This window comes from Paramisgurnus dabryanus, chromosome 23 (genome assembly GCF_030506205.2).
Source record: "Paramisgurnus dabryanus chromosome 23, PD_genome_1.1, whole genome shotgun sequence".
Taxonomy (NCBI): domain Eukaryota; kingdom Metazoa; phylum Chordata; class Actinopteri; order Cypriniformes; family Cobitidae; genus Paramisgurnus; species Paramisgurnus dabryanus.
The window spans coordinates 14,073,734-14,217,912 of NC_133359.1; the positions used below are offsets into that span (position 1 = coordinate 14,073,734).

A 144,179-nucleotide genomic window follows, 5' to 3' on the forward strand; every position below is an offset into this window, starting at 1 on the left:
TAATGTACTTGTTACTTCAGAAAAGTAATATTATTACATAATGCGCGTTACTTGTAATGCGTTACCCCCAACACTGGATACTGGGTTGTTTTTATATATTTTCTAGGTTGATAGAAGCACTGGGGACCCAATTATACCACTTAGAATGGAAAAGGCAGATTTTCATAATATGTCCCCTTTAATGATTAGCCCGACTATAGACGGGTTCAGCAGTAATAACATAAACAAACGGCTTTCGTGGAACAAACGTAACTTCCGGTAAACTTACGCAAAGAATCAATAACAATAGAGTACTTTTAAAGTAGTTTCTTTCTAATAACAAGAAGATTACCTGAGTTCAAATCATAGATAAAGCGTAGCAAAGAGTTAACGTTACTGTGTAAAATTAATGTATACAATCTTAACTACAGATCGGCTGCCAGACCTCCCTTCACATAGTGGTGATCCATGATCGTCATCTCCCCTCGTCTTTAGGAAACCAAAATATTTGTGATTTTAGATGAGGTATTTGTTTCAGAGTTCAGTTTAGCCACTAGCCAGACCATTAAACAAACAAAGACTCGAAGTTAAGTTCCGCTCAGACGCGTAACCCTGACAATGCGCACGCGTCCGATGAAAGCACCTGTAGGTGGTGACATCACTGACTGCGAGAAACCTGTCAAATCTCCAAATCCTGTGTAAATGCAGTTTTCTGCGTAGACAGTTTAATGATGTACATGTAAAGCCAGCCTGATCCGACGAGAACTTCTACGTATTTTATGAGTTAGTTTGTATTAATTGGTACAAAGTGAATCGTACAAAAATGGAAAATTATCATAAAAACAATAATGAAACCCATCCCTTACCCCAAACTCACAGGGGCAAAGGCAAATCATACAAAAAAATGTATGAATGTGGTCTTACAAATTAATACAAATTGTCCAGAGATAGCGTTTAAAAAGCAGATTTTTGATATTTTTGATATCCCCTTATTTTGGACATGTAAATGTCCTCATAGACAATTATGTTAGAAAAAAATAAATAAATGAAATAAATCTCCATCCATGATAGCCAATCTGACCAACTTGGAGGTGGCTATCTACGGCATGAGTTTGGGGCGGGCCCAGGGGCATAACCATGGTGATAGGATGTCTGTGGCCGAGTTTATCAATTTAACACAAGTTTTGAAGTTGAATGAGCAGTCTAATATGTAGAATCAGTTTTGTTTTCTTAAGTTGACAATTTTGGCATGAATTAGGACAGCTTTAAGAACTTACAGCCTTCCAATTAAGAGAGTATGTATTTTGGAAATACAGTAGTAATGTTTACGACATACAGGAATTAGTTTTCCTTGTGTTTATCTTAAAACTTTAACTAATTCAACAGATCCTGGGGTTGTAGATTCAAAAGTGAATAGCTTATAAGCTTCCAAAATAGCTCACCAATATTAAATATTCAAAAGAGCCGTAATTAACTACAAGGACCAAATCACAAAATGTGCATTTGGTGTTGTTTCTAACCAATGCAAGTAGTTTATGCGATGCTGGAAACACAAGGATGGTGCAAAATGAAGCCACTTAAGTTGAAAAGCACCTCTTTGCATATTTCAAATGCAAACCCTCGGATAATAGTATCTCTACCTTTCACACCTATATCCACTAGAGCATATTAACCATCTGATTCCCTAGGGCTAAAAATATTAATTTTTTATAAAAACATTTAAAAATGCATGCTTGCCACTACATTATGACACTTTATAGCTTTCTTATTTTAGAATCGCTTTAGCAGGTTCACATTAAACTGTATTTTTTCTCTCCTGCCGGAAACGTAAATCCTCCAAGTGGTTGAAACTCTCCACTCGATCGTTCGCTGAGTGCTGTGCAATTCCCATTTGTTTTCCTTGCAGTGATTGCACATTAATTACCGAAAGAGGCGATTAAATATCTCTTATTACACCAAGCCTCCGAGGCAGACCGCATGAGCTGAGCCAGCAGAGCTTGAAAGAGCTCCAAACGCTTATTTACACCCTTGACAACAGTGCAAAAGCTGTGGCCCAACCCTGTTGTTGTTGTTGCTCTGTTTGTCCGTGGGCAAAGCCAAAGTCACAAGCCTGCTAAGCCTTGGGGCCGAACATGCGTGACTAGCCCAGAGATCAACAAGTAAGGGAAAGATGCCACTTACTGTAAGAATAATCTATTTCTAGTAGTAATTTAAGATAATTATTTTCCTAGTTGTAAGTTAAGAGTATTTCAGGGCATTCTGTAATATCCCACAGGAAAGAAACGTCGCAAATGAGAGTTTAATTTCTGTTTCGCCTAGACAGTATGATATTAAAAAGAAGTGCTCAGAAAGTCCAAGATAAAAACTCAACGTGTCCAACGTTGCAGCACTTCGACCTCGGACGCAGTAATATTGTCTTAAGTTTGAGCGAGAAGGGGAGTAGTCAGGAGTTATGATGTTACTGCGCACCGACCCTTACGAAAATTAACCATGGTTTTATTGTGTTAAAAGTGTAGTAACCATGTTTTTTTGGTCAATTGATTACTATGAGCAAAACCATGGTTTTACTACACTAACCATGGTTTAAGTAAGTCTCATTTTTATCCGCTTAAAAAATTGCTTTTATTTTGTGCCACCACTTGTGTAACTACCCATGTAACAGTCTTTAAATGGGGAAAACATTTAAGTGTTTGGTGGCTTTTAAATTCATCCCTGTTTGGATCCTATGGAATGAATGGGGCTAGGATAATTGCTAACAAATTCACGACGCGCTGTACAAAGATTAAGTGCAAGCATTGAAAAAAGGTATTCATTCGTCTAAGTTGAGGTAAGAACATAGTAAAATGTTGAAAAACGGTGGTGTTTTCCTTTAAATTCAAAACACACAAGAATTTTGTAAAATGTTTTTGTGCAGCTGATGGTTCATAACGGAAAGCATTTGAATTCCTATGTTTTAGGCATATTTTAACTGGGTATTGACACAATTAAACAGCTAATTGAGAACTCCATTAAGTCGCTTAGAGACCATTTTTTTAATAAAAAATATTCTTCCTTATTCATTCAACGTATTTTCGCAAACTGAATCAACCTAGCCTAATCTGGCCACTATAAAACTAAATGACTGTACCTTTACCTGAAGGTGAGTAGAGCATGATTAAATTCTGTCAGGCATTTGTGAGAGAAAGCGACACTTTCCCTCAGTGATGATGAATGTGACCGGTGGATTTGAATGCATAGATTGTGTCACAATTACATTTACAAAGACGAGATAGATGTGGACAGGGCGTCTTCAACCTCCGGGGTTTGAGAAGGACTTACCTCAGCCCGTACAATTGCCTGTTCACTGAAGCCTCGTCAAGTGTGTACATGCCACATTCTACCACTTTTGACACGTCAACGCGTCCGCCATCTTGGAACGGTCCACAGTATGCTGTTTGCACGTGACTCGCAGTAAACATCAATGCGGTTTCCGGGAATGTGGTTATAGTATAAATGTCTGGCAAATGTGCTTAACATATTAATAATGGGACAGCAAGATTTTACACAACGAATAGTTGCAGCTCCATCAATGCAATAAGTCATTGTGGTGCGCAGTTTATGCTGGACTACTATGATAAAGTCTAAAGCTGCCCTCTAGTGGAGCTAGGTAGACTTAGATAGACAACATGCCGACTGATTGTAAAGATGCCTCCTTATATAATATTAATTCTGAAATTTTCACTTTGTTCTTTTATTACATGTATGATTTAGGCAGATACATATATCTAAAGCAATTGACAGTGCATTCAATACATTTTAATTGTTATGTGGGATTCAAACCCACAACCGTCGCACTACTAGCACAATGTGCTCTATCAACAGTACGGTTCCTTACTGTCTTATAAAGACCTCTTGCCTCCAAATGTGACCCTGTCTGTAAAACCAGGCTAATCTGAGATACTAATCTTTATACAAATTAAAATCCAGACAAAGTCTCTTTATCTCATTATGAGAATAGGGGCATCAAAGTTTGAGTTCACATTGATTTCAATCTCTGACGCTGACCTTACTCAGTCAATATTAAAGATATCAAGATTATATTTTCATATGTGCTTTACATTATTTAGGATGATTTTATGTTGAGAACAGTAAGGCAGGGTCACAAATATCAAAGAAAATATTACATTCCCGATATGGCAACTTAAACATGGAACAATATTGACCACATTTTTAATCATTTTTTAATCATGATTAAATATTTCTTAGTTTTTATTAGATTTGATTCAGTGTTTTACCCACAAAAATGAGTTCTTCAAAGTGTTAAACCATTATAACGATGGTTATTTTACATTATGCTAAGGAAAATAACAACCAAGAAAAAGATCAAAACAAAACAAGTGGACCATTTAAAACAGATATCGTACAGTAACGAAGGGAAATATACAGTACATCTGGCAGATATGAAGTTTAGTGTCATATAAGCGGGAAAAAATGTCTATATCTTATATGTTATGATGAAGTACACATAATGAATATTATACAATTTTCTCACATAACCACAACAAGTTTTTTTTTGTGTGTGTTTTGCTTAGATTTTGTTGTTGTTGTTATTTTTTGTTTCCTTTTGTATTTACATTTGAAGCACAATATTTTACATTGCCGACAATTTTAGCAGAATGTCCTCAGTTGTTGACCAAACGAAGGGAGATTCAATTAATATAAAAATACTAAAAGAAAATACTTTAAAAAGGTACATGATAGTTAAGATATTTGCACATCCCCGCCGAACCACCAAACTAAATAGACAATGTTTGTATTAACAAAAATGAAGCAGTAATGGCATTTGTAACAATTTACACAACACATTATGTAATGCATTTTCATAATGCAATTTTCATAATCCATCATTCAAAGACATGTAAAATGCAAAAAAAAAAAATGGTTGTAAAGTACATCGACAGGCAGCAACTATTTAATGAAATACTTCTGCTGTGTTTGTCTGTTTCTTCATACAATCTTTCGTTCTATAACTGCCCAAAAAAATATGGGACTTGCTTCACATACAAAGCCCTTATAACTCATATGTCCAGACTACATGCATTGAAACCATTCTCTTAAGAACACATGCCGTGTGTTACATTTGTGTACTTCTTACAACTTGAACTAAAGTTGTATCATATTTCTTTTATCTATACGTAATATATTCTCCATCTAATTTCAACTTTTTGAGATTTTGGCATATGCTGTATATTTTAACATATTTTATCTAGATTTGAATTTCTGATTTATTATATATATACTGTATATTTTGGTACCTTTTCTGAATAAGGCAATAAAATAGACATATTCATTTTATTATGTTATTACTCTAAAAAGGCTATAAAAATATGAATCCCTCTTAAAAGCCAATTCTTAATTTCCCAATATAATTCTGGCATCCGTCTTTGTTACCAGTTTTCCAAATTTGTATGGCTATGTTCCCAAGACTAAACTTTCAAACCTCCGTGCCTTTCATAGCTCAAAACGGGTCTGCATCGTGAAACGCTTTAATACATCATAAACTATGGCGCTTTTGAGAAAAAGAAAAAGCATATAGATTTTTTTTTTTGTTTGACACATCGTGACTACAGTAGATACAGTACAGGATGTCACATCCCTCCCAAAGTCATTTCTTTTACATCATTCGATCATCCATACAGTAAGCCATACAGAGACTAGTGCACAAATAGATTCGCTTGCAATAATAACCTTGTCTTTAAAAATGCATGAATGAGAGCAAAAGACACAGATAGGCATTAAAGAAGCTAGAATAGCCCAAGACAGAAAGAAACCGTGTTTTAGTTTTCAATTATTAGTACTTCTGTTTTGAAAACACATAAAACCACCTGCATAAGATACAACACTTTTTTTTGAAATTTGAAAAAGCTTTAAGAAAACACAGTTCTGTTGTTTGCGTCAAACGCTGTGATTTACCCTCCCTTGGGGTGTTGGTACAGGTGCTGCATCTGGCTGAGACCGGCAGGTGGATTAGTGGATAATCGGTCTGGTTTGCTGTTCGTCCGACCGCTGGGGTTTGTTAAGGGTATTCTGAATGCATAATTTCAGGGTAGGCAACGATTAGTTTTGGTGGTAAGCACCCTGAAAGGGACACAATCAAATGTATATTGTCAACATTGACTTCATAATCTAAAAAATACAGTGGTCGCAAAAATTATGAGCCACAGTGTATGAATGGCATGGCGTTAGGTAATATCAAACTAAGTGGAAAGGATAAGAATGACAATAAACAAGAAGTTTTCTGGATTTAAATGACTAAACAGTATATACTGTTCATAAACAGTATAAAAAAGAAATAAAAGTTGTCCACTGTCTAGTTCAGGGGTCTCCAACCTTTTTGTGAGCAAGGGCTACCACAATGGATAACATAATCTGGAGGGCTACTTTTATAATATAGTCTTAATAAAGTATAATATATATTCTTTTGTTTTACTTGTCATTTATTTAATGATCATTAACATGCATAAAAGAAACCAAGCTTAATAAATAAATAGGCTATTAATAGAATGTGCTTTGGCGGGCGACTCACAGACTCTGTGCGGGCAACCTAGTGGCCACGGGCACCATGTTGGAGACCACTGGTCTAGTTATTACTGTAAATTACTGATTCTTTTATAATTAACAAATTAATTTTAGGTGGAAGATTGAAATGGTTAAAAAGTAAATAAAAAGTACCCTAAATTTCAGTGTTTGCTCACTATCAGAATTGAATCCATTTCAGCAGATGGTCTCCAGGTGACATTGGTTCTGAAAAAAAAAATTGAAAGAGAAAATCATTATCATAAATGTTAACAATTATAATTTAGATGTATATTTAAATCACAATAAAATTACTGTTTCACAGTAAGAGCCACTGGACTAAACTGCAAGGAGGTACTGTAAACAGGTCTTGCCTTTACCGTGTCATTCCACTGACGTGGAAGGTCCTCTGGCTCGGGAGGGTAGGACATCCAGGATGGACTTCGGTACGAGGATGGTGGAGAAAGGACGAAGTAATCAGAATAGCCAGGGCGGTTGGCAGATATGGCGTATACCGCTGTCATCGGGTTTCCTTCAAAGGTCAAAAGATAAATGAACTGAAATAACTTAAAGGAACACTCCAACTTTTTGGGACTTTAGCTTATTCACCTTATCCCTCAGAGTTAGATAAGTCCACACAAACCCTTTTCATCTCCGTGCGTGCTGTAACTCTGTCTGACGCACCCACTGCTAGCCTAGCTTAGCACAAAGAATGGAAGTAAATGGCTCCAGCTAGCATACTGCTCCCAATAAGCGACAAAGTAATGCCAACATTTTCCTATTTATATGTTGTGATTTGTATAGTCACAGCGTGTACAAATAACAAGGTCATATAAGACATCACAGGGCTTCTCGGGTGCTGTGAGTAAATCACTCCGCCCAAGTAGCAGTGCTTTGCCTTCTGAGACTATAGTTCCCAGTATGTATACGGTAAAAAGATGGCTGTGTCTCATATGACCTTGTTATTTGTACACGCTTTGACTATACAAATCACAACACATAAATAGGAAAATGTTGGCAATATTTTGTCGCTTATTGGGAGCAGTATGCTAGCTGGAACCATTTACTTCCAGTCTTAAGCTAGGCTAGCGGTTGGTGCTCTGTCAGACAGAGTTACGGCACACAGAGAGATGAAAAAGATATGTATGGACTTATCTAACTCTGGGGGATACGGTGAATAAGCTAAAGTCCCAAAAAGTCGGCGTGTTCCTTTAAAGGGCACATATTATGTCTATTTTTACAAGATGTAATATAAATCTCAGGTGTGCTTAAAATGGGCTTTCGGTTAAAAACAAATCTGTCAATACAATAGTATATTTACCCGTATCAGAGCTACAATGTGCTAACACACACATTTGCATTTCGGTAAAATTAACCATTCAGTAAGTGGCTGTGGGTGGGGCTTTGTTTGTGTGATGTCACATTAACCAGAGAATCAAAAGCATGTCTAATGACACTGCTTTGATTAAATGAGAATTAAAAAAGGTGTGGATTTTTCATTGTAGGGTGGTTGTGTTCACACACTGCCAACACACATTTATGTCCAAACACCTTATGTATTTTGCATAATATAGGCTCTTTAATATACAGTATGTTAGATCAAAAGCCAGGGAATGAGGGGGGCGGTATCTCAACACAAAACCCTGTTTTTGTACTGTACACTAATAAGCCTCAATGTGGTTTAAACAGGTACTACGGTACAGTGCAGAATTTAAATTCAGCATTTGCTATTCTTAAAATGCAGACACGCCTCCTTTCTGTGTAAATTAGGGTCATAAAAGATTATTATTGAATTGAAAAAGGGATGTTTGTATTCATTGTCTATTATTCACAGCCGTTGTAATTAATCAAATGATCATCAAAATGATGGATAAGAGCATTATAACCGGGCATACATCCAGATGTGTACTGTGGTCGAGTACACTCTGCATTTTAAACAGCCAATTCAGAGCGATGCTGTATGGTCCCAGTAGTATGCATACAAGCATGAGGATGGGGCGTTACATATACATATTTTAGTGTTTGGGACATTACGTGATAGTTTTACAAATGATAATCAGTATGCAAAAACCACGGTTACTGCGCTTTTACTATAATAAAACCATGGTTAATTTTTATAAGTTGGTGTTGGTTACGATAGAGGTTATGAAGCACACTGTGTCATTATTATAATTTTTTTTAAATATATTTTATTTTTTGTGGAAAACTGATGTGCCCTTCTTTAAAATCACACACAGAGAGTCTAACCTGAGTAGCTTGTCATCGACTCGTCGACAGTAACAGCCGGAAAAGGAGCTCGGTTTATTGGCAGGTACGGGGTGCCATTGTGCTGACTTATCTCGGAGGCTTCTGAGACACGGGGCTTGAGGCTCACGTCTGGTGTGGAGCTGCGAAAGAGGAATTTAAATGATGTGTTGTTATACTCCGATCACACCACTAGGGGGATACGCTGGCCAAGATCGACACAGAGCTGCATAACACACCTCAATGCAGTCAACAACAGCGACAGCCAGGCACAACACCTTTTATTAAATGCAAGCCATTGCTGTCATGTTATATAAACCTACATAATAGTGAAGGTGCATGAAAGTTTCATATCAGTCAATATTAAAGATATCAAGATAAAATGTTATTTACATTACATAGGATGACTTTATGTACAACAGAAATAAATCTATTTGTAAGGTTCCTCTCACCGTCTTAGTGAAGTCACAGGCGGGGCTCCGCCTCTCGGTGGGATGAGGGGTGGTGGAGACCCCAAACCCATATCAGGCAGCTGGGTAAACCTGAATCCCTGCAGAGCCAATCACATCAACCCATTCAACAACCAATCAAATCTTCCCATCACAATTCATGTCAAAGCACAGCACTCACTGGTTTGGGGAGGCTACACTGGTGCATATCTGGCCCGAATGAGGGGCCGCGTTGAATGGGTCCATTCGGGTGGTTCATAGTGCCGGGCGCGCTGGTAACTCCATCCAAATAGGGGCTACCGTGGCTGGGGTTGTAAGCGCTGTGAGGGTGGTGGTGATGGTGGTGGTGGTTGTCTGGTGTTGGCTCAGGCGAAGCCAGGCCAAAGGCGTTGTCCAATAGCAGGTGCATCTGCTGTCTCACTTCATCAATGGACGGCTGTGAGCTCAAGGTAGATGAGTCAGAGTGACCTTTGGCTTGATGGCCACTTCCAAAACCGAGAGAACTCAAGAGTCGGTCCACATCAGTCTCTTCAAACGGCTCTGGCTCACCCTGGAATTAAGACATAAACAAAAGGTTACGTCACACGATGCAATGCAGGAATAGCACAAAGTTCCTCCAAAAAGTACTGGAGACACTCAAATTACCCATAAAAATGTGCATGTGTCATTGCAGATGATTTGTCCTAAAAGTGAAAAGCTCAGCACATTTGGGACCTCAGCACATTATCCATTATCGAATTTCCAATTTAAATTACTGAACAGGCCCATAATTATATTCACATTCAATGGGACTCTGTGATGAGGTGGGGAAAAAAGTCAAAGTTAGAACATCTGATACCACCAAAAGTTCTCTTCCCCATATGCCAGCTTTAAAGGGTAAATGTAATATAGTCATTTAAGCCTCAGAGCAAATATGAAGAGAGATGGCACAAGGCAAAGCTACATTAATCTCACTTATGTCCTGAACTGGGAATGACACAGCACAGCAACACTACAGTAGCTGGGTTTCCATTACAGATTTGCGCAAAACTTTAGCGTTATTTTCTTGATGTCATCAAAAGACTATTGCGAAATGACGGTGTTTCCATTAACCAATGATATGCGACTAAAACGTAGTTTTCCCTCTGGCAATAAGTTAACTAATATTACATCCACCACACTAGGCATTATTTTTAACCGAAGAAGGCTTAAAGGAATAGTCTACTCATTTTCAATATTAAAATATGTTATTACCTTAACTAAGAAGAGTTGATACATCCCTCTATCATCTTAGTGCGTGCACGTAAGCGCTGGGGCGCACTGCGACACTTCAATAGCATTTAGCTTAGCCCCATTCATTCAATGGTACCACTCAGAGATAAAGTTAGAAGTGACCAAACACATCAACGTTTTTACTATTTAAGACGAGTAGTTATACGAGCAAGTTTGGTGATACAAAATAAAACGTAGCGCTTTTCTGAGCGGATTTAAAAGAGGAACTATATTGTATGGCGGAACAGCACTTTTGGGAGTACTTCGACTCGGCGCAGTAACACCCTCCCTCTCCCATTATGAGAGGGAGAAGGGGAGCGGATTTTTCAGGCGAGTCAAAGTACTCCCAAAAGTGCTGTTCCGCCATACAATATAGTTCCTCTTTTAAGTCCGCTTAGAAAAGCCCTACGTTTTATTTTGTACCACCAAACTTGCTTGTATAACTACTCATCTTAAATAGTAAAAACGTTGATGTGTTTGGTCACTTTTAACTTTATCTCTGAGTGGTACCATTGAATGAATGGGGCTAAGCTAAATGCTATCGAAGTGTCGCAGCGCGCCCCAGCGCTTATGTGCACGCACTAAGATGATAGAGGGATGTATCAACTCTTCTTAGTTAAGGTAATAACATATTTTAATACTGAAAATGAGTAGACTATTCCTTTAAGGGGACGTTCACATATCGCGTCTCTTACGTGCTCAATTTCGTTATTTTATATGTAGGCATGTGGTATGCGTGCTCATAATGGAAGCAACGCAATGCGCTTTTTTTTTAGGCCCGTCCGCACCGCATCAAGTTAAGAACATCTCAACTTTTCAGAATGTTGCAAGCGCACCGCAGGTCATGTGACAAGAACCGCAGGAGGCAACTGCCCGAGCGCTTTGGAAAAAAGGAGAAAGCGTTGGCGCCTAGCGTTATCCACGCGTTTTTAGGCGTGATATGTGAACGGCCCGTAAAGCCTCTTATACTTAGAAGTAGGGCTGTGCCGATTAATCACGCAAATGCGCGTTTTCTCAATGAATGAATTACGGTGAAATGCCGCCACATCCAAAAGCCAGAGGGCGCTCTTGTGTAGAAACGCCATTTGTGCCACAGAAAAAGTAGCATTACACACACTATTCCAGGAAATGTCTAAAGGAATATTTATATCGCTGTTCTTCAGATTGTTTCAGGTATTTTCATGTTATTAAAGAATATTTTGAATCATTGTGTTTTACGAGGGTTGCTTTATTAAATGCACGTTATAAACGACTCAAACTCATAGTGATTTTAGATTGATGAGGACTTCCTACTGATCACAGAGCCGTAGTACACGCACAAGCTGTGCATGAAACACAGAATCGGAGCCTTGCGATTCAGAATCGATTTCAGGAAGGTCTTTTGAATGGGGAACGCGATGTATCGGCACAGCCCTACTTAGGAGTGCAACGTATAGGTGTTTCTTGGAGGTAATAGTATATTATTTTAAATCAAAAGAGATGTTAAAGTGTTATCCAGACATTATTGGCAAGGAAAGCCTTTTATACTTGGGAGAAGACAAAAAACTTTTTTCTGAGAGGTTTTGGTACAAAACGTTTCATCTTTAAAGAGTAACTAAACCCCTGGTCAGTGCCTGACTCCACCCACTGGCAATATTTGAAAAATGCAAAAAAAGTTGGCAGACCCCAACTGAGATAGAGGGGACGAACTGAGCTCGTAAAAAGGGAGTGGTGAGCTTGAACCTGCTTACGTCACGTCGTACCACTTACATCAGGTAGTACCGCAACATCCAACAGGAAAATTCAACTGCAATATCCACCGTTCAACCTGAAGAGGGCAGCACTCAGACGTTTTACACCATATATTGTAGCATTGAAACACTTTATACCAAAATGTCAAAAAAGTTACTCAAATTAATGAACAGCACTAATAAAGCCCCATTCGTACAGATCATTAACTAAAAAAAGTTGGTTTAGGGATTAGTTACTCTTTAAATAATAATTATTATGTGACTTACTCGCATCAGGTGACCTGAAAATGCGAATAAACTGTTTCCATTGGAGTTTTGGCGAAATACACCTTTTTCAAATTACCTTTTTTTGCGATATATGGAGTTTTTACGAATCGACGTGTTTCCATTGGCCGTATTTTTTATTCGCAATGTCAATTTGTGCAATTCAAAAGGCTAATGGAAACGCAGCTAGTGAAAGACTTCATAAGCAGTAAGGCTTTAGTGTTTGGGGTGCCATGGTGTACTTACATCGTAGCCGCTGTTGCGAATGCCTCGTCTGGATCTCTCCCTCATGACTAACATGTCCATCTCTGTCTCCACTGGGCTTGGGGTGTTCAGAGATTGCCTGCTCCAGTATGCGGGTTCCCTATGGGAATCACTGATGAGAGAACATTAAGAAAAAATTTATAAATAACATGATTATTGCGGTCATGGTGAATTTTAATTAGGATTTATTTGAGTTATTTGAGTGTACTGTGTGCATGTGCAGTAGTTGAAACAAAGGCGATGTGCACGATTTTTGAAAAACGCTTTGGAAAAAGGGAGTCAGGCCGAGTACCAAAACACTTGTAGCCAATCAGCAGTAAGGGGCGTGTCTACTAACCCACATCGTTGCCTGGGTTGCGTATGTGTGGGGCGGGTCTATCAAAAGTAGGTCCAGATTCTATTGGCGTAGGGCCGTGTTTGTTTAGGTGATTTTACATGTAAACATTGGCTTTCAGAGATCATGCACCCGCCTTTAAAAAAACAAAAGTTACAGTACAGTTGATTCAAGTCACACATTTCACAAGACTTTTTTAAGATGTCAAATAAATCTTTGGTGTCTCCAGAGTACGTATGTGAAGTTCTAGCTCAAAATATCATATAAATATTTTTTTTAAATGCAAATGAGCTGATCTCTGCACTAAATGGCAGTGCTGTGGTTTGTTTGTGCAGATTAAGGGGCGGTATTATCTCCTTCTGACATCACAAGGGGAGCCAAATTTCAATGATCTATTTTTTCACATGGTTTACCAAAACTAAGTTACTGGGTTGTTCCTTTTCACATTTTCTAGCTTAATAGAAGCATGGGGGACCCAATTATAGCACTTAAACATGGAAAAAGTCAGATTGTCATGATATGTCCCCTTTAATTGTTGGTTAGAAATACTTCATTTAATGGAGACTTTAGCATGTGATTGTAGATATATCTGTATTTTGCCATTGAAGTAGATAGGGCTTTAGTCTTGCATGACTGAAAAAGCTACTCAGATGCCCAAACATTGCTGCCTCTTTCCTACAGGGATCGTGGAATAGCTCATTCCCGCTATCTTTACCTGCGGAAAAAAACTTAATCTTACCTTAGTTCATAATCAATACAGAAATAAAGCTGATGTGATTAACATCAGACCGATCAACATGTTCTACCCAGTCACCATTTTATCCTACTGTGCCAATTCAAAACAACACAAAGAGAAACAAGCAATTTTAGCTTTAATAACACGGACTTATTTGGTTACCAAGGCAACAAACTCAAGAAATTCGGGGACATTGTTGGAGGTCAAAATGGTTTAATGTAAAATACTAAATTTTACATTTACATCTTTGCATTTGGCAGGCACTGTTATACAGAGCGATTTACAATGCAATCAAGCTATACATTATATCAGTATGCATGTCCCCTGGGAATCGAACCCATAACCGTTTGTGCTGTTCTACCACAAATCTCAATGACACTTTCATTTGTATTAAGTATACAGTACGTCACTTAGTGTCATGTTAAACAGTGTTTTCCAAAGTCAAATATGCTTGGTTACTGTCCATAGCTTTTATCCACTGAATATGTTAAGATGCTTTCAGAGATTTAACCTCTACTTACCTCCTGCGGTACTTTACATAAGTGGAGGGTTTCCGGTCCTCTTTCGCTCCCCGCACATCCTCCAGGTCAAGTGAAGCGTTCTCGCGCCTCATTCTGTCTCGATGGCTGTACATGTGACTGCTGCTACTCCCACTGCTGCTGGTGACCGGACCATCGCTGTAGCCTTTCCTCTTAGCTTTTAACCTTAGCTTATTGCGATAGTGCTCGATGTCTGACTTCTGCTTTAGCCCCATAACCTGTGGGTCAAGGTGTGGTGTTATTTACTGGGCTTATAGAAAAAAAAACATTATTTACAGTAGATCTACTATAATAAATCTGCCTAATCCGGTAACCTGCGGATCGCCCAGTACTATCTCATGGCAAATATCGTACGATTGGCTTTCACCGCTGTGAGGCTGGGGTTAGGGGCGTGGAGCAGGTTTGTACAATTTATTTTCATACGAATTAGCCAACTTGTAAAATATAAAGTAGGAATTTCATTAAAGGGACACTCCACTTTATTGAAAAATATGCTCATTTTCCAGCTCCCCTAGAGTTAAACATTTGATTTTTACTGTTTTGGAATCCATTCAGCTGATCTCCGGGTCTGGCGCTAGCACTTTAGCATAGCTTAGCAGAATTCATTGAATCTGATTAGACCATTAGCATTGCGCTAAAAATAACCAAAGAGTTTTGATATTTTACCTATTTAAAACTTGACTCTTTTGTAGTTACATCGTGTCCTAAGACCGACAGAAACTCTCATTTTGGTGTAATAATCAAGGACTTTACTGCCGTAACGATGTAACTACAGAAGAGTCAAGTTTTAAATAGAAAAAATATCGAAACTCTTTGGTTATTTTTTATGCGTGATGCTAATGGTCTAATCAGATTCAATGGATTATGCTAAGCTATGCTAAAAGTAGTAACGCCAGACCCGGAGACCGGCTGAATGGATTCCAAAAAAGTAAAAATCAAATGTTTCACTCTAGGGGAGCTGGAAAATGAGCATATTTTCAAAAAAAGTGGAGTACCCCTTTAAGATCAGTCTGGGCCAATCCATAACTCAGATTATAATCACATATATACAAAAAACCTAACAATAAAATTGTCCTGTCTCCATGGCGACAGAAAGCTACCTCTCCATTCATGATGACAGATTCCTGGCTGTGATTGGAGGAGTCTGGATAGGAATAGTTGAGGGGGGCAGCCATAGGCTTGATGGTGATGAGGCGTAAAGATCCGGTAAGAGAGTCATAATGGTCTGCAACAGGACACAGGAGACCAGTGCAATCATATAAAATTACAATATTAGGATATAAAGGATCAATAAAAAGCACAGGGATGCTTTATATTCTCTGCAGGCTAAAAAACTAGTCTGATACTGGACATATAAAATACTAATCACTTATTTATGGGTTAGGGAGGTTTAACACTGTAGATATCCTGGATAATTCCAATGACAATGCTTGCAGATGGATTGTATGCGACTGACAGTAAAGTTATTTGTGACCCTGTCTGTGATAAAAAAACAGCTAAAGTTATTTTTAGTGATTTACTGTTTTCTACATAAAATCATTATAAATAATGTAAAGAACATTCTGTAAAAATAAAACCTTGATATGTTTAATCCTGATTGAGTAATGTCAAAGATTGAAATCAGTTTGAAATCAAACTTGAGGCTCTTTTTTCAATTTTGGGCGAGACTGGATTTAACAGGGTCAAATTTATGTGAATATTGTTATTGTACTGTTATTGCAAAGAAAATGCATCAATTTCTTTATATTATCAATTTTAAATATTTAAGTGAAAAATGTAATTAAATTACATAAATATAATTATTTTATTTCATATTTTTAAAAATCATAATTTTCTAATAAACCTTACTTTAGGTTTATTTTTTCAAGGTATAAATTCAATTTTGGATTCCAGTTTTTGAACTTCGCCTCATGCTGCGTTTACACCAGACGCGGTAGAGGCAGCAAGCGCGAGTGATTTCAATTTTAAGTCAATATGAAGATGCGTTGACGCGCATCTGGAGGTCACGCGGTGCGGATGAGGCACTTAGTGTGGCGCGGATGAGGAGCTTAGCGTGGCGCGGTAGACGCGTTTTTACCTCATTTGCGCGAATGGTGCTTTTTTTGCATTTTGCGTTTCACGTGAATTTGCGTCTGACGCCCGAGTTGGAAAATTTGCACTTTGGCGGATTTTCGTGCCGCGTTAACCAATCAGGAGCCTGATTGCTGCTGTGGCGGCAGCCCCGCCTGCAGTCACTCATTCAGCATGAAGGCTTGATATTGTCCTTGAGTAGTCACCCGGAGCTATACGACACAAGTTCTTGTTTCTATAGAGACAGGAATAAAAAGGACCTCACTTGGAAGAGTGTCAGTGAGGACATTGGGCAACCTGGTAAGTTGTAAATTCACGTTTCAGTCATGTGATGTTTATCGACCCGCGCTGTTTATTTTTCCCCTTTAGTAAGGTTACGAAATACAAACTGGTAACTCTCTCAACAAATGCAAATCAACATCAGCCATCCTGCAAACAGACAAGCACATAGCACTTGCCCCTCCCACAAGAAGTGGATTTTGCCTCTGACGCGCATCAAATGCTTGCTTTTTCCGCACGTCTACTTCGCTCTTGACGCGCAAATGCATTCAAACTGTTCAAGCGGCAAACTACACGCGATTTTGACGCCTGAAACGCGGTTGGTGTAAACGCAGCATCAGACTTTTGGACCACACTTGATAGTACACAAACTTAATATGAATATGAGTGATCACAATGGTCAGTATGGCCGCTCTAGTCCCGCCTCCCAGTAAAAAGAACCAATCGTCAACCGTTAAAGAATGACATCCTTTGTGAGAGGGACTTTGCGCATGCGTATTACCCTAGGGGCAACCATATTGTTGCGTCCAAAACCGCCTACTTCCATATTATATAGTAGGCGAAAAGCAGTAGGCCAGGCGAGTAGTAAGTCCGCATTCATAATATTCCAAAAACAGTAGGCGAAAAGTACACGTATGAACTACTACTTCCGGTTAGATTTTAAAGTGTGCATACGATGACACTTCACTATCCCATGATGGATATCCCATTACCCAATGAAAAATTATGTGTATCAACATGGCGGAATGACTCAAACTGCAATTCATCGACTGGCCAATAGAGGCTGTTCCCATAGACCCCCATGTTAAAACTTTACCGTAGAAAATAATATGTTTACAGCCTGGTACAAAAAGTGTTTTTTGTCTATATAGCTAAATTTGCCCTTCAACTGTGAGGAGGGGTGAATTTTTTTGTAACTCATCCGTTTAAAATATATATTAAACCTTAAAGTTCTGCATAATTAAGGGCGTGGCCACTTGAGTGAAGGGTGAACTGCCACTGCTGTCACTAGACTCGCGCTAGGCGGGCATGGTTTCATCAACCACCCACCTCAGCTTCACCCACGTCCCGCCTTTTTACCCATTGTTGGTTATCCGCGAATGACTCACGGTGACGCGTGGCCAAGATGGCGACAACAGACACCGCCTACTATTGGATAAAAAAACTATGGGGGAAGTTACGGAAACTATGTATATTTTTTATGGTAATAACTAAGAAGTCTTGCTTCTTCAAAACCTGGAGGCGTTACAAAATTGATGGCACAGTGACGCAACTTGCGACTTTGGTATAGGTCATTTTCAAAGCTGATTTGCCAATACAATTATTTAATTTTCAAATGTGCTATTTGGCACTTATGGAGCCACCTCTGTAGGACCTCACCACTCTGTGGCCTAGAGCAATGACTGCCAATATCCATCTCATTTGTTTCGAATCCATCACTTTTTATGTTATTATTACTATTATTAATGTTATTATTGATCCTTTTTAGTATAACATTTTTGTTTAAAAGCATTTAAAAAAAGTTTTGTCAGAGCCCTTAATACTCTAAATGTTGACATTAACTTTTATTTTTACACCAGTGACCAGACATATATATTGATTCAAAATATCGGTTATTGGTCAACATGATCTTTAGTAATGAGCAGGAGTCTGGAAAAAACACTTATCGGTCGACTCCTAGTTTCAACTTAAACTTTTTTCTTAACAAATACTTTAAATAGTTTACATGTGTATTTTAAATAAACACTTAATTTAGCCAGTTAAACATAATATTTCATATGACAGTTATGTTTTATTGCCACTATGGGTTTCATAAATGGGTAATAATCCTAATAAAACAGACCAATGTAAATCTCGTTCTCACCATTTCTAATATGTTGTTCTTCTTTGGCCACTTTCTGTGCTGTAGATCTCCGAGCTGTGGAGCTTCTTCCTGTGTTTAACTTCCCAGAGTCGTTGCTCGAAAGAGATCCTTCCTCGCTTGGCAACCTGCTGCGGGTAGCCATGGCAACAGAGGCAATGGTAAGTTTAGTGGATGCGGTATGATGCAGGGTTAACAACTGATTTGAAGGGCCCTCTGGCCCTTGTTAACCTGTGTGAAATGCCAGTGATGTCGTTTAGCGGACACCGCTCTAAGGTGAGCATCTAATCACAATGTTTAGTGCCTTTTAAATGAACATTAAACAACATAACAATGACCACGGTGTACCAGATATCAGAACAGACAGCGAGTCATTGTCAAGCATATCACATTAAAGTCAACATTGACTCGCCTAGACAAAAGAAATTCAAGGACCGCGTGTTTACAGCAAATGACTAATTGAAGAACTGTGAATGAATGGTAGCAAGGATGGATAATTTTGTCTCAAGAGACCCGTGCCTGACGTATAACAATGTTCTTGCATGTGTCACATTAAAGATCAGTAGATTTCATAGATTTTTATCTTTTTAAATGTTTCTTTTGCAGAACCCAGCATTTTTACATCTCAACAGCGTTCAGGTAAAAGCGGCTTGTGGTTCATATTCTAGCCAACATGCAGTATGCCTGAGATATCTGCAGATAAACACTAGACGTGACCTGTAAAACAAAAGACTGAGAAAGTGAGGAAAGAAAAAAGGCACAGTATGCAACAAATAATATTCAAAAGTAATACTAAGCAATCCAATAATATAATGGCAACATGCTTTGATTGCCAATTAATTTAAAAGTTGAATTGAATGAATAAAATTACATGCTAATGAATTAATCACAAAATAATTTATATATATATATATATATATATATATATATATATATATATATATATATATATATATATATATATATATATATATACTGTATATATACTGTATATATATATATATATATATATATATATATATATATATATATATATATATACATATATAGTATAATTATATATATATATATATATTATGGGTCAAACACGGTTTGGCAAGGAGAGAAATTCAAAAATCTTTTTAAAAACTTGTTTTAAAAGCATGCATCAGGTTTATCTCAATGCACTAAGTGTATTTATGTTGATTTTATGCAATAAAAATACATTTGCACCATTTTTATGAAAGTTAAGACTGAATGGACCTGAAAATGTCAAATGGTGTAACCGGCAATTGCACCAAAGAATGAGAAATATTAAATATTTGATCCACCTTGATGGCATGTAAGCGTAATCATCAAAAAATATATATATATATATTGTTTTAGTTATTTTAAATGTACATTTTAATGCATTTTTGTAATATTTGTCCTGCCATATGCTGAAAACAGCTCTGTTTTCTAAATAATCTTTGACAAATTATGTAAAAATGTATGTTAAAAAAAAATCACACACACCACATTGACATTTTTCCAATTTTCCCCCAAATATTCTTTCAAAATGAAATAAAACCAGAAATTTTAGACAAAAAAGAGAATGTGTGCAAGTAATCTGCAAATTTATTTTAAATCTTGTACATTTAATTAAACTTTACCATAAGGACAAAAAATAATTAACATAATGTCATTGACCCTATTGAGATATGAAAGGAGCAAACATATGCAAAAAATATTCATTTTCAAAGTAATATAAATAATATAAATACATAATATAAACTGAAAATATAAAATAATGAAAAATTTTATGTGACACGTCTGTAAAATCCAGGTTAAAATCTCATTATCTTTCTATTTCATCCCTACTGACCGCCAGAGGCGGTGCTTAAAGCGGAAGTCCACCCTAAAACAACATTATGCTCCAACACTATATTTCATGCCATATATGTAGTTGATTGTGCTGCCATCAAATGTACTAACTCCATATAAAAAATTAAAGCTTTTAACTGCTACAGTAACGGTGATTTGACGCGTCATCAAATCACCGGAAGAAAAATGCACGACTACATTAATTCTGAATGTTCTAAATGGGGGCGGGTCTTGAGGCGAGATGATTGACAGTAGATGATAACGTTTTTGATTTAAGCTGCACAGGAGCTAACGTTAGCTTGCTTTGCTCGTGTTTATAATAACAACAACATGATAATAACTTTCTACGTAGTATGTTTACTGTAGTTACACAAAACAAGCAACAACTAAGCCAAATTATGTTTTAGATATTTTAACAATTTTACATTACCTGAGTCCGCGGAAAAACTGGGCTGAAAACAGTACTCAAAATCTTCCTGACGAAAGTGCTGGCTGCATATTCAAAGTAGTGTAGTGGTGGGTCAGCTGAGGATCGCGTTGATGTCAACAATAAAAACTCCCGGTGGCCTGAATTTGTTGTCCTTACATCCACATACTGCACAGGTTCTAGTCATCTTTTATCGAGGGCTTTGGTGATTTCCCCCTCAGAGACGGTTAAAGCGGAGTTACTCTTTGGATGGGTTCGTCTGCCGGCTAACTTCAAGTTGACTTGAGTTGATTTGAGAGCTAGTTGAGCGGTAAAAGAAGTTATTAGGCTTGTTCAACTTCATGTGGCGTTGCAAGAATCGACAGCGGGATGACGTCAAAGTACCGCGAGAGCGATTCGCGAAATCATACGGAGGAGTTTGCTTTTAAATCCCTTTCGCGGAACCTTGACGTCATCCAGCTGTCGGTTCCTGCGGCGCCGCATGAAGTCAAACAAACCTGACGACTGCATCGAACAGTGGTTAGTGGGTGGAGCTAATGACTCAGTTTCGCGCAGTGCATTCTGGTTAATTGTGTCCATTAAAGACCGTTACGAAAATTCCGCTTCAACACACTATCAATCTAATAATCGAAATCGTGCAAATTTATTTATTTTTCCTCATGTATAATGCAAAGTGGACATAAATTACCCGTGATAAACATGCTAAAATGTCTAGATTGGACTTCCCCTTTAAGCACTGAATGATCCATCTCGCGCATGCGCAGGTCGAGTGTTTATACCAACAAAGTCACCCGTGACCCCTGATGCCTACGGAGAGTCTATAACTTCCGGTGACATCAGAGGATCTGTTCCTTTTCATCTTCTCGCTTCGCAGGTTGTTTTTTCCGCGCTAGCAAAAGACTAGGATATTGTGTTTCATTCGTTGCTGGTGGCCTTGTGGCATTTTATTGTCGGAGCAGCGAGTTGCTCGCCCTCCAAAGGCCGCAACGGAATCCACCGACAGGTGAGTTACAAACTTTTTACATAACTGCTCGTTTGGTGCATTTGTTGGTGACGGCTGTGTTTTCGCTCCTTCTCCCGACATTTGTAATCTAACGTTAACAGTTACCTTTATATTATTCATTCATCTGCGATTTATTGTTGTAACACGGACGCGTTTTTGGTTGATTGTTCAGCTGCGCTCGTGTAGTTACTTCGTGCCAACTCGGTTGTGCCGGTTTATTTTGTTAAACGTCTTTTTGCGCTTTAACTGCGCTTTGTGTATTTAGTACCAACTCGGTTGTGTCGGTTTTTTCGTTTAAACGTTCGGCGCTTAACTGCGCTTGTGTATTCGTGCCAACTCGGTTGTGCCAGTTTTTTGTTAATCGTTCGGCGCTTAACTGCGCTTTGTGTATTTTGCAACAACTCGGTTGTGCCAGTTTTTTGTTAATCGTTTCGGCGCTTAACTGCGCTTTGTGTATTCATGCCAACTCGGTTGTGCCGGTTTTTGTTAATAGCGCTTACCCTTAACTGGCTTCACAACGTTTGCGGTGACGGTTGTGCTTTCGCTCCCGGCACCGGTACTGCGTTTAGTGTCTTATTTTTTCGTTGCCCTAAGCTGGTGGAGGCAGTGCTTTCGCTCCCGTTCCCAGCATATTTGTGCCTCAGGGACTAGATTGGTGGCAGTGTTCCCGCTGAAGCTAATCTTTTTTCTTTTTTGCTACATTTGTTGGTGAAGGTTGTGCTTTCGCTCCCTCTCTCGGCATCTGTACTGCATTCTGTGTCTATTTTTTCGTTGGGATAGTTTACCCTTAGCTGGTGAAGGCAGTGTTTTCGCTCCCGCTCCCAGCATAGGTGTGCCCCTGTGACTAATTGGTGGCAGCGTTTCCGCCGAGGCTACCTTTTTTTCTCAGTTGCCAGCATGGTTGGCAACCACTCCTGCTCGGCCTGTATGGCTCCTCTGCAGCTTGAGGATGGCCATGATTTATGTCCCTCATGTCTTGGCTTTGAACATTTAAAGGAGGGTCTTTCTGACGACCCCTGCATGAACTGTGGTATCATGCCTCGGGCAGTGAGGGCAGCTAGACTGGCTGAGGTGGAGCAACTGTCGGGCTCTACTTCGTCGATTGGACATTTGACCCCAGCCCAGCGACTGGTTCCAGATCAGACTGGGCAGTCTAAACGTCAGGCTGCTGAGGCCGCAGGCCCCACTCCTGCAAAAAAGGCCAAGGGACCCCGGCTTGCCTCTAAAGTGGACCAACTAACAGCGGAGCTCAATACTATGAAGTCCCTCTTCCTGGCTTTCCAGTCCGGGACTGGAGCAGAGCCGCCAGATGATTTTGTCCCTTCGGCAGCCTCCTTGGAGTCGGAGGACGATGTGCTTTCCATGGCAGCTTCAGCTGGCCAGTTTAATGAATATGAGCCAGAGGTACTTCCACAGATGGGAGCCTCCCAACCTTCTGCGGCCGGCTCCCGTTCTTCAACCCATAGCTCTACTGGTGGTGTTGAGGACTGCTCTATGGGAGCCATCATTCGTATGGCTCTTGCTCGTCTCCAGTTGGACGTCCCGCAAACTCAGCCGGCTCCGGCCAGTGCTTTTTTCAGGCGTGTCCCAGCCTCCGTCAGCTTTACTGCGCCCCCATCGGAGGAGTATTTGAGGGAGTTGCAGGCATGTTGGAGGGATTCTAAGGCCCTCTCTCATGCAACGTCCGATGGCCGGACCCTGGCAGCCATGCAGGACGCACAGAAGTTCGGATTGGACCGCATGCCAGCAGTTGAGCCGACAATAGCGGCTCTTATCATCTCACCTGATGAGGCTTTGAGGCCGGACGCTAGGTGCCCTCGTCCCCAGTGCCGGGTTACAGATGACCTGCTCTGTAAGGCCTATGATGCAGCGGCTCGCATGGGACGCATCGGTAACTTCATGTCCCACCTGATGCTCGCTTTGTCAACTTCCCTGCAGGAGACTGAGTTGGATGCCTCTGTCCACAGCTTTAGCGATGCTTCACTACAAGCATTCGCATTGATGTCTAGGGAATTGGGGCGGTTGATGTCTACTCTTGTGCAGGCTCGCCGCCAGGTATGGTTGGCACAATCTCCTCTCACTGAGGCCTGTAGGAGAACCCTCCGCAGTGTTCCGGTGGAACCAGGGGAGCTGTTTGGTTCCGCAGCTCTGGAAACGCTTGAGCGCACGGTCCAAGCCGGACGGACTCGACAGCAGCTGTCCGGGCTTCAGAGAAGCGTTCCGCCTCCTAGCAGGCCTAGAGGTCCTCCAGCTGTCCCACAGCGCAGCTCTCGTCCACAGGCTCACCCCAGGGGCTACCTAAGGTCTCTGCGCCCACGTCCACAGCCTGCTCAGCAGCAGGCACCGACCTTTCGGGTGCCTGACCGGCTGCCCTCAGGACAACCTCAGTCCTTTCCAACCCGTCGTGCCTCTGGAACCTTTAGAGGCCGGGGACCCCGGCGCTGAAGCCCGGGGGTCGGCCGTCGGCTGTTTTTCCCAGCAGCAGCTCAGCTATTGGGCTGCCTCCACCAGGGACCCATGGGTGCTCTCAACCTTAACCCACGGGTACAAACTTCAGTTCCGACGCCGGCCCCCAGCCCATGGCCGGGTCAAGATGACCATCATAAACGACCCGGCAAAAGCCCAAGCCCTCACCCAGGAGTTGTCCGCCCTCCTGGACAAGGGTGCCATCGAGCCAGTAGATCCCCTATTGCACCCCGGGGGGTTCTACTCAACTTACTTTCTGGTAGCAAAGAAAGATGGCGGACTCCGTCCTATCCTCGACCTGAGGGGTCTCAACAGGTTCCTGAAGGTTCTGAGGTTCCACATGCTGACCACTGCAGAGGTTCTACGTACAATTGCCAAAGGAGAGTGGTTTACGTCAGTAGACCTCAAGGATGCCTACTTCCACATCCCTATAGCTCCACACCATCGGCAGTTTCTGCGGTTTGCCTTTCAAGGGCGCCATTTCCAGTTCCGAGTGCTCCCATTTGGTCTCTCCCTCTCCCCTCGGGTGTTCACCAGGTGTGTGACGGCAGCCCTTTCGCACTTGCAGTCGCGGGGCATGAAGATTCTCCCATATCTGGACGACTGGCTCATCTGTGCGCCATCCCAGTCTCAAGTGGCACTGGACACGTCGTGTCTTCTCTCCCATGTGGCCCGCCTGGGCCTCCGGGTGAATTTTACAAAGAGTTGCCTGGTTCCATCGCAGGGCACGCTTTTTCTCGGTATGACTCTAGATGCAATCACCATGAAGGCTCGCCCATCACCACAGCGGGTGGACGACATCCTCCACCTCCTCCTCCTGTTTCGGGAGGGCAGGCAGTTACGCTATGTGGAGTTTTTGCGCCTCCTAGGGAAGCTGACGGCTGCCGCTACCGTGATTCCTCTAGGACTGCTGTCGCTGCGTCCCCTCCAGAGGTGGTTGCACGGCTTTCATCTAGATGTCCAGTGGCACCGACACAGGAAACTCAAGGTGTCACATCGTTGCCTTCTTGCTCTGGCCCCATGGAGAGTAAGGTCATTTCTCCTGCAGGGCATGCCCTTGGGTTCCATTGCATCTCGTCGGGAAATCCTCACAACAGATGCTTCTCTCTCGGGGTGGGGTGCTGTGTGGCAGAATCGAACAACTCAGGGGCTGTGGTCTGTCCGGGAGCGCTCACAGCACATCAATGTTCTGGAACTGCGGGCTGTGCACAGGGTATTGCAGGCCTTTCTTCCCTTCCTGGGAGGCCGGCATGTGCTTGTGCGATCAGACAATGTCTCAACTGTGTCTCACATAAACCACCAAGGAGGCACCAGGTCTGCACCGCTGCTGCAGGCGTCCCAGGACCTCCTGCTGTGGGCAGGGCCACACCTGGCCAGCCTGAGGGCGATGTATTTGCCTGGGGAGCAGAATCAGGCGGCAGACTTACTCTCCCGTTGCAAGCCTCCGCCGGGGGAGTGGCGGCTTCATCCGGATGTGGTCCTCAGCATCTGGGACATCTTCGGCAGGGCAGGGGTGGATCTCTTTGCCTCAGAGGAATCGACCCATTGCCCCCTCTGGTTCTCCTGGACGGAGAAGAGCAGCCCTCTGGGCCAGGATGCTCTCGCACACGATTGGCCAGAGGGTCTCCTCTATGCTTTTCCACCTATCCCTCTGATTCTTCCAACACTGCAGAGAGTCCTCCAGCAGGGTCACAGGCTACTGTTGGTAGCCCCCTTCTGGCCGGGAAGAACATGGTTTCCACTGTTGTACAGTCTCTGCAACGGTTCACCGTGGCGCCTCCCAGACAGGAGGGATCTCCTGTCTCAGTTACAGGGCCGAATCTGGCATCCCGATCCTCATCGCCTGCAGCTGTGGGTCTGGTCACTGCAGGGCCCGACCCGCTGCTGACTGAGTGTTCAGATGGCGTCTGCAATACCATATTGAATGCAAGGGCGCCTTCTACCCGGGCGCAGTATGAGAACAGGTGGCAGCTGTTTACTACATGGTGCTCAGACAGGGATGTGGACCCTGTGCACTGTTCAGTTCCAAAGATTCTAGAGTTCCTCCAGTCACTCTTGGATGGCGGCCGGTCCCCGGCTACCTTGAGGGTATATGTGGCAGCTATTTCCTCTCGACATGCTCGGGTGGACAACGACACTGTGGGGTGTCACAGATTGGTGTCTCTTTTTCTGAAGGGTGCATGGCGGTTACGCCCCCCACGAGCACAGCGCGCCCCAGCCTGGGATCTGCACCTGGTGCTCGATTCTCTATGTTCACCTCCCTTTGAACCCCTGGCTCAGGCAGAGCTGAAGTGGGTCTCTATTAAGACTGCCTTTCTCCTTGCTATCACGTCAGCGAAGCGTGTTGGGGAACTTCATGCGCTCTCTGTGAGTAACTCATGTTTGCGGTGGAACTCCGATGGCTCAGGGGTTACCCTGTGGCCGAATACAGCTTTTCTTCCGAAGGTTTTGTCATCATCCAACCTTAACTAACCTATCCACCTGGCGCAATTTACTCCCCCAGAAGGGGAGGATAGATTACAGTGGCTGTGTCCCGTACGGGCTCTCAAAACCTACGTGGTCGCGACTGCGAGTATAAGGCAGTCAGACCAGCTCTTCCTCTGCTATGGTGGTCCTAGAAGGGGCTGTGCTCTCTCCAAACAGCGGTTGTCTCATTGGGTGGTGGATGTAATCACCCAGGCATATAAACGAGGTGGTCACCCCCTGCCATCCGGGGTGAGGTGCCACTCTACCAGGGCGGTCTCAACTTCATGGGCGGCCCTGCGCGGCGTGCCCCTGGAGCGCATCTGTGAGGCGGCATCATGGGCATCCCCAAGTACCTTCTCCAGGTTCTACCGGGTGAATGTCGCCACCCCCCATCCACTGGAGGTGGTCCTGTTGCCGGACTCTGTGCTCTCCTCTCAATAAGGTATGTGCTAAATTCCTCGTGACTTTTTTGGTATGTGTCATCCAGTGCTTAAGCACCGCCTCTGGCGGTCAGTAGGGATGAAATAGAACGAGAGTTACGTATGTAACTACGGTTCTATGAATCCCGGATGACCGCCAGAGCGTTCTGTCACTCAGAATCACTGTGTACTCGCGAGAAGATTCTGTAGGAACAGATCCTCTGATGTCACCGGAAGTTATAGACTCTCCTTAGGCATCAGGGGTCACGGGTGACTTTGTTGGTATAAACACTCGACCTGCGCATGCGCGAGATGGATCATTCAGTGCTTAAGCACCGCCTCTGGCGGTCATCCGGGATTCATAGAACCGTAGTTACATACGTAACTCTCGATTTATATTATTATTTATTTTTGATTTTACTAATTAATTTAATTTTTTGACATGATCTTTTGGATCTTACAGAATTAGGTATGATGATTTTAGGTAGAAAACAGTACATCACCAAAATTTACTTTTCACAGGCAGGGTCACAAATGGTTACTTAAAAATTGCATTAATTTCTAATAATAAATAATCACTCATTTAAGTTAACAGCTTGCATTCATTAAATTGAGAAACTGGCGGTATAATTTATATAAAACCCAAAGAGCTGTTCATAGCAATTACTGAAACAGAATTACTGTTTGGTTTTACATCAAAATTGTGAGAAATAAATGCATTTCTTCATTTAAAACCCTTCTCTCACTGAGAAGAGGGTAATAAAGCACAGTCAACAAAATATGCATTTAACAGTAAATCTGCTAATCTCCACTGCATGCATGCCAACAATCTGCCATGCACATAACACCCAACCCTGGTGGACACACACACACACACACACACACACACACACACACACACGCACACACACACACACACACTTTCTAGGTCTAATGAAGGCAGGCAGGCAGTGGAGTGAGTGTGTGTGTGTGTGTGTGTGTGTGTGTGTGTGGATGTTTCACCCATCAAGCCTACAGGCACACTGAATCATACATGATGCTGTGGCTGTGAGCGTACTAAGCATCCCAGCATGCACCTCTTTGAAGCATTTCTGTCTGTCTCCATCTCTGCCAGGTTTTCTGCCGGTAAACGCTTGAACCCCGCATGCATATTTATTACATTTGCTTATCCAAATGATCATTTCCCTTAGCCCCGTTCTCTGCAGGCTCATTTGCTTTTAATCGTGCCACTCAGGAGAAATAACAAAAAGAAATGCATTTGTATTCCGGTTAATAAGCACGGAGAGTAGTCGAGAAAGATCGGGAGATAGAGATGCTATCGCACGCTGCATTGATTTTAAGGATCAGCGCCCTTTGCTGTCGCATTCTCCATCGTACGAAGAAAAGGGGTATTTATGAGCGGTTAAGTAACCCAGAGATGCGGTAGATGAGAGGTGGCGAGATTTAATGACCTTGAAAGGCTGCTTGCCAAATCGAGACAGACGAATAAATTCCTACCACATTTCATTTTTGCATTTCATGCAGGACCTCGGGAGGTTTGTCTCTTTGTGCAATAAGGAAATTATACAGGAGTGGAGCAAATAAATAACAACACACTAAAGATTTCATCTGAAGAATTAAATGCTTTAGATGTTAGGGGTATTGGTGGGTTTGCGTAGCTAAAAATAAGCACTTTCTTCCCACAGATGTCTGGATTTTGTTTTTGCAGCGTCTTATATTTAAGACCCCATCGTCTGCTTCATAAAAAATTAAACAAATGCAGCTCAAATAAGTAGTCTCTGGTCATATCAGGTAGGAAAGCTTTTAAAAAATGTATGATGTTCAGCTTTTGAAGGTTCTGGATTTCTATCCAGAGTTGTGCGCTATACAGTACAATACTAGCTTATTCCATTTGGTGCATCTAAAAATATGCGAAGCACTCACCTGAGGTGCATCTCTGTCGACTGGGGTCTTTTTGAAGCGGTCCCATCCTGTAACGTCCTGTCCTGTGTCAGAGGTGCGTCCCGTACCGGGAGGGATAGGACGAGGGTGTCCTTTGTAACAGTGAGACCTTCCTCACCCGTTTGTCCCATGTGCTGCTTGGCATAGTCGAAACCTTGCACAGGCTGGATACAGCAAAAGAGAAATTATGCAGCATGATCAGACAATAGAGAAGAAGGTAGATGCCAAACCACATCAAGTAATGTACATTTGGCAACGGCATTTCTACATTATTCCATATGGAATGCTGGTTATCCTAATTTATTCATGCACCAAAGGTATTTCAAGTTGAACTTTATTTCACAGATGCCGCATACTGTATGATGAGTCAAGTTGCCTTAGGGTATCAAATAAAAAAAAAGCAATGGATCACCTCATTTTTTAAATGAATTATGGATACATTTTCTGCAGAAGGGGTTGCGTAGAGCCAAAGTGCCTTATGGGTCATAAAAAGCATCGTAGTTACAGTGTCAACGGGAAAAATATGAACACACAGACGTGATTAATTATTCAGGGGGTTCGCACTAACATACTGCATCAATACGCTCTGACTGTGCCTGTGTCCCATGAGGGGCCGTGACCCCTTTATATAAATCTTATTTTAATCAAAGTCCAATCTCCGGTTTAAGGATGATCTCACCTGCCATTGTGCATACAAGCTGGAAAAACACACAAGGGCTGTACAGTACAAACACATCGACAGGTCGAAGCACAAAGCACGCAGGTAGACATACATGCAATAGATTCTGTTCAGCTGTGACTTTTCATCACTTGTATCTGCAGTCTGTTTCCTTATTTGACTCTACTTTGTTTTCATTCATCCACCGTCATGAAAATCCCTTACGCTAATATGGGAGCACTTCAGTGGAACCGGAACGTGAATTAACTCGCATTAGCAAAACCGTGTTCCTGAAAGGAGATCTTAATGGGAAGAATAAGGAATGTTTTTAGATCATTGAATGCTGGGTTTAGGATCAAGGGGGGCGATTATCATGATTATAAGTGATTTGCATATTTAATTTTTACATTAGTAAAAAACACAGATGAGAAGTTAGAAAGTTCACCAAAAATGAAAAATAGTATTTCATAGTTTTTTTATATGGTAGTAACATTAACTGGGTGTGCCTCATACAAAAAAAGTGAAGCTGCTGGCTTTTTCATCGCCCCCTGGCAGCAGTACCAGTCATAAACTCCGCTCTCTTCCAATAAAATGTTCCGAAAGATGGTTTTGGTCATTTAAGGTAGTTGTTATCATGCTGATATATGTTCAATTGTTCATTTTTGTGATAAGTTTCATTTTAGCTAATAATTTGATGCTATAGAAACGGGGCAGGTGGTAATGATTGGCATTTGTGATTGACAGCTTCTCTGAACAGACTGTCGGAGCTTCGAGGGAAGATTGGAAATAAAACTAACTATTCGTTTTCGATTTCTGTGTTATTTCACACCGACAAAATGACTTGTATTTAAATTACCTTATTTTAGCCAGCTAGTCAAATAAGATGTTCAAGGGGCGTGGTTGAATTTGGCGTGCAAGCATTTGGGCGGAAGTTTGATACTGCGGCTCCGCCTCCACAGACGATTCCTTCTGCGCATGCCCTGGCTTCAAACTGACGTTTTGCGTAAAGTGTCAGCGCCCATCGTCGTACATTTTACGTTCAGTTCATTACAATGGAAAGAAGCAGTCCCTTTTAGATAATACTTTTGCTGTAACACATCTACCTACACATGCAGATTAATATTATACTTTATACCACAGGGCTGTTCAATGCTTTATTCTGATTCATTAAAGCCCGAGATACACCGCACAATTATTGGCTGTCCCAGACGAAAGATTGCCATTGTGAAACAAACGTCACGATTTCTGTGATCGTGGCTCTTCATTGGTGGTCCTATGTCGTACAGTGAGAGAGGCTCAAAGATGGCCGTTTTCCCAGTCTTGGGTTCAAAGATAGCCTACGATAGTTTTCTGAGAGTCATAAATTCATCATGATCACCGCACAGTGTGTTTCCTGCTATGACCTGCGTACTGGTATTTGTTTACCACAAGCGCATGCTAGTGACTTTGCGCTAATGTGTGACGCAGCCGCCGAAGCGGTAGGATATAGGATGATTTTACAGTATGTAGAAACCGGTAAATCACAAAAAATGACTTTAGCTGGGATTTCACAGGCAGGGTCACATATATCAGCTGATTTTTTTAAGTCTCCATTTAATCTCACTGCTGTCAATGAGAAAAAGTTGAGATATTAAAGAGATATCATTTGAGCTTTTCATATGGCCACTATTATATTCCTGTAATCTCAAATGAAGAGGAAGGATATATATAAACTGTTCAGATCAGATACCTCCAATACACTAACCCGCCCAAACAGCTTTGTGGGCACCTATAGATTCATTGTCAACTAGAAGGATGTCCAAACTATAAACATGCAGCCAAGCATCATGCACAAGACAGAAATACCTGGTGGTGATAACTTCCATCTCTTCGATATGATGTCTGGACAGGAAAAGTAGTGAAGTAGGAGACATTTAAAAGTGAAATGTGGCATTCCAAGGTTTTACATAGCGTGGCTCATACAGGTTACATCACAAACCATTTGTGGGGCATTGTGATATTTCAGAAGGGTATGTTCAGCATCATATAGATTTAAATATATATAAAAATATTTTATAAGCTATTGTGTAACTGATATAAAGACAAGTAGATATTTTTAGTATGGCTGTCAATTGATCAAGTGCAATTGATTAATTACATGATATGGGTTACCTAGGGGGTATAATTAATTGCTAGTTTGGAAGTTAATTTACTAAAATTATTGAAATATTTAAAATACATTTTTAGTAGCATTTTTATAATTGCATATCTTTTACTTGATGTGAACTTGACAGCCCTTAATAAAAGTCCTACTGCTGGTCAAAATGAGATGACATCACATTTATGACATCACCACTTCCATGCACAACACTGGTTTAGTCACATTTAATGCGTTTAGCACTAATATGATGCTGACATAATTAGCACAGTGTTGCGTTCATCTAAACAGCTGTGCAGGTTCAAAAGAGCCTACCTTGGTCCGGGCATGGAAATTGCGAAACGCGCTGGTCTTGAAGACGGTTCGGTTTCTCCTGCATATAATGGCAACCGCCATGACCACCAGGACCATGACTAGAGACACTGGTAAAAGGACTGCTAGTATCCAGACGTTACTAGGTAAACTTTTCACTACAGCTGTATATAAAACAGAAAGACACAAATACACAACTCACTTTCAATGTTGTCATATCATTTCAACCAATGTCTCCATCACTCTCTGTTACAGTAATCCAAGGTCCCTCTGTCTCCTCCTGTCTGTGGTTAGCGCCTAATGATCTGAATCTGTCTTTCGGCTGTAGCTCTTATCTGAGAGATTAAACCCCCACTGCTGGTCTGATTGTGTTTTATTCATACAGAACCGGGGCTTTGCTCCTCTCAGGCAGACAAACTGGGCTTGACGCCTCAGTTTTGAGCAGGGTAAACTTGTGGAAGCTCTTTACACGCGAACCCCCTGTGGTTTGGTATGAGACGGTTATACCCCTCATTATGAAAAATAAGTCTGCATTATCATGCTGTGTCAGCCACGAGCTTCCGTGTTCCTATTAAGTCAAAGGAGAATTTTTGGTTCATTACGAAATAAGATAAAGAGTTTTCCTAATGATATACAGTATACCATTGTCCATTTTATGTTATGAATGGTCATGTTGCAATGCAGTTATTAGGGTATCTGGGTGGCTGCTAGGATGCTCTGGATGGTCGCTAAATGATATTCTGGTACCTACATAGGGGTTGAGTTCTTTCCTCACTGCAAGTCTGTATCGTTTTTGCATGTTTGATCACTTAGAAAAGTAAAAGCACACATTTTCAGTCTTTGAACAACTGATCAGCTTATTTATAGACCTTTGGGTGATGTAAATAAAATGACATCAGCCGTATGACATCACCATGCCAATGGACTATTCCTTTACTTTAAATATTCAATCACGTTAAAAGTAATACCATCTCATTGCAAGCACCACAGTTTGTACTAATGTAATGTCATTACAGATTAGATGCAACATATTTATCACATGCAATGAAATATATACATACGTTCGGCCTGAATCTGGACGAAATAGCCCAGCGTGAGAGCCATGGTCTGAGAGTCCACCGTGTTTAGGGTCTTAGCAGCAGAGGCGCCCGCTAAAGGAGAACCATCTACTTGTACGTAGTAGGTCATTTCAGCAGGATTCTTGGGACCGGGGAGTCGGCGGATACTGACCATCTGTATGAGACACGGACGATTGCGTTTTTATTCCCAGAATTTCATATGTAATGTTGGTCTGTCGGCCTGTCTATTCATCTATCTACACACAATTAATTCTGTAGATAGATGAATAGAGAGACAGAGATCCATATATGGAGATATTTAGACATAAATAAATACAGACAGACATAAATACAGACAGAGAGGCAGACATAAATACAGACAGACAGACGGACAGAGATCCATAAATAGAAATATTTAGACAGACATAAATACAAACAAGCAGAGATCCATATACACTCACCTAAAGTATTATTAGGAACACCATACTAATATACTGTGTTTGACCCCCTTTTGCCTTCAGAACTGCTTTAATTCTATGTGACATTGATTCAACAAGGTGCTGAAACCATTCTTTAGAAATGTTGGCCCATATTGATAGGTTAACATCTTGCAGTTGATGGAGATTTGTGGGATGCTCATCCAGGGCACGAAGCTCCCGTTCCACCACATCCCAAAGATGCTCTATTGGGTTGAGATCTGGTGACTGTGGGGGCCATTTTAGTACAGTGAACTCATTGTCATGTTCAAGAAACCATTATCCTGCTGGAAGTAGCCAGCAGAGGATAGGTATATGGTGGTCATAAAGGGATGAACATGGTCAGAAACAATGCTCAGGTAGGCTGTGGCATTTAAACGATGCCCAATTGGCACTAAGGGGCCTAAAGTGTGCCAAGAAAACATCCCCCACACCATTACACCACCAGCCTGCACAGTGGTAACAAGGCATGATGGATCCATGTTCTCATTCTGTTTACGCCAAATTTTGACTCTACCATCTGAATGTCTCAACAGAAATCGAGACTCATCAGACCAGGCAACATTTTTCCTGTCTTCAAGTGTCCAATTTTGGTGAGTCTGTGCAAATTGTTGTCTTTTTCCTATTTGTAGTGGAGATGAGTGGTACCCGGTGGGGTCTTCTGCTGTTGTAGCCCATCCGCCTCAAGGTTGTGTGTGTTGTGGCTTCACAAATGCTTTGCTGCATACCTCGATTGTAACGAGTGGTTATTCCAGTCAAAGTTACTCTTCTATCAGCTTGAATCAGTCGGCCCATTCTCATTTGACCTCTAGCATCAACAAGGCATTTTCACCCACAGAATTGAACAGGTGTTCCTAATAATCCTTTAGGTGAGTGTATAGAGATATTTAGACAGACATAAATACAGACAAGCAGAGATACATATATAGAGATATTTAGATATAAACACAGACAGACATAAAAACACAGATAGAGACAGACAGACAGACAGACAAATAGATACATAGATATAGACAGACAGACAGACAGACAAATAGATATAAACACAGATGTACAGAGACAGACAGACACACAGATAAAAATACATAGAGACAGACAAGCAGACAGACAGACCGATAGATAAACAGATAGATAGACAGATTGGTGATCTCAGACCTGGACAGTGCAGTCGCCTACAGTTGTGGCTCTCCTTATGCGGAGGCTGTGTCGACTGGCCACCATAAAGAGTTCGGCCAGCCGCTGCTCCATTAGACTAGCAAAGCTCTGATAACTCCCCTCAAGAGAAGAGCTGTCAACGTCCTGAATAACTGGAGACAGAGAAAGAAAGAAAAAAGATAAAGAGATGAAGGTGACAAAGTGAACTTACCATTCTTGCCATTTAAATCTTTAAAAAATGCAATTACTGTAGACCTGACCTTACTATAGAAGATCTGACAGAGATAAAAGTCAAGAATGGAAAAAGAGAAAACGGTCCAGCCAAGGCTACGGGGAGAACATTATGTGCAAGAACCTCTCCTCACAGCTCGAAATAGATTTTTCACACTCAATATTCTGATTCGGTCTGATCTCTCTAAATCAGTTGATGGGGGCAACTAAATAATAAATCAATACTTCACAAGAAGAAAAAGGCTCTCTCTGTATTTAAAAGAAGGAAAAACACATCGGAAACACTTAATCGCATAACTCACGCTGGTAAATGGCTTTCTGGGTACTGGTACCACTGGTACTTGTAGTAGTTGAAGCATTAAGGTAATTACCTGTGATTACCCAGTAATCTCTGGTTGCAACCGAAGTGTTAAGGTTGTGGTATTCTAGAGCTGTGGAAAAAGGGGAAAAGATCATAAGAACAGGTACAAGAGGATACAAACTGCAATCTTTTATACTTTTTCACATTTAAAAAGCTTATAGTAAACTTTGGATGCTGTTACATGGTCCTGCCTTATTGTCACAGTTTTTGCTCCTTGTGGCAGGACCATGACTAGTAATAGGACAATATATTGCAGAGGCCGATATATCGGCTGACATTTTAACTTTTTTATATTATATTTCTCTATTACTTTAATGTTTATAATAAAAAGGACACTCAGTGTCACACAATGTAAAACCAAAGTCTGACAAACAGTAGCATGACCAATCATTATTCACTTTTTAACAAGACGTTATGTTGTGTCACACACCACAGTACCGTATTTTCCCCACTATAAGGCGCACAGGATTATAAGGCGCACCTTCAATGAATGGCCTATTTTAGAATTTTTTTAATATATAGGGCGCACCGGGTTATAAGGCGCATAGAATAAAAGATATTGCAGTCAAACGTTTAACGGATGGAGCCGGGAACGCTCTGGATTATAAGGCGCACTATCATTTTTTGAGAAAATTAAAGGCTTTTAAGTGCGCCTTATAGTGCGGAAAATACGGTAGTTTAACACACTTATTCAAATAGTACTGTGAGATGTCAGATGCACATTAATTATGTCTTGAAAATGTTTAAAGTACTTTAAAAGGGTATATTTATACATTTTATGCATAACAAATGTATTTTCACCAATTTTCAGTTTTTCTTTTATTTACTGTAATAGCATTTGTGTTATATCGGCTTCATATCGGCCATACAGCTATCTTAATAACGGTACTGGCATTGGCCATAAAAACACCATATTGGTCGATATTTACTCCCCTATTTCGTGCCCTTGTGTTTGCTGTCCTGTACTGGTACGTTTTGTCCCGTATGACGCCATGTTTCCTGATGTGTGAGTTCTGTCAGTTGTTTTGCCCCCTTGCGGACCTTTTTTATTGTAAATAAAGTTTTGTGTGAAAACGTCTGCATCTGGGTTCTCCGCCTCGTGAATTCCTGACATGCTTCTCAAAGATTTTCAAAATGAATGGTGAGATGTAATTTTGAATCTGGGTAAATTAATAGGTTTTATAAACATTCAAATACATTTTTTTTTATATTTATTCTATCTGTCATAACTGGCCAATATTTTATTTAAAGAGACAGTAACTTAAAAGTGAAAGTTCAGTCATCAATTATTTTCTTTTACATTGTTTCAAACCTGCATGACTTTATATTTTGGATGAGACAGAGCTCTTGCGAATGTACAAACTTGTTATTTTTTAAATGAAGTTTATTTTTACTCACTTTCATGCCTTTAATATGCCTTTGATAAATGAAAACTTAATAAAACAAATATGCAATGTAGTCTCTCATATTATAAGGTCATAAAATCTTTATGCATAATAATTATAAAACCATTATCCAAATCCTGTTTGCCTTTTTATTTATATAGTTAAAAGCTTAGTACGTTACAGCAGGAAGTATTTGCAAACCCCCCAAGACAATAATTTATACATTAATATAATTGATACATTATTTTATCATATTATGACTTCAATAGCGTAGCTCCTTTTAACAACTTTTCTGCTATGCTATCAAAACAAATTACATCTAATAAATAAATAACACGTTAAAACTCATTATTTTTACTTTTTTTTAAACAGGGGTACACTTTGATGTACTTGCTATGAAATTAATGCAGTATTTTCCTGTGTTTTTTTTTACTACAGTCGTATACTGAACAAAAGAGAGAGAGGAAGAGGCCGATTTTAAGACCGCCCACAGTAAAAAAATGAATTGGTCTAGTTATCAAAAGAGAGACCAATCAGGATGCGCTCTCTCCCTTTTTCGCTTCGTCTTGTTTCTTGCTATGTTGATCTGTTAAAACTGACCCCTGAATTGAATTGAACCTGATCTCTCTCTAACTTGCATGTTCTCAAATCATTGATTTATGGGATATTTATTTTTATTTTTTATCAGAAAATTAAAATCGGTATCATCTTTAATCTGCATTCCTGAAATATATATCTTGGATAAAGCAAAGATCATTTCAAGATCAATCAAAACTGCAAAGATCTCCAACCTCAAGAGAAATGAAATGTAATGAATTAAAACAGAAATAAACATAAACTACCATGTTAACATGTAAACACACACGATGGGTATATAAACAACATCAAACAGTAAACAGTAACCGTAACTTACGCTCAGCAATGATCAGAGGGGGGAAAAATATAAAGTAGCCCACCAGCTCGGCAGTCAGCTGGTTAAGTAGACCGCTAGCTATGGTACCGTTCAGAGGAACGCTGCCATTCCACACTACATACACCAGAGTCACTGCCAATGAATTCCCCGTCTGATATGTGTTCAGAATCTGTCCAAAAACACAAAGTCCAAACGAGTCCTCAGAGGAATATAGTCCTCTAAAGGTAAGTCATTTATCAAAATTAATTTTTCGAGTTCAAATGAACAACTACCTCAACCGAAAGAGTCCCATAAGAGTCCTCCACTTTCTCGTGTGCCTCAGCAAACACATTTTCCAACCGCTGCTCCATCATTTGGATGAAACCGCAAGACTTGATGTCATCCGACGGCCCGACAAACCTGAGAACTTTGTAGGAACAATAAGAAGAGTTAAACGAGAATAGATTTCATGTGTCAGTTCCAGTTATAGCTACCATGAGTAAAATCCAATAAAGTAGCAATAGTGCCATTAATCATTGTTAGAACTGATTCATTTAACCCGGCCATGTACCGTAATTTGCCTGCTGTCCATTATTAAAGTCCCCCTGTGGTAAAAATCAAGTTTGTATTGTTGTTTATATGTCTATGTGGTGTTTGTAATAAGCTTTAAGTCAAACTATACACAAATTCATCATTCAACAACTTTGCCAAGTATTTTCGCAATAAAATTTGAGCTTTCCAAGAGCGTGGTATGAAATTGCAAATCGAATGTGCATCTATGTACATATATACAGTATCTATGGTCTGAGCTGTTGTAATTGAGAGGAGGCGGGGACTCATTTGCATATTTATATCTATGGTCCGAGCTTGCGCGATTGATCCATGTAAGTCAAGAATGTAAAGTTACATTTAAGCATGAAGAAATTACTTATGCGTATGCTATTCGATGCTCAAAGATGAGTTTTAAGTGATAAATGGTCCAGAGGACTTTAAGGGAATGAAGCATGAAACTCAATTTTATAAATGAAGACTGAGGGCTCTATCATACACCCGGCGCAATGCAGCGCAATGCGCAACGCAAGTGCCTTTTGCTAGTTTCAACCCGGCGCAATAATCATTTTCAAGTTTAGCGCCACGTTGTTTAAATAGCAAATGCATTTGTGCCCATTTTTGTGCCCATGGGCGTTCTGATCTAAAAACCGTGTTCAGGCGCATTGTTGGCGCATTGCTATTTTGAGGCAACTAAAATAGACTATGCCATTGACCAACAAAAACCTGGTCTAAAGTCTTAAGTCAATGGCGCAATATGTTTTATGTTATTTAATGAGCGCGTTAGTAATATGCGCCTATAAACGTGACAACAACGCGGGTTTGCTTATCACACACATGGATGCGCAGCAGGACAAAAAGCTTTTAAATATGAAAAATTAAAGCATTCAAATGTAAAAGATTATTATTGAGTCTCTTGGACATAAATGAGGACTAATTATGAGACGTTAGAAGGCACAAAGAGCTGCTTCACCCTGTAGCCTGGTAAGTAAATAAATGCTTTGCTTTAAACAAATGCATCTGTTTTTAGATGTTTTTTTTTAAATGCTACCCCACATATTTATTGTATATGATGACTCTGTACCTGTGGATATGGTGAGATGAGAAACATTTTTAAATAATGCTTTAAAAAAAACTCATGCCGCTGTCCAAGTGCTGAAACGTGCGGAGAGCCGTTTGGGAATTCTTTATCTCCTGTTTGTTACAAATAAAGTATTTTTAGAGTACAAACCTTTTCTTACATACTTGTAAATTATTTTTTGATGATATTGGATAGCCATACATTTACAGAAATTAAAAGCCTGCTATTTTTACTTCCATGACTAAAAGAAAACAGGTTTTAAGGTTTTAATACAAAAAATAACAATTTCAATACAAGTGAAAAACAACACAATTATTTAACATTAATCTTAAACTGGGGATCTTCTTCCTCTGCTTAGTTTTTCAGTTTACAAAGTCCGTCATCTAAATAGGGATTAGCTGAGACTCTCATTGGTTTATTGCACGTTATGCCCAAAACACACCCATTACTCATTAAAAGAATAGGACCAACCCTTTTGACCATCCGCTCGGCGCACAAAACATTTTTCCTGTCGTTAAATTAGCAAAAGTGGATTCGGACACGCCCATTTAGACCGTGCGCCATGCGATTTAGACATTGTGCTTAGATCGTTAAAATAGGGCCTTTAAAGTTACATAGTTTTCACACTCCATGCAAATAACAAATGAACGAATCTTACCAGTTTTGAGTTGCAAGTGGATGCCAAGGCTGGGCAGCCAAGGTGCCACCGGATTGGGGATGGCCAAAACTACAGGAACATACTCTCTGATGTTATCCAATAGCTTGTCAAACCCAAACAACGATAAGGTGTCCATAACAACAGAAGTTACAATCACGGTCTTCCCTCTCAAGACATAGTAGCCCAAAGTCACATTAGAAGGGGTGCAGATGTCTCTTTCCAACTAAACAGATAATGTAAAAAAAGTTCCTTTGAATAAACAGTACAAAAATATTTTTGCATGAATATCATTACATTACTACTATATAAAATTAAAATATTATTAAACAACTATTTGGTATACTTGATCGTGATCTCACTAAGCTTTATATTTGAAAGTTGTCCCTAGCAACCAATCACCTGCAATGCTTCTGCATATATAATAAAATGATAATTATAAAATAATCCCTATTTAAATGCATTATATTTATTATTTATAAAATGTATACTTCCATGATTTTTTTACTGTAAAGCTGCTTTACTTTAATGCTAATTTAAAAGTACTAAAAAATAAATTAAAATTCAACCGAATTAATATACTTTATGAGTTTTTTGGTTGATAATACACGCCTCTGTGAATTCATAAGACGCATTTTCATTATCAATTCCTGTGCTGAATTAATATTAAAGTGCCAAATCCACACAAATGCTCTCACTGGCTCTGTTTACTGTTAAGCACTTGAAGCGCACTTTAATACAAATACCACATGAATACATTTCATCATATTGAGCCAAGCTGATTGACCGTCGCCCAACACCTCCCCCTTCTTTCGCATGAACCCACACACTCTTTCTTTGTGTTTGTGTGCAGATGGTGATTGTGTTGTCACCTACGGAGTCTGTAATGATACTGAATCTTTGATCTGATGGACAGATGAGGAGGAGCAGGAGGCAGAGAAAGAGAGACAGACAAATATATACAGCTTCTCGCCACTGGCCGTAACAGACACAGATACTTACTCTTCAGATGCTAATAACAACCTTTACGGTGCTCATTTGCAATTAAATGGATAGTTTACCCAAAACCAATTCTTTATTTAGTCCAAAATTGCATAATTCTCTTCTCTATGCCAAACAAATTTTGCAGAATTTACTCGTCTATACAATTAAAATGGGCACTGGATTTTTTAAGAGTTAAAAATTATGTAAAAAAAAATACATCAAAATGTTACATCTCACATATACGCTATATTTCAAGTAGTCTAAAGTTATATTTATTATATAAATTATATAAACTACTGGTTTTGAACCTTGAAAGCTTCACTTCCCATTAACTATGACTGCAGAAAAAGAACTGAGTAAATGATAACAGTAATGTCATGTTTGAATGTACTACACCTTAAAGTAGTACATTTATTTCAATTTGTCTTTATAGCTGTCTTAACTCTCCTCATTACATCGACTCTGCTGTTACCATGATATTGATTCCTTACTTGCGGTATATGAGGCATCAGGCACCAGTGCTGTGCTATTTATGGACAAATTGCCCTGATGGACAGAAGCGAATGCTCCTTGGGCTTTAACCAAGTGTTTCGAAAGACATGCTACATCTCAGTGCTAAAAACAGACTAGAGAATATTCTCACAGTCTACAACCAGTCTTAAAGGAAAACAACACAGTTTTCAATATTTTACTATGTTTTTACCTCACCTTAGACGAATTAATACATACTTATCTTTTATTAATGCGTGTACTTAATCTTTGTACAGCGTGTTGTGAATGTATTAGCATTTAGCCTAGCCCCATTCATTCCTTAGGATCCAAACAGGGATGAATTTAGAAGCCACCAAACACTTCCATGTTTTCTCTATTTAAAGACTGTTACATGAGTAGTTACACAAGTAATGGTGGTACAAAATAAAACGTGACGATTTTTGAAGCGGATAAAAATAAGAACTATATTGTATGGCGGAAGAGCACTTAGTTTGCAGCACTTCGACCTCGGGCGCAGTAATATTTTTGGAAGTTTGAGCGAGTGGGGGAGTAGTCAGGAGTTATGATGTTACTGCACGCTGAGGTTGAACTTAGTGCTGCATACTAAGTGTGTCATGACTTCTGGGTGATCGATGGTGGTGTGTGGGGTATGTGTTTGTTTATTTACCTGTGGTGACGGTTCCTCATGTGTTCACTAACCCCGCCCGCTCGTTTCGGTAATTGTTCACCGGTGGTGTCTTGTTTACTTTTCCCTTTATATTTTCACGCCGTCCTGTCTCTCGTTGCATGCTCATTGTTTTGGCTTGTCTTGCTACCCAGCCTTGTCTTGTTGGACGTTTCTGTGTATTCTCTCTAGTTACCTCAGGTTTGGCTTTCGGCGTCCAGAGGCTCGTCTTCACCCGGGATCCTCTCGCCTGTGGATTATATTTGCCATCCTCATTGACTCTGTTTGTTTCCCGGAATCAGCTGGTTTGCTTCGTATTCAGGCGGTACACCAGTTGCCTTCGGGTTTCTCCGGCTCTCTCCTTTTCGTGAGTGGTAAATCCAGGTATCGCTCATTGTGGATTATATGATCTCTATTGACTCTGATTGTTTCTCGGAACAGCTGGTTCGCTTCGTATTCAGGCGGTACACCAGCCACTTCCGGGTTGCGTCAGCTACATCTGCATCCGCAGTGGATTACCTCCCGTCTGTGAACATTGGATTTAACATCTTCCATCTCCGCCTTTTTGAGTCGAGGGTATTGCCGTGTGTGGTTCTAGAAACATTGACTTTGCTCTGCATCTATCTCTTTTCTAAATAAACATTGTTAACTTGCTATTGACTCCGAACCCTTCATTGTGACAAAGTGCTCTTCCGCCATACAATATAGTTCTCATTTTTTATCCGCTTAAAAATTTGCCATGTTTTATTTTGTGCCACCATACTTACTCATGTAACTACTCATGTAACTGTCTTTAAATAGGGAAAACATGGAAATGTATGTTGGCCTCTAAATTCATCCCTGTTTGGATCCTAAGGAATGAATGGTGCTAGGCTAAATGCTAACACATTCACGGCACGCTGTACAAAGATTAAGTGCACGCATTGAAATAAGATAAATATGTATTAATTCGTCTAAGTTGAGGTAAGAACATAGTAAAATATAAAAAAACGGTGGTGTTTTCCTTTAACCAGTGACCCGAATACTGACAATAAAAAACATTTCCAACCAGTGTTGAAGATATATCACACTACAGGCAGAGTCAAGACCGAATCCAGATAAAAATGGATGTGACTCGAATTGGACTTGACAATAATACTGCCTCCAACATAAATAAAAAACTACATTTCTTAAATAAAAAACTGCAATTCCCATAATTCAACGTGACAGTGTTCAAAACATTGTGATTATACCTTTGTTACAAACTAAGGCATTAATGTGGTTAAAGAAAAAAGCTAAAAAAAGAAATAAAAAATCTGACTTAAGCCATTTACTGCGTTTCCAATGGCAACTGCTCTGATTCATTCTTTGATTATTTATTTTTCATGTCTCATTTCGTGTTGGAAATGTAACACAAGGTTTATGGCTGGAACAGCATGCACACTATTAACAGTACTAACTAGTCCCAGTACAGACTGTAGTATGGACATTTTCTGTATGCGCACAATGCCTTCCCATAATGCAGTGCGCTCGACTCGACCTTTCAGTGTGACAGATGATGATACAGAAGAAATAACTCACCCACACGACATGTAATGAGACGTGACACGTTACGCATACAAAAACACAAACCTGAACACGGATGTTGCTGTCGTTGAACGCTCTCTGCAGCGCTTGCGTAAAACCTTTCGACAGGTTTTGTCTCATCCCGTTTTCGAGCCGGTTTCGTCGCATCTGGATGGAGAGCACTGGTGGCAGAATGACAAAACACACACGCATGACGGTCATGATTTTCCAAGCTTCAAAAGCAGCACAGTACCCATGAGAGAAGCATGTTTGTTTGTTTATGAGGAACATATGGTGGTTTAGTGGCGTGATCTAATTTTTCAGGGAGAAAAATCTCTTTAATCCTTTTTCTAAAAATATACATGAGTAGTATTCAGATAAATGGAGATAAAAAGCTTACTGTTAAATAAATAAGAGCCTCACCTGTTTTCAGCCACAATCTTTCGGTCACATTACAGGACAATACGAAGCTGTCCGTTGATGGACTGCCAGGTTCTACCATGATGCTTTTGGAGGTAGATAATGGGATGGTTTGAGGAGGGCTTGTTGTTGTTGTGGTTGCTAAAGTGGTCGTGGTGGTTGGTGCTACTTTTGTGGTGGTGGAGGTGGGTGGAGCCTCGGTGGTTGTTGTTGTTGGCGGTTCTGTCTGGGTCGTTGTCGTTTTGGCAGTTGTGGTGGTCGATACGACGGTCACGACCTCGTTCACCGCTGGTGCTATAGTGGGCGGAGTCAAGTTCAGTGATGTCACCATTGAGGGCGTGACGGTCACTGTGGTGAGCTGGAGGTCGTCGCCGGTCACAGTGTGGTTGTTGCCGCCGGTCGATGCGTTTTCGCTCCTTTCGGGAGTGGTGATGTTGAGCGGGAGAGCGGAAACGGAGACTGGGCTCGTCACGTTGTCGGAGACGGTGACGTCTGTTTCACCCAGAGTCGTGAAAGAGGACACTGGGGCGGTGGGTAAATCAGGGTTTCTTGGGAATTCGGTGAGAGTCTCGTCTTAAAAAAGCAGAACATTGAGTGAGCAACCTCGAGAGGAGACAGGGAGATCACGCAATGAGGTCACATGAAAGTTTGTTGATGGTGAAGAATGACACATGCGGTGGATGAAGGACACACATTAACCCTGGGGGAATTACTCACAGTCAACATGAAATTAAAATTGACCCCATTTATACATAAATGTATGCTATTTCATGTTGACTGAAGTAATGTGGATGATAATAATAAAGATGATAAACAAACACAAATGACCTTAAAAACGATGGTGATGATGAAGAAATGGTGAAGAAGGGACCACGACAACATCAAGTCAGCAAAGTGCCTGTAAAGAAACCTCTTCAAATACGTGATTTCTTGATTTTTAAAGGCACAGCTTTTTTCCATATTTTACAGTCTAGTGGTACCTGAACTAGTAGTCAAGACACTGTTGATTTTCTGTGACGTGGACAGCGGCTTTTGTATTCGGACAGCCGGCTCCCCAGGGGACTTTTGATTGGTGCGATTGTCACTGTTGCCGGGTGGGGAGAGCAGAGAATGCACCAGCGCCTGAGGCAGCGTCTCTGCAACCTGCAGAGTCTGCACTGAGGCGAACACAGGCTGCTCCCTCGTGCCGTCCGGTAGGGAGCGGAACTGCGAGGCCAAATCTTCCTGCTCCAGCAGCGCTGAAGATACGGTGATGTTTGTTGCTCCGGTCGGATCCTGGGAAGGACTGAGAGATTGTCCTGATGCCTCGAGCCTTCCTTCATCTAGAGATGAGAAAAAATGGTGGAAATGAATACCCGCTAACTCTTTCTAAACCAGCAACCCATTAGAATGTTCCTGTAGCTTAATTGGTAGAAATCTGCATTAGCACTGTAAAGGTTATGGGTTCGATCCCCAAGGAAAACAAACATGGTGGTTAAAAATGTATAGACTGGATGCACTGCAAGTTGCTTTGGAAAAAAGCTTCTGCCAAATGTGTAATGAATATAAAAAAATAAAATACATCGGTTTCTTTGTTTACGATGCGTTGGGTTCATCTATTTTTGACCCAATTTACCCAGGTTTTCTAATAACTCTTTCCCCGCAAGCGTTTTTAAAATAAGTTGACAGCCAGCGGCAGCATTTTTGATGATTTTCACAAAAGTTTAAGACTTCCAGAAAAAATTATCTTTTCAAGAAGGTTCCTTCTTGAGCTGTATGGTTCCGTAAAGAACCCTTAAAGGGATAGTTCACCCAAAAATGAATTTACTCACCCTCAATTTGTTACAAACCTGTATAAATGTCTTTGTTCTTCTGAACACAAATTAAATTTGTTTGTAAAATGTTTGTAATCAAACAGATCTGGGGCACCATTGACTTGTATAGTATTTGTTTTTCCTATTATGTAAGTAAATGGTTCCCGTTTCATTGTTGAGTGAACTATTGCTTTAACATCTACAGATCCTTTCTATTACACAAAAGGTTCTTTTCTTTATAGTGAAACAAATTTCTACAGTACAGACTATAAAAAGAGCAGAAAATTTGACTTAAAGGGATAGTCCACCCAAAAATGACAATTCTGTCATCATTTATTCACCCTTAAGTTGTTACAAACATGTATAAATGTGTTTGCTCTTCTGAACACAAATGAAGATATTTTGAAAAATGTTCAAAAACAAAACAGATCTGGGGCACCATTGACCTCCATAGTGTTTGTTTTTCTTTCTATGTAATTGAATGGTGTTCATTTTATATTTTTGGGTGAACCATTGCTTTAACATTAACAGATCTTTTCTATTACACAAAAGGTTATTTTCTTTATAGTGGAAAACGTTTCTACAGTACAGACTATAACAAATAAGAAATGGTTCCTTTAAGAACCTTTGACTTAAAGGGATAGTTCACCCAAAAAAGAAAATTCTGTCATCATTTATTCACCCTCAAGTTGTTACAAACCTGTATAAATGTCTTTGTTTTCTGAACACAAATTGAGATATTTTGAAAAATGTTTGTAAACTAACAGATCTGGGGCACCATTGATTTCCATAGTATTTGTTTTTCATACTAAAAAAGTAAATGGTACCCATTTCATTGGTGGCTGAACTGTTGTTTTTACATCTACAGATGTTTTCTATTACAAAAAAGGTTATTTTCTTTATAATGGAAAACTTTTTTACAGTACAGACTATAACAAATAAGAATGATTCCTTTAAGAACCTTTGACTTAAAGGGATAGTTCTCCAAAAAATGAACAGTCTGTCATCATTTATGCACCCTCATGTTGTTAAAAACCTATGCAAATGTTTTTTTCTTCTGAACATGAAGGAAGATATTTTTAATCAAGCAGGAAACAGAAGCACCATTGACTTTCATAACAGCTCAAAAACAGTTTAGTTACAAAAAAATTGCACAAACAAAGTGTCTTCCATTGTATTCAGCAAAACAAATACATTTATACAGGTGAGTAAATAATGACACAATTTTCATTTTTTGGGTGAAATATACCTTTAAAAGGAAAATAACCCTTTTAAAGAGCCCCTATTTTATTGCTAATAAAACGTTATTTTGTGTATTTGGGATAATACAATGTGTTTGTGTTGTTTATGGTTAAAAAAAACACATTATTTTCCACAAACCGTACATTTTTGTAGCCCCAGATTTCACTCTCTTCCTGAAATGCATGGATTTGAAAAACTCTGTGTCCCTGATTGGCCAGCTAATCTGTACGTTGTGATTGGCCTGAATACCTCTGACGTCAGCCGGAAATGTGCCGCTCATCAAGGCCGCCTTAATGCACGGGCTAACCTGGGCTGAAGCCCAGGGGCCTCCCAAGTTCAGGGGCCTCCCAAGTTCACGTTGATATTGTTTTGTAACTTGTCAGGTTATCTGTCAATCACTCTAACTGCACGTTACATGGCTGCTGATTGGTCCGTGGTAACTTACAGTGAAATAAAATATCAGACGTAACAGATTTTTCTATTCCGCGTAATGTAATTAAGTGGGCGTTGTCAACTTGGTATTCCTGCATGTTAGACTGAGTGTGACAGAGAAACGGGAAATAATCCACCAACAAATGAAAGAGTAATTTCTGAAATTTCATAATAAGCACTGAGGTGCTCTCTCTCTTTCGCTCTTGCGCACGCGCTCGCTCTCTCTGTGCTCGAGCAGCTGAGTCTCTGGCATGCAGAAGTCTCTCCAACTGTGCCCAAGATACTGTGCCGCCAAATAAAGAAAGGAGTTCCCGCACATATTAATGCTGTTAGTTGTTATAAAGTTTAAGTTTACTCGCGTTTATATCAGTGACGCGTGCGAAGCTGGAGCAATGTAGTTTGACGCGACGTTAGCTCACAGTACACACATCTGTTGGTTTAGAAAGACGACGCAACGGTAAAGGTGCAAGTCTAAGAAAGTAAAGAGCGACAAGACCATCTCAAATGATCATCCCCTGAACGCACCATTCATATTTATAATCTCCTTATCTAAAGATCTTATATACAGGTATGTTCCCTGTCTGTTTTGTGCATATTCATACGTGTTCGTTTTACATGCGTAGTATGCATAAATACTAAATACAATTCATACTATATCTTCAATAGCCTACAAAATAAATAACTGATTAAAAACAAGATTCTGTCTATAAAGACTTATCTTTTGTTAACATTAATGCATTTTCACTTTAAAACTAACTTTAACTTCTTATATTTTTAAAACTGTGGTGAGCATTTAGTTAGTGAGTGGCAATTTTCTGCAAATTTGTATATTCCAAAAACTATATAAACATAAAGCTTATAAACATATATACTTTCACACATTTTGGTTTTATTTTCACCACAAGTTGCTGTGTGTGGTTGTTAAATAAAGTGTCTTGTGTTTATGCTCAAGTGGGCTCAGTGATATGTTAATAAAGATATAATGGTGTTTTCTGGGTCAAAGAGGAACTCGCTGTTTTATGTATTGAAAGAAACTAATGCATTATGTGATGTAGATTACCTAGATATTACACTTTTTTTTAAATGAGACTCTTTTTTTTAAATGAGACTATAAATTGAGGGGATGGGGGGCCTCCAAAACCTCTCAGCCCCAGGGCCTCACATTAGGTTAAGGCGGCCCTGCCGCTCATTACCATGTTTGAAAGATTCGCTCACAATGCAATGCTAACAGAAGTTAACTTACAGGCTGTGAGTCCAAGGGGGAGGAATTATGATAATGTCGGTCTTGTCTACATTACCAATCCCAGGAAGTAAACTGTTTGTGTAGTCCAAATAAAAATGAAATTTATGTTGGAGATGATAATCATCGTTTACTTTGGGGTTTGTACCTTTTGCATATCGTTAACATGTACTAACACACACTTACACACCGAAGGAAACGTAAAAACGTGAATCGGACAATAGGTGCTCTTTAAATACAAAATCTCAATGAACATTTCTTCTCAGAATACATCAGCTAAACAAGCATCTTTTGTATAGCCAAGCAAGATTTCAATTTTCGGTTTCTAAATACCTATCAGCTTGCAGTTTAAGCCAGTGAACTTAATGGCAAACCGTTGTTTACATCACCATTAATGATAATGCGTCGTATTAAATTGCTCTCGAGGTATTCGAGATAGAGATGAAAATGGAGAACAATTAGAGCGAAAAGGGCAGCGAGTCTGCAGTAAACCTCCCTGCACATTTTTAATTTGGTCCTGCGGCTAAAAGATTTATGATTAATGTCCACATATATTCTATGACTCCGTCCACGTTATATTCCCCTGGATGAAAATAAAGTAAAAGGCTGTAAAGGTTGATTAATCATGATATTAATCATCTCAGAATGGCTTGTCGACAGTCACGGATACCGATCTGCTGTGATTTGCTTTTCCGAAACGCAGAGCGAGCTAAATAATTCAAAGCCACATGAGAGTGATGTGATTTTAAGTAAGTGCTTTTATATATCCTCATCTTTCGCTATACTTCAACATGTGTGTGTGCATATCTGTGTGCTGTAAGCATCACGTTGAATTTCTATTCTCCAGCAGATAGCCACCTGCTCTGACAGTTACAACATATGGGATCGTCCTGATTAACAGTCAGCTACAGAGAAGATGAGATCTTGGGTGAATCCAAACCAGCGCCCTATCGATGCACTTCCTCTGTGAACACTGCCAGGCCCGAAGAGTTACGTACCCCACAATGAGTTCGGAAACGGGTCATGTGACTCCAATACGAGCCAATCGAACTCTACTGCCAGGCAGAGCAGAGCGAGGTGATTGGAACGACAATAAATGCCAAAGTGGCTTCATCCATCACCGTTTCTCATTGCCATCATCACATATAGTTCTATATATGGGAGCTTTCTAATCACTGATGTCAAATGTTCGAAATAAAAAAGTCTGGGACCGAGCCCTTGCCCTCCATTAATGTAACTGAAGATCAGAGGCCTAACACATGGACATTCTCCATTATGGAGACAGGTGGTGCAGGGGGCTGATGGGTAACAGGCCAAAGGCTTTGAAGCCCACGAGGGAGTGTGGGTAACCGAAGCATGGAGTCACACCATTCCAGCAGGACAGATCCGTGTCCGTGGTCTATTCATAGGTTCCATCTGCTTTTGTTGAATCTTGTTGTTGGGAAAGTAACAGCATTACGTTATTACATTTATCGTAAAGCGACCAAGCTTTAACAAGTGGTTGCTTGACTGGTCCCGCTTACAGCTTGCAACACCAAGGTCATGAATCTGAATATTGTATTAATACAAGGAAGTTTTAATTTACCAAAAGCTTTTTGTTTTAAATCACGTGTCTGTAAACCTTTGGCATATTTCATATGTTCAACCTCATAAAATTATACAGAAAAGCAGATTAGGGCCTCTATGAAGCAGATTAAATGCTTTGGCATGGTAATGGATGAGAGAAAAAAAGAAGAGAGAGAGCACTTTGACCACTATGTTACATAGTCTCGAAGCATTAGCTGTGTGTAAACACTTCTTGTATTACGTGTAATGGAAAGTCAAATGCACTGCAAAAAGTGAAAGCTGCTGTAGTTCAAAAAACGTACAATTGGCCACAATTTAAAAAAAGTCTGCTTTGTACACCTTTTTTTTACACTTTAATACACTTATTTTCACTTTAAGTAATAATTTTAAAATGAAAAAAAAAAAACATTCAATTGGTAACACCTAAAATATTTAAAGGACCCCTAACCTATCTGTTTTTGGCAATATAAAAATAGACTCTAGTATCCCCAAAATGTATCTCTAAAGTTTCAGCTCAAAATACACCACAGATCTTTCATTATACGATGTTGAACATGGCCATTTGTGGCTGCAAAGAAAAACGCGCTGTTTTTGTGTGTGTCTCTTTAAATGCAAAGAAAGCTTCTGTTCCCCTCCCCGTATGCAAAGTAGGGGGTAGAGCGCTTACATGTGTGCTTTGGACTACATCAAAACATGCGTCTCTGGCAGAAGGTTGAACTACAGGGTGGTAAGGCGGAGTCTGTGAGCGGTTATGGTTGGGGTGCAATCAATGTGACATCACATTGCTAGGGGATCCCCAACAGCCTGTTTTGTGTAACTGTTGCGGTTTAAAGGAGAATACACAAAAAAGAATAGATGGATTTGTATAATAGCAGGATGTTTCTGCACACACACAGCCGACTAATTTTCTAATAGAAACACATTTAAAAGTAAATTTTTTTTGGTTAGGGGGGCTTTAAACATTTTTTAATATTCCCCTTTTTTTTATTAATAATTTACTCACCCCTATATCTTCCAAAATATTGATTTTTTTTTGTTTAGTCAAGAAGATTTTTTTATTTTATTTTTTTTGAGAAAAACATTCCAAGATTTTTGCAATTTAATCAACTTTATTGGATCTCAAGAGTTTACAGGCCAAATGCAAAGCTTTATCGCAGGTTCAAAGGGCTCTAAATCATCCCAACAGAGGCACAAGGGTCCAGCAAAACAATTGTCAATTTCAGCAATAAAAATAAAAATACCCCCTTTTAACCACAACTTCTCCTCCTGAAGTCGCCAGCGCGACCTTTACTTGTAAACACTTGGGCGGTAGTTTTGCATATGTCAGATGTGACCTTTCGACGTGCTTATGCATTACATGAGGTCACAATGGCGCGTCACATGGCTAGTGCAAGATTATAAGTTGTGGTTTAAAATGCATTTTTTTCTTGCCAAAAATGACAATCGTTTTGCTGGATAAGACTCTTATGGGGTCCCTCATTTGGGTTTGTTTAGAGCCCTTTGAAGCTTTGTTGAAACTGCAATTTTAAACTGCATTGAAACTGTAAACTGTTGAGGTCCAATAAAGTCTATTAAACTAAGAAAAAAGCTGGAATGTTTTTCTTAAAAAAAACTACATTTCTTTTTGACTGAACAACGAAAGACATAAACATTTTGGAAGACATGGGGGTGAGAACATTTTTGGGATTTTTGATAGTGGAGTAAGAAAGTGGAGTATTTCTTTAAGTAAATGCATTAGCTATTAAATGCATTACATGAGCTAACAATGAGTGTATTAGCATTTGTTAATGTTAGTTAATTCCAATATTGTTAATGTTAGTTAATTCATGCAGTTGCTGAAATTAACATAAACTACAATAAATGCTGTTGAAGTATTTTTCATTGTTAGTTCCAGGGCTGCATAACAACTAATTGCAACTAATCGTTTGCAAATTTGCAACATAAAGGTTTTAGTTTACATCATATTTGTGTGTGTTATGTGTATAATAATTATGTATATATAAATACACACACATGCATTTATAATTTTATAATACAAATGTATATATATACACATATAAATATTTCTTAAATCTGTACATGCATGTGTGTGTATTTATATATATGTATATGTATATATGTATATATATATATATGTATATGTATATATGTATATATATATATGTATATATATATTTATATATATATATATATATGTATATATATATTTATATATATATATATATGTATATATATATATATATATATATATATATATATATATATGTATATATATATATATATATATATATATATATATATATGTATATATATATATATATATATATATATATATATATATATGTATATGTATATGTATATGTATATGTATATATATATATATGTATATATGTATATATGTATATATATATATATATATATATGTATATATATATATATATATATATATGTATATATATATATATGTATATGTATATATGTATATATGTATATATATATATGTATATATATATATATATATGTATATATATATATATATATATATATGTATATATATATATATATATATATATATATATATATATATGAATAATTATTATTATACACACACAAATATGATGTACCGTATATTTGTCCTACAGACGTTTCGCCACTTTTCTATCCTTTAAATTTCAAATACTTTTCACATTTTTTAATGTACTGTAAATGACTTGAATCGGTGCTGCCCTGACGGTCTTGTAAAGTAATCATTTGTATGAAAAATCCATTGTACTGCATATGTGTCCGTGCTTTTTGCTGAGTATTGCTGACCGCCTGTCCTAGACCCTTACCATAAACATCTCTTTTTTGCACAAACAGAAAAAGAAGATGCAAAAGCAAACTTGAAATGTGATAGAAATGGCCACTGTGGTAGATGAAAAAGATATCTTTGAAAATATCTTTGGGTATTAATCCTCTGGACTGATCGCGTGCTCTTTGATAATGGAATGTTGCATGAAAATGTAATAATGTATGAATCCTGGTTCTGTTGTTGATCTGTTGCTGCTGTTTTTATTTCAACTTTCTAAAGTATAGAAAAATGTAAGAACTATAATAGTACATTGTGGATAGCTAAACAACCCCGAGAAATTAAAAAAGAAACAATTCACTCCTATTTCAACGAATTGCTCCCTTCAGGGCAGGACTGAGTAAGGCCAAACGTAATTGAGACATTGCAGTGCAATCGCTTTGGGTTTCCTTGTTTATATTCAAATTCTATTCCTGGAAATTCGGACACCGAACGTTCAGATGGGGACATTTGCGCACATCAGGGAACGGATGGCCTTGCAGTGCCCTTTAAAATGTCAAAAAACTAAAGCATAGTACATTACTTCTTCCTTTATTCCTAAGAGAAAGTAGCTTCATCATTATATACGAACAGCCGGCGTACGAACAACACCTAAGGGCCTTCCTCTAACTAAGCAACAACACCACATCCACCAGTGTATTTTAAAACGCTGTGAACAAGAAAATTAGGGGCATGAAGGACAGACACATCCCACACACTAACACCAGGCCTGTTTTTAGATGAGACAGGGGATAAATTGTAGAGGAAGGGAACAGAAAGATCCTGGCGGGATGCTGCGGTAACAGCAGTGGCTGGCAGATTTGAGATTTGAGCTGTATTAACGTTTATCCTTCAGCTGATGGTTATGTGTGTTTTTAGAGTCTATGTACGATGCAGGCACACCTGCTGAGAGCACTGGGACGGGCGAGCGCCGGCCCACTTTTACATATGAATAATTTAAGTGCTTGGTAAGCACCCTATGTCTAAAAGCAACATGACGTGGATGAAATCAAACACATATATCGCCATATACCTGTAGATCCAGTCTAAGGCTGGGCGACATAAACATTAAATCAAGTTTTTTTCAGAACATTTGACTGAGTCACAATTTCGATTATTTTATGTTTAATGCTACACTTTCTCATGATTTGCGTATAAATAGCACGCCTTTGAAATGTTGTGCAATGCATACAGCACATTTCAATTTTGCGTGCATATGATAGTCCTTCCCATTTACTTAATACCACACATCTTTTCGTATCATTTTATGTATTGTTTTCTCAATTTTTTTCTATTTTTCAAACCATTTTCGCTTGGGGATGGGGTTCAATTTGGGATTTGTTAGGGTTATTTTTCAAACCATTGTCACTTGGACTTGGGGTTCAATTTGAGATTTGGGTTAGGATGTCATTTTATGTATTGGTTTCTCAAGTTTTTTCTATTTTTCAAACCATTGTCACTTGGACTTGGGGTTTAATTTTGGATTTGGGTTAGGATGTCATTTTAAGTATTGGTTTCTCGATTTAAAAAAAAAAAAAATTTAAAGAAAGACCCGACCCGAGACAAACCCGAGAAATTAGACCGGAGTCCGACCCGAACTAGTGAATTTTTTTTTTTTTACCCGACTGGAACCGAATGTAAACGGCACTGACGTGTGTGCATTCTGCAGACCCACGCGCAGCAGTCAGACAGAAAGAAACTCCGGTGGCCTTGCAACCAATTTGGCGAGCTGCTCCATTCGTTTTACTTTGTTATCTGATGACGACACCAACGTAACCGCTAAAATGTACATTTATAATTGACTGACATGTTTGGCTCAACGAAAATGAACCTTCCGACAACCACACAATGTCGCAAGCGCTCTTGGCAAACAGATGAGAGGTTTGAAAAGGACATAGACGCACACAGGCGAGAGAGTTCGGGTCTTCTCGGGTCCGTTCAGAAAAAACACATTCATTTTTAAATTACCCGAGACCCGATGCCGCTATTATTGTACCCGACCCGTGTCCGAGGCACATGTGAAACCTTTAGACCCGAACCCGATCGGGTCTCGGGTCGGACCTCAGGTTTTCGGATCTAAGTGGACCCGTGAAGACCTCTAGTTAGGATGTCATTTTATGTATTGGTTTCTCAAGTTTTTTCTATTTTTCAAACCATTGTCACTTGGACTTGGGGTTTAATTTGGGATTTGGTTTAGGATGTCATTTAATGTATTGGTTTCTCAATTTTTTTTGCTATTTTTCAAACCATTATCGCTTGGGGTTGGGGTTTAATTTGGGATTTTGGCTATGGTGTCATTTTATGTATTGGTTTCTCTTTTTTTTTCAAACCATTATTGCTTGGGCTTGGGGTTCAATTTGGGATTTGGGTTAGGATGTCATTTTATGTATTGGTTGCTAATTTTTTTTCTATTTTTTAAACTATTGTCGCTTGGGGTTAGAGTTTGGGTTAGGATGTCTACAATGTAGGGATGGGACGCTTACCGGTTTCATGGTTAACCATGGTAAAATGTCTTGACAGTTAGTATTATTGTTTAAAATGTAATTATCATTACAACCGTGTTTGATTACCGTGATTTTAAAAACTCGTGTAAATCCTGTCCAGCCAGAATCAGTTTGACGCAGGCCCGCACATGCAACATAGTTTTTTGCACAAGAAGGCATTTCAGGGATAATGTATTGTATTCATTCACGTTAAACTTATTAGACAGATTTATTTATTTTTTACCACAGAAATAATTTCAGGGACATGAAATATTAAATTGTGATTTTCAAAAATAAAACGTGAAAAAAAATGTTTTCAGTGTGTGTATCAGGTTTTTTTGGTACATTTCCATCTCATTTGAACAAAACCATGATAATATTGATAACCGTGATAACTTTGGTCACTATAATCATGATATGAAATTTTCATACCGTCCCATCCCTACTACAATGTAACAGTAAGTTGGACCCAAACCGCAAGCAACAAAAGTAAAAAAAAAATTATAAAACCAATATATAAAATTAACCTATATAAAAATTGGAGGAAATTTTTCATGTAAAAAACATTTTACATTTGGTTTGCATCAGTACTCTTTTTACATGTCTACAGTGCAATAGTATGAAAAATGTATATCCGATATGGATTATCAGTCAATATATCGGTACATCTCTGGTAAATGTTAATGAATACTGCATATACAACACAATATCTATTTAGCATATTATACCATTCTCAACTAATCTTATTCCCCCTCTCGTGGTTTTTGCATAAATAAAATAAATTATTATTTCACTTATTAAATCAGACATTTTTGTTGCATTCATTCTTATATTTCAAAATACAATCCTGAAAATTGATCCACTGAGCTTATGTACTGTAGCTAAGATCAGCTGAATTAAATAACAGCCTGTACATCCATCCTCTCTAACTGATGAGGCAAACACCATCACACATTTGTACAAGCATCACTGAACAGCACCTGATTGGCTAAAGAGGGTCATCTGACTTTCTTGCAGGGCTTTTGGTAGGTCGGCCGGGTCTGATACAAAATCCACTCAATCAAACACAGCTATGGTTCAGAAAATGGGTTGACAAAGACTTAAAATGTAGTTGACAAATGAATCACAATGAATATAAACCAACCGACATGGTAAGCATGCACTTATTTACAAATTGTTTTATATACATTTTTTGACTCGAGATGAAGTTAATGCATAACACAGCAAAAATCAAACATGTGTTTTTCATCCTCCTGCACAAACCTGCAGTGAATTCCTGAACTGATGCGTCTGCGTGTTTGTTTTACTTTCCCGACCTCCCACTGCATAAAACAACTGTCAGATCTGGTTAGTTTCGCCTCTGGAATTGACTAGAAGACTGGAAGAGTAGAAAAAATTCCATACTCCCATATCCAGAACATGCTGGAATATTCAGGGGTTTGTGCGTGACACCTTTGATGCACTTGACTAGAGAGCCTCAGGGGCGAGGCAGGGTAATGCAAACACAAGTGAATGAGCATCTTGCACTTCTTCACCGGTGGACTTCGTGCTTATGCTCTCAAGGGTGAGGATGAATAGCATCTCTAAAAGCACTTCTCTGTACGTGACATCTACATTTCTGCCGCCTGATTGGCTAAAGAAATTGTTATGAAATGTACTGATACTATGAAAACCTTTTTGGACACCCCAGCAAGAAATAGCTACCATTTCAACATCAAGGTTAACTACAGAACCTACTTCTAGCCAGTGTTGCAGGTAACGCATTACAAGTAACGTGCATTACGTCAGGGCCGGAGTGGGACCACTTTTCAGCCCGGGAGTTTCAGGCCCAAGACCGGCCCACTTTTTCCATAGTGTTATTTCAAATTAGCACTTTTTTCAAATTGGATCAATAAAGCAACAGTTCAGCTCTTACCATAGTTTTTATTAATATCATGGTTCAACAAATAAGGTAAAAGTTAAATAATATTTCACTTAAGAAGTTAACAAAAATATTCCTCTACACTCTAAAAAAGGCTGGGTTACTTTTTACCCATAATGGGTAAATATTGGACAGAACACATGCTGGGTTAAAAATTACCCCATGCTGGGTTAAAAATAACCCAATGTTAGGTTGTTGTTATGCAACCATGGATTATAATAACCCAACAGGTGGGTTAAAACAACCCAGCACTGGGTCAATTTTAACCCAGCAGCGTGTTCTGTCCAATATATAAAATATATAAATAACCCAGCCCTTTTTGAGTGTATTCCACAAGGAAAGGTTGATAAATTATTAGAATTGCTAATGCTATGAGGCCGATGATTAATGCAAATAGAAATATAAAAGTCCTAATTAAAAAAGAAAACAATTTGACAAAAATATTGAATACAATATTGGTTATATAGCATAACAAGTGATTTATAAGCTTTTTTAGGCTGGTCATTTTTGACTGGGAAAACAAAAGGTGTTATAGGGTTCTGAACACAACCTGAGGGTTAAATAACTTTAATTCATATATTTACTCATGGCCTCCTCATTTTCAGCGGGAAACTGGCTTATCTGCTGCTCAGAAGCTGTCTGCATAATATTTGCAAAGTCTATGAATCGCCATGTATACACAAAAGGGTAATATTTTAACAAAAAAATTTTTGGCTTGTAAATAGTTTGACAACGGTATTAGCCGAATAATTACGTTGCTAATGCTAATCATTACTAGGCTTATTTCTCTTTAAGTTACCTGTTGTCACATTTGTTTGTCCTCTTGAAAATAAATCTGTAGGTTTGGCACATTTGGCAGCATCCTCCTCCAATGTATTTTTTCTTCAACCTGTTTTTTACGCCCTCCTCCTCTCAGACGCGTATTGTTACGGTAGGGCCGGCCCAGCCTACCGGAGAAAAGTTTTCTTGGACGTGCTATGGACCGAACCAACTCTATGGGAGGGGAGGGGAAAACTCCTTCACATGGTACAACCCATGCAGAGGCTGCGCGCTGCAGTGTCAATGCGAAACGTGTGAAGTTTCATTTGAAGATAGACTCACTAACGTGACAAAAAAAAAGAAAAAAAAGAAAAACTCGACCGGCCCAAAAGTGAAGCGGCCCACCGGGAATTCTCCCGGTTCTCCCGATTACCCACCCCGGGCCTGCATTACGTAATAATATTACTTTTCTGACGTAACGAGTAAACTAACGCATTACTTTATAAATGTATACATTAACATTTGAGTTACTTTTTAAAAAAAGTAATGCAAGTTACTTTTCAGTTTAATTCATTCAATTTAAAAATAATGTACTGAATTAAACTGAACATATTAACGTAGAATTACGCACTCTGTGCGCATGAGCGGAAACAGTTTTAGTCAGAAACGATAATGGCAGGCCTCAGTTTGACATTTTTGCTATCATTTAAAACACCTGCAAGGCCTGAAAGAGATCAAGCCTCAGCCAAGTAAGAAAAAGTAACGTAAAAGTAACTTAAAAGTAACGCAAGCATTACTTTCCATGAAAAGTAACTAAGTAACGCAATTAGTTACTTTTTTGGGGAGTAACTTAATATTGTAATGCATTACTTTTAAAAGTAACTTTTCCCAACACTGCTTCTAGACAAAATAAACTTGAATGTGGTTTTTGCCAAAATAACTTGCAAGCTGATATTTCATCATGTAAGCAACGTCAACAATGATTACAAGGTGTTTGGTTTTATTTTTATTATTTTTTATTATTATTTTTATTTTTATTATTATTTATTTTATTTTTATTTATTTGTAACACTTTACTTGAAGGGGTGTTCATAAGACTGCCATTACATCTTCATAATCATGACATGACACGTGTCATGAACAGGAAGGAGATTTTATGCGCATTTATGACAACTGTCCTTAAGTGTCATTTGTTTGATTATGTCAAAGATGACATTGTTTGAGATGTCTTTGTTATGACAACTTGACATAAACCAATACATCATAACTTGTCATAAATCTGTCAAAAACATGACATAGCAGAATAATTATCGAACCTTCCTAGCTTTATGGCTTAACATTACATTAAACTGTCAATTAAATGTCATTAAGTGTTAAAAAAAACTCACAACTAACAGAACTTGTTCTTCCTCACACAGAGGGTTTTAAAATTTTCTGACAGAAGAAAAAAACAAAACATTTAATCTATTTAATTAATTAATTTAATGTAATTAACTGTTTTTGCATTGAAATGGACCCAACACAACACCCATTATTGTACTGTTTTCATTTAATTTAAGGTGAATCTGTCTCAAATTGCAATAAAATATAATTTGATCAATTTTAATTATTATTATTATTATTTTATGATTGATTTTATAAGCACATGGAGGAAATATAAAAAACATTATGAACTGAGAATATTCATGACACTGTTATAAAAATATATGACAGAGTATTAACACTTAATGGCATTTAAATGACAGATTATATTTGTACCACTGTAGCTGAGGTCAAGAAAAATATTAATGATGCTGTTATAAAACTATATGACAGAGTATTAACACTAAGGGGCTGGACACACCAAAACTTTTAAACGCGGCTGAAAACGCCTTGAGGACGCTGAATGCCAGCTGTTTTTCAGCTGAGTGCCAGCTTTCTTCAGCTGAGCGCTTTGGTAGCTGTGATACTTCAGCTGCGAGCCGGTTGGTTGCTGTGGTAATGTCCCGCCCCTCCTCCACTGTGATTGGGCGGCCGTGTGAGAACTGACATTGACGAGCAGAGCTTTTCTCCCCAAGTTGAATCTCTTTCAACTCTCGACGCTCAGCGCCGAGCGCGGAAAAACCCCGCTAGCTGCTGGCTTATTTGAAAAACGCCGATCTTCCATCGGAAACAATTGAAAACATGCGCCGGCCGCGGGCTTAAAAGTTTTGGTGTACACAACCCCTTAATGACATTTAAATGACAGATTATATTTGTACCACTGTAGCTGAGGTCAAGAAAAATATTCATGACGTTTTATAAAACTATATGACAGAGTTTTTACACTTAATGACATTTAAATGACAGATTATATTTACCACTGTAGTTGAGGTCAAGAAAAATATTAATGACGCTGTTATAAAACTATATGACAGAGTATTAACACTTAATGACATTTAATGACAAATTCAATTTGTATCACTGGTAAAAAGTGGTCAGTTATGTTGTCTCGGTAATGTCAAGTTGTCATGACAAGTTATGATGTATTAGTTAATGTTAAGTTGTCATAACAAAGACATCTTAAATAATGTCATCTTTGCATTAAAAATGACATAATTGAACAAATGACACTTAATCTCATTCATGTTTATGACACGTGTCATGTCATGATTATGAAGGTGTCATGTCAGTCTTATGCACACCCCTTCAGGTAAAGTGTTACCCATTTATTTTTAGGCTATGGCTCTTAAATTTTCATTGACCGCATAAATTTGACCTTGTTTTACCCAAAACATGTTTGGACAGCTTATATACATCTATTAAACGCAAAATTGCTAAATGGGACCTTTATGTTTAAAAAAACAAAAACAATGATTTAATTCCAATAACAGTACCCTATTTTGCCGCATTTAGTGTCTTTTTGTCAAAATTTCGGACGTATAGTAAATAAATGACTTTTCTTCTGAAATACAGCCCTGGACTTCATATCCAATTATTTGACTATCCAATTTTTCAGACCATCTCTAATTTTCGAGCCAAGTCGACCTCCGGGGAACATACAGTAGCGGAGCTAAGGAGGGTCTTCAAAATACAAATATCTTACACAAATTACACTGCGTAAAATAATACAGGCTTTAGCGATCAAGCATAGCAAACATGACGTGGTCACATAACATCAGCCAAAAATAAATAATCCCATTCTTTTAACATAGCATCACTTCCCTTAAGGGATTTTTCAGGATAAAGCTGGATGTTGGTGACGGTCGGGGTTTGACAAGGACACAGCTCATTAGGCATGAAGTCCGACCGAAGCTCTTTTTCGAAAAGCTTGTTTTTCTAATGAGCACTCTGTCGTGTGCAAATTCAAGGTGTGAATATGAAGCAGAGCGCTTTCTTTTTAGGGTTAGAAGGAAATGTTCGCAATTAAATAAAGATGGAATCGAATGTGGCAATTATATCAACAAGCAAAAGACATTCGACTGATTTAATTACGTAAGCGATTGCACAAGCAAGAGCCGATTATGCAAATGCACACATGTCTTGTTAACTTGGAATATTCACATTCCGGTTCTTTGAGTGTTTGTTGGAATAATGTTTTAAACATTGTTAGAGTCAAACCATGCCACAATTACAAGATTTGTGTAGATTTGTGTATAGTAGATAACCTCAAAGTTGAGGTTACAGCATTAAAAGAGTCTTAATCAGCCTCCAACAAAAGACAGATCTTTGTGATCGGTCTCTCAAGTATGTTGCATTTAGTCAGGACTTTGACAGAACGTACCAGTCCCTGTGTGTCTGGAAAGGTCTGCAACACCTTTCCTAACAGCCAGGATCCACGAGGGGCAGTAGAATCTGCCACAAGAACAATGTCCCCTACAACAAAGCTTCTCTTGTCCTTTAACCACCGTTGCCGTTCCTGTAGTAGTGGAATGTACTCCCGAACCCATCTGTGCCAGAAAAGATCAGCAAGAAACTGAACTTGCCTCCATCGCCGTCTGGTGTACAGATCACTTGTGTCAAAAAGTCCTGGTGGTAAAGCAGGTTTGCCCTTTAACAAGATAATGTGATTGGGAGTCAGGGGTTCCAAATCATTAGGATCATCTGAACTTTTTGTGAGTGGACGGTCATTAAGAATAGCTTCCACCTCACACAGAAGAGTTTGCAATCCTTCATCATCTGTAGTTTGCTGATGAAGTACGGAATTCAGCACCTTCCTGACCATACGAATGATTCTCTCCCATACCCCTCCATGATGTGAAGCACTAGGGGTGTTGAAAGTCCATTTTACTCCAGATTGAAGTAATGCGTTTTGAATTTGCTTGTGATTCAGAGCAGATAGAGCTTGTCGCAGTTCACGTTCTGCTCCGACAAAGTTGGTTCCGTTATCAGATCTAATGTGTGACACTTGGCCTCGTCTTGAAATGAATCTACGCAATGCATGGATGCATGAACTGGTGTCCAGTGAGTACGCCATTTCCAAATGTACTGCCCTGCTGGCCATACAAGTGAAGATAACTCCATATCTTTTGATGCGGCTACGGCCTGCCTTCACCTCGAAAGGACCAAAATAATCGACACCCGAATTTGTAAATGGTGGAAGATCTGGTTGAAGTCTTTCCTTTGGCAAATTAGCCATCTTTTGCTCACCCAAATTTCCCCTATAGCGTCTACAAATAACACAGGAAGAAATTATCTTTCTGGCTGCAGAATTAGCACTGGTGATCCAATACTGTTGGCGGAGTCTGGAAAGCAGATGATTTCTTCCACAATGTCCCAATTGCTCATGAATGTGGCGCAAAATGAGAGTTGAGATATGCTGATCTTTAGCAAGAATGACTGGGTGTTTTATGTCATCAGGCATTGCCGCTTTACTGAGTCGTCCTCCCACTCTCAAAAGCCCATTTTCCAGCACTGGATCAAGTTTGTAAATTGGACTATTTTTCTTAACTCCAGATATTCCACTTTTCAATGCAGTTATTTCATTGCTGAACTTTTCCATTTGGCAATACTGAATAATGGCACTTTCAGCAGTGTTAATATCTTCCAATGACAAAGTTTGACCACCCAATGTGGCTTTGAAGCCTTGCATCTCCTTTTCCACTTTGTTCTTCTGTTCAGATATGTCAAGTCCACTACCAGACACACACTCTTGTATTTCCTGTCTTTTGTGACACAACAACTGCAACACCTTTCTCCACCGATGAAACCAAGCAACTGAGGTCTTCAACCTTTTCCATGACGAGAAGTTTGTAATCAGCTGGGTCATTGCATTCTGTGACTCTTTGAGGATTACAGTATTCACAACAGCCTGTCCTTTAACCTCAGGGTCATCACAGCTAAAAGAAGAAGTAGGTTCCACAATATTTATAGGCCAGTCACCTTCGTTCTTGAAAAGGAAGTCTGGACCATGGATCCATCTGCAACATGTAAGAAGTTCTTCAGCTTTTAAACCCCGGGAGGCTTCGTCTGCTGGATTCTGGTTTGTGTCAACATACCTCCATTGGGGGACAACAGTGGCTTCTCTGATTATGGAGATCCTATTTGAAACAAAGGTGTGAAAGCGTTTCGTTTCATTCCTGATGTACTTTAGCACAGTTGTGCTGTCCGTCCAGAAAATTGAACTTTCCAGCTCTAATTGTAGCTCTGCTTTCAGCATTCTGTCAACTCTGACAGCAAGCACAGCAGCTGTTAGTTCCATCCTTGGGATTGTCACCTTCTTGACTGGAGCAACTCGTGCCTTTCCTAAAATGAAGGCTAGATGAACTTTGTCCTGATCATTTTTTAACCTCAGGTATGAAACCGTGCCGTAGCCATCCTCGCAAGCATCAGAGAAGTGATGCAGTTGGACACTTTTGAGCTGTCCAAAATCTTTTGGTTTGATGCATCTTGGCACGTTGAATGCGCTAAGCCCTTTTAGGTCTTCCAGCCACCTGACCCACTGCTGCTGGTATTGATGAGGAATGAGGTCATCCCAACTGTAGCTCAACCTACAAAGGTTTTGCAGCATCAACTTGGCAGGTAAGGTAAAAGGTGCCAGGAATCCAATGGGGTCGTATACAGAACTCACAACAGACAAGATGCCTCTTCTTGTAAATGGTCTTTCCTGGACTACCATCTTGAATCTGAAGGTGTCAGTTTCTGCACACCATTGCAAACCCAATGTTCTCTCTACAGGGAGATCATCTCTGTCGAAATCCAGACCTTTGATTTCTTTAGCTCTTTTCTCTACATCAATGGACTCCAACACTGATCTGCTGTTACTGACCCATTTCAACAACTGAAATCCTCCCAATTGGCATAGAGCTGTCAGGTCTTTCACCAAGACCATTGCTTCTGCCTTTGAAGGCATGGACTTCAAGCAGTCATCTACATAAAAGTTCTGCTTGATGGTGTTGATCACATGTGCTGGGAATTTTTCTCTGTTGTCATCAGCAGTCTTTCTTAGGGCAAAACTAGCACAGCTGGGTGATGATATTGCACCAAACAAATGAACAGTCATTCTATATTCAGTGAGATGTTGTGTCAGTTCACCATTTGGCCACCAGAGGAAACGAAGAAAATCTGCATCTTGTTTTGCCACTTTGACTTGGTGATACATTGCCTGTATATCCGCCATCACTGCTATAGGTTCTTGACGAAACCTTATGAGAACTCCAAGCAAAGAATTTGTCAAGTCAGGTCCCTGGAGTAGTTGATTGTTGAGGGAAATCCCTTTGAAACTTGCACCGCAGTCAAACACCACTCTCAGGGTTCCTTTTTTGGGATGATGCACGCCATGGTGCGGGATGTACCAGACCTTTCCTTCTTTTCCTTTCAATTGATGTTCTGGCACCCTCTCTGCATAGCCCTTGTCTATGACATCACCAAGGAACTGAACATATTCCTCCTTAAATGTTGCATTTTTCTCAAGTTTTCTTTTCAGGCAGAGAGCCCTTTGCTCAACAACATGGCGGTTATTGGGCATAACAACATTATCCTCTCTAAAAGGTAATCTCATGCAGTAATGTCCACTGTTGAGTTCAGCTGAACTGTTCATGATTGCCATAAAATTGAGATCTTCTCTAGACATTTCTAGCTTGTCATCTGCCGATTTCTCATTGAAATCATGATTGTATTGCTTCACCAGTAGTTCCTCTATATGAGCAATAGTTATTCTATTGGCTGTAATAGTGGGACAGCTAATCTCAGTCTCATTGCCTCCTCTCACTGGTCCATTGATAACCCAGCCGAGTAAGGTTTTAACAGCATAAGGTCCTTCTTTGTCGCTGTGTAACACTTTCCATGGTTCCAATGCCTTTGGAACATTGGTCCCAATTAACAGCTCCACATCAGCATCAATTACAGGAATTTCCACAGAGCTTAAGTATGGCCATGCACTTAACTCTTCCTGTCGTGGGATGTTGTCACGAGTCACAGGCATTTTACACTGTGTGTAAACTTCTGGCAATTCAAAGTAGGTGTTACCATTGAGTGCAGCTATTTCCAATCCTGAGATAACATGACTGTCAACAAACTTTTCTTGATTCATAGTCCTTAACAAAATTTTGGCACTCCTTCCTCTGACTTTTAGCTCCCTCATGAGTCGTTCAGAGCAGAAAGTGGCTGTGCTGCCAGGATCTAAAAATGCATATGTAGTTAACACTTGGTTACCTTTCTTAGCCTTAATCTGAACAGGCACAATTGCCAATACACTGTCCTGTGCTCCGGCCCCTATATGGCCACATGTCTTGGGAGAAACCTTATGACTGTTTCCTGATATTTCCTGCTGTGTGTCCTCTGAATTGGTTTTCTTCTCCTTTGAATGGATGTGAAGGATGGTAGGATGTTTCAGATTACACAATTTACAAGACAGACGCCTATGACAGTCCCTGCTCATGTGTCCAACAGATAAACACCCAAAACAAACACCTTTCTCCTTCAAGAAGTTAATTTTTTCATTGTGTAACTTATTTTCCATTTTGGGACACAACTCCAATTTGTGACCATCTTCACACAGCAGACAAATTACCTTATTTGGTTTATCAGTTAAGTTTCTCTCATTTTGCTTTTGAGTCACAGGTTGACAATTGACAGCTGCCACAGAAGTAGCAAAACTGCTTCCTTTTCCTTTAAAGCATACTCGTGAGACTTTGTTTCGCTCCTTATGCTTAGTTGTTAAGGTAACTGTATCCTGAATGTTTCCAAAAAGTGGACTGGAAGCAATAGACACTTGCCTTTCAATTAAGTTGACAATATCACTGAAACGTGCTTGACGACTATGCTTTTCCTGCAGCTCATAAGCAGTGCTTCTCCACTTTTCCCTCAATTTATATGGTAACTTCAAAACAATAGCACGCATGTTGGATGGCATATTCATCTCTGACATATAGCTGATGTTCTCCATAGCGTTACAACAGACACGTAAAAACAAAGCAAAGGCTTGCAAAGCTTCAATGTCTTCAGATTTTACTGATGGCCATCCAAGAGCTTTTTCCATGTATGCAGTGGCTATTTTTTGTTCATTTCCAAAACGTTCTTGTAAGAGGGCCTTTGCTCTTTGATATCCTCTGTCTGGTGGCATGTGCTGACAGCTCTTAACCAGCTCCCTAGGTTGTCCTTTAGTATACTGCTCCAAAAAGTATAAACAGTCAATGCTGCTACAGGCCTTTCCTTCCACTCCATGCTCGAATGCTCTAATAAAGGTGCTGTACTCTAGCGGATCTCCATCAAAGCATGGTATATCCCTTGGAGGTAATGATAATGAAGAATGTTGTTGCACTAATAAAGCTGTTATGTCGTTTTGTTGTTTCATAATGGAAAGAAGATTGCCCTGGTCCACATTAGTTTGCATCAGGTCAACATGTTGAATGGGTTCCTTTGTATGATGTGTTGCATGATATGTTTCGTGACATATTTGAGGTATGCTTGGTTGGGGATTCAGAGCATGAGCTTTTGGTACAACATACTCTGAAAATATTTCCTTGCGTCTTCCTCCCATTGATATGACAGTTTTGTCACCTCTTATTGATGGAAGATTGAACTGAGGATTAGAATACTTAGGCTGAGCCTCTGTTATCGCTGCTGCATTGCTGCCTCCTGTTGGTGGAAGATTAAACTGAGGATTGGAATACGTAGGTTGAACCTCTGTTTGCACTGCCGCATTGCTGCCTCCTGTTGGTGGATGATTGAATTGAGGCTTTGAACTTTGTGGAACAAATTCCGTAGCAGAGAGTCTGAGAGAAGATTTACGTTTGGAACTTCGCAAATACGAATTCATTCCATCTGAATGAGCTTGTGAGCTCTCCACATCAGATCCTCTGTAAACATTAACCTTTGCAGTTTGTACAGCAATTTGACTTTGCAATTCCAGCAATTCCCTTTTTTGCCTGAGTTGCTCCTCCTGAGCGTCCAGCTCATGTTTTTGTTTAAGGGCAGCTGCCTTAGCAATAAGAGCGGCTTTTTCCGCCTCTGCTTTTAAGCATGCAGAGGAAATTGAAGACCTTGAAGACCTACAACTGTAACGGCCAGTTGATGAGCCTGATTTACCACCAACATTAGAAACGCTGTCCCCTGGACTAATGTCATCAGTGACCACAGTGGTGGCTGGTGCAACTTCATTTAATGCAGCATCATCATCATCATTGTCCCCATTTTCAAACAACCACTTTTCCACGTTTTGTATTATTGCTTTATTGTTGTGCATTTGATTTTCAACCCATTCATTTTGCTTTGACATTTCATCATCAGGCAATTTTTGTTTCAATGCTTCGTGAAACTGTTCAATTTCCACACAAAGTTTCAAACACATTTCATACTTTGTTTGTACCTCAGACACATTTCCCTTTAAAAGCATCAGTTGTTTAACATCCTTTGTTAGTTTGTGTAATTTCTTTAACCTGGAATTCCTTTCCTTTTGATTTGATATGATTTGTAATTGCAATGCTTTGACCGTCAATTTGACCGATCTTTTACCACTTTCATTTTCCGTTTCATTTTGATTGACAGCTGCAGACACATCACTCATTTTGATATAGCAGAACTGCTGAAGGCTTTATTAAGAATTGTAGCAGGACGTACCTGTGTCCTTTTTGTGAGAAGGCCAATCTCTTCAACACAACTTGTAACAATCCTTAATTTGTCCTACCGTGATTCCTCTGCGAAGCTCTTTCCAAGCGTGTGTCTGCAGTGAGTGGATTCAGCTGGGACTCAATCAATGAAGCGCGGCGCTGTCCTTCGCGTGGCAAATCCAATGTTTCCTTGCTTTGAAGCTGAGTTTTTCAACAAAATGTAGTGGCAATCTGTCCACAAAAAAAAAAAGCCACTACAGGTATTTTGAAGCCATTTCCAACTCTTGCTGTTGCAAATAAATGAGGTCCTCCATCGTTGTACAATTAACTCTTCTTTATTATGTAAATTTAAAAACATATACAAACGACTGACTTAAACGTTCAAGGACGAACAGACTAAAAACCATCACCATCGCACAGCTGAGGTTGAAAAACTGTGTGGCTTCCTCAGCTAACTTACCCCTCTGGCTTCCCAGTGATTCCCTTACTACCCTGGCTGATTAGCACATACAGGTGCGCAGGTGACGTAACAGACAAATCATTCACGCCAACCTCACGCCCACCCACACACACACACACTATACATGCACACACATTCACATTGGCCACAACAGATAGCATAACGATTAATCGCGATTAATCTATAGCAGAATAAAAGTTTTTGTTTACATCATATATGCGTGTGTGAACTGTGTATAATAACTTTGTATAGTTAAATGTAAACACATGCATCTATATATTCAGGAAATGTTTACATGTGCATAAAAATGTGTATATTTATGTATAATTGATATTGTATATAAATATAAATACTTAATATATAAATACATTTTTTTTCTTAAAATTATACATGCATGTGTGCATATTTATAAATACATAATTATTATACACAGTTCACACACATACGTGATGAAAACAAAAACTTTAATTCTGCTATAGATTAATCGTGATTAATCGTTATGCATCCCTAATTAAGACAGTCGTTAAAGGATTAGTCAATTATCTTTAAAAAAAAATCTAGATAATTTACTCACCACCATGTCATCCAAAATGTTGATGTCTTTCTTTGCTTAGTCGAGAGGAAATTATGTTTTTTGAGGAAAACATTCCAGGATTTTTCTCATTTTAATGGACTTAACTCAACCTTTAACAGTTTTTTTTCAACTGAGTTTCAAAGGACTCTAAAGCAGGGGTTTTTCAAACCTGTCCTGGAGGACCACTAGTACTGCACATTTTGCATGTTTCCCTTTTGTGACACACCTCATTCAGTTACCTTACACACCCAGTTCAGGTCTTGCAGTCTCTACTAATAAGCTGAAGATTTATGCTGCGTTCCAGAGCACATCCAAACCAGTGGGATGTAGGACTTATCCTACCTCCAACTAGGAAAAGTGCACTGGAATGCCTGTCGAAGTGGAACCTCCTACCGGCGAACTCGAGGGAGTTCGACCTACCCCGACTTCAGCAAAATAAGTCGGAGGACAATGGCGGCGCCCATAGAGTCTCGCATCGGGAGAAGAAAACTTCAAGGAATAGACTATAAATTGTACTTCTTTGCTTGTAGGGTTGTTTTAGACCCTGTAATTTTAACACAACTTGTTTTTTTATATTATGGCGTGAAATTATGTTGTTATTATCTGTTAGCATGAAGATACGGTAAAAGTATACCAAGTTACTTAAGCGACATGCAGCGCTTTTATATAATGGCTCCAGAACACTTTGTAAAGATGTTTAACTTTATGTTTTAGTGTTGTGTGAACTGCACAGTTCGGACCGACGTTTAAAAGTTATGTGGTCTTTACGAGCCTTAAGAAGACCGGTCGGACGTCCATGTTTTCTGTTTACGTTCCACTTCAAATTCCTGGAACGCCTTGAAGTAGGAGCTAGGACACTTCAGGAAGGATAAGTCCCACGTCCCACTGGTTTGGATGGGCTCTGGAACGCAGCAATAAACCAGGTGTGTCTAATGAGGGAGACATGCAAATTGTGCAGTACTAGTGGCTCCAGGACAGGTTTGAAAACCCCTGCTCTTAACGATCCCAAACGAGGCATTAGGGTCTTATCTAGCGAAACGATTGTCATTTTTGACAAGAAAAAGAAAAAATATGCACTTTTGAACCACAACATGGATGATGCATCCGAAAGTGTTGGAAAAATCCTGGAATTTTTTCCTCAAAAACATAATTTCTTCACAACTGAACGAAAGACATCAACATTTTGGATGAGTAAATTCTCTGGATTTTTTTTAAGAAAATGGACTAATGCTTTAAAATGGCCGACTGATCAGTGCCCTGATTGAGACACAGCCTATGTTTCACCAGTTGCTCTTACTGTCAACCTAAAACTTTGACTTTACAAAACTTTTTGAAGCACTAAAGTCACTTTTTCTAGTGTTCCTAAACAAGTTCAGTTTAACCATTGTAAATACATTTCTTGGTACATGTATCACTTACTCTTGAAAAGGGCTGTCTGGCTCACATTTTGCCATATTTTCAGTTTTATTAAAGTTATAGCTTCCGTGGACTCAAGGAATAGAAAAGCATCCACCCGATACATTCAAAGAAATTTTAGTGGATCCACTTAACCATCCAGGTATTTGTGACATACTGAGATTTTAGACATACTATTTATTTCACATTTTCATCTTAGCTTTCTATATTATATAAAAGTAGGAGATTTCAGATGAAGGGCCATTTGTCTATCCGATGCATTAGGGGTGGGCCAAATATTATATAACGATAGGATTCATTTTATATCATGATAAGGAAATATATCACGGTAGAATTTTCTTTTTCTTTTAATAAGGTTTTTATATTATTAAAATCTTTAATACCATAGAATTCTCATAAATTCTTACAAAAAAATTATGCAGCCAAGCATAAAAAAACAAACAAAACTCGTCCGGATCGAATATACTATTACACGTACGTTTATGAAGACAGGAATTTTGACATATTTGTGAATTTAGAGCCAAAAAGGGGCAAAAATGCTCACAAGCTTAATGAGCACTGTGTAATATACCCCACAGATAATTGATCATAACATGTTAAAATTGCCACTTTGTAGGTGTGAGAAAAACATGTGCTGTTGGTGTGTCCTAAAAGATGCAAATGAGCTGATCTCTGCACTAAATGACAGTGCCGTAGTTGGATAGTGCCGATTAAGGGGCGCTATTATCCCCTTATGACATCACAAGGGGAGCCAAATTTCAATGACCTATTTTTTCACATGCTTGCAGAGAATGGTTTAATAAAACTAAGTAACTGGGTTGATCTTTTACACATTTTCTAGGTTGATAGAAGCCAATTGTAGCACTTTAACATGGAAAAAGTCAGATTTTCATGATATGTCTCCTTTAAAAAAACTAAATGGAAGCAGCAGACCATCTGTTTTTCTTAGATCGTGCGGTTTTGGACGAACGTCTTATTTTCTATTCTGATTTTCACGTACTCTACAGTATGGAAGTAAGCGTTTTCAGACAAAGGGTTTGTATTGGTATACTGCGGGGATCTTCAACCCTGCTCCTAGTGAGCTACCTTCCTGCAGATCTTAGCTCCAACCCCAATCAAACACAGCTGAAGCAACTAAGCTAAATGATAATTACAGACAAGTGTGTTTGAGCAGGGTTGGAACTGAAGTCTGGAGGACAGTAGCTCACCACGATCACAGTTGGAGTTACCTGGTATACTGCATGTCCACTGAATGCCTATTTAAAAAAATCTCAGTAGACCATCCAGGTATTTCTCAGATAGTGAGGGTTCGGACATACACTTTAAAAATGCTATGTTGTTTTTAAAGGAGAAGTAAGTTCACCCAAAATGGTCCCCATTGACTTGAGCATACTAACTTTTTTCTTATTATGCAAAGTCAATGGGCCCCAATGAGGTGGACTACTCCTTTAACCCAGACTGTGTTTTTGACAGAACACACCGCTGGGTTAAAAATAATCCATTGCGAGCATTTTTAGTGTGTCATTTTTACGTACTACTCATTTTGCTTTTTTCATTTTTAAAGTACAAAAGTAGGCACTTTCAGACAAAGGACTTATTTGTTACAGTTAGTGTCCATCTAATGCCTACTGAAAAATCTCACTGCAAGCGACAAACCACCCAGGTATTTCTTGCATACTAATCTTTCAGACATACTACTTGCATTTTAGTATGGAAGTGAGAAATTTAAAACAAAGGGCTTGTTTTGATACATTATGTAGTGCTAGAGTCACATTAGTTCACCACCATCTATTGGTTCCTCAAACATACTATGTATTAAATAAAATAGTAACAAAAATTAAATCTATAAAATAAATATTCCTATAGAAAATACTAGGTAGGGCTGTATATTGGCAAGAATCTTAGGGGTTGCAATGCAATATGTTGTGATTCCATAAAGCAATGAAATATATTGAGATATTGCTCTTTTACGAATATAAAATAATATAATTTTATGAAAGCTGTCATTGAGATATATATGCAAACCTTAACAAAGAAAATTTGTGGTCCACCCCATGTTAGTTTTAGCTGTCACGGTTTAAGTTCATAGATAAGAAGAATGCTATCTAGTGGTCGGGATATAAACTCCAATTGAACTGCCATTAGTCTTGTATGATAAAAAACAATATGGCACTTGTTTTATATAATCGATACAGTATTACCAAACAAACTATCACGATACTCACATGTATCGAATTTTCTTACACCTATAATACCAGGAAAAGGAATGTCAATTAAATGTTGTGTGTTAGGCTGGGAGTCTATTATTATCTGGGAGGCTTGTGTTTAAGCATCACAAGAAAGCAATGCTAAGAGGAAACAATGTCCTTTTCAGTGAAATATTATACTACAGTAAGAAAGATATTTCACGTACTCTTCTCTAATACATCTAAAGTTAATAAGGTCTACATTTCACAGCACTAAGCAATAACCTAAATGTTAAATAATCTTCAGTATGCCCATGCTTTCAACAATAACAGCAGCACGCTAAAAACAAAGTGACCATCAGAACCGATGAGAATTTCGTATCAATATCTCCATATTCCCACAGCAACCCGTGACCAAGAACGGAAAACGGGTAAAAATGGCTGAGCACCGGGACTGCAGCACTGCTCACACGTCACATGCTGTTTATACACAGCTGCTGCTGTACACTGATGTAGGCTACCTGCCTGCATACTGTTCTGATGCTCTCACGAGATTTTGCTGTGTCTGTTTTGGCTTCTTTGTTGTGTTTTGTGCGCAAATGTTTCAGCCACAGACCTGTCAAGCCATGTATAGGGGTTAAAATAAAAATAATCATTAATATGTTGTATTTTGCTCTGGGTCATTGCTTTTCTGATGATTATGTATTCATAAAATGGCCAGCCCTTATGAACATTGACTGTTTTTAATTACTGGTTACTATAGTTAAACCATTGTAACCACAAATTAACAATGGTTTTGCTACAGTAGGTAATAGTTTAAGCATGTTTTTTTTTTTTGTAGTGCAAATGGGGTTAAGAAATGATAATCAAGGCGGCAAAAAATGGCACATTTTTACCATAATAAAGCCATGGGTATTTTGCGTAATTGCGCATTGCGTTAAAGAAAATATACCTGACAACTGCAACAGTCTGAAATACAAATGCATTTAAATGTTTCATTTAAAAATTGCTTTCCAACAAAGTACAACAATGGATCCCGCGCACAACAGGTTGTCAACAAAATAAATATCTCACCGTCTGTAGCAAATATGGACGGCACCAGGAGCAATGTAATTCCAACAGATATCAGCCACTTGGTCCACACTCCATCCAAGTCAATGCATTTTCTGCCAGCGTTAAAACACAAGGACAAGCCTATCCATTCCGAGATGCCTCGGTTTCCAGCCCTGCCATTCCCGTTACCGGAGCCCAAAATGTAGAAAATATTATGCGCATTTCTTGGGGCCATCTGGCTAGAGATAAATTCAGCAATAGGCCGAAAGGTCCCGAAAAAGACATTTGATCTATCCTTTCCAGTTCCTTAGAACGAGGTTTTCTCTCCAATGCGTTGCGTGTTATGGGAGCCGACGCGGCAGCATTGAAACTTTAAGTCGATGCGTCTGCAAAGCGCATTCAGCAGCATCAAACAGCCGCTTCCACATCAATCATACGCGCGGTAATATCAGGTTATCTATCGCGTTTTATAAAACGCATCTTCGGTATTGAAATCCCACACAACGGCGAGCATATAATCCTGCAAAACCAGCAATGATGCTGCGGAAAATTGGCACCGTTTGATTGAGGAAAAATATCACGTCTCCAGCGCGCAACCGACAGTATGCAGGCAAACTGGTGATGAGGAGGACTGATACAGGAGAAAGACGACCTCTGCTGGATTTAGATGAGCATTACTGGCGTGTATTTTTTTTTAAAATCAGCTAATTTCCCTTATATTATATCTGAACCCATATTCAGACTTTTACCGTTTGGATTTATTCATTCTAAAGACACTTTTTATCAATGAGAGAGTCGGCCATTAAATATTTTTGTCAGAGGAACCAACAATAGTCTGACTGCAAAACTATCTTTACAAGTAAAAATATTAAATTGATTTGATTGATAAATAGCTGTATCTTTCTAGGCAGAAATGAAATATTTTATTAAGCTTTACAATTATTGAAAAAAGTTAATTGTCTTTTGTATATGGTTTAAATATATACATATTTACAGAACTACATTTCTTAAGAGTAGACAGATCATTAATACGTATGCATTATGCTTTCTGTTTGTCCACATTTTGTACTTTTTTTTTAACTGAAGAAAAAGTTGAAAGGAATCCTTAAGATTTAACCTAGAAGATATTGCAAATAAAGACAAAGTAATAAACACATAGCCCATACAGTTTTTAAAATAACTATTGCTGCGTTCCAGACAACTCGGATTTAGGAAATTTTCTACGTCAGAGTCTGAAGTAACGCCTGAATTAAATAACATTAAAACTATTTAGTAACATTTAATGGTTTAATGTTACTATATACTTTTATATTTACAGTTACACATGATTTCGTAACATCAAAATATTTAGCATTAGTGTTTAGTAACATTAATATTACGTTCCACAACTCGGATTTAGGATATTTTCTACGTCAGAGTCGTAAGTAACGACTGAATTAAATAACATTACAACTATTTAATAACATTTAATGGTTTAATGTTACTATATACTTTCATTGTTACAGTTACACATGATTTAGTAACATCAAAACATTTAGCATTAGGGTTTAGTAACATTAATATTACGTTCCAGACAACTCGGATTTAGGATATGTCCCACCTCAACCAGGAAATGATGTCTGGAATGTGACTGAACACTTAAAATGTTACTAAATCACATTAAAATTACCTAATTAAAACGGTATTTACGGTTTAGGTGGAATCCGAGTTCTGGTATATAAACAGAATTACTTTTCATCTATGCGCATTTGACCTTTTTCCATGTTTATCAACCAATGAAATTGCTTTATTTTAACAGGTGACTGTTGCATAACCGGAAGAACCAACATCAAACGCCGAAATCTCTTGAAATCTGGCCGGTGTCGAGCGCTTTTTAAATCTAATTCTACGCCTAAACCACACATTTCGCAGGATTTAGGCCGTAGATTTATACAATCTAGCCAGAACAGCAGTTTTCATCCAAATCCTCCCCTCAAACCCAACATCTCGCGAGATTTAGGCCGTAGCTGTATCCCATCTAGTCAGAACTGCTATTTTCTCAAACCCAACATCTCGCGAGATTTAGGCATTTGCGGTATCCCTTCTAGCCAAAACCGCCATAAAGCGACTTGTTCATTCCGCGTGATGGCGCAGTTTCGTCGCTTTGTAAAAGACATGTTTACTCAACTTTCCTATAAATACTAATATTCATCAAGCTAAAAATATCAAATGCTCATCTAAAATAAGACATCTTAAGTACAGAAATAAAACAAGGAAACAAACAGTGTGTGCCCGCAGCAATATATATTTTTATTCAAAGTGAATTTTAACAATACACCATAATTTCTTTAATTTGACACTCACCAATAGTCACCAGGAAAACCCGCTTTTTGTGACAAAGTACATAAGGCTTGGTCACATATAAATCACTGAGAACTAGAGAGAAATACGACCGCAAACTGTAAGAGACATTACATCCAAAAAAGTTTCCCAGTCCTCATATAGTGAATATTGCACAGTGCAGTGGCTACATGGCAAACTAATGTAGCATAGAAATCAAAAGCAAACAGAAAAATCATAAAGCCACAAAACTCTACATATATGAAAACAGTAACAGTTCAAATTTAGTAAATCAAGTCTGTTTGCTCTTAAGTCTAAATATTACTTGATAACTTGCAGTGAGATTTAACTTTTACTAAAATACAAAGAGTTAAAAATCGATCTAAAGCAATCAAACCCAAATCTTACGGCAAGTGTTACACAGTAGCACATATGACAAATGCAACCCTGAATCAACGGTACAAGATCTTCTAAAAGAAAAAAACTCATTACAACAAATAAAAATCATAATAAAAACAACAACAACTAAAACTGTTTGGTTTGAATGTGTTTTTAAAGAAATTCACCTTTAGTTTTGTTTGCAGATCCCTCTACAACTATATCATTTTTGAAAAGTTTCCATCATGTGAATTAGGTTGGGTTTTGGTGGACTTTGTAAGAAAACGGGTCATCTCTGACCTGGACATTATTATTGAAATGTTTAACTGCAATGTGTCTACGCCACAAATTCATACAATTATAAAACACACCCTTGAGTATTTTAAGTACTCATCTCTAGTGCTACATGCTGAATAAAATCACATTTCTGATATAGGGTGAACCAAAATATATTACATTTTTGAAACAGGCCATCCCGAAGCAATAAACTTTGTTAACGTCACATCATGTCAAACGAAACGCGATGGTTAATTCATTCAATTTTACAAATGTTTAAATATTGTGGTGAACCATAAGTTGACGTTTACATTCACAGTGTATTTATGTAAAGCTTCCCAAATACAAGAAAACCGTGTCTTGGGTGTTTAGTCAGCATAATAAGAATAATAACAACAACAATAATAATAATCCCTGATTTCATTTCATTATTGTATCTTGTTGTTGGTCATAAAACAAACAAATGACCCCAAAAAGTGACTGAATTTGTTTCCCCACAATTTAAAGAAACATCCATTTTCATAGACATCTTAGACTGCATTGCATACTTGGTGTATGACTACCGAGTTACACTGAAACACCAACTTGCTATTGGTTATCAGGTTATAACGCTAAGGAGAGATCTACTTTTAAGCAACTGGTCGGTAACAGCACTTCAGTTTCAATTATCAAACACTGATCAGACCGTTCCCTCGTCCTTTCAGAGCAAGAGAACATGAAAGAGAGGCAGTGTTTGTAAAAGGGATATAAAGGTCTGAAGCACGTTTCAAAGGCACTGGCGCAGTGTTGCTCTTTTTCAGAGCGAGGACTTTACACGCCCATACAAACATCAACAGTAAGACGCTGTTCAAAGCAGAACACGTGGCCTTATAACTCTTACTTTAACAGTCTTTCTGAAGTGGGAGCTCAAACACATGTTTTTTTCCATTTATACCTGATAAAACTTTCTGTATATCTTCATTATTTCGCATTTGGGGGTGTGGTGGTAAAACAAAAATGATCAATTATAAGCGATGTAGTTACAGAGATGAGACACAACCCAAACCCCAAAATAAGGCTAGCTTATCGCAAGTGCTAACATCTTCACTGAAATTAATGTTGTGGTGAGATAACAGAGGATCGTATAACACAATTGTTTTTTATATAGATACCAAAAAAGTTAAATCTATCCTGCAAGCTATGCTTTAACAAAATGCAAATATACGTACTAAGATAGATATACACCAATATGCATCTAATACGTAAGATTAGCCCCAAGATAACGACAGATAAAACACTGATGCAAACAAAACGGAAAAGAATACAAACCCCACACGCGCACGCACACACACACACACACACAACCCCCCCACCCACCCCCCAAAAAACTCCATTACAATACAGTAGTTACAATGACACTTCATAAAAAGAAAGCAAAAACAGAGAGAGGCATTAAAATGCTTCTGATGCCAGTCAGTACGGTAAAACCAAACAAAAAACCGCACTTCTATTTCAAGGTATAATTAGACATATATATATATAAAAATAAGTAGGCTAAGAACAAAGTTAATCATCTAATTTCACAGCTATTATGAAGTGGCAATCAGTATATAGCAGCTTATCTATGATACATTCAAGAATAAATGAAACAAAGTCATATAACTTGCCCAAAAAAGCTAAACATCAACCTCAAACATTTTTACATAGATTTTTTTTGTACGTTAAATACGGCTTCGTCTACTCTACATCTGAGGACTACGCTAAAACAGTAGCTACTCTGCTTAAGAAACGAAGTACTGTCTTTGGTGTAGCGAAAGCATAATTACGTGACAGCAAAGGAAAACAAAACGCACCTATACGTAAAAACTCAAAAAATTCACACTAAAACGAGACCGAAAAAGCTATTCTCCCTGACGGAATGTACGAAATAAAAACAGCCAGCGTCAACGAAAGCTAAACGATGAAAAAATAATAATCACATGCATCTACGAAGAAAATTGCACACGGTCAAACTCTCGTCTTATAAAGCACTGAATACTCCAGCAATGATAGACTTACAGTTGGATACTAAATACTGAAATTTCTGCACGAAGCAAACGTTAAACCATACAATATCATCACCGAAGAGCTATCTGCAGTGTACGAATCCAACACCAACAACACTTCTAAGTCGAAAAATAAACAGATGAAGAGGAAATAAAATCGACACCCCAAAACTATGGATTGTATTGCAGTTCATTAAACAGTGTAAATACTATTAGAGTAGAAACAGATTATCAAATAGGAAAGTACTCAAACGATTTCTGTACATAGTTCATTCGTATAAGCTTCTGCTACAGCGAAGCGCGCATCTATCTCTGCTACCATCATCTCACCGCAAAATACCCAGCACGCACTTAATCATCTCTAAGGCATTTAACGAAATTTCATCCAAATTACTCCATCGGTTATACAAAAAGGTCATTTCATGAGCCAAAAAATATTAATAAGCAATCGCACGTCAAAATCATTTACAGTGATTCTAATGTGAGATGTCGAAGAACAAATGAAACGAATTCCTACGTCACTCGAAAGATGATTAAAATAATAATAATAATAATTACTGTGATGCCGAACCTAGAGATTACGTTACGTATGCTAACGCTAGCTAACACACCAAGCACAAAATTATTATTAATCTATGAAACAGCCCTAAATATAAAAATCACGACAAACGATTGAAAATTTCAAGTGCCGCAGTCCTGTACGCACTGCAAGTGGGACTCGGGTTAATCTTGCAACGACATGTATTTTAAGGCACTGTTTATTGAACCCAGGATTCAATGCAGCAAGTCATACAACATATACACAGAGGTTTAAGAGCAATGGTTCGCAGCCATTCCTCTCGAAGTCCAGTACTGGTTTTTGCTCATGCAGAGACGACATGCAGTGTGACAGAACCTTTTCAACACCGGTCTTAACACTGAAGAGAAAAGGCTACTACGAAAATACGGACAGATAACACGAGGGAGTCTCGCACGCACGCATGCACGTGTGTGTGGCCTTGCCACCTGAGATGGCGATGGCTTAATGAAAAACTTACTGTGTCTAATACGCACACATCTGAAGGCAATATCAAAACATCTGGGGAAGTGATGACAGGCGATGATTTGCTGCATTCCAGAGGATCTAATGACTTGGGGTTTGTCTTGTATCAAATGTGCAAAAACACATTAAAAGGGAGTTTCTCTCATTTTTGTTTTATTCTCCATGATATCTATAAAGCTTGAATATTTTAATTGCATCATCATTGTGAAACTTCATAAGAAAACCCCATGGGTTATCAAGTGTTTTTAGTGCTGGCTGCGTGCGCGAGGCTGTCGCGGGCTCCAGCAGATCAGATGTACGGGTACTGACTGAGTTTGCTGGGGCTGAGGGGGAAGCCTGCGTAGACGGGTGACGCCACGTAGGAGTGCGGGGGAAAGAGGGCTTTGAACTGCCCCTGCGGGAGCAGGGTGGGCGACGGGAGCAGCCTGTGGTTGATGCCCACGCTGATGCCCTGGTGGTGCACCAGGCTGTAGGCGGGTTGCAAGACAGGCCGAGGGGCCGGCGGAGGGCACGGCGAAGGCAAAAGATGGGCCACGGGTCCGGAAGGCGGATAGGAGAGGAGTGGCGGCGGGTGGCCGGCAGAGTGTGTGGGGCTGCCGTGGGGAAGAGGGAAGGTGGGACCGTGCACCGTGGGATGAATGTAGGCTTGCGGCCTGCGCGGCTGTCGGTAGTTGCCGTTCCACTCCTTGTGGCAAGAGCCGTAATGCTGGACCTGTAAAAAAGATAAGTAAAAAATAATCATTCAGTGTGAATTAAAATATAATATCTGGAATGTTTGTTGGAAGCATTTTATTTGATAAATATTCGTGCTATCAATGCATGCGAGATCAGTGCTATCAACTTTTAGGAGTTCATCTGCATACAGATGTCCTCGAAGCTAATAGACAAACTCACAGCCACTTTTCCAGTTTTGATTTCATAGAGAAGTAAGAAGGACAGAGAGACCTGGCCAAAGCCTGGCGCCTGTGGTTGGAATGAAGAGTTGATTTTTTGCTGGCGCGGCTGCGTTGGTGTGGAAAGGTGGCTCAGTCGTCCTGGGCCGCAGCGACCTCTGGACTGGCAATAAGAGTCGAAGACTGCATGTGTGAGAAAACAGAAGAGGGCACAAAATAAGTCAATCATCGAGAAGATCAATGCATATTAGCAAAATATGCCAACTGCAGTTTGGCACAGGTACTGCCTGTTTGTATGAAATTTGCAAGACGTCTGAATCGCCTGCTAGTATTCACATGAGATTCAGTTAAAAAACAAAATTAGTTAAAATCAAAACCAACAACTATGTGAAGTTAAAAAACACAAAATCTTTTAATAAGGATCTACCAACTTAAACCTGGCAATGCAAGTGAAACCTTAGATAGCAACGTATCTAAAATAAACTCTTGCCAGACTTTCAATGGTCACCCCAAAGCAAACATGTTGCTTTGGGAAAGGTGCCAAGGAAGTCAATAACAGAACAGATACGCTCAAAGAGGGATACTTCTCCAAATTAATAAAAACTGAGGTCAGTCAACACGCAGAATTAAATAAATATGGGAATGAAGGGATCATAGGCATGAAGAAAAATGCAAGAGGAAGGAGCTCAAACCGAAAGGGTTTCACTCAACACTGGGATATGTCGCGCACAAGACACGGGGTCACCGTGCGCGTTATACCCATAATCACCTGCGATAGCCTCTGTGACAACTTCCTGTTTCTCTCCTATGACCTGTAAAGTAGACATCGACTGTGACTTCACACTAAAAAAAACTTTCGTGTTGTAGGAATGTTGTATGAGAAGCCACTTTTTATAACCATAAACCACCAGGGGAATCTACTCTTTGGGGAACCACACAAGTTTCACAAAACTACTAGATTTGAATAAGCAGCAACCGTAAAACCGCTGCGGGACGAAGTTTCACAAAAAACTCGCTATGTAAAATATGAGCTGTGGATATAAATAAGATGCAAATGCCGCTTGAAACAGCTGTACAAGTGGGATCGTACCTGTGCCAGCTGTGTGCTGCTCACTGTTGGGATAGTGATTATTATTCAGCACTCTCATCGGTGGCACCACCACGGTCCTCGCCGCAGGTTTATTTTGCCTTGTTTCGGGGTGTCCGCACCTAGCCTGGGGTTTCTGGTTTTGATTCTGATTGGTCAAAAAGCGTCTTTCAGGGAAGGGGCTGTCATGTGGGCCTAGGGAGGAGTCTGAAGGTGGAGATCCATCTACCGTTTCACACCCACTTTCATGGCCATCGTCTTCTGATATACTGTGGTTAACACAAGGATAAAAATCGCATACATGAAATGATCATCTGACTCATTTACACAGTCAAATCAATTCTTAAATATTTAAATACCTGCTGGGTCTTTTGCACGGCGAGGGGCTGGATTGTGCCGAGGCTGAAGAGCTGGTGCTCAGACTGCTATCAGGACTGCTAAGTGAACACACTCGCTCGATGTTAAGAGAGCCCGTGCATGCCTCACAATCTGGACTGCCTTTACACCTGCCACACACACAAATGCATTATAAGGTTTCTTTATCCAAAAACAGCTTTAGTTTAATTTTACACGAGAGAAAAAAACTTCAGTCTGTGCTTAAAGACTTTATAAAAACAATACATGTCAACCTAAACCAACCTTACTTAATGTTAAAGGCGGGGTGCATGATCTCTAAAGGCCAAAGTTGATATTTGAATTCAGCTAAACAAACACACCCCTACCCCAATGGAATCTGGACCTTCTTTTGATAGACCCGCCCCACACATACGCAACGATGTCGCTTAGTAGACATGCCCCTTACTGCTGATTGGCTACAAGTGTGACTTCCTTTACAAAAGCGTTCTTTAAAAATCACACACCCCGCCTTTAACATGCCTATGGCTCAACTCACTTATTAAGAGAGCATCTCTGTGCTTGTTCCTCCTCATCCGTGCCGCTGCTTATGCTAATGACGCTGACCGCTGGGCTGGGTGACTCTCTAATGGACGGTCTCTGCTGATTGGCTGCTCCTGCCTTACAACAGCCTTCGATGTCCTCCGCCGGCTCTGGTTCCTGCTTCACCTGGGACTGCACCTCTCTTTCCGGAGAAATCCTCTGCCTTTGCGGTTCGGCGTTTGTCAGCCTGTCCGTCGTCTTTGGTGATGGACACACTGAGGGCTGTGTGTCCGTGTAGTGCGACACTTTCATACTTCTAAACAAAAAAAAAAATCAAGCACGTCTTTCAACTACAATATTTACAAAACGTAGACGTTTGACAGATCAGATTTAATCTAAAGATATTCAGCTTTGCATTTGGGAAATCTGTTCAGACCTCTTGGAATAGGTCCAAAATATATTTTGGTAACACATTTTATGTTTTAAACATTTTAATAATGATTTATTTGTCACTGCTCTGTAGATTAGTGGCGCATAAATTGTGGAGTGCACAATGCAAGAGCGCAAACTCATTACACGAGAAAAAGATTTATTAAAGCTTTAAGCATTTAACCTTGAAGGACCACTTTCAAGTGATTTATTAAATTAAATTTTTTTTAAACAGCATAAGCAAAATAGCTTCAGAAAAGATGAGTAGTTTGCATCCCTCCTTACAAGATTTATAGGCCTCATTAATTAAATGCTAGGTGGTAGAGACAAAGCCAATCACTTTAGGCATTAGCTCACCTGTTCTGACTGGGTTTGCTTCTCTTGTTAGAAGCAGACTGAGGCCAGACAACATGCGCGATGCCAATGTTTATTGGCTGATGGGCTGACACAGCCATTTGGTTGGGAACAATAGGCTGGGGCATCACAGATCCGTAATGGCTACTGTGTGGCCGCACTTTCCTAAATTGGAAATAAAAAATGTGTTACAAAAATGTAATGGTGTCACATCGACATGTTTGCGAATCAGGTCCTTAATGTTGTTCTTACCCCCAATCTCCTCGCCTCTGCGGTCCTACGACCACGTCGGATGCCAAGCTCGTAGCAGGTGGTGGAACTTGTTGCCAAGTTGGCACCAAGATCTGTGGAGTTCTGTTGGACCACGGCTGCTAAAAGGTTGAAAAAAGATCACGTTGAATCTTTGAAATGTAGTTTAATATCTACACCTATGTCACTGGATAAAAATGCCAACACATTTTGGCTGAATTAGCGCTTGGATTTAAGACGTATTGAGCAAGTCGTATCTCATAAAAAAAGCCCTTACTTGTGCTATAACTCCTGGTCTCATGGGTAAGGGCTGGATAGCTGGGGCTTGGGTCACCAGAGGAATTGTGTTGTCCATTCTGACAGAATAGCCTGCAGGCTGACCTGGATTTGAAGGAATTCCTGTAGACACAAAAATCTAATTAGTCCCATATAACATTTGAGAAATGACTGTGACAATTCAAATTCTAGGAATTCTTTCTCCTTAACCTGTTAATGATTTAATGTGAGATGTTTTTGTCCTAAGCTTCCTAGAAACTAAGCTCATGACCTTCTCATTGCTATACTAGTTAACTAAATCAATATACATCTTATTCAATCCAGTACCTTGAAGGGTAGGAGGGCAGAGAATGAGAGCCTGCTGAAAAGACTCGTTACAACCAAACTGGGCACTTCCTGTCTGGATGGGAATTCCAGGATGCACCACCGGGGGAGCAGATGGAGGCAGAGCCTAAAAGAGGGAGCAAATTGATCAGTTTTGAAAAATATTTTAAAAGTCCACGAGTGTTCTCAAAAAGTGCCATTTTACCTGAGAGTGGACAGATGGCATTTTGTTGAAGGCGACAGTGATGTTTGGAGCATTTGGAATTGCCACAGGTTTCATGAGAGGAGGAACTTTGTTGCGGTTGAGTGTGTCATATAAGCTGGTTCTTGAGTGACACGCATCCACGATGTGAAAACAAGACTGGACACTACAACAGAGAAATAAAACGCAATTCCTGAAGTATGATATTATATATACAGTGTATGCAAACATATTATTCAGTGTTACTATTTATAAATCATACTTATTTAAATCTTAGGGCCGATTCACACCGGATGCGTGGCGTGTCTTGCGTGTCTGCCGCATGGCAGCTGCGTAGCGTTTTCTATGCATTTGCTTACCAGAATCGTTTTTGACGCGGCCTATTCTGTATACATGTATGTTTCCTATTGATAAACTGACCTGAAAGTGTCCGGTTTCAACTACAAAAACGTCACGTGATTTGGTCGCCCTTGTTCGACGTATGGAAATTAACTACCTAATATAGGCTTCTTCATGTTAAACATGCATATAGTGATTTGATTACACAAAGACTTTCGTTCTGTACCCTGTTGACAGATTCAATAGTTGGAAATAGGTTTTTATTTACATGTCTGCATTTATGTCAAACAACGTCGTGTCAAATTGACATATAAACCACTTTTTGTATTCTATTTTGTCTGGAAACGCTTCCAAGACGCTTGCGTGTGGCGTGAAAAATAGGCGTCGGTCCAATTCCTAGCATGCACGCGTTTTCGGTGCGGCTTCAGCCGCGGCTGACATGTGCGTGTCATGCAGGCGGTGTGCACGGTCAAACCTGCTAACATGGGAGCCTAAATAAAAACGGACACGCCACTCAGCTGAGACGCTCATGCCACGCATCCAGTGTGAATCGGCTCTTAGAACCAAAAGGATGAATCCCATTTTCTTGTTAATTGAAAAACGATTATGTAAAATGTCAACAGGACGAAGCAACAGTTTAGTGAGAAAACAAATTTAAAATATTGGTCAGTTTCTAAATAATAAAAGTATTAGCGCATCTACTTATATTTATACATAAATAAATCTGTTTTTTTACTGATGCAATATGTTCGAAACGATGCAAATTGCTAATTTGTATCCGATGCACAGTTTTTTAACCGATGAATCACATTATTAACTGTTTATGCCAATGCACAGAGCAAATCTGGGAATCTTCCCATCACTATTCTGTTGTGTTTGTTAGCTTCTATCAGCTGTAGGGCAAGCAGCTCGTTTTACTGCAGATTTGTGTTGCACTTAAAATGCGTAGCAATTACAGCGTAGTTTCGATACAGGTGTCCTGATGTCATTAGCCTTTTGTTGTGCTAATTGTGAAGCGGTTTTCACACAGAAACTAGAAAGTGTCTGGATGCATACTATTTCTTGTGGCTTTTGAAGTATGCACGCGTTTATGACATTTGTAGTATGTAAAGGCCTACATTTGCAATCTGGTCTAATATTAGGATATAATTTTTAAACATCTATTAATATGTAGGATGTGCCAATACTGGCTTCATTCTTAAAGGGATATTTTACCCCCAAAAAATTGACATTATTAATTCTTTCGCCGCCAGCATTTTTCATGATTTTCACAAAAGTTTAATGCCTTCCAGAAAATGCTTCTTTTCAAATATATAAATATACAATATAAGAAATAAAAGAACAGACCCTCTGCTTTCAAACAAAAAATCAGTTTCATCCTACCTTCATGTGTTCTGTTTTTATCACCTCTCAAATATGTGTAGGTTTCATCAAAAACACAAAATTTTGATCAAAAAGCTGAGATAATTCCATTTTTGTGAAGGACTTTTGATAGAGATCAGATGCAGAGCGATCTTTAAAACATACACGGACATACAGCTGTTTGCCCTAGAGCAAAACTTCCGTTTTTTATAAGTTGCGGAAGACAACTGGTGGATAATAGCGGTATTGCAGATTGACGAGATAACTTGTCAATGGTGGGGAAAGAGTTAACCTTGTGTTGTTCTAAACCTGTAGGAGTTTCTCTCCTCTGTTTAGTACAAACAAAAATATTTTGATAAATGATGTTAACCACACAGTTGGAGGCACCCTTTAGTCTAATTCTGACTTATTAACACAGTTAAATAGTTGGATTACTTATGGTAAACATGGGCAAAGGTTCAAAAAAAACATTTGGACGTATGACCGAGTATTGTTTGTGCCAAATGCACTTCGTCTGGGTTCGTAAAAGGTTTTTTTTTCAACTACTGAACATGTTGTGTAAACAGTGCAGGAAGTACAGTGGAAGTCCTTATATGGGCACTTTAACCGGAATAGCACAAGCACATACCAACCAAGAGCTGACACGAAATCAACGTCACAAAAGAAGTGTGTTGTTGTTTGTGAGGGATATTAAAGCTTGTTCAGCTTCCCAAAGAGCCCAGACTTATGGAAACAATGGATGTACCGTAGTTTGTTTATCCGGTGTGGAAGCGGAATTGTAAAAGTGTGTTCGTTTAACAGTGGATTTCGTTTAAAGTGGTAAAGTGATAAAATAACCAGGTCATGAGTCACAGATGGTTAGTAAAACAGCATCAAATGTCCATTTTGTTGGCAATTGGCACGTAAGTGCATATAATGTAAACCATATGTTGCGAATCATAAGTTATCCAGAGATAGTGGGATAATGTTTTGTTGGCCTGCTTGTGACTCGCGTCGCCCGTGGTACGCCTCCAAGAGGTCTGCTTTTTTCGGAAAGTAGCTGTGCAGGTGATCTGTCTTTTATAAATCTGATAAGATTCCTACTATAGGTTTTCATGATTAACATGAGATTAGCAGAAACAGCGTGTTATGTGACCTTAAAGTATTTCTAGACCCTTTAATTATTGAAACCCCCCTCTGAACTACAATATCAAATTATCACAACAATCAACAAAAGCACATTTAAGAAGATATCTGGACATACTGGTTACAATGTGGAAAGTCCAGGAGGTGCTGCATAGTGACAAAAGGGTGAGAAAGTGCATCTGAAGGGGCGATTCTCTTATCAGCATCAATCATCAACATCATCTTCAGCAGGTCTACGAATTCTCTCCTGTCTGCTTTGTCCGCCAACTGGTCACATCCCTCCATGTTCAGCATTAGATTTACCTGATGAACAACCACAAAAAAAATCATTTTGTTACTTTCTCTTCTCAATATGTGTAGCAAATATGCCAACAAGTCAAGTAGAGTACATGTCTACTTACATGTCCAATGTCATCCAGGCAGCTGAAAATATACTTCCTCGCTTCCTTGGACTTCAGCCCCGTTTCTGTTTCATGCTCTTCTGTCGTCTGCGGAAACAGGAAGACCAGTTATTACATAAGACCTTTACATAAAGGCATACCAGAGCAGGCGGTAACGTGATATACAAGTACTTCCACACACACATTTATGACAGTAAATTCGTAGTTAAGTGGACAGGAAATGGCTTCTTGCCTTTAGTCTCCAGGCGGCGTATGGCGAATCAGACTCTTTGCAGAAGAAGCGGGCCGTCTTTGTTCCCACGTTTAAAAGCTGCTCTCCTGGCAACCCTTGGGTTTGTGAGATGTAACGAATCTGTGGAGACATTGATAATGAGTGGACTTAAGTGGAAAGATGGTCAACTGGTTTATGCAGGTTTTTTATGTGGTGTTTTAAAGAATGCTGCCTAGTGGGGAATCAAAGGTTCAAACATTTAAAACCATAACAAAGCACAACAGAGAGGCTTTGAGGTGTTTTGAAACAGAAAAATGCATGCATGCGAGTGAACCGCCCCTAATAAAACAGAGGGCTACTTATTCAGACTACACGTTTGTGAAACTAATATGTTGTGTTTTTCATATTTCTAACGTAAGATCTAAACAACAGCTTAACAATTAACAAAGCATGACACAAATTTTAGCAACAGTGACGAGTGGCTGGTATTTTTCCACTATTCCAAGAGGAAGTAATGCGAGATAAGACTGGTCCAGAATAGGTTGGTCCCTGCCAATGGTATGTGGAAAGGAAATCGTGTGCCAAAATACCAATGAACCATGCAGAAAGGTATTTTGCCTTGACAAGTATTTTCGCCAGTAATCCAAGTGATTATTAGAGACCAACGCGGTGAGAATTTTTCAAACTATTTGTGGGCATCACCCATGATTGTGCATGTTTATCAATGTAATTTTATTTACAATATATCTTGTGTGCTGTACATACAAACACAACATGAGAATAAACTAACAGCACAGATAATAGGGCTGGGTATCCATTCAGATGTTCCAGATCGATTCAATTTCGATTCACAAGCTATCAAATCGATTCGATTCCGATTCTCGATTCAATTTTCTATTCCGGTTCTCAGGATGCTTCCATACCTCTTACTTTTTACCATCCTTACTTTTTAAGTTTAGGTGGCATCAAAGTTGATGAAGCACCTAAAACCGCCATTTTAAGCACTGAATGAAAGAATGACAGGCTCCTTGGTAACATCGCGCAAGGTAAAAAAAGAGGGTGACATCTAGTGAAGAAGACTAGTAATTTGATTAACGTTAATCTTACGTTCATTTTTTGCAGGAAAAAAATAGATTCTGCTCTTTGAGAATTTATTCTGAATCGACCACGTATAAAAAAAAACGATTAATCGAAAAATTGCCCAGCCCTAACAGATAAGCACATAAAACAGCCATAGACTTAATGATTGAAAGCCATAGAAAACAGATAAAAGTTTTTGTGGCGGACCGGTTCTGACATTTAAAGTCCCCATGAAATCAAAATTAAAAATTCTTATTTTTTTATTAAATATTGCATAGTTAATTATAAACAATTAATCTGTGTGGGTCATTTTTTATTCATGTGCCCTCATAGACTTTAAACAAAATCTGAAAATGATACCTACATAGAAGGTATGCGACTTTAAGTGCAAAAATCATCCAGAGATGGTTTTACATGTCCATATACAACGCTAGAATTTGTCCACAGAATGAAATGGTCTGTTATTACCTTATTTGAAAGGGGTCATGAATAATAATGTTGATCTCTGCTGTGATTGGCTGTTTCTCAGAGCGGCTCATTTCAGTAGCTCTGTGTGTGTGCAAACAGACCTTATGTTTGAGCCCGTATCAGACAAAAATACAGATTTGTAAGAATCAATTATTCGGAGATTGGAAATGGGCGTTACAGAGTTGTAAGTTTGTGTTTTTTCAGTATGGACCTGCAAAACGTAAATCTAATATCCATAGTAAAACTTCAGCCTAAACACTAGCATATTGCCTTAACTAGCATATAACGCTAACTCAACAGACACAACATTGTTTTTAGCATTGTAACAACATTGTAATGAATTGAATATATTTTTAACCAGTGCTGGGCAAAGATTAATCGCGATTAATCGCATACAAAATAAAAGTGATTATAATTTTTTTTTTCATAATATGTGTGTGTACTGTGTGTAATTATTATGTATATTTAACCACACACACACACACACACACACACTAGGGCTGGGCGATTTGGCCTAAAAATAAAATCTCCGATTTTATTTTTTTTAATTCGACTTCCGATTTCCCCCCCCCACTTATTAAGAAAGGCAATAAGTACAAACGGCAGACAACTTAAAGCAAATTTTGCTTTTATTTAATCAAAAGCAAGACAAATGTAACCCCCATTTTTGAGATGAATAATAAATAAATAAACACCCTCTTGGAATCAAAGTCCCAGCTGTGTTTTAAGTGACACTTTGTAGTCTAGAGACTTAAAGGAGACAAACATTAACCTTGAGAGTAGCACCATTTTCGAAAGCATTAAAAATACAATAAAATCTGAGTAAAACTAGACAGTGAATGTTGTAGCTTGCTGTTGCCGTTTCGTGTGTTTGTGCTATGATGATGATGTTGTCGCTTGCTGATGCTGTTTCACGTGTGCTATGATGTTGTTGATGTTGCTATAATAACGCTACGGAAGCCCCGGGCAGCCAAAAATGCGCCATTACAAAAAAATCGAATTACTTATTTTTTAAATCGCCCACAACAAAAAATTCGAATTAATTCATTAAATCGATTTTTCGCCCAGGCCTAACACACACACACACACACACACACACACACACACACACACACACACACACACACACACACACACACACACACACATCATTCATTTCGGAAATTTTTATTTATACATTTTTCAAAATGTATATATCATATATAATATATAAAAAAATAAAAACATATACATACAAATGTAAATGTTTCTTAAATACGTACATGAATGTGTGAGTATTTATATATACATAATAATTATAGCACACACTCATTTTATGGGAAAAAAACACTTTTATTTGGTATGCGATTAATCGCGATTAATCTTTTCCCAGCACTATTTTTAACATTTTCAGTCAGTGTTATGTTGAGATTGGCCTGTTTTCCAGCGGTCTTTTGCAAGCTAGAGGTTTTCATACAACAATTGTGTTTAAGGCTCACAATATGGCATTACCATGTTAAGAACCCTTATTATTCATCTATGCCTAGATAAATACAGTTTTACATTCTACGGCATCTCTAAAAGGAAGTTTTGGTGGTGCTACACCATCATCATTTCTAGTTTTTGTCTGGTCCTTGGCACTACTAATAATCTCAGAGAGACCTCCCCCCAAGCAGTATACAGACAGGAGATCAGCGAAGAAAGATGGCATTATGGCATTTCAAGCTTTATAGACCATTAACAAGCTTTAAAAGTTTGTGAACAGAGTGTCAGGTAACTTAGTAAGCGCCTCCATTACCATCATGACAGTAAAACGTATTCAAATACTAAAAAATGCCTACTGCTGTGCCCGTTGGCACATAATTCAAGAATGACCAAAAGCTACTTCATTATTCACATTCAACTTATCAAACTTAGAATTGAGCTTCATTGAGCCTGTTTCTTGAGCGCTAAGCTATAAAAGGCTCAGAGCTGAGGTCTGTAATTCATACAGAGAGCAGTATCAGGTTTGCTGCCCCTAAAGGTTTTGTTAAGCTGCCAAGTCAAGATGCTGGCCACGCTCTTGCTGCCCATAACAGATGTCAATCCTCTCACACCAAACAACAGGCTTAATGTAGGCCAACCCATTATTGGCACAGAGCAAAACAAGTTCCTTACCATTTGTCTGACCTCTTTATCCAGAGCAATTTACACTTTGCAGGGACAAACCACTTATAGCAACTTAGGAGTTCGAGGATTAGGTCATTCAAAAATAAAACTCAGGGGTAGGTCATCAAAAAAACAAAAGATAATTTAATGAATTAAATAAATCATCTTTTGGGTGTATTCAGGACAGCACCAGTACATTATGACTCACTTTAACGCTTCATGAAAACACCCAAGAGTGTCGGCAAGAAAATATACGTTAGCGCTTCCATCACTGACCAACTATCGTCTTCAGTTACATAATTGAGACGATGTCGGGAACTGTCTCTTAGAGACCAGACTAGTTCTTTAACCACTAGGTCATGTAAACAAATGTGGTTGCTGCAGTGCTATAGCACGTTAAAAAAAGGAGCAAGTTTCAACAAGGGCGATGACCTCACAACGCAAATAACAATCACAAAGGCATTATTAACTGTGCTTGGTTAACCACACCGCTGTAGTTTTGGGAAAGGCAAGACCAGTTTAACTCCAGCAATGCAACGGTGCCATCTAAACACACCATTGTTCTTGTTGCCGTGGGAAACCGAGTTAGTGGTCAGTGATCGCATTTTCCTTCAAGCGTGCGTCTGTTGCTTCTTAGAAAAACTGTGTCATAGTGGGCCTCTACCAGTGAAAACAAGCCACTACAAAGCCCTCTTTGGCCACACGCTTTCATTCCCTCTCTCTCTCTCTTTCTTTTCCTCTCTCGACCATGACGACACCTCTCCATTTACAAGTGCAGAGGCTCAACATTGCCGTGTTAAACAAGCGGTGTTTATGGCATCTTAGGGGTGTTATAGCGGCATGATCAGGTTGCCAAAGTGCTGCACAAACACAGAGAGCGCTGAAGTGAGAACCTGCTGATAATGCAGGCTGGTGTGCGAGTGGGGTTTGCGGTTATAAATACATTCTGCTGTGTGGAGTGGAACTGGACCCGTTGCTGGCACGGAGATGTGGCCCATGGTTTGTGGTCAGCAAACCCAGACCACCTTATTCCGGTGCAGCTGACTAGCTTCGGTACAGTCAGATGTGCCATTCGCATCACAAAGATGACACCACTTCCGACGTCTGGTTTATGGGCAGTACCGGTCTACAGTGACGTTATATGCGTTGACACGTTTTAAATTTACATCTGATTCACTTCTCAAGTTATGTGCAAATGTATGAGTCAAGTAATTTTCTCTTTATATCTAGGTTTAAACATTTTTTTTTATACAAATAAATTTGTTAAAGGTCCCGTTCTTTCTGTGTTTTTGAAGCTTTGGTTGTGTTTACGGTGCACAATATAACGTGTTCATGTTTCATGTGTAAAAAAAACGCACTATTTTTTACACAATTTACTTATCTCTAAAGCGCTTTTTCACTGTCCTCAAAACAGGCTGATGTCTTCCTTGTTCTATGAAGTCCCTCCTTCAGAAATACGTAAGGAGTTCTGATTGTGTAGTTTGTTTAGTGTGTTGGGATTCAATAGCAGCTTAGCAGTGCCGTTTGAGCTTAGCTTGCGACTGACATATTCCTGTGGGCGGAGTTTAGTCAAAAATGTACGTTTTATTGACGTCATTTAATCGGGAAGTAGAGGGCTGTAGTTCAAACCGGTCATTCGTTGTAGGCTTTGAAAGGCGAATTCTGTTAAAGAAAATAAATCGCTTGGCATTGAACTTTGAGCTTTATCATTTTACAGCTATTATTTATGCTATAACAGCAACATTACACACAAACTAGGGTTTAAAAGACTTTGAATATAGTAGGGCTGGATATTGATTCAGATGTTCCAGATCGATTAAATTTCGATTCACAAGCTATCAAATCGATTCGATTTTGATTCTCGATTCAATTTTCGCTTCGGGTTCTCGGAGCGGTTTTTATACTCGATTCTCGATTCAACTCAATGAATATAGATTAAATACTATATTAATAAAAAAGAACCGTGAACAGAAGTTTACAAGTGTGTAAATAATAAGAAGAAATTAAAAGCCACAACACTATCGTTGTCGTCTTGCTTGCAAAATCTAAAATGCTTCCATACCTCTGACTTTTTATGTGAAGGTGGCATCAACGTCAATGAAGTTCGATGTTTGCAGAAAAAATATGGGGGGAAAAAATCGATTCTGTTCTTTGAGAATCGATTCTGAATCGACCACATAAAAAAAAACAATTAATCGAAAAATAAAAAAAATTTGCCCAGCCCTAGAATATAGTGCAGGGGTTCCCAAACTTTTTTTCCTGCGCACCCCCTTCTATGTCCCAACCTGGTTGGCGCACCCCCAATCCCCATTTTAAAAAAAATCCAAAAAATCTTTGTTTTCTCACCATAAATACTCATGTTTAATCATGCGCAAATAACCAAGGGCCGGTTGCACTAGCCGGACGTTAAGAAGTTGGGTGTAATAGTCCTACGTCGGGCTTAGCTAAGTCCAACATTGTGAAAAATATTTACGCCTATTGCACCGTCTGAAACTACGCTCAGCGTAGATGATGCGCGCCCCCGTGTATGCGTTTAACCACTGTGATATTTAGACGCCATTCGAGTTTACTATGGTAAAAAAGGTACACTTACTGCCGTCAGCTAATAGATGACATATGAGAGGTTTCCTCATGTTTACCAGTGCGTCACGTGCAGACCCATCAAACACATTAACGAAAGCCTTTACTGTTCGCACAAAAGGTGTATAATAGTTTGCAGATTCATTATAACAGCTCAAGTTTCAAACAAAATTAAATGAAAGCTTTTAATAAGTTCCCTACAGTGTCTTTTTAAGTATGTATGTATTTTATTATATAATTCATTGGCGGTCTCTTTACCATGCATGAAAACACATTGCTCGCGTATCCTGTGCCAATGTCTCGTCACATTTCATTATTTCTATTTTTGCCATAAAAAGTCTCTCTCTCTTGGCCCCTCTCCTCCTTCGTGACTAACAACTTTATCATAAGACGTCCCACATGACAGTTTCCCTGATTTCAGTCAGTTAAGCATATTTATAATATATATGGAATGAATGAAACGAGTTGGCACGCATATAGCGGCTGCAGTGCATAACAGAAGAGCAGTGCGTAGAAAAAGACAGCAGCTGTCTTCTACGTTTCTATCAAAAACTAATAAATTATAGTTTTTTATTTAAAATAAAAGCGATTACAAAGGAAATGTTTACTGTTCATTTTTTTATTTATTTATTGTATGGAAAAATCCCACTTAAAGAAACAGACCGCCATTACATTTTTCCTCTCGCGCACCCCCTGGTGGCAGCTCGCGTACCCCTGGGGGTGCGCGTACCACACTTTGGGAATCCCTGATATAGTGCATAAAACGTTTATGGTGATTTTATAATACGTTGTCCTTTAAATAGCTTGTAAGTAACAACCACGCTAACGCACATATCAGAACTGGATCGGTCATGTTGTCGGCCCTCAATCCGATCCGATAATTTAGTTTACATCAAAGTCTGAAACCTAATAAGAAGTTGACGTGCATAATGATGTCAGCAAATTAATAATCCATACTGACAGAAGCAAAATACTTTGAGCTTTAAATGCTTGTGAATTTTGTTCATGGTTTGGAGTGCACAAATTTATAGATATCCGTAAGGCTAACATTATTTAACTATAATCAAACAAAATGTATTTATTATATTCTTTAAGTTTTCCCGGCACAGATTCTATGTGGGCCTTATTTCAAAATGAAAGATATTTAATCAAAATGGCTTAAAAGCCAATATACTGCACTGGAAAAAGCAAATAATTTTATCGGCCAAAAGACTACAGATTAGTCAAAACACAAAGCACGTCATTATCTGAGATCACCGCCTGCTCTTACCTGGTCATACTCCAATGCTCCTGGATAGAGCGGCCAGCCCAGGAACAGCTCAGCAATGACGCAGCCCAGCGACCACATGTCTATGGCCTCACAGAAGGGTAAGCCCAGGATGATCTCTGGTGCCCTGAAACACACATTAACAGACATAGATGATTAGATAAGATAATGGAGGGGTCACCTTGACAACAGGCTGTTGATTAAAAACCAATAGGGCACTTATAATAATATGAGAGCTCTGATGCAGACAAACCAAAACAACAAGCATTTCTTCAGGATGATCTATACAACAGATACATTTATGCATATTCAAAGCGACTTAGGGGGCGGTTACACTAAACTTTAAGCATGCAAATATTTTCGGACATTGCTGCGAATAAGCCTGGGGAGCGCTTTGTAGAGAGAAAGGTCACACAGTTATCATATATCTTCATGTTATAGGAATTTGCAGGTCAGAGTTCATCAGACTTGAACTTTGGTACGCAGGGAAATGTGATATATCTTTGCACGAGCTTGTGTTTCCTGTCTGACATATGAATGGAAGTCTATGGAACGAAAAGTGTATTGGGACCGCCCCTTTATGGTGCATTCCAGCTATACATTTTTAATCACTATGCATGTTTCGGGGAAACCAAACCCCGACCCCTAACGAATAATATGCATATGCATCATCTAGTTTATAAAAAGATGTTCACATATGTATTTGATATTAACATCCAACCGTCTTGATGATGGTTTAATGACTCAGTGAGTCCGGTTCGAACCAAGATGCATACATCTTGCACTCATTTTGCTGAGGGGGTCGTGTTTTACATCCATATTGATATTATCCTTAACCTAATGACGATGACTTCCTGTTCTCATGCTGTTTGAGTCTGGGCTTTGACGTCAACGGGCCCATACACATCTGCTACCGTGACAACGAGAGGGAAAATGCTGGCTGCCTAGCGACAGATGAGGCCGGATCCAAACACTCAAACTGTGTGATGACAGAGGTGGAGTTTGATGACAGATAATTAACCCTGGTCCGCATGAATAATCAACTATAGAGTAAACTCATGCGCTGACAGGTTAATTCAGATAAAATCATAAAAGGTTGTTTGCCTTTGTGTGTATACAAAGATGTATACAAAAGGACACTTGCATCAGGAAAAGCAATTGATACCACAATACATCATGCTAGATCACTAGTTAGCGTCTGTAACTACTGACAATACCCTACTTACGCGGTAACAAAAGCCACTGTGAATAATTTACTAGTGTCTTAGCAATGAGAGACTACCTTAAACTCTAAGCTTTGAAACGAAGTTACAGGTTTGCCTTTGTTTTTGGTAATGTCAACATTTAAGGTGCCATTTAAATTTAACCTGAAATAAAAGTGTCAAAGCTGTAAAACGTATGATTAACTCATGCGCTGACTCAGAATGACACGTTATGCATTTCACACAGTGATGTAAAAAATAGCACAGATTTACTGTTTTGCTGTTGCTTTAATGAAACTACTACTGTTTTGAGAAGGGCTGCTATAAAAATCTCTCTTGCATGAGATGCTATTTTTTGCCTTGGAAACAGTGCGGCTTGGTTGACCGAATAAACACGAGTATGCTTGGCACCGTGACAAAAAACAAACACTGTGCTCTATACTTGGTGCAAGATCTTAGGTACTAAACCCCAATAAATCTCCCGCATAGCTATCGGGAAGGGGTTTTAAATCCAAAAGCTAACACAAGGTAAACATAATACCACACAGTCCAGCTGCGCAGGGGGTAATTCAATAGCAGGGGGCAAAAGGACAAAAGGGTATTAGTTTTGATACCCTGCCACACAGGGGGGTGAGAGGGGGTAGAGAGAGACCAGTGACAACTAGCTAAGAGACAGGGGACCTATCTTAAAATCACTGCAGACATACAGACACACAGAAGAGGCGTGGTATTATTAGGGTTCGGCGATACAATGGGTCCGATCCACATCAGATACAGTGCGTAAGTGTGGTAGTTACTATCAAGATATTTAAAAGACAAATGAAGCTTTTCCATTGCATAGTACCCCACGGTTTGGTTTGGATCAGCTCACTTTTTCACTGGGTGCAAAAAGCTCAATACTTTTTTAGTACCACCTCAGTAAGGGTTCCAAGCAACCTGAGCTGATACCAAAACGTGACGCGAAAACACTGTAGATACCTGATTGGTCTGAGAGAATCGTCACTACCAGCTTCATCACTATAATGTAAAAAATTAGCATTACCTTAGTGCCAGCTTGTGCCGTCTCAAGCAAACATGTTGTCATCTGTGCTCTGCTAGAAGTTCCCAAACTCATTTTTGGTAATGAAAAACACCCACCGTTGAGAATCAGGAACACTATACCATTTTGTTCCAGACTTCCAGTTTGTGGCGGTTCACGACAGGCACGTTCGCATATATGCTTAAATGCAACTTAAATAAGGCTCAGCGGAGCGCGTCGACTGACGCCACGGGTGTTTGTACAGAAACTGTCATGTGAGACAGAGGTAGTGATAAAAGTGATGTGCAAACATCTATTTGTGGTGGTCAATTTTAATTTTATGGCAGACTGAGAAATAAATGAATGTATGGGAATGTACAATGGGGTACATCTCACTTGTATGATGTCACAGCAGTAGGCAACGCAAATATAACGACATGCCTATAATCCATCCCACTCCAAAGTGTTACTAAACTCGATGGAAAAGCCAACCAAGCCAAAGTGAGGTTAGCTGACCTGACCCAAACCGTGGGGTACTATGCAATAGAAAAGTGCCAAAAGTATTATAAAAAGGCACTATAAATGTTTTCATGCACAATATTAAAGTTACATTATTCTGTGTCTGGGATGCGCATAAGAGTAAGTGCAAATATAAGTGCATCATTCTGTGAATAAACATAATTTTTTGCCTTTTTTACCGCAATAGTTTTGTGCAATTAAGGAAAATATATTTAACCTATTTATTTGGTCAAATGTACCCATCATATGTCGTCTTGAACACTGCCTTGATTAATTACCCGTTAAGAACGCAGACAATCTTGAAACTTGAAAATCATTTTGAAGTCCCACTGTGGTGAAAATCAAGTTTTTATTGTTGTTTGTACATCTATGTGGTGCGTTAAAATGCTTTAAGACAAACTATGTGCAAAATTATCATTCAACCCCACTGCTGAGCATTTTATCCATACTATTTGAGTTTTTCAAAGACGTCACACACAAGTAACCAATCACATAATCACATTTCAACTCATACGTGCTGAACTCACGTCTAACCTTTTAACATCAGCGCTAAAAACATTGCACAGCTAACGTATGTATTGTGAAACCAGTCTTCGCAGTTGTCTGAAACTACAGAAATTAAAATAAATTGCATATTCATATACTGCATATAGGGTCTAAGTTGTGCAATTGAGTTGAAGCAAAGACTAATTTGCACATTCATAGATACACTGTAAAAAATAAAAAGTTGACTTAACTTAAATTTTCAAGGCAACTTGCTGCACAGCTTTTTTGAGTTTACTCAACTCTTTGATGATGTAGTTCATCTAACTCAATTTACTGAGTAATGTCAACTTACACAAATAAGTTGAACCAACTTAAACTGATTAGGTAATAAGCAAATTTCTATGTTTACTCAACTAGTGGCTAAGTTGGGTAAAGAGTAATTTAGTATATCCAAATTGAACTAATCTACATGTTTTGGACTGTGGAAGTGTACACAGAAAGGTCTCATAAACAAAGTCTTTGTCTGACTTAAACCAGAGACCTTTTTGCTGTGAGGCAACAATGATGCGCGTCAACTCATTGTGCTGCCCTCTACACTGAACACACACTTCTCAATCATGGTAACAATGAACAAACATCATTCTTTAAAAATTACTCTAAATACAACATATAACTAACATTAACAACATAACAACATAAATAAATCCAGCAAACATTAAAACAGTCATCTTTTTTAGTAAATATTAACCAAAGAAGTGAACATGTCGCAATGCATGCTGGGAACCATTCCGACCATTGTTTTTTTTAAATTGCTTGTTCAGATTACTCAGGTTGGCAAGTTGGGTAAACGAATTGGACAAAAACTTATACATCTAAGTCCAGTCAACAAAATAATATTTGTTAGCTGAATGATTATGTTCTTTTCATTCAGTGAACACAAAATAATCAATTGACGCCCTTCAACAAAGAAATCTTTGTTCAAGTTACTTAATGTTCTTTGTTGAATGAACATTTTAAAGTTGGATTTTTTACAGTGTATGCATACACTAAATGATCACATTCGGGCTGTTTTAAAGCATGTAGAAATTACCGTTACAAGAAAAACCTGCTATGATGACGCTCAAAGATGAGTTTTAAGTGATAAAATTATCGACAACAGGGAGACTTTAAATGATACTAGCTAATACTCGGAATCCTGGTATTAAAAGTAGATCAGCAACGAAAAAAGTGCATCCCTAGGTATCATATCATTAATGAAGCAATGGATGCATGTTGACTGTGATGCCAAATAAGGTTAAGAGAAAACTTTTAAAAGGGAAGTGTAGCAATCTGGCCATAAACTTGACAAAGCCACATTTCATGAAACTATTTCCCCAATGATCTTTGCTTAACAGTTACTAATGTAACAACCGACGCAACACACACAAAAACATGAATGTATGTGAAGTGAGGACAGAAGTACTCTCAAAAAATAGACATGACCTTCTGTCTGCTTCTTTGCATTTATACCACTGTGGTTATACAGAACTTTCCCAGCAACCCACAGTCAGCAGGAAATATGATTTCAGGTGAAAGAATCAGGGGAAGTTACCAAAATCAGGTCAGAAAGAATGATGACATAACACAGCAGGTCTGGACTTCCCAACACCGCACCTCAAACAATGAGTTACTGTTAGACGACTTACACCATTGCATTATGTTTGATTAGGTTCAAGGCTTAAAACATTAAAGCTTTTTACCTTGAGGCAAAATTAGATTTCACAGTGCTTATTTACCTTCTAATGTATAACAAACAGCCAATACCTTATACAGCATACAAAATAAATTAAATCAAATAGTGTGGTTGTCATATTTCTAATTTCATAAAACATGCACATGCTAATGCGTAACTTGAGTTATTGAGAAAATATTGAAGTGGTGATGTTTTATTATGCACTGTCCTTTGATGATAAATGCCAACAACTGTTAAATTATAATTAACTAACCATGTTAATCTCCCGAAAAAAAAAAATGCATGGGTCATATTTCAACCATAAATTAAAAGGAGAAAATAATTTTTTTTTTTACCGGAACATTAGGGTTAATTTAAATACTGCATTTTACATTGCAGTCATAACAATTGAGTTTAATATCCATAAAAACAAAATGACATGCAAAAAATGTATCTTAAAGCTACAGAACCATGGGAATTGTCTGGGGAATGTACCATTAATGTTACAGGGTTCCCACACCTTAGTTAACTTCAAATTCAAGGACCTTTCAAGGACTTTCCAGGTCCAATACCCTCAAATAATTTAAGGACTAAATGTGGGGCCACATTACAAGTGAGAACAAGGTTACATGTGTTACCTTTTAAGATACATTGTTACAGTTCCCTTTCAAGGGAACCCGCACAGCTTCACTGTGGTGACACTTTGGGGACGCATCCAGGGGTAAGTGCGTCTGAATGTGTATATCAAATTCAACCAATCGTGAGGCTTAACGACAAAGACAGGTGACGCGGGAGCCAGGAAGTATATCGCTATCTGAAATATTGCCAAAGACGGCATTACAGGGACACAGGAAGTATGGCAAGGGAGACGCAGCGTCTCATTCCCTTCTCAAGGCACAACAGTTATATCCTTAACAAGAGACCAGAGTTTTCATGTGTCAAACACAACTATGCCAAAAAGCATTTTGGTATGAATCAACATTCGCATACAGAAGGTATAAGCATTTAAAGCGAATAGTTTAGCATGTGTGCTTAACAAGTCTAGAATTATGATATTATCCTACACTACACAGGGAATAATATGGATTTGCATAAAATAGATTCAAGCACTTTCAATGACCTGTATCTATGCATGTAGATTTTCAAAAATTTCTTGGGGCCTTGAATTTTTTCCCCCAGATTCACAAACTTTCAAGGATATTAAGGACCCGTGGGAACCCTGTGTCAACAGTAGCCAACTTTTATAGTACTGTTATGAATCCGTAAAAGCCAACAAGTCAATGTTTTTTAAAACCCAGTCTAATTTTGAACCCCTATCCAACAGTTATTTCCTGTGAGGTTAGTGGGGTGGGAAGGGGGAGTCCGTGTCATCTGGTTCATTCTGAGCTTCAGCTGAAAATCCTGCTGCCCCCACTGCCTATCCGGCTACCGGGACAGCGATGCCTGACCACACAATAACCTCTCTGAAGGCCAGCAGATCTACGCAGCTGTTCAGAAAACAAGCAAACGGCACGTCGTCTGGAGAGTGCCACTCGGAATGAGATTTCACCTCGGTATATAAAGAAAGACGTTGAAATGTGTTGGGGGACTTGAGATTAGGAAGATAAGCTGTGTTACAGCCCTTGTCAGTAGCCTCTGACCACAAACAGACAGCGTGTGTGAAAGTTTAATAAATCCACCCCCATCCGATCAGTGGTGTCTTTCTAGGGTTTTTAACTTGCTTGCATATTTTTTGTTTTTATATTTTCACACCATCTAGCTGTTTTCAAAACCAAGACTGCATCTGAGAGGTGAACAAAAAAGGCCTAATTATACAGAGCTTCTTTAAAACCATCTTGTTTAACCCACCAATTAAGTTTAGATTGAAAGTATATAGATCAGACTATCTGGCACAATTTCAAATGCTGGGGGAGACCAAAATAAGAGCATGCAGCCAGAGCAGATGATCCACATGTGCCTGGAGCAAAAGCAAAAGTCTTTCTGTAACTGAGGCCTTTGTGAGTAGAGAACAAGAAAGAAGACTCGGGTCATTGGGTTTTTCACCTCCCCCCTTCGGTTCACAATCCAGTCAGAGACCTTTTCGTAAAAACAAATCCCACCCGAACACTGCTCATCTAATCTACCGTATTTTGTTTGACTGCAGTATATTTCTATTCTATGCACGTTATAATCCGGTGCGCCCTATATATGAAAACAGTTCTAAAATAGGTCATTAATTGAAGGTGCGCCTTATAATCCGGTGTGCCTTATAGTGCAGAAAATATGGTACTTGTGCAGCAAGCAGTTATTCGGATGGACGTCCACTTAAGGCACATTTACGTGATGTATTAAAAACTGAAAAGTTTGTTAACGCTGTTAAACGGATACACGTTCACATGAATTTTAACGAAAAACTACAAAATGCTTTTTTTTGCATTTTGCGGTTCACACGAATTTGCGGCTGATGCCCAAGTGGAAAAATTTAAACTTTGGCGGAATTTCGCCCCGCGTTAACCAATCAGGAACCTGCTTGCTGCTGTGGCTGCAGCCTCGCCCAGAGTCACTCATTCAGCATGAAGGTTTAATATTGTCCGTAAGCAGTCACCAGGAGCTATACGACACAAGTTCTTATTTCTATAGAGATAGGAATTAAAAGGACCTCGCTTGGATGAGTGTCAGTGAGGACATTGGGCAACCTGGTAAGTTGTAAATACACATGTCACTTTTGATGTTTATCGACCCGTGCCGTTTATAGTATGGTTACCAAATAATAGTAAGGTTACCAAATACAAACTGGTAACTCTCTCTATAAATGCACAATCAACATCAGTCATCTTGCAAACAGACAACCGCATAGCACTTGCCCCCCCCACAAGAAGCAGCGTTTGCCTCCGACACGCGTCAAATGCTTGCTTTTTCCGCACGTCTACTTCCCTCTACACGCACGAATGCATTCAAACTGTTCAAGCGGCAAACTAGGTACGGTAGACGCGATTTTGACGCCTGAAACACGGTTGGTGTAAACGTAGCATTAAAGCTTCAATGTTTATGCATACGCGAGGGTCTGCTTTATGGCTGGGACGATAAATTGTGTGATTCTGCTTGCAATGCTTCTCAATGATTTTACTGTGAAATACTGCTATATCCAAAAACTAGAGGGTGCTCCTGTGCAGAAACTCAATATGCGCCACAGAAGAAGTAGCATTAACACACGCAGCTCCAAGAAAAAAAAATATTTATATCGCATTCTCGTTAAACCTTTTCAGGTATTTTCATGATAATAATGAATATTTATAATGTTTATGTTTGACGAGTGTTGCTTTTTCAAAGGCATGTTATTAAAGACTCAAACTCATTGATTTTAATTGATAAGGCCTTCCTACTGATCAAAGAGCCATAATACATGAAAGAGCTGTGCCTTTTGAATCTTGCCTTAGCGATTCAAAACTGATATCAGACTGATAATATAATAAGACATTAATATGGATATAGATGAATCATCCCAGCCCTATTCCTTGTACAGTACACGGGACGCAGATTCTGTCATCAAAATAGTACACATGTACTGTACGTGCACAGCAAAAAAAATGTAACCACTTGTACTTTCTAAGGTTAGGTCAGGCATGTGTCTTAGTAGTTTACACAGAGATGGTAACAGCGTCATTTTCAAGAAAATTGCACTTTGAACCCCATTTTACAAAACTTTGCAATTTCAGGCACGCAAAATGCGTTTGTCGTGTAAACGAACGGCCAAAAAATACAATGTTTTTCATATTTAGTTGAAAACACTTGTGTAAACGCCCTCTTAGAGCCATCCAAAACTTTTCCATGTGTCCCTCTGCATAAAAAACAAGCATCACAGGTCCCTTTGCTGAGAGCTCACAATCTGAAAGGTAACTTTAGTTGAGTAATACAATGCCCGTTATGACATCATGTACCGTAGGGATTGGTATGGAATTTAAAAGTTTGGGTTCGCCTGTCAAGAGTTTTTAATAACTGACCAACGCACTTAATCTTGCATGCAAGGTAACAAGAAATGCAGTTATCGACAAAAAAAATCAGTCAAACAACACCTTTATTAGCATTCAGTTTTAGATCTGTCAAACAACACCTATAATTTACACAGAACAGGTCTTTGAAATAAAAAAATCTATCTAGATCATTTTCTGTGCAAGTAAAAGCATTAACAAAAAACAAAGTGTCTCCATTCCGGTTTCTAGTCATAACATCGTCAAATACAAAAAAACAATCTAATTTTTTCTCCAGCGTGTCACTTTACAAAGCTAACGCCCATAGGGTACAGCATACCATTCATAGCTTAATCCTAGCTTGTGCGCCGCTCTGCAGTATTAGAAACGGATCATACAATGCAAACACATGGACACAGTGAAACCTGGTAGCCAGAACTACTTCCAGAACCAAGTATAGAGTTTATTGTACAAAACAAACATTTTTATGCAAGCTAGGCATTCCTGAGGTAAAAACAGATTATCACCAGCAGGCTTGGGAACGGGCGAATACGAAGCTGCAAAATACGTAACTAAGCTACAATAATATTTTGCCGTGCAATAACGTACAATGTTCCCACAGACATTTAACAAGACTTAGGCCTACTTGAGTGCTTCAGAGACAGAAGTGTTGTTTGCATGAAGTGTTGTGAGACTGCAGCGCCAAAGTAATAAACAAAGCCTTTTCAAAACTCGTTTGGGCTCCCGACGGAAATGCTGAGAAATGCAGACGGTCTGGCCGGCCTCAATGTACATTAGACCAGGCAGACAAACAATCCCCTACAGGAGCCTGATGATCTGAGGAAGGCAGACCATAAATGGCTATATAATGAGGTATTGATTTAGTCGAGATGTTCTTTAGGAGACTAGTGTAAAGGATTCAGCTTTACATCCAATGAGCAAATCAGCAGACTTTAGTTTCCACTCCCTGATTCCAGTCCAATAATCTTATAAGGAGATTATCAAACATATTTCATTAAAAAACCGTGCATGGGTGTAATCGATCACATGAACTCTTATTGTTAGGCGAAGTATACCGTTAAATGTGGGAAGTGAGCCTGGAGCCTCCACAGATGAAATGACAGCCCTAAACCAGATGACATGTAAATCAAACTCTATGTTCCAACGAAGGTATAAAGCTTCACACCTGTAATCTATCCTGTTCCTAATCAAAAAGTCGAGCAGCAGCAAGCTGTTACAGGATGCTGGGTTTCATCTTCATGTGGCTGATATACAGATTATAATGCACATCAAGTACGACTTACAAAAGATCAAACTGATTCCAGCCTCTTAAAATGCAGCTGCAACACAAAACAAAGTTTCTATCACTGTCCCCAATTGTCGAAGCACAAAAATTACATCAAACTATATTCCACTGACCTTTCTAAAAGCATCCAAATAAATACTAGACAGTTCACATGACGTAACATCACCCTGATACCAATCACGTGAGGGGGCTTAATTTCAAGCCTGACCCAGTCTCCTAAAGTGACTAAACAACACGAATGAGGATAGACTAGGAACATTAACCCTGAATGAAGCCTCTATTCAGAACAGTCTTGTGAGGGTTCAGTAACTACCATCTGGTTGGGGGTCAAGTCGCTTTTGAAACCTTGTGAGGGTTGCGGTCAACGAAACCTGACGGAGCAACTAATGCCGCAAGGAGTTTGCAACACATGATCACTGCATCAAAGGAACTGGGCAACACGAACAGCAAGATGTGCATTATAGCGCAGTAAATCATACGATCAAACCTTTCGGCTATGCTCATTAGACCAGGAATCGAGCCAATTGGGTCTTCTTCATTCTGCTCAAAAATTCACATGATCCAAAAACCAGTGATAGAGAACAGATGCACAAACTAATGGTCATTCCTTATGCCGCAGATGGACAGGACCTCGCTTAAAGATCACCAATGGTCCGGTTCACAAGTTTAAGTGTAAGTGTGTATTAGTTCATGTTAACAATATGCAAAAGATACATATCCCAAAGTAAACAATGACACGAGTTATTGTCTCCAACATAAATCTCTTTTCTTGGACCACAACAAACACACGGATTCTAGGCAACAGTTTACTTTCTGGGATTGGTGATGTAGAGAAGACTGACATTATCATAATTCCTCCCGCTTGAACTTTACAGCCTGTGGGTTAACTCCTGTTAGCATTGCATTGTGTCCGAATCTTTCAAACATGGTAAAGAGTGTCACATTTCCGGCTGATGTATTCAGGCCAATCACAACATACAGGTTAGCTGGCCAATCAGGGACAGTTTTGTACAAAATCCGTGCGTTTCAGGAAAACAGGGAAATTTGGAGCTACAAAAATGTACAGTATGTGGAAAATAATGTGTTTTTTAACCATAAACCATGCAAATGCATTGTATTATACCAAATATACAAAATAACATCAAAGTATTAAATTACAAAAGTATAAAGCTAGAATTAAGCTACCTTCTTGACTGGCCGCTACAGTCCAGGAATAACAAAGTTGAAATTTACAGGGTAAACCAAAATGTTCCTTTACACACGAAAGTGGGCATCAAGAAGTATGCTAATTCAGCAAAACCGTGGCCCTTGAAACCGCACAGTGGGTGAGGTTTTTGGACTCTTTCACCTGCCCCAGGACTTACAGTGCAGAGTACAGACTGTTTAGTTTTGAACAGCACACAGAGTCCATTCAGGCCAGCCAGACTTGGGCCCGTCACTCAACCTTCTGTTAAATGCAAACAGCTTGTTATGCAAAAGGTCTGTGTATATCAGTTTTACAAGGGTTTTAACGGTTTCCAATCTTATGATAACACTATCTTGTTGCTAGCTAAGTAGCCAGTTTCAAAACACAGAGCCAAGTATGGAAACATCAGAACGCCTAATAGGAACATTTGCGACACAACAAACGTATATAAATATAATTTGGGAAATCTAATTAGACATGGCAGATATTCAAATCAAACAAGGACAGACGCTTGACATTCACCACTTTAAATAACTTTTTAAGTTGGGGAGGGAAAAATTCCTAACTCAGCCAAGGCAAAAAAAAAAAAAAACACACAATAGGCTGAATAACATCAAGGAAGCCAAACAACAGAAAACGCACTATTGTCGCGACTTGAAACTCAAGAAGGCACCTCACTTTTCGTGTAACTTGACACACGCTGACCTCAGCCACACAATGAATAATTAATGAGCCAAAGGCACACTAGGGTATCATAGTAACTGCTAGGGACAACTTCTACTACAACTATTATGACGGTAGTATCTACGTCCATGTTGCACCAAAGGCATTTCAATACGGTTTCGTGATAGTTTAGTTTAGCAAGAAAACATATGTGTGATATTTAATGCCAGTGAACTAGAAAGATAAGTTTTGTAGCCTGATACAGAAATGGTCTAAGATGCCAAAAAATGTGCCAATACACATTAATAAGATCATTTACTTGTAACACAAAAGTGCTATATTTAAAACATTGAACAAAGATTAACCATTTGTAAACAGGTGCAAACTGAAAAAACAGATGTCATTTTCTAGTTCACTTCATGAAACGTGCCCTACGCAGCCTACTCTGCACATACAAAACTGAATACTTGTCATGACAACCTCACATACCATGGTGACTATGAACACAAGGAGATACGCCCTAAAATTGTGTGAACCAGAATTGTGCTGAAAAAAGCCATGGCGTTGATCATGAGGAAAGATGGACAACAAACTGTTATTTTTACTCGCTTTTAAAACCAAAACTTTGTTACGCTTCAGATGCAAGGCTATCCAAAACACATGGTCTTTAATGAAGAATGCAGCACCATATGCAAAAACATTTGGATTGGGTACAAAAAGATGACTTGGCTTACGTGCAAAGGTGCATTAATAAAATATTATGATCAACAATTCAGTCAAAAGGCTTGTTTTTGAAATGAAACGTGTACTTCATAAAACACCTTATTCATCGTCCTGATAATATGACTAATAACTAGTTACAATAGCAACAACAATCTGCCTTTCCAAGCCACTCAAGAAAATAATTACACAGCAAGTACGTTGCATGTGCATTTGATTTTATCAGTATTTGCAGTCGAAATCTTCAGCATTTACGTAACCATTTCTAAAGTGTTGCATTAAAAAGCCAACAAAAATCCTGAGAAACAAAGTGAGATGAGATGATTATTCATAACGGTCTATAAAAACATCTGTTATCACACTTCTTTCAACTCTGCAGACAAAAACAGACTCAACCCTCAATGCATCTTATTCCCATGCAAAGCGACGCATTCACATGTGCCACCTGCATAGGACGCAAGTGCACGCAGTTGCAGGCATCAAACTGTGGTAATGCAAGGCAGTGCCAAAGTACAAACAGTTCTAAAGCTCCATTTAAACTAGCGCCTAGTTCCTCTTTATCTAGTTCACTGTTAGCTTTACCGCAAAGTGTGCACACTTACAAAGACCGACTGTACTGCCTGCTGTAAAATCCTATAATCTCAATACCTATTCACATACTCATTAAATGGAAGGAAGGGTGCAATTTATCACAGCTGTACAGATAACGTGTATTTTGCAGTCTGGGTGGGGGGATCATTTAGTGTAACAAAAAAACTCGAAAATGAAGCTTGACAGAGGAAAAACACAAACATCTGGAAACTTCTAATTTAAGAGCCCTTCCATGTTTTTCCATGACCCATGTATCACGAAAACCGCATTCTTCCTAAAGAACGGCCAACCACAAAGACAAAAAGTACAGCCATCGTGGTTTGGTCTGACCCCATTAGAGACAAAATGCAGACAAGAGGCAAACCAAACCAGTCAATGGACAAAAAGTTGTGCGTCATACGTTTTTGCACACAGAAACGATTGCTCAGCTGAGTTACATAAAGTGGGTGTAGATTGGTGGTGGTTAATGCAGATGCACACTGCAACAAAGAAAGTAAGCTTGCCATCGAACTTTCAAAAAAGCTATAGAAAGCATTACATAATTGTCCTTGCAGGAAGTGAGTCCCTGTAAAGCTTCCTCTGTTTAACTTCCTCTTCTATGAGAAATGCATTGGAAATGGCTAAAGATTGCGAAGCATTAAACAAACCCCCAAGATCCACTGTCCCAAAACTCTCTCAATCTGGCCATAGTTGACATGACACAATACAAAAATGTGGTAAAATAAACTATTACCTGTAATAGCGGGACTGCAAGTACGTCGAACACACAGCTTTGGAGACGTGGCTGGCAGAGCCAAAGTCAATCACTTTTACACGAAAGGGTTGTCTTGCAGGATCTACCAACATAATGTTCTCCGGTTTAAGATCTGCATGGATCAGGCCCAAGCTTTTGAGCTTCTTCAGTGCCATGGCCACCTGTTGCAACACGGGCCTAATCACCTTGAGTGGCAACGGACTGAACTTGTTCTGCTTGAGGAAGTCATACAGGTTCTGCTCCAGCATTTCGAAAACCAGACAGGTGTGGTTCCTGTGCTGAAAGCACTCGAAGGCCCGCACCAGGTTATGCTCCTCAGCGTTCTCGCCGCTCAGTCGGGCCAAGATGCTGACCTCGATCTGGCCCTGGCGCGCATACGACGGGTGGTTCTTGAGTATTTTCACCGCCACGATCTCATTCGTGCCCCTTTTCCAACATTTGACCACCTGACCAAACGTACCACGGCCCAAGAATTCCAACACTTCGTAAGTGTGCTTCATTGAACACAGCACCTCGTGTTGCACCAACTGATAGTCACCGTCGCCCGTCCCGCTTACGGCTCCCGTCCGCGTTCCATTCTGCTCGGGCGGAGCCACGCCCACTGCGGTCGTGCTCCCGACGTTTGTTTGCAACATGGCAGGTAGAGTCGAATGCTCCTCTACTATCTGCATGATGCTCTTGCCGTTCTTAAGCTCCTCACCTTCGCATTTAAACCCACATTTTTGGGTTCCGTCGACCGAATTCAAACCGCCTTTCCTTTCCTCGCTGTCGCTCGCTCCTCCCAGAGCACTACTTCTACTACTACTATGGCTGTTTTGGCCACTGTCTCCACTTTCTTCTTTAACTGTTGCGGGCTCACTGAAAAAATACTCCGATTCCACACCTTTGTATGGCAAGGAAGCCCTTCCAAGGGGAGCTGAAGAGGGTTCAGTCTTTATTGAGAAGTCACTTGAAACACAGGGTTTCCCAACGGTCAGCTCTTCAATTCTCGATAAGGGAATAATATCCGTAGGGTGTGCGATGCCTAGATTCACACCAACCACGTAAGTGCGAGGGATCTTTTCATGGTAAACACAGGTGCTGGGATCAATTTTCTTCGCTCTGCAAAAGGCACTTGTCTGGGGTTGAAAAACATGTGGTGGGCAGACCGTAACCTGTGAGGCCATACCTATAAGCAAGGAGAACAAAAGTTATTTTTGCATTTGTAAGATTACAATATACATGATGTTATTCACAAAAAATCCAATTACTGTATATTTGACGTGATATATGAGGGTCAAACATGCAATTTCCTTTTCATTTACGAGGATTGATGAGCAAAACACTTGCTGAGGTGCTAAATACAAGCCTAATAAAACTTAAAACAAAGACCTTATTGATGTTACACTAAGCTCTCAACAAAAAAAGGTATCATAAACTTTAAAAAAGGGCATAAAACATTGTGTTTTAGCAAATACAGACAGACAGACAGACCGCGAGACAGACAGTTCACCAATGAGGATTAGTCGTCTTAGTTTCATAGGAGGCAGTCTACTTATACTGGCAAAACATATGGCACAAGTTCAGACACGAGGACAGGTGTGGCAGCAAACACTCCCACATACGCTACCTCTCCCACATACAGATAAATCTGCTATATTTTATATAAAAGAAAGGAGTGACACTCTGGTAGACAATAATTTGTTAACTTTAGGGTTTAAAAAATCTAAGCCAAATCTAGTACTTAAAAGGCACATCCAGCAGGACATTTTTTTAACAAAAACAAGTGATGCAAACATTGTACTTTGTTGTTAGCATTCCTGAAAAAGGCAAAAAAGAACACAAATTTCACCTGCTGTGTTAATTGTATCTTAAAAAATGGTGTACATCATATGAATCACAAGAATTTGTGACACTTGTGACATGTTTAGCTTGCTGTTTTTGAGTTGTTGTACTTGCATGTTTGATGGACTTTGCTTTCATAAGCGAGTTATAAAAAAACACTATTCGTTTTACTGCACCTTGCGACTAAAAAAAAAAAACACATTCTGGTATTAGTCACATATTTGTGTAGGACTATTCCTGTAAAATGTTAAAATGTCTAAGCAAATAAAGCTTAAATCAATGTTTGAAAATAGAGACCCTCATCAGCTTAAAAAAGACAGTCCCATCTGGAGGTCTGTTTTTATGATCACTTTTCTATAGTAGCTAATCTTTTTGAAGCAAGGAGGACCAGCCATGGTGTCGGGTTGCAAGGGTCTGTACTACGTTTTAATGCTACTACCTTCTGCTATTAGCAGGTGGCAACTGACCTTTCCCCATGTCAAGACCTAATGGGGTTAGGGGAGAGATATCTCAGGGTAACACCTGTTGATAGCGCAACTGTTTGGGCTATAAAAGTTTAATGGCAGGAAATGATAGGGAGTTAAATTCTTTAACGTTGATAGGCACACATTTACAGTTGATGTAAGGTAATAGTAACAATGATTAACTTGATCTGCAGTATGATAGTAAACGTCCATCAGCGATGCTTTACTACATTGTTATCTATTTATAAAACTTTCGACAGACTTTATCTGCTTTTTGTGGTGGAAAAGAACAATTATTTCTCAATTATTTTTTACATGAATTGAGTGGTGTTCATGTGTAGACTGGAAATGTAAAGTTTATAAAGTTATAACTACAATAAAGTTTCATTTGTTAACATTAGTTAACATGAACGAAAAATCTTTCTACAGCATTTACTAATCTTAGTTAATATTAATTTCAACATTACCCACATTTTTTTTAATCAAAACAAGAGGTAACATTACTTCACACACAACAGACTAAAATAAACAACTGCATTTGTAAACATTAACAACGCTTAATAATGCTCAGTTATATATGTTAGCTGACTAAAGTTAAAAAAAGTGTTACTAGTTTTTACCACTAACTTACCAGTACATTGTCTAGTTGCAAAAAAACCCACAAGTCAGCTGCTAACCGATTACAAAGCCTGGACTTTTCAGATGGGTTAAGCAACTTGCGTGTCACTTGTTTGTATTGATAAGATCAAAGGCTGTTAAGTTTACACGGAACACCCATTTTGAAACAGGCATTTCACATCTTACACCGATAATTTAGAAATCAACTTTTTATAAAAAACTGTACTTCTGTGGGATAGTTCAATATAAATTTAAACAGCAAGATTTAAGTAAACATTGCAGGTTTCGCATGCGTAACAATCATATATAAACATTAAAAACTTGGTGCATGAGCACCTTCATGGATTTTAATCTCAAAACATACACATCATCTATCAACACAAATAACTCACCTTGCGAAACGCTGTAAGTTAGTCAAGTTTATGGTGTGGCGTGGCAACTTTTTGCCACAACTACAAGCTCGCGATCACTCGCCCGAAGTCGATCGTAAATTAATCTATTTACTACCGCATAAAATGCGCATATTTAAACCTGTACTACTAGATTAAATCGATCTTACCTTCACAGACAGCAGCTGTGGTGAGACTGCGGGTCTTTAGTGAACATGTTCGGGCTTAATTCGCACCCGCTGCATGCTCGACGCGCTCGCGCTGCCATCTTGTCCTCTCGCTGGACGAAGAGGGAGAAAAAAACACAAGCTCCCTCATTTTCAAGTGCGCATAACTCGCCTACTAAGCCATGCACGGGTACCGAACTGGGTCCAGGGTTGAGTTACGAATATCCGCTTCGATCAAGGAAGGTTTTTGTCGTCATTTCGAGGATGTTTATATCCCCCTGCTTCGTTTCCTTCTGACGGTGACGGACTAACTCTATCAGCTTAACTCGCTCGAGCTCTCTCTCAGCTGAGCGCTCGAGAACGCTCTCGCGCCGTTTCTTCCTGTGTGGTTCAGCCGAATTCGTCAGAACTTGGTGCGCGTTACCGCCACTCACAGGGCCGGAGAGTGAACGAGCATTGAGAAGACACACCCGCATAAAAGTGGAGTTGAATAGTGTCCCCGTCTGGTGGAGTTTGGTTTTTAAAATTAAAAGTTACGTCATTTTTGTATGAGTATAACTTAAAATCAATGAATAAACAATATATTATAAAGAATGCATTAATTAATAAAAAAGAAAAGGTAACACGTTAGCATTAAGTTGTATTTGTTGTAATTAGTTAACAATGCTTCTACAGCATTTATTAATATTGTTAATGTTATCATTTACTATAATTTTTTTCAAATGTATCTATAAAAATTGGTTTATGCATAATAAACTAACATGACAAAAAACATCATGAAATACACTGTAGTAAGTATACTTTATTATAGTAATTACTTCGCTGTTAATTGTATAGGCTACTGTAGTATTATAAGCTGCAGCAAATACTGTGGTATACATTCATATTTATTGTAAAGTTAAAAAACACTAGTATCTAGGCATTTAACTACAGTTGTACTTTATTATACTAAAGTATACTACAGTATTTTTCATGTATCAAATAAACATATGTTGTATGTTGACTATTGCATTAACTAGTGCTGCCATAAAAGCTAATCTGTAAATGAAATATGTTTAGTATTAAAAAAACAACCTAAAGTGAATATTACAATATATTTTGCACAACACAAAATCTTAAACACAAGACACATTCAGTAGGATGGTGTAAACTTACAAGCGGTTGGATGCAAAACAGGCAAGTACAGCTGACATGTTTATTTAAAAGCTGCAATGGTTATTATAAGTAGCACACAATACCTTTGCAATAAACATGGAAAGAAAATTATTCTTCAATGATGACAGATAAATAATTTTATGATCATGTGGATGCTTCTGATAAATACACATTTAACATTATAATCAAAAGTTTGTGGCAAGCGAATTACGTATCAATTAAACCAGTCAAATAGAGTAATAAATGTTTTCTTCACACAAGTTGTTTTTTATTAATAGCATTCCCTTTAAAATAACCATTAGTGATACTGCATCAATAAGAGACAAATCATTAGTTAAAAACAAAGAGAAGTGCTTGTAAAACAAATGTGTCTGTTGTAAAACATGCTCAGCATTGACAGAAACATCACAAATCCTTTAAAAAGACCATGCTTAGTGTTCAACATGAGAATAATTAGATGGTTAAAAACAAATTCTTAAATAGGAAAATTAATAATGTGCACATATTTTAAGTGGCATTGCACAAACTAAGGCACCAATCTTTTCCCTCACCTCAAAGCAAAGTGTAACAAAATGGGCCAGAAACCTCAATACAAGGGTTGAGAAATGGCAGAAATGTCTAAAACCACTAAAAAAAGTTGAATGTAAATCTTTAGTAAAACTCAATAAACCATTTAAATATTTAATCACACACACAATAATAGTATTTGTTAGGTTCACCTCTTTTATAATTCAATATAGTGTTCTAGCTATCAGCAGTCCTTGCCATATCAGCTTGTTAAAGGGATAGTTCACCCAAAAATGAAAATTCTGTTATCATTTACTCACTCTCATTTTGTTGCAAACTTGTATTAATTTCTTTGTTCTGATGACCAGAAAGGAAGATATTTTGAGGAATGTTTGAAACCAAACCATTCATAAGCCCCACTCACTTCCATAGTATTATTTTTCCTACTATGGAAATCAATTCGCTTTGATCGGTTTGGTTTCAAACATTCCTCAAAATATCTTCCTTTCTGGTCATCAAAACAAAGAAATTTATACAAGTTTGTAACTACATGAGAGTGAGTAAATGATGACAAAATTTTCTACTTTGGGAGTGAATTGGGCTCACGATCGGTTTGATAACAAACATTTTTCAAAATATCTTTCTTCCTGTTCATCAGAACAAAGAAATTTATACAGATTTGTAACAACATGAGAGTGAGAAAATTTTCCTTTTTGGGTGAACTATCCCTTTAATATATAACAATATATGAATATATTACAAATTCATGGCCATGAGTCCATGTCTGGTCATCTCAGATTTGTTATGGGCACACTTGAGTTTTTTGGTAGTTTTGCATTCTGATATGAGTGTATATAAGCGTGTTTTTTCCTTTCATTTGAGATTGGTTGGACTTGGAAGCAGTTCAATGCAACAACTTAACAAGGGGATTTTAACATTTAGGCAAATCTCATGTCTTAATACATTCATAAATATTCCCTGATACTGTATAACACAATGAGAGGAGTCTATGACATAAACCCTTTGTTAAAGGTGCTAGCATGTGAGCTTTGAAGGGTTAATAAACTATTTTCTTAACACTTTTACGTGCATTTAGCTACAGTAGATAGAACGTGAAAGCCATATTTCAGGTGTGGCATTTAAACATCTGCTCTTTCCCCTTGTGCCAGAACTTCTTGGAGGATCTTTTGGTAGAATGGAGAATAAACAAGCTTGTTGAAGGTTACCAACCGTCTTAGCTTAACACCAATCTCTTCTAATTCTTTGCTGATGGGTCCCAGACCTCCAGGGAGGACTGGGGCACTCTTGTTGGTGCTTGACTCCAGGAACCCCAAAAGGTAAGTGTGGATCCGGGAGTCTATTTCAAAGAACAGAACTTTAGATTAGAACTCTGCTGAATATTTTTATTGGTTTCCTGAGTTCACTCTTCATCCTAATGTTATGAAGGGTGTGCTTACCAATGACCTTACGGATGGGGTTGTCTGCAGACTTAGCAGCTATAATTTGGCCTTTCAAAGTGCTCTCGCGGCCTGTGGAAAATGGCGAAAAGCCATGTTGAGACAGGCATTCTCTCAGCTCCAAACACATCTTTTCTCCAATGGTGGCAAAGGCTTCATCATCTTTGAAGGACCTATGAGAAGAACAAAAGAGAATTAATTTATGCCATTAAAAACACATGGTTATTAAAACAAGAAGTACTTTAAAAAGATACTTTTAGCAGGTTTATGCATTTAAAGACTCATTCTTCTGAGGAACTGGACTGATAATATTGATGAGTTACCTTGCATTATTACACAAATGTGACTCTGGACCACAAACCAGTCTTAAGTAGTACACGTATATTTATAGCAATAGCCAAAAATTCATTGGATGGGTCAACATTTTTTCCAAAAATCATTAGGATATTAAGAAAAGATTATATTCTTTAAAGATATTTTGTATATTTCCTACCATAAATATATAAAAATGTATTTATCATTAGTTATATGTGTTGTTAAAGGAAAACACCACTGTTTTTGAAGTGGTGCGAATTAAATGCTCTTCCGCAATACAATATAGTTCTCATTTTTTATCCGTTAAAAAATTGCCACATTTTATTTAGTGCCACCATACTTACTCGTGTAAATACTCATGTAACAGTCTTTAAATAGGGAAAAATGGAAGTGTTTGGTGGCCTTTAAATTAATCCCTGATTGGATCCTGAGGAATGAATGGGGCTAGGCTAAATGCTAACACATTCACGACGCGCTGTTCAAAGTTTAGGTGCATGCATTAAAAATATGATAGGTATCTATTAATTTGTCTAAGTTGTAAGAACATAGTCAAATATTGAAAAATGGTGGTGTTTTCTTTTAAGGACTTCATTTGGACAACTTTGAAAGGCAATTTTCTCAATATTTAGACCCTCAGATTTTTAAATAGTTGTATCTTGACCAAATATTGTCATTAAAAAAAAAACATAAATGAAAGCTTATTTATTCAGCTTTCATAACTTATTTTAAAAAATTGACCCTTATAACTGTTAGTCCAAACAAATGCTCTCTAGAATAAAAATGTCTATTGCCATTATATTTTTAAAGCTCTCTGGCTATTTAATATAAATGGGGCTGAAGCATCACATTGAATTTTTCCTGCCCAAACTTCCTTTTAATAACAATTGTCTACACATAAAAAGAAAACGGCATTCTTCAGGAATTTCATAGGTTGTTTATACTTACGGCGTGTGCATTTCTGCTACTAGTATCTTAATGGTTTTCTTTAATCGGTCCATGAGGCCTGGAAGTCCAGAAATGGCCTCCCCAGCACTGTTATACACTATGAGGAGTACCGATGCCACCAGTGCCAGCTGCTCAAGTTCCAGTTGCATCTCCTGAAATCGGCACTGATCCATGAGAACCGTCTTTGACCATACAAGAGAGAGAAAAGGAAATGCTTATTTTCTATTAAAAAATAACGATAAGAAATGATGTTCTTATTGAGCAGGCTCTCCTCTTTTAAGATCAAATCACCTCAGGAAATGACTCTGTATCATAGTCCCATTTCAAAAGGCGTAGATAAGCGTGATTGTGCACAGTGAGAGGGAGTTGGGCAGAATTAGGTGTGCTTGTTGCCCCACCCTCCACCTGTCCACTAGTTACATAATCTGCTGTGCTCTGAAGCCATTTCTTTGTGAAATCCAAAGCATCTGCAAAAATCGATAGATTACTGGATTTATTAAAACTCGTAACCTACTTGCATAACATTTGTTGACTGGTCACTGAATTATTGATTTATTTTACTTACTGGGTTGTTTTTCTAGGAACTCTTGAAATTTCTTTCTCTCATATTCCACCGACTGCTGCAAAAGGTGAGGTCGCAGACTGCCGACAGTAAAGTTGGCCATGTCAATCTTCATCTTGTCCAGCACTGCAAATATAGACCTGAAACGTGTACAAATGTTGCTTATAAAGCCAATTCTAACATAAGCTTGTGGGACTTTCACAACTGAGAGGCTTTGTGCAAGTGACTTACTTAAAAAGGGGGACTACGTCAGTGATTTCGCGAAGCCGTTTGACCTCCTCGTCACGACAGGGTGCGCAAAAGGTGGCCATCATGTCGATAATAAACAGGGCCACTTTACTGATGTCTAGAGCACCGTTTTCAGCCTCTTGCTGGATCAATGAGAGATCCAGAACTTCCTCAATTTGACCTCTCAGTCGACTATGGCTTGGCAAGAGACAAGACAGAAGGGTCTTGTGTTGAGGAGAAAGGTTGGGGAGAGAATTGTCAACATTTGTATGACAGGGTGAAAAGAAAATTACGAATAATTGTTTCTATGTGAAAAGCCTGTGATATGCATATTTTCAATAAATATTTAAGAAACACTAAACTTTTTTTTGAAAATAGGCAAATTTTTCAGCTCTCCTAGAGTGAAGCGTTGAATTTTTACCGCTTTGGAATGCATTCAGCTGATCTCTGGATCTGGTGGTACCGCTTTTAGCATAGCTTAGCATAATCCATTGAATCTGATTAGACCACTAGCATCGCCAACAAAAATTACCAAACCGTTTCAATATTTTTCCTATTTTATACTTGACTCTTCTGTAGTTACATCGTGTACTAAGACCGACGGAAAATTAAAAGTTGTGATTTTCTAGGCTGATATGTCTAGGAACTATACTCTCATTCTGGCGTAATAGTCAAGGACTTTGCTGCCATACCATGGCTGCAACAGGTGCAATGATATTATGCAGTGTCCGAAAATAGCCCCCTGCTATTGAAAGTAACCAAGTGGACTAGTTGTGTCTTAGTACACAATGTAACTAAAGAAGAGTCAAGTTTTAAATAGGAAAAATATTGAAACTCTTTGGTTATTTTTGAGTACGATGCTAATGGCCTAATCAGATTCAATGAATTATGCTAAGCTATGCTAAAAGTGGTACCACCAGACCCGGAGATCGGCTGAATGGATTAAAAAAAATTGAATATTTTCAAAAAAAGTGGAATGTCCCTTTAATACAGAGTATGACTACAATTATAGAAATGATCATATTAGGATAATAAGAAAGTATGTTTTCGTTACCTCTTTAATTTCTCCAACCAGTCTGATAGCATGACTGTATGATGGTGGATTCTCATTCAGTTGTGCCTCAAGGCAATCCCAGAATGCTTTGTGCATTATGTCTTTGACCCACTTCTCCAAACTAAATTTACAAAAAGGGTTTAAAATCTTTTAATGTTATGTATCTATATTCATAATTTACTTTAAATTAAACATGATCACATTAATGTCACAGTTTAATAGTTGCTTTACCTTCCTTCTTCAGGCTCAAAAGGCTTCACTTCAAAAGAGCTGTTTGTTACTATTTCGTGGGCCAGTGCCATATTGGTGACTCCTTTGGCTGTCTCCATAAGTTCCTCCACTGAGACAAATTTGGGTGGACTGGCTGTTTGTATTTAAATTCAATGTTAGTATTATAAAATATATTTGTAAATGCCTCTCTCATTATTAAATGGATGTGTCCTTACACTGTGGTGTGAGTCTATGAGGACTGGGAGTATTTCTTCTCATTCTCTTCCGGATCATCTCTTCTGATGGTTGTGCAGAATTCTCCATTTCATCCTTGTCCAGGTCCTCCTTAGAGGACTCATTGGATTCCTTGGACATCCTTTGCTTTAATCAAAAAGTCTGAAGGGTTAAAAAACATGTTTTACAGACTAGTACAGCATAAGATACTCTGCCTAAATTCACAGTGAGGTTCAGCAGTGGAGCACTACGTCTCTTTCTATCAACAGTGTGAAATCGGTCCTTTGTAAAGTAGTTTAGTCTTTATTATGATACACATGGAAAGAACTAGAGATGCTTTTCAAATCATTAAACCATTGGTTTTGGCACCCAAATCTCCTGTAATCATATGTATAGTTTCATTTTCCTATACTCGCCAGCTTAGTTGTCTTAAGCTTGTACATTTTGCTGTAACATAAACAGTCCGTTACTAAAATCACTGCGTCAGTAAGGGCTCTATATCGCTGATGCTCTCCGTCGCATCTTTGTACGATGTTTACATCCGGTAATTCATTCGGCAAAAAAATATTTTTATTTTACCTGGTATATGAACGAACGCGCTCCTAAACTTTATTTTCATTCAGTTAAAATTTGGCAAATATGAACAAGAGTATTCAGATGGTTGCTGTTCTAGATGAATCCATACAACCTGATGCGTGTATTTACGGAAGTACCGCGCAGAACGGTCTGTTGTAGTCTTTTGAGGTGTATTGTGTATGGGACGAAGCAAAGGGAGAACTACACTTCCCAGACATAATCGCTACTTCGACCGCCCCCTACCGCATGTGCCTTGACATAGAAAAATATGCATAGATACGTCATTAGGAGCTGTTTCTATCATAGACATCATATAGGTAGACGCCCTATCGACCGCTACTGCCTACTGACGCGGTCGAGCCGTGCGTCCGCCATCTTAGATCGGTCAACCGCTCCACTCAGTGTAATCTGTATGACATTTTGGTATCAGCGCATTTAATTAATAATATCTCAGTGAATACCGAACTGATTTTCACGCGGATTTTTTTGCTGCAAAGGTCTTTCATGGAGCCATGACATAGGTGTCATTTACACTGGGGACGCTGGGGACATGTCCCCACCACTTTTTGAAATAACTGATTTTGTCCCCACCACTTTGTGAAAGCATTTGGTTAAAATGTTCTGATAAATCAAGCAATACCCGTGCGACTTACTGCAAAAATGACTTTCTTACTTAGTATTTTTGTCTTGTTTTCTAAAAAATTCTTAAATCAAAATGCTTTTTCTTGATGAGCAAAATGACCTAAGAAAATAAGTTTAGTTTTTAGACAAAACGATACAATTTAAGAGAATTTGTGCTTAAAACAAGCAAAAATATCTGCCAATGGGGTGAGAAAAAAAAATCTAAAAATAAGATTTCTTTTTTCTTAAACACTTAATTAAAGCAAAATTTTCTCACCCCATTGGCAGATATTTGTGCTTGTTTAAATTCACTTAAATCTTATAGTTTTTGTCTAAAAATTATAATTATTTTCTTAGGTCATTTTGCTCATCAAGAAAAAGCATCTTGATTTAAGAATGTTTAGATATTTCTACTGAAAAAAAAAAACTAAGAAACTCAGTATTAGTTTTTTTTTCTTGTTTTCAGTAAAAATATCTAAAAATTCTTAAATTAAGATGCTTTTTCTTGATGAGCAAAAATCTAGTTTTTAGACCAAAAATATCAAATTTAAGTGATTTTGTGCAAAAAAAAAGCATTTTTTTGAATTTAGTGTGTAAGAAAAATGTTCAAGATTTTTTGCTTACCCCATTGGCGGATTTTTGTCGCTTGTTTTATGCACAAAATCACTTACATTTGGTATTTTTGGTCTAAAAACTAGACTTATTTTCTTAGGTCATTTTGCTCATCAAGAAAAAGCATCTTAATTTAAGAGTTTTTAGATATTTTTACTGAAAACAAGACAAAATACTAAGAATTTTTTTTCTTGAAAATAATTGTTTGCAGTGTACGACTTATTGTGGTCTAGGGTCACATATGTTGCGTTGTGTGCTTATGGTGTGTTTTCTTTTACATATGTAATGAATTTCATTGTAATCATTGACTTAACGTGCTGCTGTTTTCTATATGCTTTGGCACTTTTCGGTTGAGCTGGTGTTGAAGGGACTGTTACATGTGCAGTCGACATTTTTGATGCGCCGTTATTCAATATTTGTACCGTCCTGCTGTAATGTTTTTTCCTCTGATCTTTTGTCCCCACCACTTTTCAACACAAACTGACGCCCCTGAGCCATGATACAGGACACACGGTTCGGCGTATTTTAACCCCTTATGTGGCGCAAATCCCGTTTGAGTGGTTGGTGACAATGTGATTTACATCTTTAAATGAATATTTCTCTGGGATTTTTTGGGCTAGAAGCCTAATCTCGGTCTTGTTTTAAAGAAGACAATTTAGGGTTTTTCACAGATGTGTTAGAAGGTGAAAATATTAAATATAAATATTTTTTATAGCAGTTTACCTTTATTTTAATACATAAAAATAATGCAATAACATATTAATTTTATAAGTATAAAAATTTAAATGTTTCACACAATAATGTAAACATAAAGCAATATGTCTCAAGTAGTTGTAATACAAATTTCAAGTTAAAATCATAAAAATGAGGTTTGTGTCACACTTTTAATGGTTTTACCAACAACTGCCACTAGATTTTAACACTAATATAATATTCTGATATAAGATATAAAGTGAGCAGGCGTCCAAAATCAAAATATGTGATGTAGGATATGGTAAAGCACCTCTGATGGTAAAGCACTTCATCATATAATCCACAAGTAACTACTTTAGCACTTTAAAAGTGTAGTTAAGTTGTGAGCAAAGGTGGAAATTGTTTGCGGTTGTCATACGGTTTGATATTTTGTTGTCTATCTAATATCTTATCTTAATTTTTTTAGACTAATGTAAGGTTTGTGTCAAAGCTGCCAAACCAAAGTACCTTTAGGGAAGACATGCAACTAGGCGACTTGCAATTTCGGGCCCTATGAAAGAATATAACATTGGGCCATCTACCACACCCACGTTACTACTAATAAAAATAATCTTTGGGGGCCCAAATAGTTCAGATGCCAAATTATAGTTATTTACTTTTATATCATTAACACTTTTATGTCCTTAATAAAAAAGTTTTACAGGGGACATCTGACTTTTTCCATGTTTTAGTGCTATAATTGGTTCCCCAGTGCTTCCATCAACCTAGAAAATGTCTGAAAGATCAACCCAGTAAATTTGTTTTGGTAAACCATGCTCTGCAAGCATGTGAAAAATAGGTCATTGAAATTTGGCTCCCTTTGTGATGTCAGAAGGGGATAATACCGCCCGATAATCTGCACTATCCAACCACCACACTGCCATTTAGTGCAGAGATCAACTCATTTGCATTTTAAAGGACACATCCAAAACAGCACATTTTTGCTCACATACTCTGGGGACACAAAAGATTTATTTGACATCTTAAAAAAGTCTTGTGAAATGTCCCCTTTAATGGTTGAATATTACATGTGATTAATTTCTGAGAGGAGTTGAAATGCAGATTTAAATTTGCAAATTCAGTTTGACATTCATCTCTCAAAAATGGTAAAATGTCCAAAAATGGAAAAGTCCACATTCAAATAAATGTCACAATGCAGGATGATCTTTGATAGACAGGTTCACTGTTAAACATATTTATTGTGTGTCATGCATATATTCACTCAATGAAAGTGTGAATGACAGACATCAATAACTCAGGGGGTGTGACTAGAGTACCTTTAATCGATTGTTTTCGCTTTGTAATCGTCTGAACTGACAGCTTGTGATTGTCTCATGAGGACTCTCCACAGGTACGCTCTCCACATCCTCCGATTCGGACTCCGTCTCCACAGTTACACGCACAGGTGTGGCACTCTGATGAAGATCAGCATCGTAACATCATCATCAACACTCAAATATTATGAATACATCATAAACCAGAACAGTCCCGAAACATAAATGAAAACCTGTTTCCTATCCCATTAAAGATCAACACTGAGTTTTTAGCATTGATGTACAACCTTTTAAGGCCCTGATGTAAGGTAGAAGAGAAGGAAACGGTCTTTACCTGAAAACTCTGGTCTTTCATATCCTCAGCCTGTGATACACCTCTATATTGAGATTAACAGAGAGCGAGACACACAGATTTACTTCTCATACGTACTGTGTTCAATTATTACACTTACATTAATGCATTTTGCCAGCGGAAGCTTTTAAGCAACTTACAGTGCAACTTCACGGACCAATACATTTCATCAATTCATGTGTTCATTGCAGGGTTTCTGCAGGTTTCACCAAATCAAATTTAAGACTTTTAAAGATCATTATGAATTAAATTTAAAGGGGAAATTTCCCATGATTTTTTTTAAGATATCAAATACATTTTTGGTGTCCCCAGTGTCAGGATTCTGTCAGAATCTTGTCTTGTTTAAATGTCTAGTTCAATTTGACAGGATTCTGACAGTACCATGTTCTGTGTGGGAACACGTGGCCATGGTGTGTTGATATCAGGCCACGTGGTTTCCTTGTCTCGTCTCTTTTACCCCGCTCCCTTGTCATTCTCATTGGTTTGATTGTTTTATCCCTTGCACCTGTTCCCCTCTTGATTTACTCCCTTATTTAAAGCCCTTGTGTTTCTTGTCATGTGCTCGTTCATTTTGTAAATTGCTGTTGTAGTCAAGTGTTCTGATCCAGTTTCAAGTCTAGTTGTATGTTAAGTCTGTCCAGTGTTTTATATCTGTTTACTGTTGTTTGCCCCCTCGAGGGCCTTTGTTTTGTCATTTATTAAGGTGTTTTTCTGTTCACCCCCGACAACTTGCTTTTGGGTTTATCTGTCCCCTGTTCCTGACACCCAGAGTTTTTATGTGAAGATTTAGCTCAAAATATCCAACATATAATTTACTGTAACATGTTAAAATTGTCACTTCGTAGGTGTTGAGCAAAAATGTGCCGTTTTTGGGTGTGTCCTTTAAAATGCAAATGAGCTGATCTCTGCACTAAATGGCAGTGCTGTGGTTGGATAGTGCAGATTAGGAGCAGTATTATCCCCTTCTGACATCACAATAGAAGCCAAATTTCAATGAGCTATTTTTTCCACATGCTTGGAGAGCATGGTTTACCAAAAATAAGTTACTGGGTTGATCTTTTACATATTTTCTAGGTTGATAGAAGCACTGGGGACCCAATAGCACTAAAACAAAAAGTCAGATTTTCATGATATAGGTCCCCTTTAAGACCTACTATAAAACGAGTTTTTCACCTTGAGACTTCAGGACGAAGTTTTAAGAAATTCTCAATGATGAAATATATGAATATAAAATATCCTTTTATTTAACTGAAATCACAAGATTTTTTAATGTTTTAACCAATTTATAGAGTTTTCACTAACTATTATTTTGATAATTCAGGATGATCAAGTAATCTGATATTTTTTGGTAACAAAAATAGACCTAAGGGAGCAAAAGCTTTTAAAATGACAATCTTGTCTTGATGAGACAATAATAATTGAGAACACCTGAGAAAATGAATGTTAATATTTGGTACAGTAGCCTTTGTTTGCAATTACAGAGGTCAACGTTTCCTGTAGTTTTTCACCAGATTTGCACACACTGCAGGGATTTTGGCCCACTCCTCCACACAGATCTTCTCTAGATCAGTCAGGTTTCTGGCCTGTCACTGAGAAACACAGAGTTTAAGTTCCCTCCAAAGATTCATATTGGGTTTAGGTCTGGAGACTGGCTATGCCATGCCAGAAACTTGATATCCTTCTTACAGAGCCCCTCGGTTATTCTGGCTGTGTGCTTCTGGTCATTGTCATGTTGGACGACCCAGCCTCGACCCATCTTCAATGCTCGCGCTATTTAATGTTACCTCTGAATTGTTCTAGACGCGACTCGATGCGGCGCTGAGCTGCGCGTCCGGTGTGCGACCCCCTTAAGACAGTTTCTAAAATAACTGAAAATGTGTTCGACATATGCATCTTGGACGGCTTGGGGGTGAGTAAAACATGGATTTAATATAATTTTTGGCCAAACTATCTCTTTAAAAAAAGACACAAACCACATTTTTTTGTGATTTTAATTTTACATTTATATCAAACTACTTGAGACTTATTGCTTCATGTTTACATTATTTATTTTGTGAAACATTAACATTTTTATCATTTTTTTTTATAAAATTATTGTGCATTGCATTATTTTTTAATATTAAAATATATTTAAACTGCTATAAAATGTCTTCTGTTTAATATTTTCACCTCCAGCAGTGATACTTCAGTGACAAACCTCAAGTTGTCTTATTTAAAACAAGACCCAAGATTAGGCTTCTATCTAGACCAAAAAAAAAATGACAGAGTTATATTTATTTTTAATTAAGAGGTTAAATCTGCAGTTTTTTGAGGGTATCTGCGTGCGTGGAATATGGAAAGGCCTGCTTTTTATCCAGACCTTGACGCTTTGCATGGTGCTGCGCAGACCGTGCCGGCTTATGACGTCAGAGTACCGCGAGAGAAATGTAAAGGCGGACCATTTTGTAACATTTCTATATACTCTCGCGGTACACTGACGTCATAACGGTCTGACAACGGTCAGAACGGTCTGCGCAGCCCTTTGATTCTTTGCGGTAAAATACAAGCAACATGAGAAGTGGTGAGGTGGTTCTTCTCAGTAGAAAGTAAAGGTACACTTGAAACCCTTAAATATAACTTTTATTTAACGTTTATTTAACGTTTTATTTAACGTCTAATATAACGTTTAGTTACTTACATCGTGTGTTGCACTGTCACCACCGCTAACAATCTGAAACATCGCGCAGACGTGTACTCGCTCTGTAGTTTGTAGCTCGCGCTCCGGCTACTGTAAACAACTCCACCTTCTTTGATTTGATTGGCTATCGCATCATTTTGATTTTGACAAGCACTACTGCTGATTGAGGCAGACAGATAGAAATAGGCGTTGCACAGTATTTACAGTTATATATTAGGCAATTATTATGCTAGTAGTGATTGCTATTACACACCACGGGGATCTTAATGGTGGGCACGAGCCTGCGTGAAAAATGGATTTGGTCGTAAGAGCGTGAGAAATTGGGTCAATTGCGTGTGCCCTGCCATGTAGGAGTATTTTCTCAAGGCCTGCGACTGAGGGTCATATTTCAATTCAAAGGTATGTAACTTACTCCGTTTTTTATTAACATGACTCATGATGCGTTGGGCTTCAACTCCCCGGGGGCCACCATCTTGTTTGCTCAGAAAAACGTTTCATTCTGTATAAAAACGAATCACAACAACAACATAGATACAAACAAACAAACAAACAAAATGACGTTATATACAGCATTTTGCGGTGAGTAAGCAGATGACGCGACATCCCCGCACCAAAATTGCTTGGATTTATACCGACAGATTAGCTCTGTCACATTAAATTAAATTACAGATGCAGAAATGCACTATATAATTATATATTTAGTTTGTGTTGTTGTAAAATACAATAATAAATGATAACTACAGCATTTTTAATCAAGTTTTATTCTCACACGGTTTTGGGATAAAATTTTAGCTCGCATTGCATTCTGGGTAGCGGCGGCCATTTTAGGGGACGCGGTCGTAAGGATTCACAGCAATAGTACGGGAATAAATGGATCGAACGATGATCAAGTGTAAATTACATATAAATACAAACTCAACAATGAAGCAAAGTTGCGGTAACGTTACTTAGAGAAAATCCGTACAATCAACGAACTCGAGCTGGCTCCTTATTCGCCTAACTATCCGTTCCACCTTAAAAAATATCAGAGCGCTTCAAGCGCCTCCCTTGCAATGTCATTGGCTGTTTATTTAAAGGAACAGTAACAACAACAATTTGAGACGGAGGAAGTGGAATGGAAATAGAAAGAAGGATGTCATTATCTCAAGACTAAGAATTGGACATACAGCATTAAACTATAGTCTATTTAAAATAGGTAAACATGAATCGGGAGAATGTGACAAATGTGGAGAATTAGAAACAGTAATTCATATTATTAATGAGTGTTCTGCATATGAAAGGGAGAGATTTCAGTTAATACAAGAATTACGATGTATGGGAGTTGAAAATATTTCATTAAAAGTATTGTTAGGAAAAGAGGGTAGGCAATCAAGAATTCAAGAAGTATTATTTAAATATTTGAAAAACATAGGAATAATAAACAGAATTTAGGTTTTAATTTTTTTTTTTTTTTTTTTTTTTTTTTGTATTTCTTTCTTCCAAATCTATGCCCACTCCACACTCCAGATCAGTAGGTGGCGGTAATGCACCTTTTTCGTTGGTTTGCCAAACCGCCATAAAACACCAGAAGAAGAAGAAGAAGAAGAACAATTTGAGACTGGAGCTGCGTCCGAAAACTCAAGGGAGTGACTCGCTGCCTCATGAGGAAATGACTTCGGAGGCATGAAGGCAGCTCAGAGAAAGACTTTCGGACACACTTCAAGTTCAAAGGCAGCGTGTTTGAAATATAAACATAGAGCGTTTTTGTGATAACTAATCACATATTTGAAAACTACAATACTAATTTCTCACTAGAAATGCAATTAAAAGGTGTAAAAAGTGAAAATGTACCTTTATTTACACTAAATTTGTGCTCCAGTCGCTTCCTTGGCCGCCATTTTATTTTTTCGAACTTGACCAGACTCGACCAATCACATTCTTATTGTACGCCTACGCATAGGTATCTCAGGAGACAGGAAGTAAACCTAACATTGAATTCGGACATGCCTTGATGCCTTCCTGCCTTGGAAAGCTGCCTCAGAAGGCAGCAATTTAGAGTTTTCGGACGCAGCCTGGAGCTAGGGGCAACCTCTGATCTCTCTGATGAAGCCAATACGGAAGTGACTTAAACTGCAATTCATCGATTGGCCGCTTGAGGCTGGCTCCAAAAGGGAGTCAATAGACCTCCATGTTGAAAATGGCCAACTTTACAGTTAAAATTATTTTGTTTACAGCCCGGTACAAAAAGTGTACAGCTAATTTTGCCCTTCATGACAACTGTGAGGGGGTTGAATTTTTTTCTAACTAATCTGTTTAAATTATATTAAGCCTTAAACTTCTGCACTTGAGTGAGGGGTGAACGGCCACTGCTGTCACTAGAATCGAGCTAGTCGGTAGGGGTGTGCCATAGCATACCGTTCACGATAATACCGGTATAATTTTTTACATGATAAAAAATGTCATATCAATGATATAGCGACGGGATGGCGTATGGTGCATTTAAGTTTCCTAACGCACAGCAACAACAGCTGAGAGCAAGAGCAGCATGTCAGCAACGTGAGTACAACCAAGCTTTAAGGTACGCGAGGAGGAGATAATAGCAGCAGCGGGTGATGTGAAATCATTTGGAAATCATTTTCTAAATAAACGCAACATATAGTCCAGTGGGACTTGTATATGTTTTTTCTTTTTCAAAACACATTTTTGACTGATGTGACTTATACTCCGGAGCTACTTACGGTCCGGAAAATACAGTATTTGGTTTGTAGCTCCACCCACAGATGAGCTCTCACTTTCAGTGTGAAGAGGAAAGAAAACTGACTTTTTCTAAGTATTAATTGACCTTTAACAAAATTCTGATATTTGTCTGATATTTTTGCTCAGTTTGCTTATAAGTAACCACCTATTTTTCCCTGTAAAGGATGATACTGAAGAACAGAAAGTGATTGAGATGCCTCCATCTTGGGGAGCTAAAATATAGTATTTTTATAAAACTTAAATTTCCTAACAAATGTCTTTTTAATGAGTTCTCTATGTTCTTATCACAGGTTTGGAAAAATGCGTTACCCAGGAGTCATGAAAGTTATCTAGTACAGGAAAGTCAAGCACCTTATCTTCTAAAAGATGCTCTGGTGACCAGACTAGGGATCTTGAGCGTAAGAACTGTTCTGTCTTTCATTTTTTGGTTAAATAATTGATCTACATTTAACCTTGAATTAATTATTTGAATGTGTGTGTTAACTGTTTGGTTTCTTTAAGCACAAAACCTCAGGCGGTGAAGAAGCGATGCTCTTAAATGTAATCTAACACACAAATTAAACCCATGTCATTTTTACTGCTAATGCAATGCTCTGTTCTGTCAATCGAGCTACAAGAAAACAAAAGTTTTTATCCAAAATTTACTTCATTGAAATATTTGAGTATTTGAAAAAGGCTTGGTGTATTAAGTTTCTCTTTGTTTAGACCACATGTACGTCACTTTGTGCTCTCGCATCTGTCCAAAGTCCTATCACTAGGTAGTAATCTTGTTTATGTTTGTTAAAGATATATGCATTTCAAGCGAGCTGAAGCAAAACAGTCCCTCATGTACAACGGGACAGTTCACCCACAAATGAAAATTCTGTCATCATTTACTCAATCTCAGGTTGTTACAAACCTGTGTAAATTTTTCTGATGAGCAGGAAGGAAGATATTTTGAGAAATCCGTAATCAACAATTTGTGAACCCCATTCACTTCTATAGTAGGATAAAGTAATACTATGGAAGTGAATGGGGCTCGTGAATGGTTTGATTATGAACATTTCTCGAAATATCTTAATTCGTGTTTATCAGTACGAACAAATTGATACAGGTTTGTAACGACATGATAGTCAGTACAGGTGAGATTTTTGGGTGAAATATAACACTGCTTTGACACGTGTAGCCTTCTGCAACAACACTACACAAATGCATTGAATTGTATGTGTGTATAAATGCAGGTTTTTACAATCATTAAGTAATCCTTTAAAATAATTAGGATTAGGATTTTTTACCATAATGTGTCCTCCGAGCCTTTGCACACAACACTGCAGAGGTGCGCTCACGAGGACTCTCTTCTGCGTGCATGTGTCTCTCGCTCGTGCATGGTTTTCTTGACAGATCAGTTTGAGAACCAGCCGATTTAAAATAATGTGGCTACGTTTTCATTGACGAAACGATAACTAAATTGAAACAATCACATAATGACGACAACTATGACGAAAATCTTGACTTTTTTTATCGATGAATAAAAACAAGACCCTACGCAGGGCGATCTTATTAAATCCAAGTACTATGAGAGCAAATTAAGAGCATATGGAAAAGTGTGGTCTCGCAGTACGTTGATGTCAAATGCTGAAAGTCTTTCATTAGGCTGTTATGCTGACTTAAACTTTGGGTTCTCAGATGGTTAAGGAGAAGTTTCACAGAGCCAGTAAAGAAGTGGCTAAAAGGATCGTTATGATGTCGGATGCCAGATCCACCTAAACTTTCATCTAGAGCAGTGTTTCTAAATCCTGGTCCTTGAGTACCCCCTCCTAGAAAGTTTTATATGACTCCTTATTTAAAACACTTGATTCAACTCAACAGCTTGTTAGGGAGACCTGTTAACCATTCTGGAAGGAGGCTGATTGGTTGTTTTAAATAAGGAAACATCTACAACTTTCTGGAAAGGGGTACTTGAGGACCAGGATTGGGAAGGACTGATCATGACGAAGATGGAAAGATCCTATTTCATCAAAGCTAAAGAAGCAGGAGACTTGGGACACAAGTACAAGCTCACTCCAGACATGGTTTCTGGCTTTCAGGTCTGTATAACATTTATATACAAAATCATTAATTGTATCTGTAGAGCTTAGTGGTAAAACATTGCATTAGCAGTGCAAAAGGACAAGTGTTCGAGCCCAGGGAACACACATGGGGATAAAAATGTATACCTTATAATTCACCATAGGCCATTTTGGATAAGCATCTGCCAAATGCGTAAATGTAACTAAAGCCAGCCATTTCAGTCCTAACCTGTTGTTGTGACATCAAGTTTTCAATCCATACATTTTTCTTGGAATTGACAATCGTGTTGTCAGATTCATAAAAGACAAAACACCTTTTCCAGTTTTTTTTTTTTTTTTTCGGAAAAGATGATCTCTTGAAGGCGTACAGTGGGCGGAGCTAAAGAGTTACAAGTACACACAGGCTGAATCTGAAATCGCATACTTACTGTGTAGGTACTGAACTTCACTGAGTACCTACTTAACATGCGCTAAGACAGTACGTTCGTTTACGTTAAGTATGGACAGCATCCGCCATGTTGACGTTATCATGTGACATATGAGTAGACTTGTTCGAGTTCATGCGGAACCACAAGAACCGACAGGAGACATCACAGTACAGCGAGAGCGACTCGAAATCAGACTTCTCCGTATGATTTCTGGAATCACTCTCACGGTACTGTGATGTCATCCACCTGTTGGTTCTTACAGCGGTGCATGAACTCAAACAAACCTAATAACAGACATGAAAACGTATGCGTGTGTATGAGGGACAGGTGCATTAACACCTGATTGCATCAGTAACTTGATCTGTAACAGTGTTACAGATATATTACACATTATTTTGTTGTGGACAAAAATAAGTAAAACAAGCAAACTGTAATTTAATATCTATTGTCAGATGACAGCTGTGCTTGAATACAAACTAGACAATGCAGGCCATGTGATTATAAACCTTTTAGTGAAGCAATCTCTTGTATTTACTTTAAACAACAGGAAACGTGAATAAAAAAATGAATGAATAAAACCATCACAATAAATGAAAATGTATAGAAGTGAATACCATATGAAACAAAACTTTATTCAAATGTATTTTTCTAACAAACCATCCCATATTTACTGTCAGCTTAACACAGCTGTGATAATTCTCCAGCTTTATTTTCATGAATCAGCTGAGCAATTTGTGGTAAATCCTGGGTCTGTGCATGAAGTCAGGGTGCTGGGGAACAGCCCTGTGTAACGTATCGAAATCGTCCTATTGGCTGGTCTCCGGTCGATTGCTTTGCTTTCCCGTGGCATCATGGGAAAGCTGGGATAGAAGTGTCCATTGGATGCATGCTTCAGAATCTGGGCAGACTCAGTAGGGCATCCGGGGATTTCTCGCCTTCTGATTTTATTGATACTGAGGATTCGGACATACTACTCTGTTCACGTACTGTTTCCCCTCCTACATTTTCAGTAAGTAGGCGGTTTCGGACGATACTGAAGTACAAGTACCTCTGAATCTCGCGAGAAATAGTCCAAAATCCCGGTAATTCTCGCCTACCCTTTTACGTATACTGAGGTTTCGGACATACTATTCGTTCGCCTACTGCTTTTTGCCTACTATATAGTATGGCAGTATGCGGTTTCGGATTCAGCCCCTGCCTTTGAATTCTAATCTAACAGCTGCTACATAATCATATCACAGCGTAATCATATTCTCACTTGTTTTTAATTAGGATTATTTAGGGACTCATTCTATATTTTAGTCTTACTTGCAGGTTGACAGCGTCAGACCGTTTTTGAAGGAGGGCACAGCGTTGGATGGCAGATTCAAGTCAAAAGTGTCAGATGAAGTGTGGTACAGACTGGAGGAGGAGCTGATATAAATGAACAGGTGTTAACCATTATTAGTTATCTACTGCTCTTCATTTGTCGATATCAATATACATGACCCTCATATTCTATTCCATACAGGCTCAGGGCCAGCAGATGAATCAGGTGCTTAAAGAGAGAGCAGATGACCAAGATGACTGCATATATGTTGAAGACATCTGTGCATCTGCCAGTGAAACAGTGGTAAGAAAATATAAAGGCATTCTGTTTTTTCCCCATTTAATTATTAGTGCAAAATGAACTTGTTTAGATGTACCTCAATAGTGATTTATATTTTTCTTTATTTCCTGACCTATTTGTTCACAGAAGAGGCCAAAGCTCTCTGCCCTCGAGGAGCTGTTTGCTGTAGAGGACATGGAAATAAAGTAAGAAAAGAGACCACCAGCACTGATAAGGCACTACAGATTACTTCCATCTCCTCAGTCCTCAGCGAGTCCAGTAACCCTGGTGGTGTGACATGAAGGACACGGCCAATGCTGTTTTTGATTTGGCTACAGGGTATCTCTGTGTGCAAGCATCATCCACACCCTCAGAGCGTGCATTTTCTACTGCATTGAAAATGTTTTAATGATACCTAGCCCTATATCAGTGTTTCTCAAACTTTTTCAGCACAAGGACCACTTTATCTTCCGATTTTTTTCTGAGGACCAACTAACAGAATCCCACTCTAACATGCCTCCAAAAAAACAACAAAAGTGTAATATGAAACTGTTTCAAGTCAAAAACTAATTTTTTTAACACAAGTGCAATGATATGTTCAGAAATTATTATATGAATTTTATTTCATTACAAAAAGTAAATGTGAAATGAGTTGCAGCTTAATATTAACAACAAACTGCACATGTGAAAAAAACTGCAATTAAACATAACAGCCTAGGTCCCACTTAATGTCGTTCCAAAGAGCCATTAGTTTAAAACTGAGGTGGTGGGTATATGAAGTCTATGGTTGTAACTACGGTTACAATAAAATGCTGAAAAAAAATGTTCCCCTTAATGTCCAAAATCACTGAAATTACAGAACTAACAGATATGTGGATTTTAGCTGCTTTCAGTTGACGCTTGATCTTTTCTTTTGACTCCTCTTTGGTTTAGCCACCGATCCATTTTTACGTTATTAAAACAGAATGGCAAGAACTGATATCACAGTTTCACAAGGGCATTAAAAATCTATTTAAATAAGTGACAATTTTGTATAAACACTTGCCTAGTTTAGGAAATCTTTTGGCAGACCACTGGGGGGTTTGGGACCACACTTTAAGTATTACTACCCTATATAAATGTGAAGTAAATACTTGCTTTTATTTTATTATTATATATTGATGGATTTTTTTGTTCGTAGGTACAGATTAACTAGTATCAGTTTAGTAACCACTGATTAATCTAAATGTTTTCAAGTTAACTTCTCTTTTGTGTTCTTTTGCAGATGCTTTCATAAAACATCATAAGGTGGAAACTGTTGGACAGTTAGGACAGGCTATGAACTCTGAGATGGCAAAGAGAAAGGAGACATAAGCCTGCCCCCAATCCAAATTTATGCTTTGATTTTATATCTGAAGTCTAGTATTTGTTGCTGGCTGGATTTATGTTGTTAATGTGCAGTTAATGGATATACTATGTATGTGCTTAACATATATATTATGTGCATAAATGTATACCCCATTGTTTGTAAAATCTGATTTCAGTGCCCACTGATTTATTGGGGCAGTGTGATGAAAATTTCGGTCAAATTAAATTATTTACAAAAGCTGTGTGTTGAGTGGTTTTTATTTGTGGGAAATTTGTTTACACTGTATGTGAAATATACTAGAGGGGCTTTCACATAAATTTTTAAATAGATTTACTTATAACAACAAAATAATATGTTGACAAGTACTAGAAAGAAATATATATGGTCATATATTGCAATATAAAACCATATATTTACATAGAAGGTTATCTAAATGTATTTTAATACAAAAGTAATGAATAGATGTAAATATTTACATAATATTATAATACATAAGATATTTTAACGTAGTTGATTAAGATTGACACAAAGACGTCATAAATGTTCTGTCGTCATAACAAATGATTTGTTGTCATAGAGACGAGTACACAGTGTGTGTTCTATATTTAAATTATTTGTCTCTCATTGGCCAAGCGAATGGAACGTTTGACGTCACCGAACATATAAAAGGCCTGCCCTGACGTGTTCACTTCACACACTGGTGATTCTCTAAGCGAAAGCTATTGAAAACCACTACTACTCTCCTGACTTTAAAGACATCAAAAACCAAACAACTACCTTAAGTCTTTCAAACGACTAGTCAAGCAACAGCTGACAGTTATTTAATAGACTTTTAAAGACATTTTCAACATCATGTCTGATTTGAAGGATCTCGAGACCAGCAGGGGTGGTATTCTGCGAAAGCAGAATTCTGCCCCTTCAGGTTCTCGGGTAACCTTCGCCCGTCCGCAGGCGGAACCGGATGTGGAATTGAGCCATTCAGGTCAGTAAATATTATTTACGCCTTTTCTCCATCCGAAGGTTGCAGCTTACGAAGGTCGCATATGCAGGCTGCACATGTCTGGTTTATTTAAGTTAACTGAGCATTGCATTCGAAAGTCGTAAACATATTACAACAATTTACGATTAACTGAAAATAATAGCCAACCTTTTAATTGTTAATATTCTGCAAAAAGACGGTTTAGATGACGTTTGCAGCCTGCAAATGCGACCTACGAAGGATAACTACCTTTAACTCATTAACCTTCTGCAGGGCCCGGTTGCATAAAGCACCTTAAGTGTAATTTTCCCTTAATTTCACCCTTATGTTTCCTTTAAAATTAAGGGTGTTGCAGAAAAACCCTTAAGTTTTTTCTGTTGCGTCTCCATGGCAACAATAGTATTTTATAACAACAAACCGGGGTCGCTGTCATGAAACACTTTACGATTACCTTTACCTAAGCGAACCATTTAAGGGATTATATGCAAAACACTTTAATTATTCTCTTACAGTAGTTAAGGGGAATTTACCCCTTAAGTGTCATACTTAAGGGAAAAACTTAAGGTGCTTTATGCAACCGGGCCCAGATCCTCACGGTCACATATTAGTCAAATTTTGGGTTTGTCAGCTCATTCGGTTAAAGAGAAACCCCAAATGCCAAAATATACGAGTGGAAATTAAGTTCAGTAGCTTTACTTTGCGCTATACAGACGAACGCTATATGCCTGTATTGTTGGTGGAATTAAAGACTCGTATGCATGAGGAGTTTTGTTGTAGTTGATTTAATATGAACTGTGTCTATTTCAAATACGGGTTGATGCGAATGTCTGTTTCTTTACACGACCCTCCCGCCATCATATGGCAGAGGTGAGGTAATAACTTTTCCAAGTTTAGAAACCGACGCATTAATTCGCATTACTGAATGTGAATGAATTATTCGACGCATTACTTAAGTTATTAATTCAATAATGTCTCTAAATTATGAAATCAGGGTCATAATAAGGTAAACTTTACATTTTATAATGTTACGCGTTCGTTATTTTGTCTGATTTGTTTTGTTATGAACAAAGCAGAGTGTGATTTATCTTTGGACTCGTCGCGCGCGTGCTTTTGTCTGGTGCGGTTTCTGTCAAACGCAATAACTGACGATATTGTCAAACATATTTATTTGTCAAAGTGCTTCCATGATGTTCTCGTCAATGTATTATTTTTTTGAAGCGTGTTATGCGCTTTGTTGTGATATTTGAGCATGAACTAATGAAAATATATATGGGATCGGTGGTAAGATTAAATGACGTCACCGGAGTTTTGGTTTAGGTGAATGGCTATTTTGAAGGGAGGGGGCACGGGGCAAAAAAAAAAACGAAATGCGCGACCTGTTTTTTTACTGCTAATTTGCACGACGCCTCATTTTGTGTCACCATACAGTTCATTCTTTAATGGGTCTACGTAGCCCAAAACACACTCTAATAAATCTCACTCATAACCTCGAGAAGAGGACTGACTTTCCTCTTTTATCGCACCACACGTTCATCTAACTCACGAAGCTTGAGTGCCATCTAGTGGTGCATTAATGTAAGAACATTACAGCGTGTACAGTGGGGAGCGAGATGCTCAACGGAGGTTGTGCGTCTCTGCCCCCGCAGCTTTAGAAATGTGGGCTGTCCCTCCGGGGACAGTTAATGATGATGAGTCTCTTTACACTATTATAATGACACATTAATATATATAATTTTAAAACACTCATTCTATATATTTTTCCACATTTTACAATAAGAATAAACGCAATAACAGTGTGGAATAACACAAATATATAACACTAGCATATATTAAATATTATGTAACAGGTTTTATAATGTAACAAAGTAACAATGTGTTAGATTTCAGAGAAGTTTATAATGTCTTCTTTTTGTCTGTTCTGTCCAGTTGGTAGATGGACTGAGAGCATGTCTACTAGACCAGCGCAGGGGCCAAAAGGCTGGTATGTACGAGATACATACCGGGAGTTGGCCTACGCTCCACCCTCATATTATCCAAAAATGTTTATCCTTCTGGGGAAAGCAGATGAGGATGAGGGGGTCCCTGCAGGTCAGTTTGTTACACCAGTGGTTTGCACGACGCCTCATTTTGTGTCACCATACATTCAGCTCATTGTTTGATGGGTCTACGTAGCCCCTCATGAAGTCAAACACACTTTAATAAATCTCACTCATAACCTCGAAAAGAGGACTGACTTTCTTCTTTTAACACACCACACGTTTATCTAGCTCACGAAGCTTGAGTGCCATCTAGTGGTGCATTAATGTAAGGACATTACAGTGTGTAAATCAATCCTAACTATAGTTAGCTGCTGCGGACCTAAGATCAGCATAGAAAATGTATATGGCTAATTTAAAGGACATCTATATTTTGCTCATATTCTGTACCTTTTGTTGTAAATTGAGTCTTTTAAACGATCTTATGCCTAGAATTAGTGAAGGAGGTTTGCATGATTCTTTGGTTCATAACTGTTGTGAAAGTTTGATCAATTGTGCATAATGACATGCAATAAATGCATACAGAGTTACAAGACCATCACTACTTCCGGTTCATGGTGACTTTCAAGGGCAAACACTACATTGTGTTTATCCGGGCCTGCTAATAAGAACACAAAAATCATTCATAGTGATCAGGACACTGGGTTTAAAGTGACAGCACATTGTTTTAGGTCCGTTAAATGGAGGCTTGTAACTATAAGCATATAAACGCTATGCTAACTTGTTGTTAACGTGTTCTGATGTTATAAACACTCATTTGTCAGCTTCCCGCAGCCTCACGCCTTTCCACTTCTGTCATGTGCATTAAAAAAGTGCCAGTTATAAAATTCTTCAACTATTTATCCACAATGTGAAAATACCATGTTAACTGTTAATGTGTTTTTTATGTCTGATCTGTCCAGGTGTTAGACAGAAAAAGCTAACATCAACTGAGAGGCTCAGGATCTCCATGACTAAAATGGAAGCCACACGAAGGGCCCGTTTATACTCTGGTCTGGAGGCACAGTTGCTCATTCCACAGAGGTTGAGAGATATGCTTGCCTCTATAGGTCAGTCAGCACATCATTATAATGAAACCTCAAATTTAATGAAAAACATTTGACACATTAACTTATTATATAGATAGTAAAACATACATGAAGTTACTGTGTACTTGTCTTGGGTCTAGCATAGCATGGGGGCGGTGTTTAGTATTTTTGGTGTTTAAATTTTTATGTATTATGTAATTATTAGGGGTGCACGATTCAGAAAATTTCACGATTCGATTCCGATTTTTAGGCTCAAGATTCGATTCAAAATCGATTTTCGATTCAAAAACGATTCTCGATTTTAAAAACCGATTCACAGTATGTAAATGTAGTTTACTTTTTCCTATGTGATTGATTGTAGTAGACATACAATTTTAAAGAAAAGAAACACAACAAATTAAATGTAGTTTAATATAACTTTATGTCTTTATGCAAAAATAAAAACTATTATGAAGCAATTAGATGACCCCTTTAATCAAACTCTATTAAATACAATTATATAGTATATTAATGATAGACAGTGCAGGTCTATAGATTATAAATGTGACTGCTGTTATAATGGTTATTATTTCTATTAGAGCAGAAGCAGGAAAAGTGCCTCTCTTTCCATTTCTCTCTTGCCGAGTAAAAAAAGCTAAATCCACTCATTATTTCAGATTCAAAAGTCTACTTGTTGTCCCAGTGATAGGGGACTTTACATTACAGCTTTGCGTTTTGTAAATTTTGAGTCAGCTTGAGCTTTGCTCGTTCAGTGCAATAGATTTTAGAAAAGATATGGTTTATTAATAATAATAGAAAGAAATGGGAGACAGAAAATCCAGCGCGTGGTCTTGTCTTTTAAATCAACAAGCCATAGAAACCGTCGGCACGCTGAAGCTTTAGCGCGGTAGCGCTCATGGTCACGGCCATTCTCCGATCGACTCGGGTTTTACACACAATATTAATCAGACTTTGGGACCAGAAGTAATTTTAACTATGACTGACCCGGACCCGACTGACCATCTCAAATATAAACCCGGAACCATACGGGCCGCGGGTGCTCCGTGAAGTCTTCTAATGGTATAACTCTGCTCAAGTTCAGAAACATGAATGTCACACGAGCTTGTTCGCGTCGCATCCCAATTCATTGAGAAACAGAAAGCACGTGAACGCATACTGAACTCATCATGTCGCACACAAAATGTCATCATTAAAGAGTGTCATCATCACAGAAAAACAAAAAAGATAAAAAATTTGATGCCAGATATACTTGGGCACTTGTTAATATAACTGGGCAGCGCACCCAAGTAAAGTCAATGTGTGGGAAACACTGTGACAAGAGTGTGCAGGCGTCAGAGTGAATACGACGCAGCGCCATCTATGGGAATACTGAAATAAACTCATTTCAGGACAATAGTAACACGGCATTAAAAAAAATGTATGAATTGATTTTTGGAATTCTATGAATCGATTCTGAATCGGCAAAGCTTGAATCGCGATTCAAATGTGAATCGATTTTTTTGCACACCCCTAGTAATTATGTTTTTCATGTGAAGTTTTTAAATTAAATTAAATATGGTTCACATAGTTTACGGACTAAATACATGTTCGCATTGTTCGCCCTCGAAAAAGAAGTCACTGGCCACCACTGGTACACATACATGTCTTTTGTGATAAATTTTTGTTATTACTATTATTACAATGTTTGTGAAAATACCACAGTAACTGAGATCTAACACATTGTTACTGTATTAAGAAGTTTAAAATGTGTTCTTTGTGTCCGGTCTGTGCAGCTGATGAACGAGATAAGATCACGGGTTCATCAGCTGAAGGGCTCGTAAGTCTCGTTGAAAGCAGTGGGGAGCGAGATGATCAACGAAAGTTGTGCGTCTCTGCCCCCGCAGCTTTCGAAATGTTGGCTGTCCCTCCGGGGATAGTTAATGATGATGAGTTGGTCCCTGCAGGTCAGTCTCTTACACTGTTATAATGACACATTAAATATATATAATTTTAAAATACTCAGTCTATTTATTTTTCCACATTTTACAAGAAGAATAAACGCAATAACAGTGTGGAATAACACAAATGTATAACACTAGCATATATTAAATATTATGTCATAGGTTTTATAATGTTACAATAGTAACAATGTGTTAGATTTCAGAGAAGTTTATAATGTCTTTTTTTGTCTGTTCTGTCCAGCTGGTAGACAGACTGACATGTCTACACCAGCTCAGGGGCAAGAAGTAACAAGCTGCGGTGAACGAGATTCACAACGGAGGTTGTGCGTCTCTGCACCCGCAGTTTGCGAAACAAGGTTTGTCCTTCCCGGGGCAATTGACGATGAAGAGTGGGTCCCTGCAGGTCAGTTTGTTACACCAGTGGTTCTCAAGGTTATGCCCACTGATCTGCACATTTTGTTTGTCTCCCTTATTTAACACACATGATTCAAATCATCGGCTCATTAGTAGAGATCTCAATGAACTAAACTGATTGTGTCAGATGATAGAGACATACAAAATGTGCTGAGCAGTGGGCCTTGAGGAACAGAGTTGAGAGCCACTGTGTTACACTATATTATAATGACACATTATATATATATATACACATGTAACATTAACATATATGACATTTTTATGTAATAGGTTTTATAATGTTTTTCACAATACCATAATAACTATACAGTAACAATGTGTTAGATTTAAGAGAAGTTTATAATGTCTTCTTTGTGTCCGATCTTTCCAGTTGTGTCTACACCTGCAGCGGCTTTAGATGAGGAGGAGAGAAGCTTACCAGGTCAGTGTATTACACCATAATAATGACACCCCAAAAAGTATTGTTTAAATTAAACAAACAAACAAACGTAAAATGAGAACGAAAGAAAACGACTCAAAGGCAAAAATCTAACACGGGTTTCACATTATTTCTTAACTGTTTTCTAAGCAAGGTTTTCTTTTAAGGTTTACAAATTTACATTCGCCATTCTGGCACAAATCTCTTGTGTGGGCAGGACTTAACCATACTTTAATCCCATTGGCTAGTGAGATTTGAATTTACAGATCTCTGATCAGGAATAAGGGTGGGACAAAAATCGATATGCGGATATATCATTGTCTGTCTTCGTGCGTTACAAGAATCCATATGGTGGCATCAAATATCGATATAATAAATTAATAAACATGACTGTATATATATTTCCCAGTGTTATTAATTTATGGGTTTCCAAAAAACCCCTATCGATCGGGCTCTAATCTGCTGGTAACATCTGTTGTTCATCTTTTCTATTTTTGTCTTTTAGAACCAAAACCAAAAAGCCGGAAGAAAATCCGTGCTTTCTTGCGCAGAGCATTGCAGGCTATCAAAAAAGCTTGCTGTTGCTGTGGAAATGAGGATATAGTGGAGCCATTTTGATCCTCAGGTGCCCGTATAGATGAAGCTGATGTGTAGAACGGTTCTGGTCTTAAGCAAACGGGTTTTTAAGAACCACCCTATTGCCGGTCAGGTTCGTCATTCCTTGGATATATCAGCTTTCCAAGAAGCAGCTGATCATATGGTCCATTCGACCATCGCCCATGTGCTCCGGCAGATCAGCTGATTTTAAGTCGGGTTCTTCTTACCTGCACCGAGCTCGTGATAAAACACAGGCAGTATAGTCCCTTCGGACTCGAGCCGGCGAGCTCTTTTCCTTGGAAACATGCCCGTTCCAAGAAGAGGATGATCTTAAATGTGGTTTGTCTGCCACGGGCGTCATGCTCAACCGATCATGCTTATTAGTCAGTCAGGTTTGTGTAACCTGCACGAGCTCGTAAGAAACACAGGCAGTATAGTCCCTTCGGACTCGAGCCGGCGAGCTCTTTTCCTTGGAAACATGCCCGTTCCAAGAAGAGGATGATCTTAAATGTGGTTTGTCTGCCACGGGCGTCATGCTCAACCGATCATGCTTATTAGTCAGTCAGGTTTGTGTAACCTGCACGAGCTCGTAAGAAACACAGGCAGTATAGTCCCTTCGGACTCGAGCCGGCGAGCTCTTTTCCTTGGAAACATGCCTTTCCAAGAAGAGGATGATCTTAAATGTGGTCTACGGACCACGGGCGTCATGCTCAACCGATCATGCTGATTAGTCAGTCAGGTTTGTGTAACCTGCACCCATCTCGTGAGAAACACAGGCAGTATAGTCCCTTCGGACTCGAGCCGGCGAGCTCTTTTCCTTGGAAACATGCCTTTCCAAGAAGAGGATGATCTTAAATGTGGTCTACGGACCACGGGCGTCATGCTCAACCGATCATGCTGATTAGTCAGTCAGGTTTGTGTAACCTGCACCCATCTCGTGAGAAACACAGGCAGTATAGTCCATCCGGACTCGAGCCGGCGAGATTGTGGAACCAGACTATTGCCAGTCTGGTTCATCATCTTTGGACATAACAGCTTTCCAAGAAGCAGCTGAATGGTCAGGTTCATCTAGCCTGCGGTCAAGCGATGGTGATCGTGAGTATAATGTTATTGTGTTCTGACCTTTATTGTTGGCTTTATTTTTTTCCCTTGTCAACTGTTTCTCTCCTTATTTTTCAAATCTCTGTCCAGTTTTTGTAAAACATGCATTTTAGGGGCGTCACGATTCGTTTCTCGATTTTTACTTCTTTTTTTAAGAAAAAAAAAGCTATGCCATTATTATTATTATTATTATTATTATTATTATTATTATTATAATTATTATAATTATAGTTTCACATGAACATGCACATTGTGTGCTTTTCCTCGCATGGGGGGGGGTGGTTGTGAGCTTCACTACGTGCGAGAGCTTGTAGAGAGAAGATTCCTTCTTGCACGCACATGCACTTAATGCACACGTCCTGGACTCCTAGCATCTGAAATAACCCAGCGCATCATAAGCAGCTGCGCTTCTCTCTGTCTCACGTGCTCGTGATCTCGCATCTGTCTGAAGTCTAAACATAAACAAAAGTAGTAATCCTTAAGTATTTGTTCAGTTTTATGCGATTCATGCGAGCTGAGGCAAACTATCGCCTCTCTTAATCTCATGCACCTGCAGAGAGCTGCGCTCTGTCCAAAGTCAGATCTTTAGTTAGTAATCCTGTTTATGATATGCATTTCAA

General features: G+C 38.8%; 4 protein-coding genes and 2 long non-coding RNA genes across 16 annotated transcripts in view; 2 read left to right on the forward strand and 4 right to left on the reverse strand.

The window, feature by feature from the left end:
- Positions 1-4,341: 4,341 nt before the first annotated feature.
- On the reverse strand, positions 4,342-74,753 carry kiaa1549la (KIAA1549-like a). Of its 6 annotated transcripts, none has more exons than XM_065291685.1 (23): positions 74,155-74,753; positions 45,155-45,496; positions 44,178-44,747; positions 43,821-43,936; positions 40,073-40,295; positions 38,078-38,211; positions 37,806-37,974; positions 35,518-35,577; positions 34,916-35,067; positions 33,288-33,459; positions 32,230-32,390; positions 31,623-31,658; positions 29,102-29,283; positions 18,559-18,683; positions 15,446-15,570; positions 14,328-14,563; positions 12,719-12,848; positions 9,409-9,777; positions 9,231-9,328; positions 8,782-8,921; positions 6,909-7,066; positions 6,691-6,762; positions 4,342-6,096 (listed from the first exon to the last, which is right to left on the reverse strand). In XM_065291685.1, the coding sequence occupies exons 1-22, from the start codon at positions 74,366-74,368 to the stop codon at positions 6,733-6,735; spliced, it is 3,942 nt and encodes a 1,313-aa protein (XP_065147757.1). In that variant the 5' UTR covers positions 74,369-74,753; the 3' UTR covers positions 4,342-6,096; positions 6,691-6,732. The 6 variants fall into 6 exon arrangements, with proteins under 6 accessions (XP_065147757.1, XP_065147759.1, XP_065147758.1 ...); XM_065291687.1 differs by having other exon boundaries at positions 6,714-6,762; positions 6,915-7,066; positions 18,559-18,686; XM_065291686.1 differs by having other exon boundaries at positions 6,915-7,066; positions 18,559-18,686.
- Positions 74,754-76,401: 1,648 nt separating this feature from the next.
- On the reverse strand, positions 76,402-113,768 carry hipk3a (homeodomain interacting protein kinase 3a). Of its 3 annotated transcripts, none has more exons than XM_065291681.1 (16): positions 113,391-113,768; positions 109,905-111,093; positions 95,826-95,949; positions 88,322-88,441; positions 88,090-88,176; positions 87,807-87,991; positions 84,866-85,028; positions 84,664-84,787; positions 84,338-84,459; positions 84,064-84,179; positions 83,815-83,976; positions 83,045-83,344; positions 82,512-82,658; positions 82,156-82,421; positions 81,067-81,248; positions 76,402-80,884 (listed from the first exon to the last, which is right to left on the reverse strand). In XM_065291681.1, the coding sequence occupies exons 2-16, from the start codon at positions 111,089-111,091 to the stop codon at positions 80,462-80,464; spliced, it is 3,708 nt and encodes a 1,235-aa protein (XP_065147753.1). In that variant the 5' UTR covers positions 111,092-111,093; positions 113,391-113,768; the 3' UTR covers positions 76,402-80,461. The 3 variants fall into 3 exon arrangements, with proteins under 3 accessions (XP_065147753.1, XP_065147752.1, XP_065147754.1); XM_065291680.2 differs by having other exon boundaries at positions 84,064-84,182; positions 113,391-113,767; XM_065291682.1 differs by having other exon boundaries at positions 81,118-81,248; positions 84,064-84,182; positions 113,391-113,766.
- A 699-nt stretch (positions 113,769-114,467) lies between these two features.
- Positions 114,468-120,771, reverse strand: tcp11l1 (t-complex 11, testis-specific-like 1). 3 transcript variants are annotated; one of them, XM_073813303.1, is made up of 10 exons: positions 120,634-120,771; positions 120,057-120,201; positions 119,842-119,974; positions 119,611-119,731; positions 118,560-118,780; positions 118,332-118,468; positions 118,058-118,233; positions 117,767-117,948; positions 116,507-116,679; positions 114,468-116,406 (listed from the first exon to the last, which is right to left on the reverse strand). In XM_073813303.1, the coding sequence occupies exons 2-10, from the start codon at positions 120,193-120,195 to the stop codon at positions 116,189-116,191; spliced, it is 1,500 nt and encodes a 499-aa protein (XP_073669404.1). In that variant the 5' UTR covers positions 120,196-120,201; positions 120,634-120,771; the 3' UTR covers positions 114,468-116,188. The 3 variants fall into 3 exon arrangements, with proteins under 3 accessions (XP_073669404.1, XP_065129640.2, XP_065129641.2); XM_065273568.2 differs by having other exon boundaries at positions 120,057-120,216; XM_065273569.2 differs by lacking the exon at positions 120,634-120,771 and adding an exon at positions 120,471-120,563 and having other exon boundaries at positions 120,057-120,216.
- A 3,107-nt stretch (positions 120,772-123,878) lies between these two features.
- Positions 123,879-127,035, reverse strand: LOC141281497 (uncharacterized). Its single transcript, XR_012335840.1, has 3 exons — positions 126,899-127,035; positions 124,204-124,246; positions 123,879-124,010 (listed from the first exon to the last, which is right to left on the reverse strand). It is a non-coding gene; the product is annotated as an uncharacterized lncRNA (long non-coding RNA).
- On the forward strand, positions 126,932-135,364 carry LOC135781806 (uncharacterized). The gene is made up of 7 exons (XR_012335839.1): positions 126,932-127,297; positions 129,925-130,032; positions 131,300-131,700; positions 133,413-133,540; positions 133,621-133,722; positions 133,846-133,904; positions 134,963-135,364. It is a non-coding gene; the product is annotated as an uncharacterized lncRNA (long non-coding RNA).
- Positions 135,365-135,761: 397 nt separating this feature from the next.
- LOC135781805 (uncharacterized) overlaps positions 135,762-144,179 on the forward strand; it is a 9,639-nt gene continuing 1,221 nt past the window's right edge. For both annotated transcript variants that reach the window (XM_073813298.1, XM_073813299.1), the window contains exons 1-6: positions 135,762-136,028; positions 137,952-138,113; positions 138,964-139,110; positions 140,862-141,032; positions 141,271-141,432; positions 141,814-141,864. In XM_073813298.1, the coding sequence (XP_073669399.1) occupies positions 135,899-136,028; positions 137,952-138,113; positions 138,964-139,110; positions 140,862-141,032; positions 141,271-141,432; positions 141,814-141,864 (823 nt within the window). In that variant the 5' untranslated portion in view covers positions 135,762-135,898. The remainder of the gene's footprint in view (positions 136,029-137,951; positions 138,114-138,963; positions 139,111-140,861; positions 141,033-141,270; positions 141,433-141,813; positions 141,865-144,179) is intronic.

Coding starts and splice junctions, on each gene's coding strand:
- kiaa1549la (XM_065291684.1), bottom strand. CDS start 74,368: ATGGCCCCAAGAAATGCGCATAATATTTTCTACATTTTGGGCTCCGGT. Junction 45,497..74,154: donor GTCCATATTTGCTACAGACG/GTGAGATATTTA, acceptor TCTCATCTCTAG/ATGAAGGAAGGCTCGAGGCA. Junction 14,564..15,445: donor CTGTCATCATGAATGGAGAG/GTAGCTTTCTGT, acceptor CTTGACCCACAG/GTTATGGGGCTAAAGCAGAA.
- hipk3a (XM_065291680.2), bottom strand. CDS start 111,091: ATGGCCTCACAGGTTACGGTCTGCCCACCACATGTTTTTCAACCCCAG. Junction 84,183..84,337: donor GACCAGGAGTTATAGCACAA/GTAAGGGCTTTT, acceptor TCAACCTTTTAG/CAGCCGTGGTCCAACAGAAC. Junction 82,422..82,511: donor CCGTGCAAAAGACCCAGCAG/GTATTTAAATAT, acceptor TGTTAACCACAG/TATATCAGAAGACGATGGCC.
- tcp11l1 (XM_073813303.1), bottom strand. CDS start 120,195: ATGTCCAAGGAATCCAATGAGTCCTCTAAGGAGGACCTGGACAAGGAT. Junction 119,732..119,841: donor TTTGAGCCTGAAGAAGGAAG/GTAAAGCAACTA, acceptor TTGTAAATTTAG/TTTGGAGAAGTGGGTCAAAG. Junction 118,469..118,559: donor GACGTAGTCCCCCTTTTTAA/GTAAGTCACTTG, acceptor TACACGTTTCAG/GTCTATATTTGCAGTGCTGG.